Source organism: Triticum urartu, chromosome 2A (assembly GCF_056163025.1).
Source record: "Triticum urartu cultivar PI428250 chromosome 2A, HENAU_Tu73, whole genome shotgun sequence".
Classification (NCBI taxonomy): Eukaryota; Viridiplantae; Streptophyta; class Magnoliopsida; order Poales; family Poaceae; genus Triticum; species Triticum urartu.
In genome coordinates, this window is record NC_141874.1 from 303,494,258 (window position 1) to 303,638,436 (window position 144,179).

General features: G+C 44.3%; 1 long non-coding RNA gene across 1 annotated transcript; it reads right to left on the reverse strand.

The window, feature by feature from the left end:
• Positions 1-113,528: 113,528 nt before the first annotated feature.
• Positions 113,529-116,900, reverse strand: LOC125537006 (uncharacterized). The gene is made up of 2 exons (XR_007295476.2): positions 115,266-116,900; positions 113,529-114,077 (listed from the first exon to the last, which is right to left on the reverse strand). It is a non-coding gene; the product is annotated as an uncharacterized LOC125537006 (long non-coding RNA).
• Between the last annotated feature and the right edge of the window lie 27,279 nt (positions 116,901-144,179).

Consider the following 144,179-nt stretch of genomic DNA (forward strand, 5'->3'; position numbering starts at 1 on the left):
TTGTAATCTTCCATGAAGTTACTCTCAAACTTCTTTTCGAAGTTTGACATAAGAATGATTTATCATCAGTCAAATGTCTTTCTCCAAGATCTTTCAAATTATTTTCATCGTTGGTTCAACATTTCTATTTTTTCATTCCGGAGTGCCCCAATAATTCTTGGTGGTGCTTCTCATCGTCATTATCAACATTTGAAGACCGAAGAAAGGTTTCTCTTAAATCTTGGTCCGTTCTCTTCAAGATTCATGGTTCTAGCTTATTGCCTCATCATTGTATTCGACTGTCAAAAATTTTTCACCTATCCGGAGCAATCCAGGAGTCTTTTTAATTTGATTCTCCGAAGGCCATTATTTCGGATTTATTCATTCTAAGCTTTCAGCTCTCGTTCTCCAAATCTGACCGGTGCTTCGCTCAAGTATTCTCCAATCAGTTCTTGATCTCTTTCATTCTCTTGTGTCTAAACTCTATCAGGTATCTTCGTTTATTTCATTTGATAATCCTTCCCGGTGTTTCTTCATGTTTTATTCATTCTTTTTCAATTCTTACGGTGGTTCTTCCAAGATTCTTCTTCCTTCGTTTATCATATCAATGTATTCGTTGTTTTCAATCCTACCGGTGGATCGTTGAAGTCTGTCTTATGTTTGCTCCATATCCCTTTTAATCCTTTTCCACGAGAACAAGTAGTATGCTAAATCCGTTGCTTGTCATCAATTTAAATTGGTGAAGGATATGCATAACATAATTATTATTCTTGTTTCATCTAAGTGATTAATTCCTTATTCCGGAGTGGTTCATCATATCACATTCTTGGTTCGGGATGTTTTATCTTTCTTTCCCAGAGTTCAAAGCTCTCTCAATTTTCTCGTCATGAAGATCCATCTAATCATTGCAAGTCTTCACCTTGTTCTTTCAACTTCTCTTTCATTTCGATTGATCATTTCTTTTGTTACCGGAGTTCTTCATGAAGGTTCTACATGATGGGTAATCAAGGATTTAATTACTTTTCGAAGTGTTCATCGAGATTCTATTCAGAGGAGCTCATGCATTCTTCATCTTGCAATCCGGAGTGCAATCCGTTCACGCATATATTTTGAGGTGCTGCTATGTCATTCTTCATAACTTGAGTTCATGTTTCATGATTCACATATTGTCAGGAATGAGGTATCTTAAATCCATCAATCTCTTCATTAGAGTTATCTTGTATATATTTCACCTAAAGCCTTCCATTGGGAATGTTGCCATTACGATGCTTATCTATGATCCAATTTCCACTCCTCATCTCGATGAAGGAGTTTGCATCTCCGTGTTGCTCTCAATCCAACTGATTGTTTTTGTTAGTGGCTGGTCTTCACCTCATAATTTGGGGATGTTTCCCTTAAGACCATTGGAAATCATATCTTTTGTTGTTGGTTTTCGAACAACTCCATTCGTCCCTTCTCCTAAAGATGTTTCTTCAAGCTCATTTGTGGCAGAAATTGTCATTTTCTTCTCCATCCCTTTATCCCAACAATCTAGCTTCTATTCGTTTGTTCCGGAAGCTTTGTGATGTTGCTCTCTTCACTCATCATCTCGGATTGTGAAGATCATGTTCTTTCCTTTGCTTATCCATTTAACTGGAGTGTCGTGCCCGCTTTTCGAGTTCTTCCCATTCTGTCAAGTTTTGCCTCCCTTCTCAACCGGAGTGCCGTCTGGAATCTTTCTTACCCATTGTGCCATTCTTTCAATAGTTCCGGAGGCAGTGTGTTGTTGATCTCATCAAGTATGTTCTCATCTTGTCAAGCTCATCTTCAATTCCTTCCTTTTACAATCGGAGTGCTGTCCAAATTATATCATTCTTAATCCTTCCCTATCTTGTTTTAACCGTAGTGGTTTCAATATATATCTTGCCCTTCAACCTGAAGGTTTTTTTCGCAATGTTCTTTGTTCCTCTTCTCTAAAGGAGTATTTTCGACTTTGCTCACCTTCGTTGTATTCTTTCTCGAATTTGTTCAACCTCGCAAGGTTCCTTGGTTTCACTCATTCGTCAAAGAAGCAACTTAGTTCTACCTCTTCTCTTTCTATTCCGTTTTCCCTCCGGTGCCATTCTAGATCTCGGGACGAGATCCTCTCATAGTGGTGGAGTGTTGTAACGCCCCAAGACTGGAGCGTCGGGTGCCTTCCTTGATTTCTGGGTTTCGTCGTGTGTTTTGTTTGGTTCGTTGCATTTCATCTTTGCATCATGTGCATTGCATCATGTCATCATGTCATAAGTCTTTTGCATCTCTACTAAATAATTTGTATGGATCTTCGATCCATTTAAATCGAGGGAAGAGTGACTTCTCTTTATAACATTATCCTCCTAATATTTAGGGAGCTATTATAAATATTCCATTAATTTGGATTCACCCATAAACACACTTGCAAAATAATTCCCCATGCCTTTGTCCCATTCATCATCTCTTTCTCCTTTCCTTCTATTTCCTTTCTTTTGCAAGTGCCATTTTCCCCTTCTCTATTAATGTTCATTCTTTTCCTATAAATTCTCGACCATGCCTTCAACCTCTCTGTCAAATTTCAGATCCTTTGAAGTTGTTTTGGTTAGGTTCAAAAATGTCTCAAGTTTGAATCATATTTAAACTTGTTTTATTTTTCAACCTCTAAAAATATCCAAGACAATTTTATCAAATAGAGTATAGTTCCAGGAGATTGAGGATATTTTTTATATCTGAAAAACTCCTCTTCTAGCCCCCTGGCCTTTTTCTTTTATTGTAACTGTTTATCTAAATAAACAGGAAGTATACGATAAAAGAAAATGTGTTCCTGGGCGACCTCCTTAGGCCCAGCCGCAGCCAGGCCTACCCACCTTGGGCCAAGGCCCATCCTTCCCCGCAGCCCACCTAAACCCTCTCTAACCCTAGCCGATCAAGCAGCAGCTCATCTTGATCCCCGTCCTCCTCGTTCCCCATCTCCCTCGCGCCGCCCCCGCAGGAACGGCACGCGCTGCGCCCTCATCCCGATCCCCTCCTACCCGTGCTCCTCGTCCGGCCCCGCCGTCCAGCCGCGCTGTGCCCTCAAGCGCGCGCCTCCCCGCCGCCCCACAGCATCTCGTCAGACCGCGCCTGCTGCAGCTGCTCTTCCCGCGCGCCGCCGGGCCTTCCCGCTGCCAGCACCATCGCCTCCTCGCCATGGCGCCGCCACGAAGCACCCAACCACTGGATCGGTCACTCCTCTGCTCCCGTTTCCCTCTGCTGCTTTATCGGTTCCTCTGCTACATCATCTCTGCCCCGCGCCTCAACTCTGCGCCGTCCCCGTCGCCCTCCTTGCCTTGCTCCGGCCTCCTCTTCTGCACGACCCGAGGGTGTCCCTGCTCGTCATGCTTGCGCGTCCAACGACCACCTCGGACCGCCAGCGACCTCTCCTGCTTCGCCTCCGTGCCTGCTTGCTACAGCTGCCATGACCCTCCTCTACCTTGCACCACCATCACCACAGCCGACCTTGTAGGCCACTCCATGCTTCTCCTGGAGGCCCTTGTTTCCTCCTCTACTCGGCCACAAGTGCATCGGCCGGCGTTCAGAGCACCGGGGCACTGGTTGCCTCTATTTGCGGGTGCTTAATTTTGTGCTTCATGGAAACGTCACCAAGTACCTCTACGATCACTGTATCATCAAGATCACCCGGTCCAAGACCACCTCAAGTTCGACTACCGCACGGTTATGCCAAGTTCATCCACAAAACATGTACATCTACTCCGTCAAGACCGGACCGACAAGTACCTCAACGTCATGTGTACAACGAACGTCGCCGAAGACCCGGATAGCAAAACGTCAAGTACGTATGACCGAAGAACGCCGTGTACCTCTCCGAAAAATGAACATGTACCACTACGTCCGAAGATCTCGAAGCCATCAATTCCGACAATGATTGTGCACAACTACCGACGACGTGCATGTTGCCAAGTACCCTCTCCGGATCGTCATGTTCGACTACCGATAAACATGTACCACTACCATCGCTGAGATCGTGAAAACCTCTACCGTCGACCCTAGAGCATGCGAGAATGAATACTTCCACTACCACCATCGCGAGAACGTATACTTCCTCTACTTTGCACCGAATGAGAACTGTTCCGCTTGCATGCTTCGAGGGTATAACCTCGAGACGATGTCCGTGAACGAATGCTTGCGATGTTTGAGATGCTCGGGTTTTGCACCGTGTCCAAATTGTCACTCATTTCCTTGTCGCCAACTCATGGGACACCCGGAATCCGGGAGCGCCCCACCATCTTTTGCACGCATCCGCACACTTCTCCTTTGCATCGGTATCTCAGTTGAGTTACCGGAACCGGAATGCTGCCATGGCACCATTTTCGTTATCGTTGTCGTGGCACCCCTTTCCTTTCCACCACGGTGACAAATGCTTCATAACATGCTCATGTCAACATTTTCATAAATGGCATAAAACTTGCATATGTCATCCGCATCATGATAACAACATTTAAAATGCTTAAAATTGTTGTTTGCTTCAAATTGCTAAATAACATATGGGGATTTTCCGGAATTGTTGTTTGTTATTTCCGGCCTCATTTAAACTTGCCTAGACAGGTTGTTTTGTTGTGCTTCACCCCTTGCCATGTTAATCAACATTTAATATTGTTGGGTACATAAACGAGATCGAACTAAATAACTTGTTGTGGTGTTTCGTCAATATGCAACTCGTTGCATATTGATCACCACTTAATTTGTAGGTTTGCTTGTGCACTTTGCCATGCCATGCATATCTAAACCGGACATGCATCATACTTGATTGTGCATCATGCCATGCTCATGTGGTGGTTGTTTACTATGTTGTTTGCTTCTTTCCGGTGTTGCTTCTTCAGTTTGGTTCCGATAACGTCGTGTTTGTGAGGATCTGTTCGACCTCGTCCGTTTGTCTTCTTCTTGGACTTGTTCTTCTTCCTTGCGGGATCTTAGGCAAGATGACCATACCCTCGAAATCACTTCTATCTTTGCTTGTTAGTTGCTCGCTCTTTTGCTATGCCTTTGCTGCGATACCTACCACTTGCTTTATCATGCCTCCCATATTGCCATGTCAAACCTCTAACCCACCTTGTCCTAGCAAACCGTTGTTTGGCTATGTTACCGCTTTGCTCAGCCCCTCTTAGAGCGTTGCTAGTTGCAGGTGAAGATGGAGTTTGTTCCATGTTGGAACATGGATATTTGTTGGGATATCACAATATATCTAATTTACTTAATGCATCTATATACTTGGTAAAGGGTGTTACACCTTACTTGGCCTCGCCGTCATCCACTGCCTTGGTGCTCTTGGCACGGTGTGGTCAATGAACGACATCCATCGGAAGAGGACTGTACATGGAGAGGCTGACACCTGGGTCCAAGGCCGCACGCAAGGAAGTGCCTCCTTTTTGCGAGTAGGAAGTGCCTCCTTATTACGCCCAAAATAATGATTCCTCCTCCTGACAGCTGGGACCGACCGGAAGGGCCCCTGTATTTCGTGAAAAAAACCTTCCCCCCCCCGTTGACAGCTCAGATCCACTAGCTATTACAAACAAAATTAATGAATACCCCCGCTGCTAGGTCGGTCCCACCATATTTGGAGGCTGACTTGTGGGCCTACTAAGTTGACGCGGATGCAGGGCTTTGTTAACTTAGTCAATATAAATGATTCTAGCTGCGGTGACCATACGATGTCCATCCAACTGCTGTCGTGCTTCTTCAACCTCTGGTCTTGTTGCTCCAGCCGCCAAAATCAGCACCGGCCGTGCTCCTGCTCCTGCTCCTGCCTCCCGTGGCCGGCTGTGCTGCCACGCAGGCCTCACCGCCCCACCCTACTCCCACCGCTGGCCAGGCCTTCCCTCTACTCACCCACACCGCCTGTTATTCTCTGCTGATAGCAGCCTCAAACCGCAGCTGAAGCAGTCAACCCTCTTACTCCCCTCCTCATGGGCATCCACTCCTGCGTATTCCCCAGCTCCGGGTCGTTCCCTTCCTAATTCACGCCGTCGTCCACCACCTAGGTGCTCTCGGGCGGTACAGCATCGTCAACGCAGTCAACGGACGACAACCATTAGAAGAGGACTGTAAGTGGAGAGGCTAACAATTGGGACCATGACCGCACGCAAGGAAGTGCTTTGTTATTACACGCAAAATAATGATTCCTCCACCTAAAAGCTCGGACCTACCGGATGGGCCTCTATATTTCATGAAAAAAACGTTCCCACTGACAGCTGGGACCCACCGGCTTTATCTCCGCACGGAAGGAACTGCCTTCCCACCCCCTGGCAGCTAGGACCCACCAGGTTGAAGCGAAGGTAGCGTATCAGTCCAGCCACAAATGTGTACGTACATAGTGGCCGATCAGACTCTCTGCAGGGACGTACCGTGGCCGAGTAAGGAGCGGCGCGTGTTGTAGTAGAGGCGCTGACGAAGCATGTCACGCAGTCCCGTCTATGTCGTGTACACGTACGAACCGCCAGGCTGCAAGATAGTAAATACGGCTAAGTACGGACATACAGGCGGGGTCTCTAACGCGTACAACGACGTCGTCCTGTTCATCGACAGCCAATCGGCTAGGTTGGAACGGAGTAAAAAGCATCGTGTGTTCATCAGGAGCCAATAGGCTTGGATGGAACAACCGAAATGAAGTCTGGCGTATCGCAGAACGATGGAACCGGCCTTCTGTTCGACCGTGTACAGTAGGTAAGAGGTCCTGTTCATCAGGAAGGGTCTGGCGTACCGCAAAATGGTGGAAATAGACTTCTGTTCAAGTGCTTATAGTCGAAATGGGGTGTTGTTGATCGCGAGGGTGTGGCGTACCGCAAAACAGAGGAAAACAGACTTTTGTTGGAGGGCCTATGGTCGAAACGGGTTCCTGTTCATCGAGAGGGGTGTGGCGTACCGCAAAACAGGACTCCACGAGCTACTGTTCATCCACCGTCGACTTCCTCCAGCCTCCACCTGGTACTGTTCATGCACTGTGGACTTCCTCCTGCCTCCGCCAGCTACTGTTCATCCATGGGGGTCGTGTTCATCCAGCCTCCACCGGCTACTGTTCAACCAGCCCTCCACCAGCTACTGTTCATCCATGGGGTCCTGCTCAACCAGCCCTCCATGGGGTCCTATTCAACCAGCCCTCAACCAACTACTGTTCATTCGCCCCCACCTCCTCGATCTGGGTCATGTTCATCCAGCGGCAACGGCCTCTATTACCACAGGATCCCGTTCATCCACCCCCACCTCCTCGATCGGGGTCCTGTTCATCCAGTGGCAACGGCCTCTACTACCATGGGGTCCTGTTCATCCAACCCCCACTGGGAGTTGTTCATCCAAACCCCATCGGGGACAGTTCATCAAGAGGTAGCTTCGATCGGCTTCAGTTAGCAGAATTAGGGAAGGAATCAATCGGGTTCAGTTAATAGCAAAGGATTGATTGGTGTTCAATAACGTAGCTAGTGCAATCACTCGATTTCACTTAGAGCGCAACGCCTCGCTCGGGTTTAGTTAGAGCACAACACCTCGCACACATGAGCGTCCGTGTACGATAGAAATGCATAAACCTCCGTGCATCACTCGGCCACGACCACCCACCATAACAGGGAACCCCCCAAAATTTTCCTCGCCCTCGTTTCTACCATGATTTTTTCCATCATGGACGGCCCAAAGAATATCATGCAGGTGCGTTTCCATCTCTCCCTGGACGAAAAGCCAATTTTCGGTCATGATTTTTTGTCATAGAAGTAGGAGCCCACGACATCTATGATGATACCGGGGTTTTGTCACAATTATGATCATAGAAGTGTCATAAGCATGACAGAAAAAAATCGTTTGGCCCAAATGTCGCAGATGTGTCTTTTTTGTAGTGATACCTGGGTAGCATAATCCCTAAAACAAACTGATGAACCACAAGTGTAGGGGATCTATCGTAGCCTTTTTGATAAGTAAGAGTGTCGAACCCAACGAGGAGCAGAAGGAAATGACAAGCAGTTTTCAGTAAGGTATTCTCTGCAAGCACTGAAATTATCGGTAACAAATAGTTTTGTGATAAGGTAATTGGTAACGAGTAGCAAGTAATAAAAGTAAATAAGGTGCAGAAAGATGGCCCAATCCTTTTTGTAGCAAAGGACAAGCCTGGACAAACTCTTATATAAAGTAAAGCGCTCCTGAGGACACATGGGAATTATCGCCAAGCTAGTTTTCATCACGCTCATATGATTCGCGTTCGGTACTTTGATAATTTGATATGTGGGTGGCCCGGTGCTTGGGTACTGCCCTTACTTGGACAAGCATCTGATATGTCTCCGTTGTATCTATTTTTCCAAACACTTTTGCCTAGTTTTGGACTCTAACTTGCATGATTTGAATGGAAGTAACCCGGACTGACGATGTTTTCAGCAGAATTGCCATGGTGTTATTTTTGTGCAGAAATAAAAGTTCTCGGAATGACCTAAAAATCAACGGAGAATTATTTTGTAATATATAAAAAATACTGGAAGGAAGATCCACGTAAGGGGGGCTCCACCTGTCCACGAGGGTGGGGGCGCGCCCTACCCCCCTAGGCGCGCCCCCTGCCTCATGGGTCCCCTGACGCTCCACCGACCTCAACCCTCACTCCATATATTCACTTTCGGGGAGAAAAAAACCAGAGAGAAGGATTCATCGCATTTTACGATACGGAGCCGCTGCCAAGCCCTAAACTCTCCCGGGAGGGCTGATCTGGAGTCCGTTCGGGGCTCCAAAGACGGGCATCCATCGCCATCGTCATCATCAACCTTCCTCCATCACCAATTTCACGATGCTCACCGCCGTGCGTGAGTAATTCCATAGTAGGCTTGCTGGACAGTGATGGGTTGGATGAGATTTATCATGTAATCGAGTTAGTTTTGTTAGGGTTTGATCCCTAGATTCCACTATGTTCTGAGATTGATGTTGCTATGACTTTGCTATGCTTAATGCTTGTCACTAGGGCCCGAGTGCCATGATTTCAGATCTGATCCTATTATGTTTTCATCAATATATGAGAGTTCTTGATCCTATCTTGCAAGTCTATAGTCACCTACTATGTTTTATGATCCGGCAACCCCGAAGTGACAATAATCGGGACCACTCCCGATGATGACCGTAGTTTGAGGAGTTCATGTATTCACTATGTGTTAATGCTTTGTTCCGGTACTCTATTAAAAGGAGGCCTTAATATCCCTTAGTTTCCGCTAGGACCCTGCTGCCACGGGAGGGTAGGACAAAAGATGTCATGCAAGTTCTTTTCCATAAGCACGTATGACTATATTCAGAATACATGCATACATTACATTGATGAATTGGAGCTAGTTCTGTGTCACCCTACGTTATGACTGTTACATGATCGATCGCATCCGGCATAATTCTCTATCACCGATCCATTGCCTACGAGCTTTCCATATATTGCTCTTCGCTTATTTACTTTTCTGTTGCTATTGTTACAATCACTACAAAACACCAAAAATATTACTTTTGCTACCGTTACTTTTGCTATCGTTACCACTAGTATCATATTACTTTTCTACTAAACACTTTGCTGCAGATATTAAGTTATCCAGGTGTGGTTGAATTGACAACTCAACTGCTAATACTTGAGAATATTCTTTGGCTCCCCTTGTGTCGAATCAATAAATTTGGGTTGAATACTCTACCCTCAAAAACTGTTGCGACCCCCTATACTTGTGGGTTATGAAGACCATTTTCTGGCGCCGTTGCCGGGGAGCATAGCTCTATTCTTTTAGTCACTTGGGATTTCTATCTTCTTATCATTATGAAGAACTTGAAAGATCCAAGAACCAAGATTTATCCCTCAACTACGAGGGGAGGTAAGGAACTGCCATCTAGCTCTGCACTTGATTCACCTTCCATTTTGAGTAAGCTGGCGACACCTAAACCTGCTTCTGCTATTATTTCTGATATGTCGCATGTTATTGATGATGCCAATTCTGCTATGCATGATACTTATGATGAAACTACTTCTATGCTTGATACTACTGTGCCACTTGGTGAATTTCTTGATGAACAACTTGCTAGGGCTAGAGAGAATGAAATTATTGAAACTGATAATATTGATGAAAGTGATGATGAAGATTCTCCCCTAGATATGAATTGCCTGTTGTTCCTGAAGGTTATGTTATGGATGAAGAAACTGCTAGAGACTTTCTTGCTTGCAATGATAGGAGTGATCTTAAGAAACTATTAGCTAAGCTGAAACAAAAAACTTTAAATGCTAGGATGAAATATGATCCTGCTTATGCTGCTTCACCTATCTTTGTTACTGATAAGGATTATGATTTCTCTGTTGATCCTGAGATAATTACTTTAGTTGAATCTAATCCTTTCTATGGCTATGAATCTGAAACTGTTGTGGCACATCTTACTAAATTAAATGATATAGCCACCCTGTTCACTAATGATGAGAAAACTCGCTACTATTATATCCTTAAATTATTTTTGTTCTCATTAAATGGTGATGCTAAGATATGGTTTAATTTTCTTGATCCTGGTTGTGTGCGTAGTCCCCTGGATATGATTTATTACTTCTCTGCTAAATATTTCCACACTCATAAGAAACAAGCTGCTTTAAGGGAAATATAATTTTGTGCAAATTGAAGAAGAGAGTCTCCCACAAGCTTGGGGGAGGCTTCTCCAATTACTTAATGCTTTGCCTGATCATCCTCTTAAGAAAAATAAAATAATTGATATCTTTTATAATGGACTAACGATGCTTCCAGAGACCACCTGGATAGTTGTCCTGGTTGTGTTTTTGGGGAAAGAACACCAGATGAAGCTGAAATTTTATTGAATAATATGTTGACCAATGAAAATAATTGGACACTTCCTGAGCCAAGTCCTAAGCCAACTCCGAAGAAAAGGGGTGTTCTATTTCTCAGTCCTGAAGATAGGCAAGAGGCAAAGAAATCTATGAAGGAAAAAGGTATAAAAGCTGAAGATTTTAAGAATTTACCTCCTGTTGAAGAAATACATGGTCTTAATTTACCTCCTGTTGAAGAAATACATGGTTTTAATCCATCACCTATTGAAGAAACACATGGTCTTGATAACCCAACACAGGTAGTAAAGGTAAATTCTCTCTATAGATATGATAAAGCTGAAATCCCATTTACTAAGTTTTCTAGCCCATGCTTGGATGAGTTTGATGACTTTATGGTTAAACAATAAAACTTCAATGCTTATTTTGGTAGGGAATTAAAACTCAATGCTGATATGCTTGAACACTTGGGTGCTTGCATGGCTAATGTTAAAGGTGAACTAAAACTTATTAGTAAACATGCTTCTATGGTTACCACTCAAGTAGAACAAGTACTTAAAGCTCATAATGATTTTCTCAATGAATTGAATAGTAAGAAGAATGATAATGTTGTTAAGAGTTATGAATAGAGGTGGTAAAATGACTCAGGAACCTTTGTATCCAGAGGGCCATCCTAAGAGAATTGAGCAAGTTTCTCAGAGAGATAATATTGATGCACCTAGCCCTTCTAAAAGGAACAGAAAGAAAAATGATAGGACTTTGCATGCTTCTAGTGAACCTGTTGTTGACACACCTGAGAATCCTAATGATATTTCTATTTCTGATGCTGAAACACAATCTGGTAATGAGCATGAACCTAGTGATAATGTTAATAATGATGTTCATGTTGATGCTCAACCTAATAATGACAATGAAGTAGAGATTGAACCTGTTGTTGATCTTGATAACCCGCAATCAAAGAATCAATGTTATGATAAGAGAGACTTTTTGCTAGGAAGCATGGTAAGGAAAGAGAACCATGGGTTCAGAAACCCATGCCTTTTCCTCCCAAACCATCCAAGGAAAAGGATGATGAGGATTTTGAGCGCCTTGCTGAAATGATTAGACCTATGTTCTTGCGTATGCGTTTGACTGATATGCTCAAAATGAATCCTTATGCTAAGTATATGAAAGAAATTGTTACAAATAAAAGAAAGATACCAGAAGCTGAAATTTCCACCATGCTTGCTAATTATACTTTTAAGGGTGGAATACCTGAGAAACTAGGAGATCCCGGAGTACCAACTATACCATGCTCCATTAAAAGAAACTATGCTAAAACTGCTTTATGTGATCTTGGAGCCGGTGTTAGTGTTATGCCTCTCTCTTTATATCGTAGAAGACCTGATTTGAATAAGTTGACACCTACTGAAATATCTTTGGGGCTGATAAATCAACTGCTATACCTGTCAGTATTTGTGAGGATGTGCTTGTTGTGGTTGCAAACATTACTATTTTAATGGACTTTGTTATTCTTGATATTCCCGAGGACGATAGTATGTCTATTATTCTTGGAAGACCCTTTTTGAATACTGCATGGGTTGTTATTGATTGCACCAAAGGCAATGTCACTTTTCAATTTAATGGCAATGAGCATACAATACACTTTCCGAGGAAACAACCTCAAGTTCTTAGTATAAACTCTATTGGAAAATTTTCAACAATTACTATTGGAGGTTTTAAATTTCTTCTTCCTACTGTCAAGAAGAAATATGATATTCTTATTGTTGGGGATGTGCATATCCCCGTTGAGGTAACCTAGTGTTATTCGAAAATTCTACGGTTCCATTTACTCGCAATGAGTTTGTTAACAAGACCTGATCAACCTTGTTAGTGGATTCCTTTTGATGAGCATGAGATGGATGAATTTAGAAAACACAACTCTCTGTACCCTCCTTTTACTTTCTGTTATTTCGATGAAATAAAACAAAAATAGTATATTCTGTCTGTTTTCTGAATTATCCATGCAATAAATAAATACCCCGAAAATAAAAGTTCTCCAAATGCCCTGAAAATTAAATATGATTTTTTCTAGAATATTTGAGAATATGAGGCACTGAGAACACAACAGGGGGGCAAGCACCTGACCACGAGGGTGGAGGGCGCGCCCACCCCCTGGGCGCGCCCCCTGCCTCATGGGCCCATGGTGGCTCCCCTCCACTTATTCCAGCTACCACACACTCCTTCTTCCTCCCAAAAACATCACTAGCCAGCTCAAACCCGAGCCCAAGCTCATTTTGCTGCCATTTTCAATCTCCTTGCTCAAAGCTCCATTCACAAAACTGCTTTGGGGGATTGTTCTTTGGTATGTGAGTCCTCCAATGGTCCAATTAGTTTTTGTTCTAGTGCTTTATTCATTGCATATTTTTGCTGCTTAGGTGACCCTGTTCTTGAGCTTGCATGTCAAATTTATGTGGTCAAAAGTAGTTTTGAAGCATGATATTGTCTCTAGGCACTTGTAGGAGTAGTTGATATCAATTTTGTTGAGTTTGGTTCACTTTTATTTTGAAGTTACTAAAAATTTCAGAAATTTTCAGAAAAAGATGAAGAGATTTTTGAGGGGCTCATCGAGCCGAAGCTCAAAGGATAAGCAAAGTGAGGAGGATAAGAGGCCCAAATATAATCTCCCTCGCACCGCGGAGGCTCGGCCGTGTGAATGGCCTTGTGATAATTTCTTGAGAGCGGCCGGGATTTATGATGATTTCTATGAATTGGCTGAGAATGTAGGCCTCACCGCCTTCCTCCACGACCAACGCGAACAGTATCTCTTGTGGCATAATACACGAACAAGGAACAAAGCCGTACAAGTATAATCATATGCAAGAGGAAAAGCTCCATCAAGGGAGCCCCCAAGTAAACAGGGTATTTGAATTTGTGTGTCACAAACAAAGTTTTGACAAGGAGATTCTCTACAAGCAACTTTTTTTTCAAAAAGGTATAATGCTTGGTCGAACCGAACACAAGTTAAAAATTTAAAACTTTGACCATGAAGGCAACTTAGCTGGTTAATGTGTTCGGTATTGATGATGCGACCCGAGCTTGATGCGGGACAAGGTTCCATCCCCCAAGCCAGTCCCAAGGTGGCGGAGCAAAGAGCTCGGCACTCCGAAGTGGTGACATAGCACGGTCAATGCAGGCCGTCAGAGTGATGCCGAAGTCCCTGGCATGGGGTAATGAAGTGTTGACGAAGCCCCCCGTCCAGCCGAGGTGACGTGGTATGTCAGTACGCCGAGTTGACGATACTGCCCAACCCGGATCATTTTCCTATGCACAAAAAATAGTGCAAACCGGAGATAATAGTAATTATAATAAAAAAATCGTTGCATAATAAATAATTTATGCAAAGTGAGTAATAAAAGAAATATGGCCTGGCGCCGAAGTCAATGTTGATGCAGGGCGTCGGCGTGATGCGGTAAAGGCGTGGCAAAGCCTGAATTCACAGGTCGGTCCGAGTTCCGGATGCGGCGTTTGCCGGACCATGTACGGAAACTGACCGAACCACCATGCGACCCTCGTTAATGCGGCCATCATTTGATAGACCTGTGTACATATGATGAACAAACCAAAGTAATAATTCCTTGGGAAAAATGAACCCGAATAAGCAAAAAATACTAGGATTAATAGCACCTGGTTTATTTGTTGTAGCAATCCGAAGAAAGGTGATTCCGAAAATTGGGACTCGATCCGCACACCCATTGCCTGATGGGCTATAAAGCGACGGTATGGCGATGCTGTCAAAGGTTGGCTCGCCGAGGCAAAGCCCTCGGTCCAGCTAACGTGATGGAGCTGGTCGGCTAGTGACACCGAAGTCTCCGGAGTAGGTTGATGGAGAGATGGCGAAGCCCCAGGTCCAGCCGAGATGTCGAAGCCTCGATGTCAGCCGATGAGTCGAAGTAGGTCGGTGTGATGGACACCAGCTTGAAGAAGCGATAGTGCGGCCCTGCCGATGCAGGTCGTGACGTGGTCGATGTTGGCTTGATGAAGTGACTGTGCGGCGATGCCGGTATGCCCACTCCGTGTAATCTGTGTGGCGGCGATGTTGGTGATGATTTATCCTTCGCGATGCCGGACTCTTGTTCGGCTTGCCGAGATGATGATCCGAAGAAGTTGAGCTCGGCTCAACATAGTGACGACGTGTCTAGCGCAGGTCGGCAGCCTTGGAGCAATATTGTCGGACTGGTTTGACACAAGCATGATGATGAAGATGACCTCAGGAGAGGCTTAAAAATTTACGGGCACGTGTTTAAAAACAACGCACAATACCCTAGAAGAGAATTCCTCTAAAAAGGTTGTCCAATATCACGTTCATAAAGAAACATGAATTCGGGTCGGATCCGTATTCGCGCAGAAAACGGATCTGAAAATTGGTCCACTCATCGGAAGGTTCCCGGAGTTTGAACCGTCGGATCGAGCTGAAATTTGGAGGGGTGGTAGATATGGGAATTCCGCTGTAGATGAAAGGTTGGATCTTCCAAAGGACCTCCGAGCTGGGCTCTGGATACCATGCCCTAAACTCGTCCAGATTCCCATCCAAATTTGACAGGGCTCCGGTATATCGTAGATTGTCGGAGGTTCCTCCATCGGAACTCGACGAAATTTTGCATGTCTGTTGTAGACGTAATTCCGCACTATTTCACCGAAGCAATCGTCAAACCGATGCTCGAGGAGGTGGTGACGGCGAATACAAGTTCGCTGTCCATAAAAACAGCACGGCCACTCGAGGGCAATGTTGACGTTGAGCCCTCGAGCTCCATGGATGACTCCTCTATGATCATGATAGAGATCAGAGTTGATGTCGAAAAAGGCCCCTGTCTGGACATGATGATTGGAGATGGAGCATGGTGCTCGGTCGAGCCAAGGTGACCAGTCGAGCCGGCGGCGAAGATGCCGGCGTCACAGTTGACCTACGGGCGAGCCATTGATCCTTCTGCCGATCACACAGCGGAACTCTCAATTAAAGAACAAATTTCGGTGTCAAAACCGGCGGATCTCGGGTAGGGGGTCCCGAACTGTGCGTCTAGGATCGATGGTAACATGAGGCAGGAGACACGATGTTTTCCCAGGTTCGGGCCCTCTTGATGGAGGTAATACCCTACGTCCTACTTGATTGATATTTATGATATGAGTATTACAAGAGTTAATCTACCACGAGATCGTAGACGCTAAAACCCTAGAAGCTAGCCTATGGTATAATTGTTGTATATCTCTATCGACTAGCCTGGCCTCGGTTTATATAATGCACCAGAGGCCTAGGATAACAAGAGTCCTAGCCGAATACGCCGGTGGGGAGGAGTCCTTGTCTTGATCACCAAGTCTTGTGGAATCTTCCTGAGTATACGGCCATGGGAGTCCTCGGCCCAATCTAGGAGATCGGGAGACGACGTGGTGTGTACCCCCTAGTCCAGGACACCGTCAGTCATCATCAACCTTCCTCCATCACCAATTGCATGATGCTCACTGCCGTGCGTGAGTAATTCCATCATAGGTTTGTTGGACAGTGATGGATTGGATGAGATTTATCATGTAATCGAGTTAGTTTTGTTAGGGTTTGATCCCTAGTATCTACTATGTTCTGAGATTGATGTTGCTATGACTTTACTATACTTAATGCTTGTCACTAGGGCCCGAGTGCCATGATTTAAGATATGAACCTATTATGTTTTCATCAATATATGAGAGTTCTTGATCCTATCTTGCAATTCTATAGTCACCTACTATGTGTTATGATCCGGCAACCCCGAAGTGACAATAATCGGGACCACTCCCGGTGATGACCGTAGTTTGAGGAGTTCATGTATTCACTATGTGTTAATGCTTTGTTTGGCACTCTATTAAAAGGAGGCCTTAATATCCCTTAGTTTCCGCTAGGACCCCGCTGCCACAGGAGGGTAGGACAAAAGATGTCATCCAAGTTCTTTTCCATAAGCATGTATGACTATATTCGGAATACATGCCTACATTACATTGATGAATTGGAGCTAGTTTTGTGTCACCCTAGGTTATGACTGTTACATGATCGATCGCATCTGGCATAATTCTCTATCACCGATCCATTGCCTACGAGCTTTCCATATATTGTTCTTCGCTTATTTACTTTTCTGTTGCTATTGTTACAATCACTACAAAACACCAAAAATATTACTTTTGCTACCGTTACTTTTGCTATCGTTACCACTACTATCATATTACTTTGCTACTAAACACTTTGCTACAGATATTAAGTTATCCAGGTGTGTTTGAATTGACAACTCAGCTGCTAATACTTGAGAATATTCTTTGGCTCCCCTTGTGTCGAATCAATAAATTTGGGTTGAATACTCTACCCTAGAAAACTGTTGCGATCCCCTATACTTGTGGGTTTTCAGCATCCCACTTATGATTAACCCCTATTGCAAGCATCCGCAACTACAACAGAAGTATTAAGGTAAACCTAACCATAGCATGAAACATATGGATCCAAATCAGCCCCTTACGAAGCAACTCATAAACTAGGGTTTAAGCTTCTGTCACTCTAGCAACCCATCATCTACTTATTACTTCCCAATGCCTCCCTCTAGGCCCAAATAATGGTGAAGTGTCATGTAGTCGACGTTCACATGGAACCACTAGAGGGATGACAGCATACATCTCATCAAAATATCGAACGAATACCAAATTCACATGACTACTTGTAGCAAGACTTCTCCCATGTCCTCGGGAACAAACGTAACTACTCACAAAGCATATTCATATTCATAATCAGAGGGGTATTAATATGCATAATGGATCTGAACATATGATCCTCCACCAAGTAAACCAGCTAGCATCAACCACAAGGAGTAATCAACACTACTAGCAACCCACAGGTACCAATCTAAGGTTTGGATACAAAGATTGAATACAAGAGATGAACTAGGGTTTGAGATGAGATGGTGCTGGTGAAGATGTTGATGGAGATTGACCCCCTCCCGATGAGAGGATTGTTGGTGATGACGATGGTGATGATTTCCCCCTCCCGGAGGGAAGTTTCCCCGGCAAAACAGCTCCGCCGGAGCTCTAGATTGGTTCCGCCAAGGTTCCGCCTCGTGGCGGCGGAGTTTCATCCCATGAGCTAGCTTATATTTTTTCCGATGAAAGACTCCATATAGCCAAAGGGACCCACGAGGCAGGGGGGCTCCAGGGGGTAGGGAGTGCCCCACCCTCGTGGATGGTGGGTGGCCCCCCTATGGTACTTCTTTCTCCCAATATTTTTTATATATTCTGAAAATAATTCCCGTGGAGTTTCAGGACTTTGGGGGATGTGCAGGATAGGTCTCTAATATTTGCTCCTTTTCTAGCCCAACATTCCAGCTGCCGGCATTCCCCCTCTTCATGTAAACCTTGTAAAATAAGAGAGAAAAGGCATACGTATTGTGACAAAATATGTAATAACAGCCCATAATGCAAAAATATTGATATAAAAGCATGATGCAAAATGGACGTATCAACTCCCCCAAGCTTAGACCTCGCTTGTCCTCAAGCGAAGCCGAAATCGAAAAATATGTCCACTTGTTTAGAGATAGAGGTGTCGATAAAATAAAATACGGACATGAGGGCATCATGATCATTCTTAGAACAACAACATATATATATATGTATATATATATTGTCATACGATCTCTTATGCTAAAGTAACAATTCAATCACAATTTCTAGTATGAACCATAAACTTCATTCAGAATCAACAAACTCTAATCTCAGTCATTGAGGCAATTGCAATTTATCATAACATCAGAAAGAGTCAATAAGAGCTTTGCAGCAAGTCCACATACTCAACCATCATTTAGTCTTTCACAATTGCTAACACTCATGTGATATTTATGGTTATGAATTTTTAATAGGACACAGAGAAAGATAGGGGCTTATAGTTTTGCCTCCCAACCTTTTACCTCAAGGGTAATGTCAACAATAATAGTTCAGGTAAACTCACATCCAATTAGCTATATATATCAGGATCTTTCCAACACATTGTGCTTGCCAAAGGATAAAATGTAAAAAGGAAAAGTGAAGATCACCGTGACTCTTATATGAAGTATAAGACAAGAATAAAAGATAGGCCCTTCGCAGAGGGAAGCAAAGGTTGTCATGTGCTTTTATGGTTGGATGCACAAAATCTTAATGCGAAACAACGTCACTTTATATTGCCACTTGTGATATGGACCTTTATTATGCAGTCTGTCGCTTTAATTTCTTCCACATCACAAGATCATATAAAGCTTATTTTCTCCACACTAATAAATCATACATATTTAGAGAGCAATTTTTATTGCTTGCAATGATGACAACGTACTTGAAGGATCTTACTCAATCCATAGGTAGATATGGTGGACTCTCATGGCAAAACTGGGTTTAAGGATATTTGGAAGCACAAGTAGTATCTCTACTTGGTGCAAAGAATTTGGCTAGCATGAGAGGAAAAGGCAAGCTCAACATGTTGGATGATCCATGACAATATAATTTATTTCAGATGTAAGAACACATAACCCATTACATTGTCTTCCTTGTCCAACGTCAACGCTTTAGCATGTCATATTTTAATGAGTGCTCACAATCATAAAAGATGTCCAAGATAGTATATTTATATGTGAAAACCTCTCTTTCTTTATTACTTCCTATTAATTGCAACGATTCCCAAAACTATGTTTGTCAACTCTCAACAACTTTTATTCATCATACTCTTTATATGTGAAGTCATTACTCTCCATAAGATCAATATGATCTCTTTATTTCTTTTTCTTTTATTTTATTCCCTCAAGATCATAGCGAAATAATCCAGCCCTTGACTCAACACTAATCTTTATTATATATAGCTCACGGACTCGATTACATAGAAGGATCTTAAAGCAAAAATCACAACTATATCGTACTAAAACTTTATTCTACTAGATCGAGATATTACCAAAAGGATCGAACTAAGAAAAACGGTAAAGATAAAAGTGTGATGGTGATACGATACTGGGGCACTCCCCCAAGCTTGGAAGTTGCCATGGGGAGTGCCCATACCCATGTGTTTATGTTTCCTTCCTCGGAGGTGGTGATGATGGAGTTATTGATGATGTAGGCTTGTCGTCCATCTTCCAAGGCATAGGCTCACCATGATAGAAGGATAATCGAGTCTCCGGGATCCTCAAATATGCAGCCAAACTCATCCTCTTGAATCTATATTCATACTCACAGTTTTGGTTTTGCAGGTCATAGATCTGGGCATGGAGGCGCTCGATTTTCTCGTGAAGCTTGAAGATGGCCTCCCCCATGTTCTTGGCATCCAACTTGTGGTTGTTGGTGAACTCCATGATCATTATATGATTGGAGTCGAGTCCACGTTCCACCATCTCCTGGCACTTGAAAACTTGTTGCTCCAATGCCTCGAGCCTTGTCTCCACGCTTCCGGTCCTCCTTGGTCCCTCAACATCGCGGATATGCAACAACCCCTCACGCATCTATATGGTTTGAGGGTGTTGCAGCACCTCCGCGAGGTAGGGGTTGATGACCTTCTCGAAGAACTTGTCCTTGGGGGCACTTGAAGACGCCATGGCGATCTAGATATGTCAGAAAAACAGCTCGAAACAAAGATAGAAGATATTTGCGTGATACGGTGGTCAAAACCTTCGGGAGATTATATAGTGAAATTTTACCGACCAAAAGAAGTATCATGCAAGAAAATAGTGTCCGGAGAGCACACAAGTTGCCCACGAGGTAGGGGGCGCGCCCAGGGGGTAGGGCGCGCCCTCCACCCTCGTGGAAGCCCATGTCCTTCCCGGACTGCTTCTTATTTTCCTATTTTCTTAAATATTCCAAAATGGAGAAAAATTGCCATTAGTACTGTTTTGGAGTCGGTTTACTTACAGTACCACGTACCTATTCCTTTTAGGAGTCTGAAACATTCTGGAAAGTGTCCCTTATGTATTCCTCCGGCGTTACGGTTTCAATAACATTAGTTTCAACATTTATGGGATTATCTGAGATATAATGTTTGATTCTCTGACCATTTCCCACCCTCGGATTTATGCCTTCGAAGTTGTTGATTTTTATGGCAGCGGAACGATAGACCTCCTCGATGATGTAAGGACCTTCCCATTTAGAGAGAAGTTTGCCTGCAAAAAATCTTAAACGAGAGTTGTATGGCAATACATAGTCACCTACATTAAATTCACATTTCTGTATCCTTTTGTCATGCCATCTTTTAACTTTTTCTCTAAATAGTTTGGCATTCTCATAGGTCTGGGTTCTCCATTCATCAAGTGAGCTAATGTCAAAAAGCCTCTTCTCACGGGCAAGTTTGAAGTCATAGTTGAGCTCTTTAATAGCCCAATATGCCTTATGTTCTAATTCGAGAGGTAAGTGACAAGCTTTACCATAAACCATTTTATATGGAGGCATACCCATAGGATTCTTATATGCAGTTCTATAGACCCATAATGCATCATCAAGTTTCTTGGACCAATTCTTCCTAGATCTATTAACAGTCTTTTGCAAAATTAATTTAGGCTCTCTATTGCTCAATTCTACTTGACCACTAGACTGTGGGTGATATGGAGATGCAATTCTATGATTAACATCATACTTAGCAAGCATCTTACGAAAAGCACCATGAATGAAATGTGAACCACCATCAGTCATTAAATATCTAGGCACTCCAAAGCTCGGAAAAATAACTTCTTTAAGCATCTTGATAGAGGTGTTATGGTCAACACTACTAGTTGGAATAGCTTCTACCCACTTAGTAACTTAATAAACAACAACTAAAATTTGTGTATACCCATTAGAAGAAGGAAACGATCCCATATAATCAAAGCCCCAAACATCTGATGGTTCAATAACAAGTGAATAATTCATAGGCATTTCTTGACGTCTACTAATATTGCCAATTCTTTGACATTCATCACAAGAAAAGACAAACTCACAGGCATCCTTGAAGAGAGTAGGCCAATAAAAAACTGGATTGCAATACATTATGTGCAGTTCTGTCCCCAGCATGGTGTCCTCCATAAGCCTCAGAGTGGCACTTGCGTAGGATCTGTTCCTGTTCATGCTCAGGTATACAACGTCTAATAACACCATTTACTCCTTCTTTATAAAGATGTGGGTTATCCCAAAAGTAATGTCTTAAATCATAGAAAAACTTTTTCTTTTGCTGGTTTGTGAAACTAGGTGGTATAAACTTAGCAACAATACAATTAGCATAATCAGCATACCATGGAGCAGTACGAGAAGCATTTATCACAGCTAATTGTTCATCAGGAAAGCTATCATCAATATAGGTAGTGGGTCATCAAGAACATTCTCTAACCTAGACAAGTTGTTTGCAACGGGGTTCTCAGCTCCCTTTCTATCAATGATATGCAAATGAAATTCTTGTAGCAAGAGAACCCATCTAATAAGTCTATGTTTAGCATCTTTCTTTTCCATAAGATATTTAATAGCAGCATGATTAGTGTGAACAGTTACTTTAGAATCAACAGTATAAGGTATGAACTTATCACAAGCAAACACAACTGCTAAAAATTCGTTTTCAGTAGTAGCATAATTTCTTTGAGCAATGTCTAGAGTTTTACTAGCATATTGGATAACATTTAATTTCTTATCAACTCTTTGTCCTAGAACAGCCCCTACAGCATAATCACCAGCATCACACATAATTTCAAATGGTAAATTCCAATCAGGAGGCTGAACAATAGGTGCAGAAACCAAAGCTTTCTTAAGTATTTCAAATGCTTCTACACAATCATCATCAAGGACAAAAGGGACATCTTTTTGTAAGAGGTTATTCAGAGGCTGAGAAATTTTAGAAAAGTCCTTAATGAACCTCCTATAAAAACCGGCATGACCAAGGAAACTTCTTATACCTTTGATGTCCTTGGGACACAACATCTTTTTAATAGCATCAAATTTAGCTTTATCAACTTCAATACCTCTTTCAGAAATTTTATGCCCCAAGGCAATACCTTCATTAACCATAAAGTGGCACTTCTCCCAATTCATGACAAGATTAGTTTCTTCACATCTCTGCAAAACTCGATCAAGGTTTCTTATGCAATCATCAAAGAAGTTCCGTAAATGGAGAAATTATCCATGAATAGCTCAACAATTTTTTCATAAAAGTCAGAGAATATAGAAGTAATACATCTTTCAAAGGTAGCAGGTGCATTACATAAACCAGAAGGCATACGTCTATAAGCAAAGGTACCCAAAGGGCAAGTAAAAGTTGTCTTTTCTTAATCCTCTTTTGACACAGGTATTTGAGAGAAACCAGAATAACCATTTAGAAAGCAAAAATGTGTATGTTTGGATAATCTTTCTAGCATTTGATCAATAAAAGGTAACGGGTAATGATCCTTTTTAGTAGCTTTATTTAATTTGCGGAAATCAATTACCATTCTATAACCTGTAACAATTCTTTCTGGAATCAATTCATCTTTATCATTAGGAACAACAGTAATACCTCCCTTCTTAGGGACACAATGGACAAGACTTACCCACTTTCTATTAGCAACGGGATAAATTATACTTGCCTCTAGAAGCTTTAGTATTTCTTTTCTTACCACTTCTTTCATCTTAGGATTTAACCATCATTGGCGATCAACAACCGGTTTCGCGTCTTTCTCCAATTTTATTTTGTGCTGGCAGAGAGTGGGACCAATGCCCTTAAGATCATGAAGAGTATATCCAATAGCAGCACGGAGCTTCTTCAGAGTTTTCAATAATTTCTTTTCTTCATGCTCTGAAAGGTTAGCACTAATAATAACAGGATATATCTCTTTCTCATCAAGATAAGCATATTTAAGAGGTATCGGGCAATGGTTTAAGCTCAAACACAAGATCACCCTTAGGTGGAGGAGGATCCCCTAGAATTTCAACACGCAAGTTGTGTTTTAGAATAGGTACCTGTTTAAAGAATAATTCATCTATTTCCCTTCTTTCATTCATAAAATATCATTTTCATGGTCTAGCAAATATTGTTCTAAAGGATCACTAGGAGGCATGGCAATAGAAGCAACACCAATAATTTTATCTTTACTAGACAATCTTTATCATGGGGTTGTCTACAAAATTTAGCAAAATTAAACTCATGAGACATATCCCCTAAACCAACAGAAACAATATCCTTATTGCAGTCTATCTTAGCATTGACAGTATTCAAGAAGGGTCTACCAAATATAATGGGACAAAAGTCATCTTGTGGGGAACCAAGAACAAGAAAATCAGCAGGATATTTAACTTTCCCACACAATACTTCAACATCTCTAACAATCCCAACTGGTGAAATAGTGTCTCTATTGGCAAGCTTAATTGTAACGTCAATTTCCTCGATCTCAGCAGGTGCAATATCATGCATAATTTCTTTGTATAAGGAATGAGGTATTGCACTTGCACTGGCACCCATATCACATAAGCCATTACAGAAATGATCTCCTATTTTAACAGAAATAACAGGCATGCCTACAATAGGTCTATGTTTATTTTTAGTATCAGGTCTAGCAATTCTAGCAAATTCATTGCAGAAGTAAATAACATGCCCATCAATATTATCGGCCAAGAGATCTTTTAACCATAGAAACACTAGGTTCAACTTTAATTTGCTCAGGAGGTTTAGGTGTCTTAATATTACTTTTGTTAACCACAGTTGAAGCTTTAGCGTGATCCCTTATTCTAACAGGGAAAGGTGGTTTCTCAATATAAGCAGTAGGAACAACAGGATCATTATAAGTGATAGTCTTTTCTTCAACTTTAATAGGTGAATCTTCTTTTACTTCAATGGGAGGATTATATTTAAACCACTTCTCCTTAGAGAGATCAACATGAGTAGCAAAGGATTCACAGAAAGAAGCTACTATTTCAGAGTCAAGTTCATATTTAGTAATAAATTCATGGAAAGCATCGGTATCCATAAAAGATTTAACACAATCAAACTTAGGTGTTATACGTGACTCCTTACCTTCGTCGAGGTCCCAATCTTCAGATTTGCATTTAATTCTTTCCAATAAATCCCATTTGAATTCAATAGTGTTCATCATAAAAGATCCAGTACAAGAAGTATCGAGCATGGAGCGATTACTGAGAGAAATCTGAGCATAATTTTTTTTAATAATCATTTCTTTTGACAGCTCATGATTGGACCATGAATATAACATTGACTTAAGCCTCCCCCAAGCTTGACCGATGCTCTCTCATTCGCGAGGCCAAAACTTATATATATAATTACGATCACGATGAACCAGATGCATAGGATAAAACTTCTAATGAAATTCCAATTTCAATCGTTGGTACTTCCATGATCCAATATCATCACATAGCATAAACCATGTCAATGCATCTCCCTTCAAAGATAAAGGGAAGACCTTCTTCTTGATAACATCCTCAAGAATACCTGCAAGCTTAAATATTTTTAGTAATGTTCCATCACCTGTGAAAGGATTAGCTAGCAGTTTCTCTATCATACCCGAATGAATTTCAAAGTAAACATTTTTAGTAGGTTCAATAGGTTGAGGAGAAAATATTTGCTCTACTGGTCGAGGTGAAGATACCCCGAACAAGCCCCTCAATGGATTATGTTCCATAGTAACAAGTGACAGTAAATTTCAGTACATTATATAAAATTTTTCCTTACCAAATTCCACCTAACAAAGGTGCTTCACTCCCCGACAATGGCACTAGAAAATATTCTTGATGACCCACAAGTGTAAGTGATCTATTGTAGCCTTTTTCGGTAAGTAAGAGTGTCGAACCCAACGAGGAGCGGAAGGAAATGACTAGCAGTTTTTAGTAAGGTATTCTCTGCAAGCACTGAAATTATCGGTAACAGATACTTTTGTGATAAGGTAATTGGTAAGGAGTAGCAATTAATAAAAGTAAATAAGGTGCAGCAAGATGGCCCGATGCTTTTTGTAGCAAAGGACAAGCCTTGACAAACTCGTATATAAAGTAAAGCGCTCCTGAGGACACATGGGAATTATCATCAAGCTAGTTTTCATCACGCTCATATTATTCGTGTTTGGTACTTTAATAATTTCATATGTGGGTGGACCGGTGCTTGGGTACTGCCCTTACTTGGACAAGCATCCCACTTATGATTAACCCCTATTGCAAGCATCCAAAACTATAACAGAAGTATTAAGGTAAACCTAACCATAGCATGAAACATATGGATCCAAATCAGCCCCTTACGAAGCAACTCATGAACTAGGGTTTAAGCTTTTGTCACTCTAGCAACCCATCATCTACTTATTACTTCCCAATGCCTCCCTCTAGGCCCAAATAATGGTGAAGTGTCATGTAGTCGACTTTCACATGACACCACTAGAGGGATGACAACATACATCTCATCAAAATATCGAATGAATACCAAACTCACATGACTACTTATAGCAAGACTTCTCCCTTGTCCTCAGGAACAAAAGTAACTACTCACAAAGTATATTCATGTTCATAATCAGAGGGGTATTAATATGCATAATGGATCTGAACATATGATCTTCCACCAAGCAAACCAACTAGCATCAACTACAAGGAGTAATCAACACTGCTAGCAACCCACATGTACCAATCTGAGGTTTGGATACAAAGATTGAATACAAGAGATGAACTAGGGTTTGAGATGAGATGGCGCTGGTGAAGATGTTGATGGAGATTGGGCCCCTCCCAATGAGAGGATCGTTGGTGATGACGGTGGTGATGATTTCCCCCTCTCGGAGGGAAGTTTCCCGGCAGGACAGCTCTGCCGGAGCCCTAGATTGGTTCCGCCTCGTGGCGGCGGAGTTTCGTCTCGTGAGCTAGCTTATGATTTTTTTTCTCGACGAAAGACTCCATATAGCCAAAGATGGGCATCAGAGGGCCACCAAGGGACCCACGAGGCAGGGGTGCGCGCCCAGGGGGGTAGGGCGCGCCCCCACCCTCGTGGATGGTGGGTGCCCCCATCTGGTACTTCTTGCGCCCAATATTTTTTATATATTCTAAAAATAATTCCCATGGAGTTTCAGGACTTTTGGAGATGTGCAGGATAGGTCTGTAATATTTGCTCCTTTTCCAGCCCAGAATTCCAGCTGCCGGCATTCCCCCTCTTCATGTAAACCTTGTAAAATAAGAGAGAAAAGGCATAAGTATTGTGACATAATGTGTAATAACAGCCCATAATGCAATAAATATCGATATAAAAGCATGATGCAAAATGGACGTATCACAAATAAATGCTACAGACAAAATTTGTTATTTATTACAACTTGCCGCTAATAATTGTTAGATGTTGACCATGTTGACTTTGATTTGCATGCGCTTCAACCAGGTGGGGACCCGATAACAGCCCACTGGTTGCGGGAAGAAAATGGTAGGAGAAAAGGATTGCTCGCTATCTTTACCTAAGAATAATATCGACTGAATGTAATGATACTCCCATAGGAAATAATATCCTCCTATTAAAATTGTACTTTTCAAATCATAAATTTAAAGAACCTATGTATGAGCATTTACCTTTGTTTATTTGTTTATAGGGGACCATGTGCATGTACCTGGGCCGGATTCATGTCAGAGTCTTCCTTCCAATTAATTATGGGATCCTCTATTAGGCCTAAATCACTTGGTTGCATGTCATCAACAAGTGGAAAATTTGCCCCGCGCGAAAAAATAGTATGCGCTACGTACGGGGCACTAAAGGATCGGACCGTCCAACAAATTCCAAAATATTGTGTTTATTGTTCTAACTGCACATTTATTCAAGCAAAAGACAAAATAGATTACTGATTGTACATTGTAAACAACAACAACAGTAACCAGGGCTGGGGGTGCAACAGAAGTAGTAACCATGCCAGAAGAGTAAAGACGCAACCCTCTCTTCCAAACCAAACATTAGCCAACATTACAAAAGGGCTACCAAAAAAGAACAAAGTGTATACATCAAACTAAATAAAGATCTTACTACACCAAGTATACGCATCTAACTAATTGGGTTAGTTAGACGTTACTATTTATTAAGCCATGGAGATTGGTTGATGGGTTGAACCAGATGGGTGCCTGACGGGGGAAACTCTAGCCAGCAAGTCAAAGTCGTACACTTGCGACCCTTTGTCCTACATTTGGCTATAGAGCGTGGCTGCACATATCAGGGTATGGTGCATGGCGAGACGCATGGTACGTTGTGTACAAACATTTTTGCCTAATGAATGTAACCGCGCTGCCATCATGATCCTTGCCATCGGTTATCTCTTGGTAATCGAATAATCTAGTTCGATAAATAGAGAGTGTGTGCCGAGGCTACTTACTAGCCTCCAGTCAAAAATTCCTAAAGGCTCAGAGAAGCTGGTATCTTTCTCAAAGACCATGCAGTGACTGTGATTGTATTCCATGGAACAACACATCTGGGATGTGCGAACGATCAACAATCGTTTGTCATCGTCTGATCGATCTAGGAACCACCTGCAACTAACATGTTGCTTTTCTTTGAAAGTTTCTGGGATTAGGAAGGGTAGGGACACCAAGCGGCCTAGAACATCATATCAAGTTGGAGTCAAATAAAAAAAGGGCTTAGATTATAGTCAATCTTAAGAATGGCATGTTATGAGCATGATATTTTTTCAGTAAATGTCGATAGTAATATAAGCAAGCCATCATGATATCATAGGAAAGTAACATACTGCATTAACAACCCTTTGTAGTGATGACTGGAGTAGGCCAGGAATACGTCCAGACATGGAAGGAGTCCATGCCGTAAATGAAGCTCTTGTCACTACTGCAGGATGCTGCTAATGCGACACTACAATCAGAGACCCTTCGATGAAATTGTGTGTGATGCATTAATCACAAACGGTGATGTAAAACAACCATCAAAAAAGATGCAGAACATTTGTGACGGCGGATAAATCAAACACGGTTCATATTTTAGTTGCATGTGTGATGCGGGGCATACGGTTCAGTTCAGTGAGCTATTTGCGATGAGGAAGAAGAACAGAAATGGGAAGCCAAATGAAGCCGTGTGTGATATACGACATATAGTTCAGTCGGATTAACTATTTGTGATGAGGTGGAACAACAGAAACGGGAAGCCAAATGAAGGTGTGTGTGATTGAGGGCATACACTTCAGACGGATAAACTATTTGCGATTAGGCAACACAACAAAAACGGTCAGCCAGATCAACGTGTTTGCGATTGACAGCATACACTTCACACGGATGTACTATTTGCGATTAGCCACAAGAAATAGAAATAGTTAGACAGATCAACGTGTGTGTGCTAGATGGGCACACATTCTAATTAAAAGAAGCATGTGCGATGGTAATAACGAGCGTGCACGATTGTTGGAACAAGATGTGTGCCGACATCGCATATTGCAGTGCACCCTATGCTGCAAACGCCACGTTTGCGGCCGAGAAACCGTGCCCATGCTACGCCATTCAGGAATAGTGCCACACTAAGAAATTATAGAACCGTCAATAAATTTTGAGCCTGCGTCCCGTCAAATTCCAAATTACTACCATGGTATATTTAATTGCAAACCTGTTCACACCAATCAAAACCTAAACGAAAAGTGTATTAGTACTCAGTTATAAATACTACTACTGCAAGATGACTGCACATTCCTCCTCAACTCCTCCTTGAAAGTGCGTTAAGTCGACTAGAGGGGGTAACTAGGCGATTTTCATGAATTCTTCACTAAGGAATTTCAGAGTGAGGAAATTCCTTAGCGAAGAACTACTTGCAGCGGAATAAGTACTCCGGTGCGAACATAACAGAGTAGTAGCACAGTCATCATGATGAAATGAAAACAAGCACAGAGTACAGAAAACGTAAACACAAGATGAGCAGGCTAAAGACAAACTGACTGAAGAAATTCAGCTGAGTAAATTGAGAAAATCTTCAGCCGAAGTCTTCAAACAGTAACGATCAGGTAGGACAACACGGAATGAGGAAATGAAAGGGTTGAGGAAATAGAACCAGTTAGCTTGGTGAAGACAATGATTTGGTAGGACTGTTCCAACTACTTTGACAGTTGTACGTCTGGTTGGAGCGACTAGGTATTCAAACCTGAGGACACATAGTCCCAGACACACAGTCCTCACCGTATTCTTCTTGAACTAAGGTCACACTGACCTCGTCCAATCACTCGTGGTAAGTCTTCAGGTGACTTCCAAACCTTCACAGACTCGGTCACTCGGCGATCCACAATTTCCTCTTGGATGCTCTAGACCATGACGCCTAACCGTCTGGAGGATGCACAGTCCTCAAAGGTAACAAGCGTCAGTTCCACACAGGAACAATCTCTTCAGTGATGCTCAATCACTTTGGGTCTGTACGTGTTTGGTTTGGGGTTTTGGGTTTTTCCTCACTTGATGATTTTCGCTCAAAGTCCTCGGAGGATGGGGTGCTCTCAATGACTAGTGTCAGTTTCTCGCGGAGTAGCCAACCAGCTAGTGGTTGTAGGGGGCAGATATTTATAGCCTAGGGAGCAGCCTGACATGATAAGACATAAAAGCCCTTCAATGATATGACCGTTAGGTGGGTAGATATTTTGGGTCAGCTGGCGCATAGCACAACAACGGTCGGAAATCCAAGGTTCAAATTGCCCAGGGCTATCATGTTCCTCACTTGTAGGCAATCCGCACTGGCGAATTCGTAACTCCTGAGTCAGAACAAGTTCCTCAGAGACTAGAAGATCTTTGTCTCTGTCACTGAAGAAATTGACTAAAATGTATGAGATTTCCAATGGCTTCACTCGAAGGGATTGGTAGGTGTAGGATTTTGAGATGAGCATCACCTAGAAACTTTTCCTTAGTTTTACCTTGACGCCCTTTAATAGTATGGTGTTTCCTATGACTCAAGAAAGAGAAAATGAGACTATGAAAACAAAAGTCTTCACGCTTCATATTCCTCGTATGAATATCAAGTCTTCACGGTCACACCAATTTCTTCACTTTGAATCTCTTTAGAAAACCAAAGTCTTCAGTTGAAGACATTCATTTTTAGGGGTCGACTTTCTCTGTAAATATCAAACTCCTCATAGACTAATAGACCTGTGCACACTCACAAACACATTAGTTCCTTAACCTATAAGTCTTCAATACACAAAAATCACTAAGGGGCACTAGATGCACTTACAATCTCCCCCTATTTGGTGATTGATGACAATATAGGTTAAGTTTTCAATGGGGATAAACAGATGAAGTGTAAATACTAATATTGAGGAATTTGATTGCAAGATATAGAAGAAACTCCCCCTGAAGAAGTGCATAGTGAGGAATTTGCTTTTGAAGCAATGCACATTTGAAGAGTAGAATCATGGAGATCTCCCCCTATATCTTGTAATTCATACACACATTTAACATATGATATGAAGAATTTGAAGTGCATGATGAAATATGGTGACTGATGTAATTCGGCATGCGTGCATTATCATACATGAGGAAATAGCATGCAGAAGAACATAGCAAAAAGTATCAGACCACCATCGGACTTAAGTTTACAACTCGATCCAACAAATCTTCACAAGAACGAGATTTGTAACTTAGCAAAAAAATGCCCATATAGATAGACCCGCTTGAAGACTAACTCAAATCCCCCCTTTGTCATCGAATGACCAAAAGGGACAAAAAGTGAGGACTAACGCCCCTGAAGAATATCATCGATGAGTCGATGGAGGAGCGCCAGTGTTGTTGGGGTCGGTTGTTGAAGTAGGGCCTGCCGTAGTGTCGTCCAAATCTTCATGTTCATCAGTCTCACGCGATGAAGAATAAGAGCTGGCCACCAAGTGAGGAACTTTGAACTTCTTGAATTTCTTCGAAGGTGGATGAGACCAGTCAAAGTCCTGCTTGTAGCCCATCTTTTTGAGGTCACCTTCACCATAGAGATGAGTCAGAACAACCCAGATGTGATCAAAAACTTCATGGAGGTAGTAATGGTTCTTCTTCACTTAATTCTAAGTGATGGTCATGTTATGAAGAATTGAACCAAACTGACGCTTGACCCAGTTATGATTGCGATCAACTTTCTAGTGAAGACTGAGGATAAGCTCATGATCAGTCAACACCCTTGGAGCTATGCCTTGAGGATTTTGCTTGGAAGCATTGGCGGCAGAATCATGAGTGGCAGAGTCATTATTGGTGGAGTAAGATGCAGCTTTGCGGGATTGACCATCCAATGGACGAATGCCTTCATCAATAATAGCAGTTGCATTGCCCTTCTCATTAGATGAGGAAATACGTCGTTTGAAGGCTTCTATGGGTGGCAAGTAACTGAGATGATTCTGAAAGTCAGCCTTGTAATTGATTGAAGACCTTGATCTGAGGAATCTCATAATCCAAGGAGCATAAGGCTTCAAATCAAAAGGTGACAGTGCAACGTTTGCCAGAGTCCTCATGAAGAATTCATGGTAGTTGATTGGAATGCCATGAATGATGTTGAATAGCAAATTATTCATGATGCCAACTGTCGGTGTCAAAACTGGCGGATATCGGGTAGGGGGTCCCGAACTGTGCGTCTAAGGTTGATGGTAATAGGAGACAGGGGACACAATGTTTACCCAGGTTCAGGCCCTCTCTATGGAGGTAATACCCTACTTCCTGCTTGATTGATCTTGATGAATATGAGTATTACAAGATTTGATCTACCATGAGATTGTAATGGCTAAACTCTAAAAGTTTAGCCTGTATAACTCTGAGTATGAGGATATATGTCTACGGACCTAGCCCTCTGGTTTGTATAGACACCGGAGGGATCTAGGGTTACATAAGGTCAGTTACAGAGAAAGGAATCTTCATATTTGGTCGCCAAGTTTGCCTTCCACGCCAAGGAGAGTCCCATCCGGACACGGGTAGAGTCTTCGGTCTTTGTATCTTCATAGCCCATCAATCCGGCCCATGTCTAATAGGTCGGACGCCCGAGGACTCCTTAGTCCAGGACTCCCTCACCAATGACTTCTTCTTCATTAGAGTCGTGGCCTTTGATTGGACTCAATGTCTTGGTCAGAATGCGATAGATGGTCCAAGGCACATACAACAATTCCTTCACGAGGAATTTGGTCCTAGGGGCTTGATCAGGCTTCAGCGGCTTCATCAACACTTGCATATAGTGATCCGATAGCTCAGGTTCATGGTAGATCAGCTGCACACCTTCAAGGGGAGGACTGACAGGCAGGGCATGAAGCAATTCAGAAGCCGGTGCTTTGAAGTGAGTGTTTTCTGTCATCCAATCTAGCACCCATGAATTTACATCTTCAACATTGCCAGTGATGTGTAGTGTGGCGTAGAACTGAAGAACTAGTTCTTCATTCCAGTCTACTATGTCGGTGCAGAAGTTTAGCAGCCCAAAGTCATGAAGAACACGAAGGACAGGTGTGAAGCAAGGCAGCAATTCCATGTCCACGTGAGGAATATGCTCATGGTCAAAGATCTTGTCCTTGTCAAGAAGCAATGAAGAGTAGAAGTTGGCTTGGCTGGCTATCCAGAAACGCTTCCTTCGGAGACGAGCGGAGTCATATGGTGTAATCAGTGAAGAACACATGGTCGTGAAAGAAGTCATCAGCTTTGAATTTCTGCTTTTTGGAGAAGGGATTCTTCGGCTTGGGATGAGGAGTATTGGTCAATGCCTTCACATTTTCAGGAATCACCATCTCAGGAGCCGCAATATGAGGAATTTCAGTGCCAATATCTTCAGTGGCAGCCTAGGTCTCCATCTCTTCAGCAGCATAAGCATCAACACTAGTGGATGGAATTTCTTCAGGTATGGTAAGAAGAGAAGCTTAAGGTTCTCCAGAGCCCATAGGAATTTCTTCAGTCTGGACAAACGACTGAGGAATTTGTTGCAAAAGGGTGAATAGTGGTGAATTGGGGTGCTGACATTCCCAAAAGTCATCGTTCAGAACTGGAGTGGTGGACCCAATATCCATATCTTCTTTTTCATTCATTTCCTCAACGCCTGCCTCTTCAGCTGTGAACTGAGGCATGGGCGATGATATCACCAGAGTGGACATAAGGTTGTCCACATCAATTTCTTCGTCCAACTACTCTGACGAAGCAACAGAAGGAACATCTTCATCAGATCTGCTTGGGATCTCATAATCCTCACCAAAGGGAACGAGTTCCTTTGATGGCATTGTTGAAACAGGAATAACATCAATTGGATTCTCAAAAGAACTTGTCATATTCTTCGTCTTCGTTGGTGCTGAAGACTCTGAGGTGGCGGATGCTTTCATCTTCTTCACAGCTGCTCTCTCTGCAACTTTGGTTTTCCTCACTTCTGATGCAGACGGAAGAGTTGGCGTTGGTGCAGGAGGAGCAAAGGATATTGGTTCATTTTCTTCAGGCACAACTGATGTAGTTTCCCTAATTGGTTCAGTTTCTTTAGACACAGCGTTTGATTCTTCAGCTGGCCTGGCTTGTTCTTTAGGCGGAACACTAGTGGTTGCCCTGGCAATTTCATCGGCGGCCGGAATAGCTTCACACTACTAGAGAAAACCCTAGTAGTACCGCTGGTTTTGTGCTCACTAGTAGCGCAGGTAGGCGCGCTACTAATAAGGCGCTACAGCTATTGCTTAGCAGTAATGCGTGCCCGCACACGCTACTGCTAGGACAAATAGCTGCAGCGTTTGTTCACTCCCACGCTACTGCTAATGTAACTACTGGCAACGTGTTTTCTCTCCATCGCTACTAGTATTCTTTTTTTATTTTTTTAGTTTCAGTGTATTTATGCGCCATCGTACAAATATTGGTACAATACCAGTTATGAGGTTTACATCATTATGTCCATAACAGTGTGTCAAATGAAGGTGGATTAGGTTCAAGTGGAGGCAATATGTGGTGCATGTCAAAAGTATACTACTAATCCAAACTTGGTCTAGTTTGTACTAGTAGTACATTCGATGTGCACCACATGTTGCCTCCACTTGAATCTAATTCACCAGCACAAGCTATTTAATCATCATCATAGTCATTACCACCAACAATATTTATTTAATCACCACTAACACTAGCTAATAATAATCATCATAGTCATTACCACTAACACTAGCTATTTTATCATCATAGTAATAGTGTAGCACATCATCATCCTCAAACTCATTTCTAGCTAGCTAATCACTCCTGCTGCTCTCTCTTAGGTAAAATAACATAAAACATGTGTAGCTCTCCTCCTTGATCAAGTTGGAGCATGCAGATGAACCAGTCTCCTAATCGTGGGTAGCACATCTGTTTGTTGCCCCCTAGTAATTCTCTGCGCTCCCCCATCACATATTTGGTCCAGTCTTGCAATATTAAGCATCCGTTGCTAATATTGAATGAACTAAAGTAATCTGTAGGATATCTTGGCCGTAAGCTAATAATACTCATGGTACCTTTAGTCTCGATCCCATAAGGCACAACATTCATTGGGAGTCCCTGTTGAAGAACATCGTATGGTAACATACTTAGCAATGAAGTTTAGATTCAAAAATAATGTATGGAAAAGATGCACTGAGGACAAATAGTAAAAATCTTACCATCCTTCCTAAATAGATGTGACCGTAGTTCATTACGAACACTATTGGTCGCACGTTTTCAGTACTAGCATTTCTAAGTGCAGGAAGAAAATTTGTCTTGACAATATCAAGATCCTCAAGCCATGAAACATAATGACTTAGCTCCTCGCAGTTTAGTTTAGCCCCGGGACAGTAGTAGGTCCTGTCTACCAAGCGCTGGACATGTTTGCTTGCACCGAAATAAGCTGACAATACAAATTAGTTGTCAACTATTTTTGAATAAACAATATCATTGACATAAATATGGTTGAGAAACTTACATAATGGTATAAATGGAGGCGTCTGCACATCGACCCAGATGTCGGTATTACCTTCAATATCATCTTCCGGACGAATATCAAAGGTGATAACCATATCAGGCTCAAATGCATAAGTCTTGCGTATTGATCGCCATGTTTTGCATCCAAAATAGGTGTAGTCGTCTGAAATGTATAATTTTACGTTGAAAATATACCATGCTCGGTCTTCAAGTAAAATTTCTTTTCCTCCATAGTACGACTGAAACCTATCTTATCCAATACAAAAACTCTTGCATGGCAGGGGATACGCTAGTAGAATAGTAAAAAAAAGACTTGTCATGCTTAATGTCATGCTTAAATTATAAGTTGAAGCAAATGAAGCAAATGTCATGCTTAATTACGAAAAAAGACTTGTCGTTGTGACTTACTGTATCCACTTTGAAGTTCTCGTCCAGCTTGATGCTGAAGCGCCTATCATCATCTAGGAAGATTCCGTCGCACAGGCCGTGCTCGTCTTCGCAGTATTTGCAAATACCGAAATCCTTTTCGTCGTCAGACATTTCCTATGTTCATAATTAAAACATTAATTGAAAATCGATCGAAGACAACTACCAGGATACTCAACACACAAATCCGGGGCACTCGATATTTCCTACATATTCTAGCACAAGTCATGCCAAAATTAACGGAAAAATCTGGCATGACCTTTGCTAAAATAGGACATATCGAGCGCCTGAAATTTGCTGGAACGGAAATGAATCAACACTCCGGCAAAACATAGGCCACTCGGAGGTGTAACCTGCAAACATGACCGGCCACTTGGCCAAGCACATATCCTATTTGAGCAACACAAGATATACATTTCAAAATATCTTATAGGACTCAAACTAGCATGCATTCAATAAGCAAAAGTAAATCATCTCATGCGTCCGTACATCGTCGAATATTATCACTAATACATCCCGAATAGTGTCATACATATAACATCACTAATACAACTAAAACCCTAGCACACGGCGGGTATCGGCGCGAGCGGTGGACACCCACAGAGAAGGAACCATCACGGGATCATAGCTCCAGTGAGATCCCTGGAGAACCTGCCAGGTCTTGGAGAACCTGTGCTCCAACGCAAACAAGTAGCGACGGACGTGCACGTCCTCCTCACTGACACGGTGACGCACCACCTCCGCGGGGTCCTCGAGCCTCTGGACCATCACTGGCCCACGCGACCGCCACCAAAGAAGGTTTGGGTCAACGACAGGCTGGCTCCTCACCAACCTGTGCCTCCCGGTAGGTAGCACCTCCCAGTACCACCCCGGCGGAGCCCAGTCCCGGACATGGCCCGTCTGTTCAAGCAGGTGTCGTCCTCCACCGACTCGACGACGAGGATGCGGGATATGCATCGTCGACATCGATGCGGGAAAATCGCTTTAACTAAAAAAATAGCAACAAGTTCTTACTAACGAGTTCTATTAATTCAATTAGTTCTTACTAAAAATAAACTTACTATAAATAAAAATAAACTAATACCTAATTAGTACTCGATGATGAGGATGCGGGATAGGCATCATCGACGTCGATGCGGGAAAAATTGCTTTAACTAAAAAAATAGCAACAAGTTCTTACTAACGAGTTCTATTAATTCAATTAGTTCTTACTAAAAATAAACTTACTGTAAATAAAAATAAACTAATACCTAATTAGTACCTAGTTCTTACTAACTAATTAGTACTTAGGAACTACTGCCCTAATTACCATATAAGTAATTAACTAACTAGCACTAAAAATAGCCTAGGGTTCATACTAACTAGCACTAAATAGCCAGGGTTCATACCAAGCAGAGAAGAGGGATAGGAAGGGGAGAGTGCTTACAGAGGGCGGGGAGAGAGATGGGGTCCGGGGAGACGGCGGCACCGAGGCGCGGCGAGGCCGGGTCGGGGAAGACGGCGGCGAGGCGGGGTCAGGAGAGACGGCGGCGAGTCGGGTCGAGGGAGACGGCAGCGAGGCGAGGTTGGGGGAGATGGCAGCGAGGCGGGGTCGGGGGAGAAGGCGGCGAGGCGGGGTCGTGGGAGACAGCAGCGAGGCGGAGGCGAGGCGGGGTCAGGGTAGACGGCGGCGAGGCGGAGGCGAGGAATAGTAGAGGAGAATTGGGGGAGGAAGTAGAGGAGAGGGAATCTGGCCACCCGGGGGGTTAGGTGAAAATAGCTTTAACAGTATCGTGGGGAGGCAAAACGCGCTGCTGCTAAAATCCGTAGTAGTAGTGTTGTTCGTAGAAGGGCGCTACTACTATACGTAGCACGTCGGGAACGGTGTTGCAATTATAGTAGTAGCGCATTCTATTCCTGCCGCGCTACTGCTAAGCGGGTAACAGTAGCGCCGTTCTACCAGACACACTACTGCTAAGTAGCAGTAGCGCCTCATTTTAACAAGCGCTACTGGTAACATTCTCTGTATAAGGTTTTCCCTAGTAGTGTCATCAGCCCTGGTACTTTCAGTTTCTTCAGCAGCCTGATTTTCATCAGCGGTGCTGGCATGACCTTCAGTCTGCTGAGCAGATGCTTCAGCCTAAGGAGATTCATGTTGCGTTGGAGCAGGAACGTTTGAGGTGAATCCTTTAGTCAGTCTCACAAACATGACTTTGTCTCCAAGACAATCTGTATGGTAGACATTGAATTCGTCACTGATACTTTTGATCTCAGACTGTATGGCAACAAGTTCATCAGTTGTGATGTCGACAACATTTTTCTTCAGGAAACGCTCTTCTTATACTGAGCTTTCTTCAGCTTCCTGGCCTTTTCAAATTTCCATTTTTCTTCACTGATGAAGGTAGTCAGCATGTGACTTTGGCCAGGAGTGAGCTGGAAGTCTGGCATAGGTGTGTTTGGATCCTTGTGCCATAGATCAATAAAGTCAAGGATCAGCTTGGGATCCAACATCAATGGTACATTTGTGCCTTTGGGTCTAGCGGCCCTCTGCTGTCTGTCTCTGTTGATTTCTGCGAGTTCATCATCATCAGCTTCGTCATCACTAGACGGTACATGAAAGGTGACATGCTTCTTATGAGGACTTGGTCTAGAGCCTCGTCCAACAGTGGCCTTTCTCTTCAGTAGACTGGGCCAGTTTAGGATTGCGGCAAAGCTGAAGAACTTGTTGAGGCTCCTGAGGCAATTGAGATGCCTTTGGTCCTTTGACATGAGGCGAGATGCGCAGGTGCTCAGGACTTTGTCGGAGGAGCTGAAGACTTTGGAGGAGCTGGAGCAGCATGAGGAATTTGCTATGAAGGTTTTGGAAAACTGGGCCGTGAGGGCATTGCTGAGGTGCTTGGCCATGAGCGCATTGAAGTAGAGACACTGGGTTGTGTGTGGGCTTCTTTGGCATAGCCTTCTTGGGCTTGCTAGCAGAGGCCTCAGCAGTGGCAGCAGTCACAGCAGAGTCTTCATTGAATTTCCTCACTACTTCTTCAGCCATCTGGGCTAGCTTCGCTTGCCATCTTGCCCATTCATCAGGATGGTCCTCACTGTGCTTGAGGCTAGTGAGATCAGCTTCTTGGCCAGGTGCCAATGGAAGTCTTGGGAAAGGAGGGTGAAGAGTGAATTTCTTCATATACTTTGGAGTAACATACATGTACTCCCTCCATTCCCGTGCCCATCTCCTCTCTATCCTTTGTAGGCGCACCTTGCGCTGATTCTTGTTCTCCTTGCCATGTTTGGCTTCATCAGGAGTACAATATTCTTCATAAATGTCCTCAGGGATGTGAAATGCTGTGTTGACTTCCAGTCTCTTGCCTCCCTTCTGAGGTTTCTTGCTGTCAACCATTTTCTTCAGCTGAGGATTATGAACAATTGAGTTTTTTGACGAGGTACGCAACTTTTCTTTGAGGAACGCTGCAAATGAGTTAAGTTGATGAGAACCTTGTGATTCGGCAGTGGACATGAGTACCTGTGAACTGAGTATAGGTGCAGAGAATTTGAAGAGGTCATATGCATTCTCAGAAGTTTTTGTAAAAAGAACAAGTTTGAGGAATTTGACAAGATGTGTCTTGAGGAATTTCACTAAGAGTTCTTTGACTTAGGTTCCAAAGTTGTATAGATTGAAAATCCACACAATTGTGGAATCTTGAAGAAAAAGGTTGCTTAGAGTAACAAATCAAGAACATACATTCATGTGAGGTGTTTAGAGTGTGAAGATTGAAGAATAAACACCTTTTGAAGATTTGCGGAAAGCATCAGAATCAACAAGGGTGGTAAAAGTAACTTCTAATTACCCTTGACGAAGAACACGATGAACTGGGAATAGTAGATTGGAAGTTCGTCTGTCCGGATCTTCCACGCCCTAACTTGGCAGAGGAAGACAGCTACGACAACGGCGGGGTGAGGAAATCCGCGGCCGACGCGAGTACGAGGGCAACGAGGCCGAGGCAGTGAAGCTCTTCCTCGCTGACTACGATGGAAGTAGAGTCGGCGCTAGGTTTGAGAGCTTCAGCGAGGGAGTGAGGTCGAGCAGAGTAAAAACAGTGTGAGGAGAGTGAGGGGTATATATAGCCACGGTGAAAAGCTGCTCGCCCGAGGAAAATGGACGAAAGTGCCCCTGACCCTTTTTATCCTAGCGACGTGTGTCACCCACGTACAGAGCGGTGGCGATCGTGTGAGATCGTGGGTGAATAGATAAGTCTTATCGTGGGATGTGGAATGGTTTAGGCGGCAAAAAGCCGAAAATTTATATAAGAAAGTTTTAATGTTTCTTTCGCAAATTCTTCAGCTGACAAGGACATAGTGAAGATTTTGAACGGGTTTCAAATAGAACGGACATGAAGAATTTGTGAACAGACTGGGTTGAGTATAGCACAAAGGGGGAAGGGTCCGATCACATTCACTTAGCAGGAAAGGCAACTTGAAGAAATAGCAATAAGTGAATGCTGTAGAGGACATAAACTCATATATATATATATATATATATATATATATATATATATATATATATATATAAACACTATTCTGATCACGGGATCAGAATAATATTCTGATCACAACATGAACTTCCTGAGTAACGCGCCTGACCTTCCCCGAGAACTAGGTTGAACTTCAGCGAAAAGGTGTCCAAATGGGGCTTGCAATATACCGTGGGAAAGCTATGGACATCAGTATCATGACCCAAGTTAAATTTTTGGCAAAATGTAAGCGGATTAAGAGCATTTTTGAAAACCGTTTTTTCTTCTTACAAAAAACGTGAATTGTATTTTCGATCGCATTTTTAAACGTTTATCGGAATGAGGCAAATAATATGGCGTTGGAAAGCTGCTGCAAAACCGCTCCTTCCACATGTTGAAAGTTTTCTCTAATTCCCTATGGTTAAAGAGTAATTCGGAAAATCATAGAATTTCGCAAACCGAACAACTGAGTTCGTATTTTCGATGTCATTTCTAAACGGCTAATCCAATTGAGGCAAATAATATGGCGTTGGAAAGCTTATGAAAATGCGCAACTTTTTCATGTCAAAAGTTTTTTCTAATTTTGAACGGTTTAAAAGTAATTTAGAAAATGGTACAAGTTCCACCGAGTTCGTATTTTCAAGGTAATTTTTTAACCGTACATCCGAATGCAGCAAATGATATGGCGTTGGAAAGCTTGAAGAAATGCGAAACTTTTTTGTATATATTGTTTCTCCTAATTCGTTACGGTTTTATGTCAGTTTTGAAAATGGTTAAAAACGTATTTTTGCCGTAATTTGTACAAACTTTATCGGAATGGGGCAAATAATATACCTCTGAAAAGCTACGGAAAATGTGAAACTTTTTCATGTTGATGGTTTTCTCTGAATCCTAGCCGTTTTCAAGTAATTTCGAAAACGACAGGATCATTCGTTCTGCCTTTATCGCGAAACAGATTCTTCAAAAATGCATCGCGTGAAGAACTTGAACTTCTCAGCATTGTCTACTTGAACTTCACTCTGTTTTCGACGTGCTTTTTTTTGCTCGCAGATGTCCATCCACTTCAAGTAGCTCTCCATCCATTCACCGGAATTGAGCAGGTGATATACCGATGGAAAGCTGCTGTAAACACGCAAGTTTCCCGTGTTGATCATCTTCTCATACTCGCGACGATTTTAAAAGTTTTTCATCTAAAATTCATTCAGCGTAGTAGTTGAACTTCGTGCTGTTTTCACGTTGAACTTCTGTGACGTATTTTTGTTTGTAATTTTCTCATCCATTCATTAGTGTTACACAAATAATATTCCTTTTGTACAAACGTCCCTCACAATATTTTTTTTAACTTTCTCCGACCGAGGACTTGAACTTACACAAATGATATTCCTGTCGTTTTGAGGTAAATTAGAAAATGGCGAGATCAGGATTTATGCGTTCATCGCGAACGAAAATGCACTGCGTGAAGTAGTTGAACTTCTCGGGCATGTCTGTTTAAACTTCACACTATTTTTGACGTGCTGTTTTTCCACTGCGTGAAGTACTTGAACTTCTAGGACATGTCTGTTTGAACTTCACTTTGTTTTTGACCTGCTATTTTTTGATGTGCTGTTTCTTGCACTGCGTGAAGTAGTTGAACTTCTAGAACATGTATGTTTGAACTTCACTCTGTTTCACTTTATTGTTTTTTTCTTATATGAAATACACACCATGTAGTACGTGAACTTCTGATTTGTTATCACTTTGAACTTCTCTTTGGATTGAGAGAGTTATTTTCAAACACGGAAAACAACATATTTTTAATGTATTTTGGACATCTAAATACATGGTGAACCTCTCTCACAAGATTTTTTTGAACTTTTCCTCGTCGAGCACTTGAACTTCTAGCAACCATTTTTTCGTTTATGAGTTGTTTTTAGAAGTGCAAAAAATGGCGTTGTGTTTCTTTTATTTTTTGAACAAGTAAATCCTAGATTTTAATAAACTCTGAACTTCTCTGTTATTTCATTTTGAACTTCACCTTTTTATATTTTTATAGTAAAGATTTGTATTCAATTTTCATACAGAAAAATCGAACATGGAAATACAAGGTGAACCTCTCTCGCAAGAATTTTTGAGCTTCCCTGGAAAGAGCACTTGAACTTCTTTCAACAAACCTTTTAAGCTTTTATTTTTCTATACATTTTTTCTCAACTGAAATTCATTCCTTGCAGTACTTGAACTTCTCGTTGTTTTCACCATAAACTTCTATCGCATTTTTGTATATACATCGAATTACACGCAATTGAAGGTCATACGTCATTTCTTGCCATATTAAAACATGTAATTGGAGGCCGGACGCCCCGCGATATAAATTCAGAACCGTGCACATGAACTTCTTGCGAGAGAGGTTCAACTTCTTAGTCATATTCTTAGAACTTATCTATTATTTTAATTTCAACTTCTTAGTTATATTATTAGAAAGGAAATTTGTTTTTAAATAAGCATCAAACATTTCTTTTTTTTGTAAATTGTACTTAATAGTTTTATTTTCTCTTAGAAACAGTAATAATTTGAGTTTCTCGTATACATCGAACTACTTCTCTATTTTAATTTGAACTTCGTCATTTTTACTCTTTAGTAACAAGGAAAAACCTGAGTTTTTTTTATATATATCGAACTTCTCTGTTTTCATAATTTGGACTTCTTGGTTTATTTCCTTGTAGTAACAGAAAAATCCCAGTTTTCTAATAAATATAGAACCGCCCCCTTTATTTAAATATGAACTTCTAGAGTTTTTTTTGTAAGAAACGGTGAAAATCCTTTTTTATGAATTTTATACTGCTCTATTTAAAAAAAATTGAAGTTCGTTTTTTCATTCCTTAATAATGAGGAAAATCTGAATTTTGTATAACTATCGAACTGCTCCATTTTTTGATTTAAACTTCTAACGTTTTTTAACAGATAAAATCCTTTTTTATATAAATTTGTGTTGAGATGTTTTTTTTGTGTTTCACCTTCTTGGGGTTTGTAATAAACATTGGACTTCTTTGTCTTAAAAATTTAGAAATCCAAGTTTTTCTAGAAACAAGGAAATCATGTTTTTGTATAATTTTTGAATTGATCAAAATTTTAAATTTGAACTTCTTAATTATTTTAGAAACAAGGAAATCATGCTTTTTTTGTACAAACATATGCGTCTCTTTTTTGTTTTCTCATTTTTGTCGAACTCTCCAATTTATTAAATATGAACTTCGAGAGTTAACATTATTCTAAGCGATGCTTATTTTGTTCTTCGTATAGAAATATCCAGGTGCTTTGTTTTTAAAAATTGAACTTCTTGGTTATATTTCTAGGAACAAAAAAAATCCAATTTTTTTGTTACAATTGAACTCCTTTGTTTGTTTAATTAGAACTTCTCGGTTTAACAGGAAATGGAATGCTCTGTTATTCTAATTTTTTATAAACTTCTAACTTCTCTGTTATTTTATTTTGAACTTCTTATTTTTTATTTTTAGAAAAAATGATTTTTTACATATAAATTGAACATTTTTTTCTTGAATATATTTTTTCTAGAAACAAGAAGAATCTGAGTTTTTTGTATGCATAGTGCTCGTCTGTCGTTTTAATTTGAACTTATTGGTTTTATTTCTTTAGTAATGAGGAAAATAAGATTTTTTTCGAATTTCTTTGTTGTAAAATTTTGAACTTCTTGGATTTATTCTTTTAATAATGAGAGAAAACTGAATTTGTTATTAACATTGGACTACTCCGTTAGTTTAATTCAAAATTCTTGGTTTCTTTTTAGAAAATGTGTATACTGCATCCTTTTTTATTTAAAATTTTGTTTTTGCATTCGAGAACAAAGAGAACATCCTTTACCTTGTTGTTGATTTTGAAGTGAATTTTTTAGGCTTATATTTTTGTTTGTGCTCTTTTTAAATTTGTTTGTCACTTGTAGTTCTAAAAGAATCGCAAATCTCCCATGTCTTCCCTTGTGTTTTCAAATATTTTGAACTTACTAAGATACACATAACACACTTGACCTTCGCGAACATAACATTTTGACCTTCACAAATAGAAATTTAAAGCATTTTTTTGCATAATAGTACAAGACAAACAGAGCAGCAGCCCACACACTGATGCTCACATGTTGTTTTCCCCTTCTTTTAGTATACACATTGAACGACGCACGTCTGCTAGGATGAACTTCTCTCTTTTTCTGTCCCATAGGAATACATTGTACGCAAGAGAAAATATATGGACCAAGGAGCACCCATTTTTTTTTACAGTGACGGAGTGTGTTGGATCCACTGTTCGGGCATCGGAAGAACCGGCAAGGGGATCCCGTCCAGGATCTGCGGGTGGCAACTGGTGGTCGTCTTCCACGATGGCGGCAGCGGAGCAGGACGACGCCACGGCCGGGCCTCACGTGTGATCTGGCAGCAGTTGCTGCAGGGGTCGAGCCGGCTGGGAGGAGGCAGGGTTCAGGGTGGGGACACGCGACTGCACATGGAAGAAGGCGGGGTGCAGGGCAGGGACCAGCAGCGGCGCACTGGAGCAAGCGGGGTTCTGGGTGGGGACGCGCGGCGGTGCCCGGGAGGAGCGGGAGGGGCTGAAGTCCAAACCCACTCACCCTGAAGGAGATGGCCAGCCTCACGCCGGAAGGAGGCGGGGCGACGACGCGCCAGGAGGAGGTGGGGACGGCGGCCTCGCACCGGGAGGAAGAGAGGTGGCAACGCATCAAGAGACAGCTGGGCGGCGGCACGCCGGGAGGAGGCGGGGCCGGCCGTGCGCGCGGAGATGGAGTGGCCGGCGGCGCTCCCGGAAGGAGGAGCGGCTGGCGGCGCACCGAAGCAGGGGTGGGCGGCGATCAGAGAAGGGAGGAGGCGGAGCTGCGGCAGTGCCGTCCCGATCCAGGTGGCGGGGCCTCCGGGGAGGTAGCGCGGCGGCAGGGCGGCCAGGAAGGCCGCACGGCGTCGGGGCCCCGGGGAGATCATGCGACGGCGCGGGGTGAGGGGAATCTGGGGCCGGGGTAGGAGGTTGGGGGCGATGGTATCGGGAGTGATTTTTTTTCTTTTTTCTCTACCGTTTGGTGAGTTCGGGGAATAGTTATTTTGATCCCTATATAGGGGGCTCCTTGATCCAAATAGTTATTTTGATCCCGGGATTAGAATAGTGTCACTGTCTCTATATATATGTATATATAGTGTTACTATTCATCATCTAGGGTGTATAATAAGTTATTCTTCACCCGAGATAATCTTACGATCATTTCATAATTAAATTATGTTTCGAATTCAAATAGTTACATTCTTATTAATTCACTACATAAAATTTGACATAAAAAATAAAAATATAGGTCATAAGACAAGAAAATTTACAGTTTATGTGTATTTTAGACTATGTTTTTATGTTTGTAATTTTACATAACATAAAATATTTTTTACGGCGATTATATATTTTCTTACGGTCCCATTTTGCATCGGAAATAAGACAAAACTTACAGAACGTAAAATTACGATGCATTGATGGTAAAATAGAGGGGGTGAAGAATAACTATTTCTTACTCAGGGTGACGAATAGCGCGACCCTATATATATATAGTCAAAGAAGAAAAACGATGGAGAGAGTGAAGACATGGCAAAGTTGAAGAAATCAAACAACTGAGCAATTTCACCGAAGAAATACTTAAATCAAAGATTTTCAACTTTTGTTGGTGGCGTAACCCACTGTATAAGAATGCTAATTTCAGAAGCCGCGTAGAATTATCGTAGAGCTCTGAGAATCAAATTCTTCATTAATTTCTTCACACTTAGAGGGTTAGTCTTCATTGATTGAAGAAAACGTTACTTTGTGTGTTGCACATCTAAGTCATCAATTTTGCATAAGTGTTAGGATGCATGTCCTCTTCAAAGGACATTCGAAGATTCTAAGATATTTAGCTCACACCACAACTTGCTAAATATCTTCTCATCCAAGGGCTTTGTGAAGATATCAGCTAGCTATTGTTCAGTCTTCACGTGCTCGATGGAGATGTCGCCCTTCAACACATGATCACGAAGAAAATGATGACGAATTTGAATGTGCTTTGTCTTCGAGTGCTGAACTGGGTTATGAGCAATCTTGATGGCACTCACATTGTCACAATAGAGTGGCACATTCTTCACATTGATGCCGTAGTCCTTGAGGGTTTGCTTCATCCATAGCAATTGAGCATAGCACGAACCAACAACAATGTACTCAGCTTCAGTAGTAGAAAGTGATACGCAGTTCTGTTTCTTTGAGGACCAACAAACCAAGGATCGTTCGAGGAAATGGCATGTGCCTGTTGTTGACTTGCGGTCCGCACAATCACCAGCAGTGTCAGAGTTTGGATATCCAATGAGATCAAAAACCGAGCCCTTGGGGTACCATAATACAAGTGTTGGAGTGTGAGCTAGATATCGAAGAATATGCTTCACAACCTTATGGTGTTATTCCTTCCGTGTAGCTTGAAAGCGGGCACAAATGCAAACACTAAGCATAATATCTGGCCTAGATGCACATAAATACAATAACGAGCCAATCATGAAGCGGTATACCTTTTGATCGAAGTCAATACCATTTTCATCAGTGCATAGATGGCCGTTTGTGGGCATAAGGATTTTGATGCCTTTGCAATCATGCATGCCAAATTTCCTCAATACATCCTTGAGGTATTTCTCCTGAGATATGAAGATACCATTTCGTTGTTGACGAATCTGAAGACCTAAGAATAATTTCAATTCTCCCATTATAGACATTTGATATTCTTCACTCATCATATAGGCAAATTCATCACTGTAATGTTGGCCAGTATAGCCAAAGATGATATCATCAACATATATTTGGCATATGAATAATTCATCATCATAAGCTTTGGTGAAAAGAGTTGGGTCAAGTGAACCAGGTTTGAAGCCTTTCTTCATGAGGAATTCCTTCAAAGTATCATACCACGCCCGAGGGGCCTGCTTGAGGCCATAGAGGGCCTTATTGAGTTTGAAGACTTTGTCAGGATGCTTTGGATCCTCAAAACCTGGGGGTTGAGCAATATATACTTCTTCGTCAAGATTACCATTGAGGAATGCACTTTTCACATCCATTTGATATAACATGATATTATTATGGTTAGCATAAGCAAGTAATATGCGGATAGCCTCAAGTCTAGCAACGGGTGCAAAAGTTTCATCGAAATCAATTCCTTCAACCTGTGTGTAGCCTTGAGCTACAAGCCGTGCCTTATTCCTCACCGCAAGGCCATTTTCATCTTGCTTGTTGCGGTAGATCCATTTGGTGCCGATGATATTGTGCTTGCCAGGGTCTGGTCACTTGACAAGTTCCCACACATTGTTGAGTTTGAACTGATGTAATTCTTCTTGCATAGCTTGAATCCGCTCAGGCTCTAGAAATGCTTCATCTACCTTAGTGGGCTCTGTGATATAGTCGAAAGCAAAGTGCCCACAAAAGTTAGACAAATGTGAAGCTTTTGAGCGTGTGAGAGGACCTAGTGCATTGGTGTCACTGATGATTTTCTCAATCTGCACTTCATTAGCAATGCGAGGATGAGCTGGTTGACGATGAGGAATTTGCTCGTTCTCTTCAGAGCCATTTCTTCAGGTGCACCAACATGATGTTCTTCGTGTTATGGAATGACTTCTTCTGTAGATTCTTCGGTAGGAATGACATCCTCAGTAGCCTTGAACTTAATGGATTCCTCAGGTGGTATTTCATCTAGCACAGCAGGTAGGTGTTCTCTTTGCGAGCCATTAGTCTCATCGAACCGCACATCTAAAGTTTCAACAACCTTGTGGTGATAGGTGTTGAAGACTCTGTAGGTGTGGGAGTCCTTTCCATAACTAAGCATAAAACCTTCATGTGCTTTCGATGCAAATTTAGAATTGTGATGAGGATCTCTAATTCAACATTTAGCACCGAAGACTTTGAAACAACTCACATTGAGTTTCTTGTCCGTGAGGAGTTCATATCAGGTATTTCTGAAGAATTTGTGAAGATATACCTTGTTGATGATGTGGCACGCAGTATCAATTGCCTCAGGCCAGAAGCGAGGAGACGTGTTCTACTCATCAAGCATAGTGTGAGCCATCTCAACAAGAGTACTGTTCTTGCGCTCCGCGACACCATTCTGCTGTGGAGCATAAGGAGCAGATAACTCATGAGTAATATCAAGTTCATCAAGATAATCATCAAGACCAGTATTCTTGAACTTAGTTCCATTGTCACTTCTGATGTGCTTGATCTTCACACCAAAGTTGGTTGAAGCCCTCGAGGAAAAACGTTTGAAGATTTCCTACACTTCAGTTTTGTAAGTGATGATATGCACCATGTATTATGAGAGTAGTTATCAACAATGACAAATCCATATAAAGATGCAGCATTAGTAAATGTGTCATAATGAGTAGGGCCAAAGAGATCCATGTGAAGCAATTCAAATGGACGAGTGGTAGTCATGATGGTCTTTGAGGGATGCTTGGCCTCAGTCATCTTTCCAGCTCCGCACAGATGGTCCTTGAGGAATTTGACACCCTCGATGCCAATGACATGCTTCTTCTTTGCGAGCGTCTGCAAGTTCCTCATGCCAGCATGACCAAGTAGTCGACGCCATAGCCAGCCTTCTGAAGCTTTTGTAAGTAAGCATGTAGTAGGTTGTAGTCCTGTGGAGAAATCAACAATATATAAATATCCTCTCCTAAAGCCTTCAAAGACTTTGGAATTGTCAGCCTCCATGATCACAACAAAATGATATTTGCCAAAGACAACAACCATATCAAGATCACAAAACATTGAGACAGACATGAGGTTGAACACTAATGACTCGACAAGCATAACTTTGTCCATGTGTCGATCCTTTGAGGTTGCAACCTTACCTAGACCCAATACCTTGCTTTTGCCTTTGTTAGCGTAGGTGATATGCTTCAGATGCGATGGAGATAAAGCAGTGTCCATCAATAAGCTCCTGTCACCAATCATGTGATTTGTACATCCACTTTCAAGGACCCACTCAGTGGCTTTGGGTTGATCATCCTGGAGATGAATTAGTGCATCTTATGAACTCATATACTTCATTAGTGAAGAATATGACATCAATTTCATCAGATCAATTTCATCAGGTAAGAGAACACATATAGTAATATGAGGAAATGAGAAATGAGAAACATTTCTTCATGATTAGCTTGCATCCTTTCAAGCAAATTCAGGTCTCCAGCAAATTCTTCAGACATTTAAGTTCATCTAGAGACCTGACCCTGCATAAGAGATTAGTTCTTTTTCTTCACCACCCACATCTGGAGGGGTGGCAAAGAGTTCATCATTCTACGAGCTCCATAAGAGAAAGGTGGCATAGATGCCAATCCACTTTGTTTCACATAAGAGGGGTTAGGGTAAGCATATGAATAAGCAGAGAAATTCTTCGAGGACTTATGAACATAATGATTTGAGGAATACTGCACATATTCATAACCCTTAGTATTTCCCTGTGAAGCAGAAGTGTTAGCACGATGATGTTCATATGAGGACTTTGATCCATATGAGGAATGTGGTCCATATGAGGACTTGGATCCATATGAAGACTTTGGTCCGTATAAGATATTTGATCTGGGGTTCCTATTCTTCACATGTGGTGTCATGGTGACATTCACCTGAAGACTTTCAAGGCACCTTTTGGGAACCCAGATTTTATTCATAAGAGAACCGTTCCTGCAGATAGTGCCATCATATCTAGCAAATACTTCACCATTCTGATTTCTGAACAACTTATAGTTGTAGTCAAATGACTCATTAGAAGAATATGAAGATTCACATGTAAAGCCAGATAAAGTAGATGGATCCACTGACGGTCCCTTTGTAGCAACCCATGAGGTTTTGGGATACTGCTCAGGCTTCCAGTAGGTCCCATCAGCATTGAGTTTCCTCTCAAAGGCAATACCCTCTTTCATAGGGGTCCTGTTGAGGATCTACTTTTTAAGCACATCACAAAGTGCCTGATGGCCTTTGAGGCTTTTGTACATGCCTGTCACATACAATTCCTTTAGCCCTGCATGGTCAGTGATACTAGCAGCATCCTCAGATGAGGAATTAGTGATAGTAGAGACAATTGAAGATATTGCAGCAATAGAAGCATTTGAACTTTTAAGAGAAGAATTAGCAGATTCACATTCAATGCACTTCAAACATGGAGGATTAAATTCTTCCTGAGCAGCGCTGATTTGTTGAGCAAGTAATGAATCACGCTCCTTCTGAAGATCTTCATAACTCCCCCTTAGCTGCCCAAGGTCGTGCTTTCTTTGAAGAAATTTATAAGAAAGCTTCTCATGATCAGATAAGAGAGTGTTATGATCACTCTAAAGATTATCAAACTTAGTCTGAAGTCTCTGAAGACTTTCAGCCAAAGCTTTCAAACGATCCATTTCTTCACCCAACATATCATCACTCTCATCCATCATGTTGTGAACTTTTTCCAAACCTCTTTGTTGTTTAGTGGTAAGGGAAGCAAGTTTGGTATAGCTGGGTCCAAATTCATCACCAGGTTCATCATCACTGGACTCAGATAGGTAGCATTCAGTTACCTTGGCACCTTTTGCCATAAGGCATCGTGAAGAGGATCATGATTCCATGAAATCCCCAAACCAGGGATCGTGATGAGTTCGATGACCTTCATAGACCTCAGATAGTCAGTCCCAGATGAGCTTCGCATGGCTGAGATGCATAATGTTCCTGAACTGATTTTGAGATAAGACGGAGTAGATTATGTCCTTCGCCGTGAGGTTAAGTAGAGTGTACTTGCGAATATCATCAGCCTCCGCCATCTTGCAGAGATCGGTAAGACCAATCTCAGTGACGGTCCATAGTTCGCTATTCATCGCCACGAGGCGGTTCTTCATCATGGCCTTCCACTTGGGATAATCATGACCGTCAAAGATGGGGCATGTCACTGTCTTCATTCCTGCGGCCAACATAACTAAAACTCCAGGCGGTTAAACCAAAATCATACAACACAAGGGAGTACCTTGCTCTTATACCAATTGAAAGTGCGTTAAGTCGACTAGAGGGGGGGGGGTGAATAGGCAATTTTTATGAATTCTTCACTGAGGAATTTTAGAGTGAGGAAATTCCTTAGCGACGAACTACTTGCAACAGAATAAGTACTCAGGTGCAAACATAACAGAGTAGTAGCACAGTCATCATGATGAAATGAAAACAAGCACAGAGTACAGAATGCGTAAACACAGGATGAGCAGGCTGAAGACAAATTGACTGAAGAAATCGAGCTGAGTAAATTGAGAAAATCTTCAGTCAAAGTCTTCAAACAGTAATGATCAGGTAGGGCAACACGGAATGAGGAAATGAAAGGGTTGAGGAAATAGAACCAGTTAGCTTGGTGAATACAATGATTTGGTAGACTAGTTCCAACTGCTGTGATAGTTGTACGTCTGGTTGGAGCGGCTAGGTATTCAAACCTGAGGACACATAGTCCCGGATACACAGTCCTCATCGTATTCTCCTTGAACTAAGGTCACACTGATCTCATCCAATCACTTGTGGTAAGTCTTCAGGTGACTTCCAAACCTTCACATACTCGGTCACTCGGCGATCCACAATTTCCTCTTGGATGCTCTAGACCATGACGCCTAACCGTGTGGAAGATGCACAGTCCTCAAAGGTAACAAGCGTCGGTTCCACACAGGAACAATCTCTTCAGTGATGCTCCATCACTTTGGGTTTGTAGGTGTTTGGTTTTGGGTTTTGGGTTTTTCCTCACTTGATTATTTTCGCTCAAAGTCCTCGGAGGATGGGATGCTCTCAATGATAATGTCAGTTTCTCACCGAGCAGCCAACCAGCTAGTGGTTGTAGGGGCGGCTATTTATAGCCTAGGGAGCAGCCCGACATGATAAGACATAAATTCCCTTTAGTGATATGATCGTTAGGTGGGTAGATATTTTGGGACAGCTGGCGCATAGCACAACAACGGTCGGATATCCGAGGTTCAAATTCCTCAGGGCTATCATGTTCCTCACTTGTAGGCAATCCGCGATGACAAATTCCTAACTCCTCAGTCAGAACAAGTTCCTCAAAGACCATAAGATCTTCGTCTCTATCACTGAAGAAAATGACTGAACTGTATGAGATTTCCAATGGCTTCACTCGAAGGGATTGGTAGGGTGTAGGATTTTGAGATGAGCATCACCTGGAAACTTTTCCTTAGTTTTACCTTGACCCCCTTTAACAATACGATGTTTCCTATGACTCAAGAAAGAGAATATGAGACTACGAAAACAAAAGTCTTCATGCTTCACATTCCTCGCATGTATATCAACTGTTCACGGTCACACCAATTTCTTCACTTTCAAAGTCTTCACAAAACCAAAGTCTTCAGTTGAAGACATTCATTTTTAGGGGTCAACTTTCTCTGTAAATACCAAACTCCTCATAGACTTATAGATCCGTGTACACTAACAAACACATTAGTCCCTTAACCTATGAGTCTTCAATACACGAAAATCTCTAAGGGGCACTAGATGCACTTACAATCTCCCCCTTTTTGGTGATTGATGACAATATAGGTTAAGTTTTCAACGGGGATAAACATATGAAGTGTAAATACTGATATTGAGGAATTTGATTGCAAGATATAGAAGAAACTACCCTTGAAGATGTGCATCATGAGGAATTTGCTTTTGAAGCAATGCACATTTGAAGAGTAGAATCATGGAGATCTCCCCCTATATCTTGTAATTCATATACGCATTTGAAATATGATATGAAGAATTTGAAGTGCATGATGAAATATGGTGACTAATGTAATTCAGCATGCATGCATTATCATACATGAGGAAATAGCATGCAGAAGAACATAGCAAAAATTATCAGACCACCATCGGACTGATGTAATCCCGCCGCACCGACGATACGGCCGACTGGTCCGGCCGCTCCACGGAAGTAGCAGAGATGTCCCTCCGTGCCATGAATGCAGCAGATATGTCCTCCCGCGCCATGATAGCCTAGGAAAATGTCTCGTGGGCAGGCGAGGATTCTCACAGGCGCATGCGCGCTATGCTCGATAACCTGATGGGTCGGATCTCCGACAGGATGAAGCAGTAGGACGAGATGAATGCCTTGTTTGAAAATGCTACCAGCGTCTTCCTGGGACTAGGTGAGGACAAGGTGAAGCTCCGCACCAAGCGCGACCTGCAGAGGGCAAAGATCACCGGGTAGCACGAGGAGACCACTGCCTTGTTGCAGATGACCGACGTCATCGTCAAGAAACTTATGGACGAGAATGCCATGCTCCGCATCGAGCGCCAAAGGCTGGTGGATGAATCCATGGATGCTCTCAAGCAACGTCTTGAGGACACGAAAGAGCTCCTCGCTGCTTGCCGCGGAAACTAGTTCCCATGACCAGCAGCAATGCATCAAGAAAGTAGAGATCAGCGAGCCAGATCGTTGTCTTCCTTCTTCTTTTGCCCTTGTGTATTTCGGCTGTTGCTGCATGTGGCTTTTTAATTATCTTCCTAAATATGTAAGACAGTTTTTATCCAATGTCACTGTCCTTATATTCACCAGTCTTGCTATAAGTTGGAGTTGATGCTATATAGGTCCGTCGGATCTTACATCAAGATCCGTGCAAAACTTTCTTTTCAGATTTTATTTTATCTCTCTTAAATCTCAGTCGAGTGAGACATAGCCACACCATAAAAAGGGGGCTCGGGCGCAATTATTGGAGACGTTGGGAGGGAGGTGGGCGGCGGATAGAGGTCAAAGGGCTCCTCCTGATGAGCATGCACATGGGTTTGATCACACGCCTCCCATACTCAAATAGCTACCCCGCACAACACCTCCTAGCCAATAAAAAAGGGGACACGTGGCGGCACGCAAATGGTAAGTAGAACGCCCGTGGTTTCAACAATACTTGTGTTTTCGATTTGTGACGTGACAACACTTGTTCCAAAATGACTTTTTTGATTGTTAAAGTGTGCGGCTTTGCAAATCGGACAAAAAAATTACCACAACATGTTGGTGCCATGTCATGACACCATGCCAAGTTTCATGATTTTCAGGAGAGTTTTGGATTTATGGGAATTTTAAAACCAAGTTTCTCGATGTTTCCGGCCAAGCCAAGATGCCCAGATGTTTGAATTCCATTCCCACTTCTTCCATGGGACCTAGAAATTCGCCCAAGTACACACAAATGATTTTCCGACTAACTTTTGCACAATGGAGCATGCACTTGTACTTCAAATTTGAATTATGTGCATTAAATGCCTGGAAAATCAATTAATGCATAAAAAGTCCAAACGAACCCCGAATAATTCCAAATTTTGGCATGAAACTCCTATTTGGTCTAAGCTGGCTGTGTAAAAAAATCAAGGCGGTAGAAGGCAGTGTATGTTGTTTCCCACATGGAGGTAACACGTTCCCTCTCGGAACCATGAGCCACGTTGAGAGAAGCTTCGGTTTGCAAGAAGCTTATACCAAAGCTTGTCCCAATTCGGCCAAAAAATTTACCACAACATGTTGTTTCCATGTCATGACACCATGCCACATTTCATGATTTTCATGTGTGTTTTGAATTTACAGGAATTAAAAAACCAAGTTTCTCAATGTTTCCGGCCGAGCGACGCCCAGATGTTTGAATTCCATTCCCATTTCTTGCATGGGACCTAGAAATTCCCCCAAGGATACATATGTGATTTTTCAGCCAACTTTGGTGCATTGGAGCATGTGTTTGTAGTTCAAATTTGAATTATGCACATTAAATGTACATAAATTCAATTAATGTATAAAAAAGGCCAAACAAACCTCGAATAATTCCAAAATTTAGCACGAAACTCTTATTTGGTCTAAGCTGCCTGTGTAAAAAAAATTAAGGAAGGAGAAGGCAGTGTATGTCATTTCGCACACGAAGCTGACACATTGCCTCTTAGAACCATGAGCCTTCTTGAGAGAAGCTTGATTGCGTTAGTATTTCCCCAAAGAGGAAGGGATGATGCAACATAGCGACAATATGTATTTCCCTCAGTGATAAGACCAAGGTTATCGAACCAGTAGGAGAACCACGCAATACTACGTGAACGGTACATGCACACAAAGAACAAGTACTTGCAACCCGACGTGTTAAAGGGGTTGTCAATCCCTTTCGGGAAACGGTGCCATAAATTGTCGAGTTGACGGGATAAAAATATGATTGATTGGATAAATAGCTCTCGAATAAATGAAAAATAAAATAAAGTGCAGGAAGGTATTTTTGGGTTTTTGGAAAAATAGATCTAAAAATAAAAGCGAATAAAAATATATCTTAAAGGCAAATATGATAAAGAAGAGACCCCGGGGCCGTATATTTCACTAGTGGCTTCTCTCGAGGAAAATGGCATACGTGGGTGAACAAATTACCGTTGAGAAATTGATAGAACTTCAAATAATTATGACGATATATAGGCAATGATCATTATATAGGCATCACGTCCAAGATTAGTAAACCGACTCCTGCTTGCGTCTACTACTATAATCCCACAAACCCACCGATATCCCGCATGCATCTAGTGTATTAAGTTCAGGGAGAAACGAAGTAATGCAATAAGAATGATGACTTGATGTAGACAAGATCTATTTATGTAGAAATAGACGCCATCTCGTCATCCTTAATGGCAACGATACATACGTGTTGTTTCCACTTCTGTAACTGGGATCAAGCATCCTAAGATAGAACCATAACAAAGTACCTCTTCCCATGGGAAGAAAAATCAATCTAGTCGGCCTAACTAAACCAAAGATTCGAAGAAGAAATACGAGGCTATAAATATGTAATGCCCCGAGACCGATGCGCCAGGTGTCTTCCAGTTATTCGCTATCGTTTCCATGTCATTTGTTTGCGTGTCGTGCATTTCATATCATGTCATCATGTGCATCGCATTTCCATACGTGTTTGTCTCATCCATCCGAGCATTTTCCCCGTTGTCCGTTTTGCAATCCGGCGCTCCTATGTCACCGGGTGTCCCCTTTTGCCTCTTTTCATGTGCGGGTGTAAAACGTTCTCGTATTGGACCGAGACTTGCCAAGCGGCCTTGGTTCACTACCGGTAGACCGCCTGTCAAGTTTCGTACCATTTGGACTTCGTTTGATACTCCAACGGTTTACCGAGGAACCGTAAAGGCCTCGTGTGTGTTGCAGCCCAACACCCCTTCAAAGTGGCCCAAAACCTATCCAAACCCCCTCCATCCTCACAGTCATTCAATCATGATCGTGTGGCCGAAAACCGCTCCTCATTTGGACTCTCCTAGCTCCCTCTACCTATATATATGTCCTCTCCCCCGAAATTTCCGCAGATGAAACCCTAAAAATCCCCCCCGCACGCCACCGGACATGTCCGCGCCCGCCGGACTAAATCCCACCGCCGCTCCTGGCCAGTGGCATCGCGCCACGTGTCCCATGCCCACCGTCCCCGCCGCCAAGCCCGCAGGGCCCGCAGCCGGCCCGGGGGGCCCATCCGCCGCCGCCGCCGGAGCACACGCAGGCCCGGATCTGCGCGCCGTCGTCCATGCTCGCCGCCCGTTGCCTGCTCGTCGCGGCGTTCACCGGCGCCGCCTCACTGGCGCGACCTCGCCAGAGGCCGCGTGCCCATCCATGATCGTCGCCATGCCGTCGCCTCCACCTAGCCGCCTGTTCACCGGCGCCGCCACCGCAGCTCTCCCGCGCCGCCCCGCTCCTTCGCCCGACTTCACCGGCCGCTCCGGCAGAAGCTCGTCGGAGCACGAGCGCATCGCCTCGCCGGCGCTACCCCGGCCACCGCCCTCCACCGCCTTGCTCGTCTGCCGTCTTGTCCGGCCCTTTGCTCCTCCAACCCCATCGCGCCCGGATCCGGCGGGATCCGGACGGATCCGCTCTGACCGACCTCACCGGTGTTCTCCTTCGTCCTCCCCGTCATCTCCGGCCAGGATCTCTGGCGATCCTCGTTTTTCGTGTCGGAGAACCCTAGATCTAGAGGTTCATTTTTTCTCTAAGTCTTTTCCATGCAATATTTTCACGCCATTTTCATCGCATCATAACTCCGCATCCGTAGATCCGTTTTGCGTGCATGAGATATCAAATTGTTCGTCTAGATGTGCTCTTCATTTCATTCCATTGCACCATGATTGTTTGAGTTCATCTTGATGCCCTAAATGCTGTTGCAAGAGTGCTATAAAATGTTAGGTGCTGATTCTTATCAGTTTATGGGCATTTGTCATTTTTGCCATCATTATTGTGTGCCTCCTATGAACTTGAGCCCTACATGTGTTTTGGGCTATGCCATGCCATATTTACAGGGGTGTATGCCATGTATTTTTGTGATCAATGTGGTTACTAGCACAAGCATGCAAAGTAGCTCTCGTGATGTTGCTGATTTCAGGGACTTAGAATTTCACTAAGTCTTTTTCCTGCTCTTATTTTTATGCCATGTATTCTTGTTGCTACAGAGTGATCCATGCCTCTTTTGAGCATGTTCATTAAGGATGATTTTGAGATATTGTTATGCTCTATCTATCCAGGTCTTTGTTTGAAATTATGGGGTACCCTAGCATGACTCAATCTTGCTCTACTTTTTCTATAAAATGTTCCTGGCAGATTGTTGACGTGTTAATCAATTTTGCCAAGGTTGTTGTAGTTGATCCATGCATGCTATGAGATTGTTCTTGCCATGTTGAGCATATTGATCATGTCTTCTTGCTGGTAGTATGCTTAGTTTGTCATGCAATGCCTTGTAGTGAGTACATCGAGCTCGCAAACATGCCTACGTAACTCTGTTTTGCCATGTCCAGTTTTCTGCTAAGTCTGAATCTGTTAACGAAACTTACTATGTTTACCTGAGTGCCATCATATCTTCTGATCCCTTTTGGCTTATGGTCAGTAAAGGACTTATGTTATATGCGTTGAGTAGTTTCATTCCATGCCTTGTTTTGCCATGATATGTTCCTGTAGCATGTTGTTGTCTTGCTCTAAACATTGCTTCCTGATGTTAATCCTGACATGTTGTTATTTTCACTAAGTCTGTGAACCTGATATCTTTTGCTCTTTTTCCATGCTTGTTTGAGCCTACTCTTTTGTGTTTTAGCCATAGCTCAGTGTTCATCTTTTGTCAAGCATCTTGAGTGGATCACTTCCATATGCTCTGTTGATATGTTAGAGTGCAGTAGCTTATTTTTCTTGATGCATTTAGATGGCTTCGTGCTGTTAATTGCAGAATCGTGCCATTATTGTTTTGCTTGCCATTTGCAAACCGTGCATCCGATTCCGGTGATCTTTATATCGATTTCGACCGAAATCAACTCATCTTTCCAGCGGCTCACTTGGTTTGCCAAGTAGAGGCCTGGATCAATCTTTTCTTTCCGGAGCACGCATATGCATTGCATATCATGCCATGTTTTGCATCGTGTTGCTTGCGCATTGCATAGTGGTTGATGGTTGTTCCCTTTTCTTGTGTTCTTGCCTTGGGTAGAGCCGGGAGACGAGTACGTGTTCGAGGAACCCGTTGAGTACGCTTACGAGGATCAAGATTTCGTCTTCTCGGAGAACTTTGCAGGAAAGATGACCATACCCTCGAAATCACTTCTATCTTTGCTTGCTTGTTGCTCGCTCTTTTGCTATGCCTATGCTGTGATACCTACCACTTGCTATATCATGCCTCCCATATTTTCATGTCAAGCCTCTTACCCACCCTTTCCTAGCAAACTGTTGCTTGGCTATGTTACCGCTTTGCTCAGCCCTCTTATAGCGTTGCTAGTTGCAGGTGAAGATTGAAGTTTGTTCCATGTTGGCACATGGATTTGTTGGGATATCACAATATATCTTATTTACTTAATGCATCTATATACTTGGTAAAGGGTGGAAGGCTCGGCCTTATGCCTGGTGTTTTGTTCCACTATTGCCGCCCTAGTTTCCGTCATACCGGTGTTACGTTCCTTGATTTTGCGTTCCTTATGCGGTTGGGTTATAATGGGAACCCCTTGACAGTTCGCTTTGAATAAAACTCCTCCAGCAAGGCCCAACCTTGGTTTTACCATTTTCACTAACAACCTATCACCTTCCCTTGGGTTCTACAGACTCAAGGGTCATCTTTATTTTAACCCCCCCAGGCGAGTGCTTCTCTAAGTGTTGGTCCGAAATGGGCAGCCTGCGGGGCCACCTCTGGGAAACTTGAGGGTTGGTTTTACTCGTAGCTTGACCTATCCGGTGTTGCCCTGAGAATGAGATATGTGCAGCTCCTAAGGATGTCGGCGCATCGGCCGGCTTTGCTGATCTTGTTTTACCATTGTCGAGATGTCTTGTAACTGGGATTCCGAGTTTGATCGGGTATTCCTGGGAGAAGGAATATCGTTCGTTGACCGTGAGAGCTTGTGATGGGCTAAGTTGGGACACCCCTACAGGGTTTTGAACTTTCGAAAGCCGTGCCCGCGGTTATGGGCAGATGGGAATTTGTTAATGTCCGGTTGTAGAAAAATTGACACTTAACTTAATTAAAATGCATCAATCGCATGTGTAGCCGTGATGGTCTCTTCTCGGCGGGGTCCGGGAAGTGAACACGGTGTTGGAGTTATGCTTGAACGTAAGTAGTTTTAGGATCACTTCTTGATCACTTCTATTTCACGACCGTGCATTGCCTTCTCTTCTCGCTCTCATTTTTGTAAGTTAGCCACCATATATGCTAGTGCTTGCTGCAGCTCCACCTCACTACCCCTTTTCCTACCCATAAGCTTAAATAGTCTTGATCACGAGGGTGTGAGATTGCTGAGTCCCCATGACTCACAGATTACTTCCAAAACCAGTTGCAGGTGCCGATGATAACGTGCAGGTGATGTAACCCAGCTCAAGGAGGTGCTCGATGAAGATCTTGTTCATTGTGTTGTTTCGTTTCAGTCGATCAGTAGTGGAGCCCAGTCGGGGACATCGGGGATCTTTTGCATTAGGGGTAGTCTTGTTTTATTTCGGTTTCGTAGTCGGACCTTTGTTTGTATCTGGATGATGTAATATTCATGGTATTGTGTGAAGTGGAGATTGTAAGCAAACTCTGTACCTCTTTCTTATTCAGTACATGGGATGTGTAAAGATTACCCCTCTTGCGACATGCCTACAATGCAGTTATGCCTCTAAGTCGTGCTCCGACACGTGGGAGATATAGCCGCATCGTGGGTGTTACAAGTTGGTATTAGAGCCTTCCCCGACTTAGGAGCCCCCTGCTTGATCGAATCATTGGCGTTGTTGAGTCTAGAAAAATGTTTTGAGTCTTATAGGATTATATATATATCAGAGAGTAGGATTATTTTACTCCTCAGTCCCTTCGTCGCTCTGGTGAGGCATCCTGACGTAGAGTTTTGACTCTTCTCTTCTCAAATTTCACAAAAAAAAATTTAGGATCACGCGGGTATCTTGGAATCGTTCCGATGGTTTTGTGACGAGAACATTGTTCTTGGTGCCTCCTGACATTTAGGGGTTGTGGCAGTATCCCGGGGAGTTGAGCTCTGAGGTGTTGTCGTCACAATTTTATCGTTGCAGTTCTGGAATACCTGAGTTTCGCCGACATCGAAAATCTCTTTTATGTAGTTGTTCGTGAGATAACCTCGACGCCACCCAGTACTGGGGCGGGAGTTCGGGAGAATTGCCATAACTCGTATAACGGATGCTTTTCGAAGGTTGAGGTAAATGTTTTCCGAAGGTTTCTTGGTTATGTGTTGAAGGATGGATACAGCTGGATGTAGGATTTGCTAGTTTTGGGTGAGATATTATGCTTCCCCTGTATCTTCAACACCCGATTGCATAACCGGAAAGTTTCGGGAGTTTATAAGTGGGAATTCAAGTAGCTCTTAGGATATCTTTCCATCAGATGCATGATATGAGATTGGGGTTCGACGTCTAGTGGTCCGCCTATCCACGGTTGGTTTTACAGTGGTCTCGTTGTGTCTTAAAGAGTCCTTGGATATGCTGACTCGGGGACGCTTCGTATGTCATGTGCACTACCTTGTACTTGATGGTGCTGTACGATCGGGCCCTACCATGAAAATTTCGGACGAAATCTATAACATATGTTTGTTCCGGCTTATTTTGCAAGCCAATCCTTTGTTTTGTTTTGAGTTGTGGTATTCGAGTTGCTTCGAAGTCAGGTGTTGATTCCATACCTTTCCTAAACGGTGTTCTCATACTCCGATGTGAATACCAATCTTTCTCGACCATCGAGTTTGTCATGTCAATCCTTGTCAACCGGTGTGCTTCTCTTCAAGTGGATCCGATCATTCCTACATCCGCGAGATCAATTCTCAATTCTTTCCAACGGTGTTTGTTTCGTCCGTCCCAAGTTGTCTTTATTTTCCCGCCCTCCCACCCTTTTTTTTCTTCAAGGACTCGGATTTCTTAATCAAGTATCCATATTATTCATGTGAAGTCTCTCCATTCTTTTCCGTCAATGTTCTTACCCGGTGATTCTCATGAAGATACTAACGGAGCCTCAAGTTCATCATTCTTCATTCTTTTTCTTCTTCGGTGGATTCAATTCAAGCTTTTGGTGTTGATCATATCCTTTAACTCGTTTCAAATGTTTTCCATGCCGGTGCACCTCTTTATCATTCACCTCTCACTATTCTTTTAGTCCTGAGTGTTGAAGATATCTCGAAGATTCGTGTTTCCACTCTGCATTCGTTCGAGCTATTTCAAGGATGTTATGTCGTTTGAGCCATTTAAATCAACCGGTGCAATCTCCCTTTCAAGTAATTGTTCAACGGTGTTTCTTTTGAGTGGGCCCTAACCCACAGGTTTTTCAAAGGATCTTACCTGACTCTTCTTAATTCCCGGAGCTATCCTCAAATTTCTTTTCGAAGTTTGACGTAAGAATGAGTTATCGTCAGTCATATGTCTTTCACCAAGATCTTTCAAATTCTTTTCATCATTAGTTCAACCTTTCTAATTTTCATTCTGGAGTGCCTCAACAATTCATGGTGGTGTTTCCCGTCATCATTCTCGGATTTTGAAGACCCAAGAAGAGTTTTCCTCCATATCGTATATGTTCTCTCAAAGATTCATGGTTCTAGCTTCATGCCATCCTCTCACAATTGTTTTTTATCATGAGAATTATTTTCACCCATCTGGAGCATTTCAAGAGTATTTTTCAGTTTGATTCTCCGGAGGCCATCATCTCAGAATTATTCATTTCAGCTTTCAGCTCTTGTTCTCCAAATCTTACCGGTGCATCATTCGAATATTCTCTAATAAGTTCGTGATCTATTCGTCCTCATGTATCAAATCCCCTCAAGTATCGTCATTCATTTTCTAATTCTTTTCAGTGATTTGTGTCTTTGCCACTTTCATTTTTTAATTCTTACGATGTTTCGCCCAACATTTCTCTTCCTTGGTTATTTATCGATTCATCCATTCTTTCATCCTACCGGTGGATCATCGAAGACCTTCTCAAGTTGCGCTATATCTGTTTTAATCCTTTCTACGAGAATAAGTAGTATGCCAAATCCGTTGCTTGTCATCAATTTAAAATGATGAAGGATAAGCATAACATAATTCTTATTTTTGTTTCATCCAAGTGATAAATTCCTTCCTTCGGAGTTTATTCATGATGAATAAATTCTTGATTTTCTTTTGTTCATCTTTTCTTTCTCGGAGTTCCAAGCTCTCTCAATTATCTCCTCGCGAAGCTCCATCTAAATCATTGCAAGGCTTCAACCTTATTCTTTTCATCCTTCATTTTGTTTGTTCATTCTTTTCTTACCGGAGTTCTTCATGGAGGCTCTAAATGAATTCATAAAAGATTTAATTCCTTCTCGAAGTGTTCATTGAGATTCTTTTCAGAGGAGCATTCTTCATCTTGCAATCCGGAGTGCAATTCTTTCTACCGTATCATTGGAGGTGGTATTATGTCATTCTTGATAATTTGTGTTCATGTTTCATGATTCACATGTTATTAAGAATGAGGTATTTTAAATCCATCAACGTCTTTGTTGGAGTTATCTTGTGTCATGTTTCACCTAAAGCCTTCCCTAAGGATTGTTGCTATTTATGGTGCTCATAAATGACCCAAGTTCTTCATTTATCCTCCCGGTGAAATAGTTTCTCGCCTTCTTGTTCATATCATCCCAATCTATCGTTTTCGTTAGTGGCAGAATTTCACCTCATAGTTTCGAGATGTTTTCCATAAGCCCACATCAAGGTTATCCTTTCGCTGTTGATAAACCAACAAATCCGTTCGAGAATATGTTGTAAGCGTGCTCTCCCAAGATCTTGTTTCCTCGTTCATTCCATTGCGTTCTTACTTTTGTTCCGGAGGCATCGTGATGTTGCTCTCTTCAACCCATCTTCTTGTTTTTCTCAGGATCGTGTTCTATTCATGCTTATCAATTTAACAGGAGAGTTGTGTCCTCTGCGCAAGATCTTTTCCCCTTATCAAGTCTTGCATCACTTTTCAAACGGAGTGCTGTTCGAATTTGTTCTTCCTTGTTCCTCGTTACTAACGGAGTGTTTTTCAACTTTGATCACCTCCGTGGTATTATTTCCTTTCAAGTTGTTCAACTTTTCAAGGTTCTTTGGTTTCACTCGTTTGTCAAGGAAACAACTTAGTTTTACCTCTTCTCTTTCTCTTCCGTTTTCCCCTCCGGTGCCATCCTAGATCTCGGGACGAGATCCTCTCGTGGTGGTGGAGTGTTGTAACTCTCCGAGACCGATGTGCCAGACGTCTTCCAGTTATTCGCTGTCATTGCCATGTCATTGCGTGTCATGCATTTCATATCATGTCATCATGTGCATCGTATTTGCATAAGTGTTCATCTCATGCATCCGAGCATTTTCCCCGTTGTCCGTTTTGCAATCCGGCGCTCCTATGTCATCCGGTGTCCCCTTTTGCCTCTTTTCGTGTGCGGGTGTTAAACGTTCTCGGATTGGACCGAGACTTGCCAAGCGGCCTTGGTTCACTACCGGTAGACCGCCTGTCAAGTTTCGTACCATTTGGACTTCGTTTGATACTCCAGCGGTTTACCGAGGAACCATAAAGGCCTCGTGTGTGTTGCAGCCCAGCACCCCTTCAAAGTGGCCCAAAACCCATCCAAACCACCTTCATCCTCACGGTCGTTCGATCATGATCGCGTGGCCAAAAACCGCTCCTCATTTGGACTCTCCTAGCTCCCTCTACCTATATATATGTCCTCTCCCCCGAAATTTCGGCAGATGAAACCCTAAAAATCCCCCCCGCACGCCGCCGGACGAAATCCCGCCACCGCTCCTGGCCAGTGGGAACGCGCCACGTGTCCCGCTCCCGCCGTCCCCGCCGCCAAGCCCGCGGGACCCGCAGCCGGCCCGTGGGGCCCATCCGCCGCCGCCGCCCGAGCCCGCGCAGGCCCGGATCTGTGTGTCGTCGTCCATGCTCGCCGCCCGTTGCCCGCTTGTCGCCGGCGTTCACCGGTGCCGCCTTGCCGGCGCGACCTTGTCGGAGGCCGCGCGCCCGTCCATGCTCGTCTCCATGCCGTTGCCTCCACCCCGCCGCCTGTTCACCAGCGCCGCTACCGCAGCTCTCTCGCGTCGCCCCGCTCCTTCGCCCAACTTCACCGGCCGCTCCGGCAGAAGCTCGCCGGAGCACGAGCGCGTCGCCTCGCCGGTGCTACCCCGGCCGCCGCCCTCCGCCGCCTTTCTCGTCCGCCGCCTCGTCCGGCCCTCTGCTCCTCCGACCCCGTCGCGCCCGGATCTGGCGGGATCCGGCCGGATACGCTCCGACCGACCTCGCCGGTGTTCTCCTTCGTCCTCCCCGTCATCTCCGGCGATCTTCGTTTTTCGTGCCCGAGAACCCTAGATCTGGAGGTTCATTTTTTTCTCTAAGCCTTTTTCGTGCAATATTTTCAGGCCATGTTCATCGCAACATAACTCCGCATCCGTAGCTCCGTTTTGCATGCATGAGATATCAAATTGTTCGTCTAGATGTGCTCTTAATTTCATTCCATTGCACCATGCTTGTTTGAGTTCATCTTGATGCCCTAAATGCTGTTGCAAGAGTGCTATAACATGTTAGGTGCTGATTCTTATCAGTTTATGGGCATTTGTCATTTTTGCCACGATTATTGTGTGCCTCCTATTAACTTGAGCCCTACATGTGTTTTGGGCTATGCCATGCCATCTTTAGAGGGGCGTATGCCATGTATTTTTGTGATCAATGTGGTGACTAGCACAAGCATGCAAAGTAGCTCTCGTGATGTTGCTGATTTCAGGGACTTAGAATTTCACTAAGTCCTTTTCCTGCTGTTATTTTTATGCCATGTATTCTTGTTGGTACAGAGTGATCCATGCCTCTTTTGAGCATGTTCATTAAGGATGATTTTGAGATATTGTTATGATCTATCTGTCCATGTCTTTTTTTGCAATTATGGGGTATCCTAGCATGACTCAACCTTGATCTACTTTTGCTAGAAAATGTTCCTGGCAGATTGTTTACGTGTTAATCAATTTTGCCAAGGTTGTTGTAGTTGATCCATGCATGCTATGAGATTGTTCTTGCTATGTTTAGCTTATTAATCATGTATTCTTGCTGGTAGTATGCTTAGTTTATCATGCAATACCTTGTGGTGAGTGCCTCGTGTTGGGGAACGTTGCAGAAAACAAATAATTTCCTATGGTTTCACCAAGATCCATCTAGGAGTTCATCTAGCAACGAGTAATTAGATGCATCTACATACCTTTGTAGATCGCGAGCGGAAGCGTTCAAAGAACGGGGATGAGGTAGTCGTACACGACGTGATTCGAATCACCGAAGATCCTAGCACCGAACGGACGGCACCTCCGCGTTCAACACACGTACGGAACAGCCACGTCTCCTTCTTCTTGATCCAGCAAGGGGAAAGGAGAGGTTGAGGGAGATGGCACCAGCAGCAGCACGACGGCGTGGTGATGATGGAGCTGCAGTACTCCGTCAGGGCTTCGCCGAGCGCTATGGAGGAGGAGGAGGTGTTGGAGAGGGAGAAGGAGGCAACCAAAGGCGTGTCTGAAGAGCCCTCCTTCCCCCACTATATATAGGAGGGCCAAGGGGGGGGGGCACCGGCCCTAGGAGATCCAATCTCCTAGGGGGTGCGGCCAAGGGGGAGGAATCCCTCCTCCCCAAGGCACCTAGGAGGTGCCTTCCCCTCCTAGGACTCTTCCTCCTTGAAACCCTAGGCGCATAGGCCTCTTGGGGCTGGTGCCCTTGGCCCATGTAGGCCAAGGCACACCCTCTACAGCCCATGTGGCCCCCCGGGACAGGCGGCCCCACCCGGTGGGCCCCCGGGACCCTTCCGGTGGTCCCGGTACAATACCGATGACCCCGAAACTTGTCCCGATAGCCGAAACAGGACTTCCCATATATAAATCTTTACCTCCGGACCATTCCGGAACTCCTCGTGACGTCCGGGATGTCATCCGGGACTCCGAACAACATTCGGGTTACTGCATATACATATCCCTACAACCCTAGCGTCACCGAACCTTAAGTGTGTAGACCCTACGGGTTCGGGAGACATGTAGACATGTCCGAGATCGCTCTCCGGTCAATAACCAACAGCGGGATATGGATACCCATGTTGTCTCCCACATGCTCCTCGATGATCTCATCGGATGAACCACGATGTCGAGGATTCAAACAACCCCGTATACAATTCCCTTTGTCAATCGGTGTGTTACTTGCTCGAGATCCGATCGTCGGTATCCCAATACCTCGTTCAATCTCGTTACCAGCAAGTCACTTTACTCGTACCGTAATGCATGATCCCGTGACCAAACACTTGGTCACTTTGAGCTCATTATGATGATGCATTACTGAGTGGGCCCAGTGATACCTCTCCGTCATACGGAGTGACAAATCCCCGTCTTGATCCATGTCAACCCAACAGACACTTTCGGAGATACCTGTAGTGCACCTTTATAGTCACCCAGTTACGTTGTGACGTTTGGTACACCCAAAGCACTCCTACGGTATCCGGGAGTTACACGATCTCATGGTTAAAGGAAAAGATACTTGACATTGGAAAAACTCTAGCAAACGAACTATACGATCTTGTGCTATGTTTAGGATTGGGTCTTGTCCATCACATCATTCTCCTAATGATGTGATCTCGTTATCAATGACATCCAATGTCCATAGTCAGGAAATCATGACTATCTGTTGATCAACGAGCTAGTCAACTAGAAGCTTACTAGGGACATGTTGGTGTCTATTATTCACACATGTATTACGATTTCCGGACAATACAATTATAGCATGAATAAAGACAATTGTCATGAACAAGGAAATATAATAATACTGCTTTTATTATTGCCTCTAGGGCATATTTCCAACAGTCTCCCACTTGCACTAGAGTCAATAATCTAGTTACATTGTGATGAATCGAACACCCATGGAATTCTGGTGTTGATCATGTATTTCTCTAGGGAGAGGTCTAGTCAACGGATCTGCTACATTCAGGTCCGTATGTACTTTACAAATCTCTATGTCTCCATCTTGAACATTTTCACGAATGGAGTTGAAGCGACGCTTGATGTGCCTTGTCTTCTTGTGAAACCTGGGCTCCTTGGCTAGAGCAATAGCTCCAATGTTGTCACAGAAGAGCTTGATCGGCCCCGACGCATTGGGTATGACTCCTAGGTCGGTGATGAACTCCTTCACCCATATTGCTTCATGTGCTGCCTCCGAGGCTGCCATGTACTCCGCTTCACATGTAGATCCCGCCACGACGCTCTGCTTGCAACTGCACCAGCTTACTGCCCCACCATTCAAAATATACATGTATCCGGTTTGTGACTTAGAGTCATCCAGATCTGTGTCGAAGCTAGCGTCGACGTAACCCTTTACGACGAGCTCTTCGTCACCTCCATAAACGAGAAACATGTCCTTTGTCCTTTTCAGGTACTTCAGGATATTCTTGTGTTCCTTGCCGGGATTACTTTGGTACCTACCTACCAAACTTACGGCAAGGTTTACATCAGGTCTGGTACACAGCATGGCATACATAATAGAACCTATGGCTGAGGCATAGGGGATGACACTCATCTCTTCTATATCTTCTGCCGTGGTCGGGCATTGAGCCGAGCTCAATCTCACACCTTGCAAAACAGGCAAGAACCCTTTCTTGGACTGATCCATTTTGAACTTCTTCAAAATCTTATCAAGGTATGTGCTTTGTAAAAGACCTATGAGGCGTCTTGATCTATCTCTATAGATCTTGATGCCTAATATATAAGCAGCTTCACCAAGGTCCTTCATTGAAAAACTCTTATTCAAGTAGGCCTTGATGCTGTCCAAGAGTTCTATATCATTTCCCATCAAAAGTATGCCATCTACATATAATATGAGAAATGCTACAGAGCTCCCACTCACTTTCTTGTAAACACAGGCTTCTCCATAAGTCTGTGTAAACCCAAACGCTTTGATCATCTCATCAAAGCGAATGTTCCAACTCCGAGATGCTTGCACCAGCCCATAAATCGAGCGTTGGAGCTTGCACACCTTGTTAGCATTCTTAGGATCGACAAAACCTTCCGGTTGCATCATATACAATTCTTCCTTAAGGAAACCATTAAGGAATGCCGTTTTGACGTCCATCTGCCATATCTCATAATCATAAAATGCGGCAATTGCTAACATGATTCGGACGGACTTCAGCTTCGCTACCGGTGAGAAAGTCTCATCGTAGTCAACCCCTTGAACTTGTCGATAACCCTTAGCGACAAGCCGAGCTTTATAGATGGTCACATTACCATCCGCGTCTGTCTTCTTCTTAAAGATCCATTTATTTTCTATGGCTCGCCGTTCAACGGGCAAGTCAGTCAAAGTCCATACTTCGTTTTCATACATGGATCCTATCTCGGATTTCATGGCTTCTAGCCATTTGTCGGAATCCGGGCCCGCCATCGCTTCTTCATAGTTCGAAGGTTCACCGTTGTCTAACAACATGATTTCCAAGACAGGGTTGCCGTACCACTCTGGTGCGGAACGTGTCCTTGTGGACCTTCGAATTTCAGTAGGAGCTTGATCAGAAGTATCATCATCAATAACTTCCTCTCTAGTCGGTGCAGGCGTCTCAGGAACATTTTCTTGAGTTGCGCCATTTTCCGGTTCAAGAGGTAATACTTCATCAAGTTCTACTTTCCTCCCACTTACTTCTTTCGAGAGAAACTCTTTCTCTAGAAAGGACCCATTCTTGGCAACAAAGATCTTGCCTTCGGATCTGAGGTAGAAGGTATACCCAGTAGTTTCTTTAGGGTATCCTATGAAGACGCATTTTTCCGACTTGGGTTCGAGCTTTTCAGGTTGAAGTTTCCTGACATAAGCATCGCATCCCCAAACTTTCAGAAACAACAACTTAGGTTTCTTACCAAACCATAATTCAAACGGTGTCGTCTCAACGGATTTCGACGGAGCCCTATTTAAAGTTAATGCGGCAGTCTCTAAAGCATACCCCCAAAAGGATAGCGGTAAATCGGGAAGAGACATCATAGATCGCACCATATCTAATAGAGTGCGATTACGACGTTTGGACACACCATTACGCTGAGGTGTTCCAGGCGGCGTGAGTTGTGAAACTATTCCACATTTTCTTAAGTGTGTGCCAAATTCGTGACTCAAGTATTCTCCTCCACGATCTGATCGTAGAAACTTGATTTTCCTGTCACGTTGATTCTCAACCTCACTCTGAAATTCCTTGAACTTTTCAAAGGTTTCATACTTGTGTTTCATTAAGTAGACATACCCATATCTACTCAAGTCATCAGTGAGGGTGAGAACATAACAATAGCCACCGCGAGCCTCAACACTCATTGGACCGCACACATCAGTATGTATGATTTCCAATAAGTTGGTTGCTCGCTCCATTGTTCCTGAGAACGGAGTCTTGGTCAATTTACCCATGAGGCATGGTTCGCACGTGTCAAATGATTCATAATCAAGAGACTCTAAAAGTCCATCTGCATGGAGCTTCTTCATGCGTTTGACACCTATGTGACCAAGGCGGCAGTGCCACAAGTATGTGGGACTATCATTATCAACCTTACATCTTTTGGTACTCACACTATGAATATGTGTAGCAATACGCTCAAGATTCATTAAGAATAAACCATTTACCATAGGAGCATGACCATAAAACATATCTCTCATATAAATGGAACAACCATTATTCTCAGATTTAAATGAGTATCCATCTCGAATTAAACGAGATCCCGATACAATGTTCATGCTCAAAGCTGGCACTAAATAACAATTATTGAGGTTTAAAACTAATCCCATAGGTAAATGTAGAGGCAGCGTGCCGACGGCGATCACATCGACATTGGAACCATTCCCGACGCGCATTGTCACCTCGTCCTTCGCCAGTCTCCGCTTATTCCGCAGCTCCTGCTTTGAGTTACAAATGTGAGCAACTGCACCGGTATCAAATACCCAGGAGCTACTACGAGTGCTGGTAAGGTACACATCAATTACATGTATATCACATATACCTTTTGTTTTGCCTGCCTTCTTGTCTGCTAAGTATTTGGGGCAGTTCCGCTTCCAGTGACCACTTTCCTTGCAATAAAAGCACTCGGTCTCGGGCTTGGGTCCATTCTTTGGCTTCTTCCCGGCAGCTTGCTTGCCGGGCGCGGCAACTCCCTTGCCGTCCTTCTTGGAGTTCTTTTTACCCTTGCCTTTCTTGAACTTAGTGGTTTTATTGACCATCAACACTTGATGTTCCTTCTTGACTTCTAGCTCTGCTGATTTCAGCATAGCAAATACTTCAGGAATGGTCTTCTCCATCCCCTGCATATTGAAGTTCATCACAAAGCTCTTGTAGCTCGGTGGAAGCGACTGGAGGATTCTGTCAATGACCGCATCATCTGGGAGATTAACTCCCAGCTGAGTCAAGCGGTTATGTAACCCAGACATAGTGAGTATGTGCTCACTGACAGAACTATTTTCCTCCATCTTACAGCTGAAGAATTTGTCGGAGACTTCATATCTCTCGACCCGGGCATGAGCTTGGAAAACCATTTTCAGCTCTTCGAACATCTCATATGCTCCATGTCTCTCAAAACGCTTTTGGAGCCCCGGCTCTAGGCTGTAAAGCATGCCGCACTGAACGAGGGAGTAGTCATCGGTACGTGCCTGCCAAGCGTTCATAACGTCTTGTTCTGCAGGGAGAACAGGTGCGTCACCCAGCGGTGCTTGTAGGACATAATCTTTCTTGGCAGCTATGAGGATGATCCTTAGGTTCCGGACCCAGTCCGTATAGTTGCTGCCATCGTCTTTCAGCTTGGTTTTCTCTAGGAACGCGTTGAAGTTGAGGACTACGTTGGCCATTTGATCTACAAGACATATTGTAAAGATTTTAGACTAAGTTCATGATAATTAAGTTCATCTAATCAAATTATTCAATGAACTCCCACTTAGATAGACATCCCTCTTCTAGTCATCTAAGTATAACATGATCCGAGTCAACTAGGTCGTGTCCGATCATCACGTGAGACGGACTAGTCAACGTCGGTGAACATCTTCATGTTGATCGTATCTTCTATACGACTCATGCTCGACCTTTCGGTCTTCTGTGTTCCGAGGCCATGTCTATACACATGCTAGGCTCGTCAAGTTAACCCTAAGTGTTTTGCATGTGTAAAACTGTCTTACACCCGTTGTATGTGAACGTAAGGATCTATCACACCCGATCATCACGTGGTGCTTCGAAACAACGAACTTTAGCAACGGTGCACAGTTAGGGGAGAACACTTCTTGAAATTGTTGTGAGGGATCATCTTATTTACTACCGTTGTTCTAAGCAAACAAGACGAAAAACATGAAAAAAATCACATGCAATCAAATAATAATAGTGACATGATATGGCCAATATCACACAGCTCCTTTGATCTCCATCTTGGGGCTCCATGATCATCTTGTCACCGGCATGACACCATGATCTCCATCATCATGATCTCCATCATTGTGTCTCCATGAAGTTGCTCGCCAACTATTACTTCTACTACTATGGCTAACGCGTTTAGCAATAAAGTAAAGTAATTTACATGGCGTTTCTTAATGACACGCAGGTCATACAAAAATAAAGACAACTCCTATGGCTCCTGCCGGTTGTCATACTCATCGACATGCAAGTCGTGATTCCTATTACAATAGCATGAACACCTCATACATCACATATAGATCATTCATCATTCATCACAACTTTGGCCATATCATACCACAAAGCACTAGCTGCAAAAACAAGTTAGACGTCCTCTAATTGTTGTTGCAAGTTTTACGTGGCTGAAGTAGGGTTCTAGCAAGAACGTTTTCTTACCTACGTGAAAGCCACAACGTGATTTGTCAACTTCTATTTACCCTTCATAAGGACCCTGTTCATCGAATCCGCTCCAACTAAAGTAGGAGAGACAGACACCCGCCAGCCACCTTATGCAACTTGTGCATGTTAGTCGGTGGAACCGGTCTCACGTAAGCATACGTGTAAGGTTGGTCCGGGCCGCTTCATCCCACAATACCGTTGAAGCAAGATAAGACTAGTAGCGGCAAGAAAGTTGACAACATCTACGCGGCAAGAACAACGCATAGACCTAGCTCTGATACCACTGTTGGGGAACGTTGCAGAAAACAAAAATTTTCCTACGGTTTCACCAAGATCCATCTAGGAGTTCATCTAGCAACGAGTGATTAGATGCATCTACATACCTTTGTAGATCGCGAGCGGAAGCGTTCAAAGAACGGGGATGAGGTAGTCGTACATGACGTGATTCGAATCACCGAAGATCCTAGCACCGAACGGACGGCACCTCCGCGTTCAACACACGTATGGAACAGCCATGTCTCCTTCTTCTTGATCCAGCAAGGGGAAAGGAGAGGCTGAGGGAGATGGCACCAGCAGCAGCATGACGGCGTGGTGATGATGGAGCTGCAGTACTCCGTCAGGGCTTCGCCGAGCGCTATGGAGGAGGAGGAGGTGTTGGAGAGGGAGAAGGAGGCAACCAAAGGCGTGTCTGAAGAGCCCTCCTTCCCCCACTATATATAGGAGGGCCAAGGGGGGGCGCCGGCCCTAGGAGATCCAATCTCCTAGGGGGTGCGGCCAAGGGGGAGGAATCCCTCCTCCCCAAGGCACCTAGGAGGTGCCTTCCCCTCCTAGGACTCTTCCTCCTTGAAACCCTAGGCGCATGGGCCTCTTGGGGCTGGTGCCCTTGGCCCATGTAGGCCAAGGCGCACCCCCTACAGCCCATGTGGCCCCCCGGGACAGGTGGCCCCACCCGGTGGGACCCCGGGACCCTTCCGGTGGTCCCGGTACAATACCAATGACCCCGAAACTTGTCCCGATAGCCGAAACAGGACTTCCCATATATAAATCTTTACCTCCGGACCATTCCGGAACTCCTCGTGACGTCCGGGATCTCATCCGGGACTCCGAACAACATTCGGGTTACTGCATATACATATCCCTACAACCCTAGCGTCACCGAACCTTAAGTGTGTAGACCCTACGGGTTCGGGAGACATGTAGACATGACCGAGATCGCTCTCCGGTCAATAACCAACAGCGGGATCTGGATACCCATGTTGGCTCCCACATGCTCCTCGATGATCTCATCGGATGAACCACGATGTCGAGGATTCAAACAACCCCGTATACAATTCCCGGTATGTTACTTGCTCGAGATCCGATCGTCGGTATCCCAATACCTCGTTCAATCTCGTTACCAGCAAGTCACTTTACTCGTACCGTAATGCATGATCCCGTGACCAAACACTTGGTCACTTTGAGTTCATTATGATGATGCATTATTGAGTGGGCCCAGTGATACCTCTCCGTCATACGGAGTGACAAATCCCCGTCTTGATCCATGTCAACCCAACAGACACTTTTGGAGATACCTGTAGTGCACCTTTATAGTCACCCAGTTACGTTGTGACGTTTGGTACACCCAAAGCACTCCTACGGTATCCGGGAGTTACACGATCTCATGGTCAAAGGAAAAGATACTTGACATTGGAAAAACTCTAGCAAACGAACTATATGATCTTGTGCTATGTTTAGGATTGGGTCTTGTCCATCACATCATTCTCCTAATGATGTGATCTCGTTATCAATGACATCCAATGTCCATAGTCAGGAAATCATGACTATCTGTTGATCAACGAGCTAGTCAACTAGAGGCTTACTAGGGACATGTTGGAGTCTATTATTCACACATGTATTACGATTTCCGGACAATACAATTATAGCATGAATAAAGACAATTGTCATGAACAAGGAAATATAATAATAATGCTTTTATTATTGCCTCTAGGGCATATTTCCAACACCTCGAGCTCGCAAACATGCCTACGTAACTCTGTTTTTGCCATGTCCAGTTTTCCGCTAAGTCTGAATCTATTAACGAAACTTGCTATGTTTACCTGGGTGCCATCATATCTTCTGATCCCTTTTGGCTTATGGTCAGTAAAGGACTTTTGTTATATGTGTTGATTAGTTTCATGCCATGCCTTGTTTTGCCATGATATGTTCCTGTAGCATGTTGTTATCTTGCTCTAAACATTGCTTCCTGATGTTAATCCTGACATGTTGTTATTTTCACTAAGTCTGTGAACCTGATATCTTTTGCTCTTTTGCCATGCTTGTTTGAGCCTGCTCTTGTATGTTTTAGCCGTAGCTCAGTGTTCATCTTTTGTAAAGCATCTTGAGTGGATCACTTCCATATGCTCTGTTGCTATGTTAGAGTGTAGTAGCTTATTTTTCTTGATGCATTTAAATGGCTTCATGCAGTTAATCGCAGAATCGTTCCATTATTGTTTTGCTTGCCATTTGCAAACCGTGCATCTGATTCCGGTGATCTTTATATCGATTTCGACCCAAATCAACTCATCTTTCCAGCGGCTCACTTGGTTTGCCAATTTGAGGCCTGGTTCAATCTTTTCCTTCCAGAGCACGCATATGCATTGCATATCATCCCGCATATCATGCCATGTTTTGCATCATGTTGCTTGTGCATTGCACCGTGGTTGATGGTTGTTCCCTTTGCTTGTGTTCTTGCCTTGGGTAGAGCCGGGAGACGAGGATTAAGCTTTCGTCTTCTCGGAGAACTTTGCAGGCAAGATGATCATACCCTCGAAATCACTTCTATCTTTGCTTGCTAGTTGCTCGCTCTTTTGCTATGCCTATGCTGCGATACCTACCACTTGCTATATCATGCCTCCCATATTGTCATGACAGGCCTCTCACCCACCTTGTCCTAGCAAACTGTTGCTTGGCTATGTTACCGCTTTGCTCAGCCCCTCTTATAGCGTTGCTAGTTGCAGGTGAAGATTGGAGTTTGTTCCATGTTGGAACATGGATTTGTTGGGATATCACAATATATCTTATTTACTTAATGCATCTATATACTTGGTAAAGTGTAGAAGGCTCGGCCTTATGCCTCGTGTTTTGTTCCACTCTTGCCGCCCTAGTTTCCGTCATACCGGTGTTATGTTCCTTGATTTTGTGTTCCTTACGCGGTTGGGATATAATGGGAACCCCTTGACAGTTCACTTTGAATAAAACTCCTCCAGCAGGGCCCAACCTTGGTTTTACCATTTGCACTAACAAACTATCACCTTCCCTTGGGTTCTGCAGACTCAAGGGTCATCTTTATTTTAACCCCCCCGGGCCAGTGCTTCTCTAAGTGTTGGTCCGAAATGGGCATCCTGCGGGGCCACCTCGAGGAAACTTGAGGGTTGGTTTTACTCGTAGCTTGGCCTATCCGATGTTGCCCTGAGAACGAGATATGTGAAGCTCCTATCAGGATGTCGGCGCATCGGGCGGCTTTGCTGGTCTTGTTTTACCATTGTCAAGATGTCTTGTAACCGGGATTCCGAGTCTGGTCGGGTCTTCCTGGTTGAAGGAATATCCTTCGTTGACCGTGAGAGCTTGTGATGGGCTAAGTTGGGACACCCCTGCAGGGTTTTGAACCTTCGAAAGCCGTGCCCGTGGTTATGGGCAGATGGGAATTTGTTAATGTCCGGTAGTAGAAAACTTGACACTTAACTTAATGAAAATGCATCAACCGCGTGTGTAGCCATGATGGTCTCTTCTCGGCGGGGTCCGGGAAGTGAACACGGTGTTGGAGTTATGCTCTAACGTAAGTAGTTTCAGGATCACTTCTTGATCACTTTGTAACGCCCTCGATGCGGCTATATCTCCCACATGTCGAAGCACGACTTAGAGGCATAACCGCATTGAAAGCAATGTCGCAAGTGAGGTAATCTTCACACAACCCATGTAATACATAAGGGAAAGAGATACATAGTTGGCTTACAATTGCCACTTCACACAATTACATGAATAAAGCATTACAACATCCAAATACAATCAAGGTCCGACTACAGAATCAAAATAAAAGAAGAACCCCAAATGCGACAAGGTCCCCGATCGACCCCAACTGGGCTCCACTACTGATCGACTGAAACGAAACAACACAAAGGACAAGATCTTCATCGAGCTCCTCCTTGAGCTTGGTTGCGTCATCTGCATGGTCTCATCGGCAGCTGCAAGCTGGTTTTGGAAGTATCTGTGAGCCACGGGGACTCAGCAATCTCGCACCCTCGCGATCAAGACTATTTAAGCTTATGGGTAAGGTAAAGATATGAGGTGGAGCTGCAGCAAGCGACTAGCATATATGGTGGCTAACATACGCAAAAGAGAGCGAGAAGAGAAGGCAAAGCACGGTCGATAAACTATGATCAAGAAGTGATCCTAGAACAACCTACGTCAAGCATAACTCCAACACCGTGTTCACTTCCCGGACACCGCCGGAAAGAGACCATCACGGTTACACACGCAGTTGACTCATTTTAATTAAGTTAACGTTCAAGTTATCTACAACCGAACATTAACAAATTCCCATCTGCCCATAACCGCGGGCACGGCTTTTGAAAGTTCAAATCCCTGCAGGGGTGTCCCAACTTAGCCCATGACAAGCTCTCACAGTCAACGAAGGAATAGACCTCCTCTCGAGACGTTCCGATTAGACTCGGCATCCCGGTTCTTCAAGACATCCTCGACAATGGTAAAACAAGTCCAGCAAGACCGCTCGATGCGCCGACATCCTGATAGGAGCTGCACATATCTCGTTCTCAGGGCAACACCGGATGAACACTACGTACAGCTAAAACCAGCCCTCAAGTTTCCCTAAGGTGGTGCCGCAAGTGGCTCTAGTTTGGACCAACACTTAGACAAGCACTGGTCCGGGGGGGTTAAAATAAGATGACCCTCGGGATGCGCGACTCCCAAGGGAAAAAGGCTAGGTGGCGAATGGTAAAACCAAGGTTGGGCCTTGCTGGAGGAGTTTTATTCAAAGCGAACTGTCAAGGGGTTCCCATTATAACCCAACCGCGTAAGGAACGCAAAATCCGGGAACATAACACCGATATGACGGAAACTAGGGCGGCAAGAGTGGAACAAAACACCAGGCATAAGGCCGAGCCTTCCACCCTTTACCAAGTATATAGATGCATTAATTAAATAAGATATATTGTGATATCCCAACAAGTAAACATGTTCCAACAAGGAACAACATCTCCATGTTCCAACGAGGAACAAACTTCAATCTTCACCTGCAACTAACAACGCTATAAGAGGGGCTGAGCAAAGCGGTAACATAGCCAATCAAGGGTTTGCTAGGACAAGGTGGGTTAAAGGCTTGGTTCAACAATATGGGAGGCATGATAAGCAAGTGGTAGTTATTGCAGCATAGGCTTAGCAAAAGAGCGAGCAACTAAGCAAGCAAAGATAGAAGTGATTTCGAGGGTATGGTCATCTTGCCTGAAATCCCGCAAGGAAGAAGAATGAGTCCATGAAGAAGACAACCGGACGTAGTCGAACGGGTCCTCACAAACGCGACGTTAACGGAACCAACCCGAAAAAGCAACACCGGAAAGAATCACACAACATAGTAAACAACCAACACATGAACATGGTATGATATGCGAGATGCGGTATGCGATGCATATGCATGATTCGCAAAGGAATGCATGAACCTGGCCTCAACTTGGAAATCCAAGGGCGCCACTGGAAAGATGAGATGAAATCGCTTGAAAACGATATAAAGAACGCCGGAATCGGAGTTACAGTTTGGAAATGGCAAGCGATACAAATATGACCACGGTCTGCGATTTACAGCAAGTAGCCATCTAAATGCAATGAGATGAACATGCTACAGCACCCAAACATGGCAACAAAATACATGGCAGGGATCCACTCATGATGCTTAACAAAAGATGAACACTGAGATATGGCTAATTCATCCATTAATATGTTAAAACAAGCATGGCAAAAATGCATATGGTAAACAGATCTCAGACTTAGTGAAATTAACACTTGTCTGGAATTTCAGATCAGGTAGCACACTTCGGAGCATGAAAACTATATGCTACAGGACCTGAACATGGCAAAGTAAAGCATGGCATGAAGCTACTCAAAGAGCTTAACAGAAGTCCCTTAGTGACCTTGAGCCAAAAGGGATCAGAAAATACAATTGCATGCACGTGAACATAGCAAAAACATAATCAGTTTCCAGACTTGGTGAAAACTGGCACATGCTGAAACATATCTCAAGTAGGCATGTTTACAAGCTCGATGCACTCACTACGGAGCAAGTCATGATAAGCTAAGCATACACCCATCAAGAATACACAAAATTCAAGCTAGACATGGCAAGAACAATAACATAGCATGCACGGATCAACTACAACATCCACGGCAAAATCGCTAACAAGTAGACAATCTGCCCAGATTCACAAAGTAGCAAAAGTAGAGCTCGATTGACTCAAGCTAGGGTGCTCCATAATTGCAAAAAAAGACATGGATGGATAGAGCACTACAAGATTAACAAAACATCCTTACTGATCATCCTCAAAAGAGGCACGGATCACTAGGAAATAACATAAACATATGGCAATATGAGATAAACAGCTCAAGGACTTAGTGGAATTGCGAAGTCCCTGAAATCAGAATTACCAAGTGTCTCACTTTACAAGCTTGTGCTAGACACCACACACGTCACAAAAATACATGGGTTGCACCTCTAGAAAGATGGCAAAACCCTTAACAAAATATATGTAGAGCTCATGGACATATCATGCACACATTAATCATGGCAAAAATGACAAATGTCTAAATGGAGCAGCAGATCTGACAATTATCTCAAGTAGCCCTCTTCTAACAGCATTTCGGGCATCAAGATGAACTCAAATGAAAATGATGCAATGAGATGAAATGATGTACACTCTGAGATGAACATTTTGATATGTTATATGCATGAATCGGAGCTACAGATGCAAAGTTACGACATGATGAAAATGGGCATATGGATCTGGGAATTCGGGGACTTAGTGAAAAATCTCACCCCGGGAAAAGTGGATCTCGCGGATCGGGACGGAGCGGTGCGGGGACGGGCGAGGGCGTTTGGATCGGGGACCGGTGGATCTGGTCCCGATCCGGATCCGGCCGGAATCTCGCCGGAGCGCGGTGGAGGAGGACGCGGGGCTCGCCGGAGTTGCACCGGGGCGCGAACCCGGCGACCCAAGGCGGCGGCGGGGGCCACGGCGAGCACGGCGAGGCGGCGACGGAGGCAGGCGCCTCGGGCGCGGGAGGTAGGCGAGGCGGGGCGGCGCGGCGAGGTGCGAGGCGGCGGGGCGCGGTGGCTCGGGCGCCCAGGCGGCGGCGCGGGGAAGCAGGCGCTCGGGCGGCGGCGGTTGGGCCCCGCGGGCCCGATCCGGGCCCGGGCGGGCCGCGGGGAGAGAGAGGCCGGCGGGGAGGTGACGTGGCGTGGCCTGGTTGGAGGAGAGGGGCGGCGTGGCGACGTGGCGCGCCCTGATTCGCCGGGGTGACGCATCCGGCGGACATGTCCGGTGCGGGATGGACGTGTCCGGCGGCGCGAGGAGGGAGATGGCTAGGGTTCATCCGCGAAATGATCCGAAATTTCGGGGAGGAGCACATATTTGTAGGTAGAGGGAGCTAGGAGAGTCCAAATGAGGTGCGGTTTTCGGCCACGCAATCGTGATCGAACGACCGAGAGGATGGAGGAGGTTTAGGTGGGTTTTGGGCCAAATTGGAAGGGTGTTGGGCTGCAACACACACGAGGCCTTTTCGGTCCCTCGGTTAACCGTTGGAGTATCAAACGAAGTCCAAATGGTACGAAACTTGACAGGCGGTCTACCGGTAGTAAACCAAGGCCGCATGACAAGTCTCGGTCCAATCCAGAAATGCTTAACCCCCACACACGAAAGAAAGGTAGAAATGACCACCGGAGGAGAACGGAGCGCCGGAATGCAAAACGGACAACGGGGAAAATGCTCGGATGCATGAGACGAACATGTATGCAAATGCAATGCACATGATGACATGATATGCAATGCATGACAAGCAAGCAATGACAAGGCAACAACAACAAATAAGCGGAGGACACCTGGCACATCGGTCTCGGGGCGTTACACACTTCTAGTGCACGACCGTGCCTTGCCTTCTCTTCTCGCTCTCATTTGCATAAGTTAGCCACCATATATGCTAGTGCTTGCTGCAGCTCCACCTCACTACCCCTTTTCCTACCCATAAGCTTAAATAGTCTTGATCGCGAGGGTGTGAGATTGCTGAGTCCCCGTGACTCACAGATTACTTCCAAAACCAGTTGCAGGTGCCGATGATAACGTGCAGGTGATGCAAACGATCTCAAGGAGGAGCTCGATGAAGATCTTGTTCATTGTGTTGTTTCGTTTCAGTCAATCAGTAGTGGAGCCCAGTCGGGGCGATCGGTGATCTTTTGCATTAGTGGTAGTCTTCTTTTATTTCGGTTCCATAGTCGGACCTTTGTTTGTATCTGGATGATGTAATATTCATGGTATTTTGTGAAGTGGCGATTGTAAGCCAACTCTGTACCTCTTTCTTATTCAGTACATGGGATGTGTAAAGATTACCCCTTTTGCGACATGCCTACAATGCGGTTATGCCTCTAAGTAGTGCTGCGACACATGGGAGATATAGCCGCATCGTGGGTGTTACAAAATAATTGTGCATATGAGAGATCAAAGAAACTCAAATAACTTTCATGGATAAAAACATAGATCTGATCATAAACTCAAAGTTCATCGGATCCCAACAAACACACCACAAAAAGAGTTACATCAAATAGATCTCCAAGAGACCATTGTACTGAGAATCAAAAGAGAGAGAGGAAGCCATCTAACTACTAACTATGGACCCATAGGTCTACAATGAACTACTCACGCATCATCGGAGAGGCACCAATGAGGATGATGAACCCCTCTGTGATGGTGTCTAGATTGGATCTGGTGGTTCTGGAACTTGCGGCGGCTGGAATTGATTTTCATCGTCTCCCCTAGGGTTTCTGGCATATTGGGGTATTTATAGAGTGAAGAGGCGGTGCGGGAGGCCACTGAGGTGGGCACAACCCACCAGGGTGCGCCTGGGCCCCCAGGCGCGCCCAGGTGGGTTGTGCCCCCTCAAGGCACCCCCCTGGTACTTCTTTGGCCCATCCTGTGTCTTCTGGCCTAGAAACATTCTCCAAAAAGTTTTTCTACGTCTGGACTCCGTTCGGGATTGATTTTCTGCCAAGTAAAAAACAAGCGAAAAACAACAACTAGCACTGGGCACTATGTCAACAGGTTAGTCCCCAAAAATGATATAAAGTTGCTATAAAATGATTGTAAAACATCCAAGAATGAGAATATAACAACATGGAATAATAAAAAAATATAGATACATTGGAGACGTATCAGTATCCCCAAGCTTAATTCCTACTCGTCCTCAAGTAGGTAAATGATAAAAATAGAATTTTTGATGTGGAATGCAGCCTAACATGTTCATCACAAATTCTTTTCTTTGTAGCATGGACATTTGGACTTTTTATGATTCAAAGCAATAGTCTAGTATTGACATGAAGATTTCAATACTCAAGCATATCAACAAGCAACCATGTCTTTAAAAATATCAACGCTAAAGTAAGTTATCACTAGCCCATTATGCTCAGTCATTGATCTATTCATGAAATACACTCGCATATTAGCTACACCCAATGCTCAAGTATGATCATAGTGCCCCTTAGTTGGTGCTTTATACGAGAAGATGGAGACTCAAAATAAATATTGCATAAAGTAAATAGAAAGGCCCTTCGCAAAGGGAAGTAGGGATTTGTAGAGGTGCCAGAGCTCAAAACGAAAAAGATAGAGATAAAAAACATTTTGGGTGGCATGCTTTTCCTGTCAATGAAAATGATCGAGTAGTTCCCAATACTTTCCATGCTAGACATATCATAGGCAGTTCCCAAACAGAAAATAAAGTTTATTTCTTTTTCCACCATACTTTCTCATTCCACAGCTAACCGAATCCATGGGTGTCGTCCATACCAACGCTTTCCAAGGAATTTATTATTTGGCAACATAATGTAAATTCATTTTCCATTTCGGGCTGGGCATCCCTAATACCTTTGCCGTACTCTCGTGCAATGACAATAAACACTCAACTTGAGAATAACACATCTAGCATGGAAACATATTGGCCACCCCTACCGTTTCATGAGAGGTATGAGCACACAAAAGAGAAGTTTATTTTGAAAATTAGAGATGGCACATACAAATTTTCTTAGAACGGCAAAAGAATACCGCATATAGTTAGGTATAGTGGACTCATGTGGCAAACTGGTTTAATGATTTTGGATGCACAAGTAGTGGTCATAGTTAGTGCAAAGACTGGTACGCGTCAGTACTATACAAACGGTTTTTAACCCCTTTCCGCGACGGCATTTGGAACCGTCGCCAAGTGAGTGTGGGTGATAGGGCGGTCCTTCCCACATGACCCAGAAACTGTTGGGGATAGGGAGCCTTGATGCATACAGTTGTCCCTATATAATCGTTTCCCTCTCGAATATCCTAAATGCTTCATCCTTGCTACTCGTTTGTGCTTGCATTGCCATCACAGTTGGAGTTTTGTGGTTTTACCTAAAACCAGGAAGATTCCAGGCACGGGAGTTTTCCAGGCACATACCAAACTAGCTCTATGCTTACGATTCCTGGCACATCACAAATAGTTCATGATTATAAACCGTGTACGATAGGTAGACAATCACACACATTTAGTTTTCCCACACCGTATGTGATAGTGTCTGACATCACACACGCTTTGCAAATGGCAACTGTGTGCATTGTTACACACGTTTCCTCTCTGTGAACCGCGTCGGATTATGATGTATATCGCACACGCTCTACTTTATTAACCGTGTGCACCGCAATGACCTGCACACCATAATTTCGCCCTAATCTAATTTTTGCTATTTAAAATTGTACCTAATTTAAACTTGAAAGTCGGCTATAGCTTTATTCATATCCATCAGGTTCAGACAACCAATGCATTATTTGATTCACAGGTACATATGTTTAAGAATTACATAAGCACCAAATAAAGAATGATGAAGCAGGGTTCTTTACTTGTACTGCTACAGATGGTAAAGAAAGAGGTGACAGACATTCTGGTTGCTGAATAAGGTGAAGCGGAATGGCTCTATTTTGCTCTCCTAGATGGAGAAGGTACGCATGACTCTAGCCCAACCCCTTGTGATGGCTGGCCGCTAATCATGTAGTTTGAGAGGTAATCTGGAGCAAACTTCTTCAGGATCCACTGCAAAGGAAAAAAGATTCAGACATTGTCATCTAACACAACTCATTACGGTCACTAAAAAGAAGGCTACAGGGTTCTTACTTACCATCCTGCAGTTCATTGTTGTCTTGCATGAAGTGTAAACTAATAGTTCGATTGACATCTTTTGACCCATTTTAATAACAATCTTTATCAATTTCCTCACTTGATGCTGCTTCATGAATATCTCATGGCCCCATACGCAGAATGGGTCGAAGTGTGGATCTTTGGCAATGACATATGTACCTAAAAGCACCAAGTTAATATTAGAAGCTAAACAACAATTGCAAAATGATGTAGTACAACACTCCCTCCATCCCATTATATAAGATTTTATTACATGTATATCTAAACATCATCAGAACATTAAGGTAACACTCTTCCTTATTGCTATGTAGCCTGGGATTGCTTATTTAGTCATTTAGTACAATGCATGTTGCTATGTAGCCTCAGATATATTAAATATGGCCCTAGTTAACCTACTGATAAATTGGTTACGGATATATTTAGTGAAATGTCCGATTCGATGATTAATCCCTTATGAGCCCCCAGGTTATATGGTACCAGCTACCGATATCCTGAACAATGAGTACACATAAGCAATGCGATGAAACTAACCTTGATGGAAAACATCACTATTCTCAATATTTTCCTGTATGAGTACATATAAAGGCATGTTAAGCACTACAGGCTAAACTTCAACCAAATATATCCATGGTAGACAACATAATCTACAAATGATAGCTTCAGTGTGCAGGCTTAAGCACGCTAGCTAAGCAAAACAAAAATTGGAAAGGTGTGTTAACTTCATCAGGCATAACATTTAAAAACAAGCAAATAGTCATTGAAACTGCTATTGTGTAGGTCTAAAGTACACTAGTTATTGTTAAAAAATGAAAGGGCGTGTTAAGTGCAATATCCTTAACAGCAACCAAATAACGTAATTCATAGTGGTATTGTTGAAACTGTTATTGATGAAATTGAACTGTACGGCAAATAGTTGCACATATAGAGCATCACATTGTGAACAACTAAATAAACAAGGCATAAGGCCATCTCTAGTCGATCCTTTAAAAGTTAAAGGACTAAAACCCTTAGTGCATATATATATAGGGTGAGACTATTTAGAAACCCCCCTCTAGAGTTCCTAAATAAGGTTATTAGGAACCACCTCCTACTCCTACATGTTTCTACGGAGCCAGCTAACTACTCGCACAACCAACGCCCGAAGCACCATCTTCTCCCCATGATCTGGACCCCCTCACCGGTGCGCCACAACCACCTACCTCATCGGCGCGCCACAACCTACCCATCTCGCCGGCGCACCACAACCTACCCTTCTAAAAACAGAAGCTGGAACCAGCGCGTGTACACCCAGCGCCATCCTCCTCCTCCTCAAGCATGCCATGCGCACGAGACGAGGTCCCTGCCCGCAGCCGGGCCGGCGGAGAGCACGGTGATGAGCGGCGGGGGCACTGTTCACCGACGGCAGGGAGCCGCCGCCCGGCCAGACCATCCCAGATCCGGTCGCCGCCGATTTGGGGGAGGCGGCGCAGTGAGGCCCGAACAAGGTGAACTCCCGCTCGACCACTTTCGTCCCCCACATACTTGCTGCAATGTTCGTTTCGAATCGAAGCCCACTGCTGGAATACGGGTGGGGGCCTAATTTGGTGGTGGAGCTGGAGTTGATTTGGCTCAATAATCCTTCTCGGAATCCAGTTCGGCTCCGGCCGGAAACCTACGTGTTCAGTTCCCGACGGTTCTTGGCGGCTATGGTTGCTACTCTCCTCCGACTCCGACACAACCTCATGTGATCCATGGATGCAGTTATATACTGCGTCCGCGTATAGTCTATCTATAATCTTCAGGGAAAAGCAGAGAGAGAGAGGCATTGTCTCACTGCCGAGCAACGAGAGCGATTCTTTCCTGGGGCCGGATAAGTCGTTGGTAGCAGGTCTAGCGTCCGTCATGGCCCTCCGGGTCGCCCAATCCAAGGTCTTGTACTTCCTTTCCCTTGTGTTGTTCCCATGCGTGACCCTATTTCTGTTCGTCAGTGCGAGCGACTGTCTGTTGACGTTTCAGATTGATGTCAGGCACTTGGCTTACTGGTTGCCAATTCAGGGCCATGTCCGTTTTCGTAGCTGTTGATGAATTTAACCTTTGTTGAATGCCGCGATGAATTTATTATGCCTGCTTAACCCCCGTTGGTTGTTGTCTCACAGGTTGCATTGCATCTGGCAAGGCATGGACTGGCGCGTGTGATTTCCTTCCATTTGGTTGTTTTTCTTCCATTCTTTCCTTCCTCACTTTTCTTCTGATTAGAATGCAAGTTAGCTGCACATATTTTCTTCCATTTTTTAAATCCCATGTTCATTCTGGCTGTGAGCGAAGGTAGCAGTTAACTTCGGCCGGCATGGCAGGTAACCACAACAGTTCGGGCAAAAAATGACGAAAATGGCGTTAGTTTTTTTAAACTGCTCTTAAACCGTAACGAATCTGAAAACAAATTCTATATACCAAAGTTTGGGCTAATCCATAGCTTTCCAACGACATCTCATACGCAACATTCCGACAAATGGTTTTAAAATTTCTTTCACAAAAACATTGAAAACTTGTTTGATGGATTTCTAGTTTTTTGAATTTTCTTTGAAAACCAAATTGACTTTGGGAAAATGATCAACATGATTTTTTTGCTCCTTTTCAATAGTTATCCAATGGTATATCATTTGCATCATTCCGACGAACGGTTCAATAATTACGACCAAAAAACAATGCAAAAAAATAGTGTCAGAAAAAGTCCGCCGGCAGTTAACTAGTATAGCTCGCACAGTTATATGTGTGTTCTCGCGCAGTTAGGAAGGGTTCCTGAATAGCTTATTCAGGAATGGGTTGCAGAATAGCTGGGATATATATATATATATATATATACTTGTGACACCCTGGTTTTTGCTCTTTTTCTTTTTCTGGATTCCATTGCCTTTTAATTGAATTTGGAGTTTATATTAACTCAGTTGGACTTAACCACTTGGGCATTTCCTTGATTTTCACACATCATTTCCTTTATGATACATCACAAAATTGGAAAATATTCATTTCTTCTCTGAAATCACACTTCAGTCCCGTATGCTCCAAAGCAACCCCCATGTTTCTTGCCTACAAAAATCTAAGAAAATTCCTGAATATTCCCTGGACCTTGGCACACCCCCCTGTGTAAGAATATTTCATAGTTATTTGGAATATTTTTTCTACAGAAAATCTTTTCTGTTCTGGCCGGAAAATGCAGTTTCTATAGGAAGTGCATTTTTCCTTGATCCAATGAAGCTGAAATTTTTAGGGCTTCATTACCCTCCTAAGAAACCCTTAACCTCCAAAGCTTAGCCCTCAACCCCTTCTAGATTTCTCTCTATTAACCTCACAAGTTTCTGTCCAGAAACTTGCCAGGATACTACACTCTCGCACAGTCGAGTTGTGATCAACTCAAGAGCATGGATCAACCCAACCTAGCAAGGACTACACGCCAGACATGAATTTAATCCGCTGTGTGGGGTGATGCTAGAGTTCACGTAGTGACCACGCGTGTCCATGATGCCAGGATGCTAGTCGACGCACTATGGATGCCACCGACGTCTCTGTGGTGCTCATGCTCGCCTCCTCGCTCGCCACAGCTTGCCAAACCGCGCCACCATCCTTGTCCCGAATCCATTAACTCCCTTCTGGTGCTCGCTGATGCCGGAGGTCGCCCCAGTGAGCACGGGCACGATGCGGCCAGGCGTACAGTGCGCCCGCCCCTGTGCTCGTCGCCACCCGAGCGCCTATGCCCGTCTCCTCCAACCACAGTGGTCGCGTGAACCCCGGCCTCTTCTCCCCCTCTTGCTGGAGCTCTTCGTCACCGAGCGCTGTCTCCAGAGAACTCCGGCGAGCCCGAGATCCCCTCCCTCGCCTAGCCTATAAATAGGACTCTCCCGAGCTCATTTTTCTTCACCACCACACTCCACTGGCACCCACACTCCCTCTAGATAGTCTTGGCTAGGCCAGGTGGGCCTCTGGCCACCGTTCTGCTTCGAGGATCGCCGCCAACCCCGCCTCAGCGTTCTGCTTCCTCTAGTGCTCCTCCTCTCCCCTCGACCTCTCCGAGGTGCTCGTGGTGCTCCACTAGTCGCGCTGGTGCCGTTGGTGCTACTGGACCAGCCCTGTCTCGCTGAAATCGCCAACTCCGATGAGCTCCCTCCACCGACGTCTCTGGAGATGACCACCGCGACACGCTCCATCCAACCCTAGCCATGTTCCGGGTATGTACATACTCGTTGTAGTCTTGCGCATCCATTCCCCCCCTCCACGGCGGCAGCCAACCTCTCCTTGTCGGAGAATCGCCGGCGACTCACTGCCCCTCATTTGTTTCCCTCCGTATCTCTCTAAACCTGATAGCGGGGCCCGCTGTCATCCACCCAGCCACTCCAAAAGTGGTATAAGTGGAGGCGCCCCGCGGGTTTATGTCTTCGACGTCACCGCCCTCTGGTTTTCTTTTTATTCAAATTTAATTCAAATTTTAACCAGAAACTTTGAGCCATAACTCTTAAACCATAAGTCCAAATGAATTGATACTTTTTGCATTGTGTTTGTATTGAAATATTCTTGCAGCACACAAGATTTGAGATTTTTCTCTGCTGTCTAGAATTTCTGGTTAATTTCAGAAGTGTTCTTGATATTTTCTTTTTGTTGTTCTATTTATTGTTCAGATGGAGAAGCATGCCTAGAGGAGAACCAGGAGGAGTGTAACCTCCTCTGTGCTACGGCAATCCACACAAATATTTGCATGATGTCATTTAAATAACTATGATTTTCCAACTTGAATACGATTTATTTCATGCATTTAATCATTTAATAAATATTGTTTATGCTAGTTCATTTGTCATGATTAAATTGCTTAGTTTGCTATAGTGTTTGAGGGCATGGACTAGTGTGAGGCAGTAGAAGTATTTTTGGTATTATGGCTATGGTTTGGTTATGATCGATATCATTTTCATACATGAGTTATTGATTTTACTATGTCAATGGCATAACTAAAAAATGATGGGATTGAAAACCAAGGAAGTTGATACCAGTGAGTTTAAGTGATTAGTAGTGCAAGTAGAATGATTCTATGATGTTGATCCATTTACTTTAGTGCGATGTGGATATAGTGCATGTCAGGTAGTTGCATGTTAATGGCATACTATGACTCGAGTTCTTTTATTTCAAGTTAAACCTGATGATAATTCAACTGGAACATAATGTTGATCGAGTCATGGTACCACCGAATCGAGCTTCCCAGTGCAACCACATTTGCCTTTATGGGAAGGCCTTTATTCGATCCATTTTCATGTGTGTAGTCAGTGCCTCTGAGGGAGTCCTGGATTAGGGGGTCTCCGGACAGCCGGACTATATCCTTTGGTTGGACTGTTGGACTATGAAGATACAAGATTGAAGACTTTGCCCCTTGTCCGGATGGGACTCTCCTTGGCGTGGAAGGCAAGCTTGGCAATACGGATATGTAGATATTCTTCCTTGTAACCGACTCTGTGTAACTCCAGCCCCCTCCGGTGTCTATATAAACCGGAGGGTTTAGTTTGTAGGACGACAACAATTATACCATAGGCTAGCTTCTATGGTTTAGCCTCTATGATCTCGTGGTAGATCAACTCTTGTAATACTCATATCATCAAGATCGATCAAGCAGGAAGTAGGCTATTACCTCCGTCGAGAGGGACCGAACCTGGGTAAACATTGTGTCCCCCGCCTCATGTTACCATCCGCCTTAGACGCACAGTTCGGGACCCCCTACCCGAGATCCGCCGGTTTTGACACCGACATTGGTGCTTTCATTGAGAGTTCCACTGTGTCGTCACCATAAGGCTTGATGTCTCCTTCGATCATCGGTAATGATGTGGTCCAGGGTGAGGTTTTCCTCCCCAGACAGATCTTCGTATTCGGCAGCTTCGCACTGCGGGCTAACTCGCTTGGCCATCTGGAGTAGATCGAGAGCTACGCCCCTGGCCATTAGGTCAGGTTCGGAAACTTAAACTACACTGCCGACATCCGCGGGGACTTGATCTTCGGTGGATTCGGGCCCATGTCAGGTGCGCCACACAATCACGACGAGCATGACGTAACTCTGCCGTCGGACAGTGTTCGGGAGATCACACCCGCAACTACTCCGGCCCTCAATCCGGAGCAAATCGCGCCATCCGAGGACGGGGGGATAGACCCCGCCATGGAGGCTGCACTCTCAGTGGCGATGGAGCCGGATACTGACTTCACCCCTTACGAGAGCCGTGTTGCCAAACCACTAGATTCGTCTCCGGACATGGACTCTGAGCCGCCTGCGTCCGTGCCTATCGAATCCGATTGGGCGCCGATCATGGAGTTCACCTCCACGGATATCTTTCAGCACTCACCTTTCGACGACGTGCTAAATTCATTAAGGTCTCTCTCCTTGTCAGGAGAACCTTGGCTGAACTATGTCTGGCTAGAATGGGATGCGGATGACAAAGATATTCGCTCCCCACCCACCACCCACTTAGTAGCCACTATCGACGATTTAACCGACATGCTCGACTTCGACTCCGAAGACATCGACGGTATGGACGACGATGCAGGAGACGAACAGGAACCACTGCCCACAGGGCGCTGGACCGCCACCTCATCATATGATATATACATGGTGGACACCCCCAAAGAAGGCAATGGCGACGAGACAGCGGGGGATGACCCCTCCAAGAAGCAACCCAAGCGCCGACGTCAGCGGCGCTGCTCTAAGTCCCGCCATAGCAAAAGTAGTGATACCGGCACAAGAGACAATAACACTCCAGATAGTGCCGAAGACGACAACAATCCCCTCTAGCATGATTTAGAGCGGGAGGGCGAACAAGCTAGCCCTCCAGAGCGGGCAGCAGATAGAGAATCGGAGGAGGACAATTACATGCCACACTCCGAAGACGAGGTGAGCCTCGGCGACGAAAATTTATCGTGCTTGAGGATCCCGCCGAGCAGGAGCGCTTCAAGCGCCGGCTTATAGCCACAGCAAATATCTTGAAGAAAAAGCAACAACAGCTTCTAGCTGATCAAGATTTGCTAGCAGACGGATGGACCGAAGTCCTTGCGGCCGAGGAATACGAACTCGAGCGCCCCTCCAAGAGTTACCCAAAGTGCAGGTCGCTACCCCGACTCGAGGATGAAGCATTGAAACCTACACCACCAGTGTACGATGCGGCTGACCGGCCACCTCGTGGCCGAGCCAGAGAGGCGTTTCAGCCTAAAGTTCAGCCTGCACCCCGCCGCCACTCAAACAAAAATACCAAGTCCCGAGGCAACATACGGGACCTGCGAGACGTATTGGAAAGCAGGGAAAAACATCCAAGGTCGGTATACAGGTCACGGGGGCGCGCGCCAATGTGGGACGATGACCGTCACGCCAGATACACTAAAAGTAAATCCGGCCGGGCTCAGTACAGCAGACAAGACTCATATGAACTGCGTTGTGATATAGCCCGGCACAGAGGCGCCGCACACCCCCTATGCTTCACTGATGAAGTTATGGATCACGAATTCCTGAAGGGTTTTAAACCCGTAAATATCGAATCGTATGATGGTACAACAGATCCCGCTGTATGGATTGAGGATTTCCTCCTCCACATCCACATGGCTCGCGGTGATGATCTGCATGCCATCAAGTACCTCCCACTAAAACTCAAAGGACTAGCTCGACATTGGCTGAATAGCTTTCTAGCAGACTCCATCGACAGTTGGGAGGATTTGGAAGATGCATTCCTTGACAACTTCCAGGGCACTTATGTGCAACCACCGGATGCTGATGACTTGAGCCATATAACTCAGTAGCCAGGGGAATCGGCCAGGCAATTCTGGACACGGTTCCTAACTAAGAAAAACCAAATTGTCGACAGTCCTGATGTAGAGGCCTTAGCGGCATTCAAGCATAACATCCATGACGAGTGGCTCGCCCGGCACCTCGGCCAGGAGAAGCTAAAGTCTATGGCAGCCCTCACGACACTGATGACCCGCTTTTGCGCGGGCGAGGATAACTGGCTGGCTCGCAGCAACAACACATCAAGGAATTTGAGCACTTAGGATACCAAAGATGCCAACGGCAGACCACGTCGTAATGGACACAATCGCCGCAACAAAGGTGATAACGCCGATGATACGGCAGTCAATGCCGGATTCAGAGGCTCTAGATCCGGTCAGCAGAAAAAGGCATTCAAAAGAAGTACTCCGGGCCCGTCCAGTTTGGATCGCATACTTGATCGCTCATGTCAAATCCACGGCACTCCCGATAAGCCAGCCAATCACACCAACAGAGAATGCTAGGTGTTCAAGCAGGCCGGCAAGTTGAATGCTGAAAACAAGGACAATGGGCTGCATAGTGTTAACGAGGAGGAGCCCCGGCCGCCTAACATGGGAGGACAGAAGAGGTTCCCCCCACAAGTGAAGACGGTGAACATGATATACGCAACCCACATTCCCAAGAGGGAGCGGAAGTGTGCACTAAGGGACGTCTATGGGATGGAGCCCGTCGCCCCAAAGTTCAACCCATGGTCCTCTTCTCCGATCACCTTCGATGGCAGGGACCACCCCACTAGTATCCGTCATGGCGGATCTGCCGCATTTGTCCTAGACCCCATCATCGACGGATTTCACCTCACTCGAGTCCTTATGGACGGCGGCAGCAGCCTGAACCTGCTCTATCAGGATACAATGCGCAAAATGGGTATAGATCCCTCGAGGATCAAACCCACCAAAACCACCTTTAAGGGCATCATCCCAGGTGTAGAGGCCCATTTCACGGGCTCATTCACACTAGAAGTGGTCTTCGGATCTCCCGACAACTTTCGAAGCAATGAGTTAATCTTCGTTATCGTCCCGTTCCACAGTGGCTATCACGCAATGCTCGGGCGAACCGCATTTCCAAAATTCAATGCGGTACCGCATTATGCATACCTCAAGCTCAAGATGCCAAGACCTAGGGGGTCATAACAGTCAATGGAAACACAGAATGCTCGCTCCGCACGGAAGAGCGCACTACGGCCCTCGCAGCAGAAGCACAAAGCAGCCTTTTAAGGCAAACTGCCAATTCGGCGATACAGCCCCCGGACACCGTCAAGCGAGTCCGGAGTAACCTGCAACAGGACCGCCTGGCACATTCAGAGCTCTCCTAGCAATTCGGCCCCTGCCCTAGTCCCAGTCAAGCAACGAAATCCGTGCTGCGTGTACATAATTACGCACTGAAGATACCATGGGCATAGGCGGGGGCACGATCAGGGCATGTCCCGCAATGCGGCTTAACCGCCCCAGGGGCTGCATACCTTTATCATTTTTTCTCTTTCAGGACCTTACTCTCTGGAAGCCCTTTTCTGCAGTATGATTGCCGGACACATTACAGGAAGGAACAACCAAGGAGGCAAGAAGCTAAGACGTACAAGGGAACCCCCAGGTGGTCTCAAATAACATTCGATATATCCGCTTTTTACTACCCATACGTAGCTTGCCCTTGGATAGGACATGTTAAATAGTCCTATTTTTTGCTTATTGCACTACTTGTATCAGTACGCTTCGATGTATTATTTAAATAACAATGCATAGCATTAGTCTATTATTGCATTATCCATCCCTTTTTTATTATATGTTCATTTACAATAACTTGCACCCATACATTCTGGTACGGTCAGTACGCCAGGGGCTTTCGTCTACCCCATAACACTTTTGACAATGCGGCACCCCGAACTTATAGAATTATATGCATCAGCTCCGAATCATGTCTTGGGTCAATAGTTGGGTTTGCCCGGCTCCCATGTCTTGGTAACTTATGTTCCACTATATCGGCTAAGGTAGCGCTGGGAGAACTACTGCGATTGTGTCCCGGTTCTTCCGGACGAGCACCTCAGTAGAGAAAGCCGAAAACTGATTGTCATGATAAGGCGAGAGTTGGTCGCTGTTCGAGAGGTCTCAAGTCCTTAACCTTTTTCCGCTTCACGCGAGGAGTCAGCCTTGCCCGACTTAGGCGTATATAGCCCCCCAAATTCGGCCTTCCGAATACTAGGGGCTTCGCCAAAATTTATAATTGTAGACTTCTATGGCTAAGTGAGAGTGATAAAGCCTTATAGTTTGATTGCCTGGTTCGTTGTGCTGAACACCTCCCTCGAAGGACCCAAAATTGGGATAAAGAGTGCTCAGGTTTATCCCGAACACCCCAATACTTGTTACATGGTGGTAGAAGCCGACGACTGGCCAACTCTCAGATTTTATAAACGGTAGCACAGAAGGTAATATTTTAAATTCAAAAAGCATTGCATAGTGCTAATGAACTCGTTTCACATTATAGGATCACATGAGCATGTTCATTCAAAAATTACATCTCTAGCACATTCCTCCGCCACAAGGCGGGAACCCTTCAGGACACTGTCATAATACATTTCGGGGCAGCGATGCTCCTTGCCCTCCGGCGACCCCTCCTTCACCATCTTTACAGCGTCCAGCTTCACCCAATGCACCTTCGCCCGGGCAAAAGCCCTGCGCGCACCCTCGATGCAGATGGACCGCTTTATGACTTCAAGCCGTGGGCAGGCATCCACAAGCTGCCTCACCAGACCGAAGTAGCTGCTAGGCAGTGGATCGCCAGGCCACATCCGGACTATAAGACCCTTCATGGCTTGTTCGGCCGCCTTATGATGCTCGACCAGTTGCTTCAGCTGGTCTCTCAAGGGCATTGGGTGTTCGGTCCCAGTATACTGAGACCAGAACAACTTTTTCATCGAGCTCCCCTCCTCAGCTCGGTAAAACTCCGCGGCATCCAGTACACTACGGGGCAGATCTGTGAACGCTCCTGGAGAGCTCCGAACTCGGGTAAGTAAAAGGAAAGTTTCCTTCACATGCTTGCTTTGCATAATGAATGCATTACCCGCTGCTATCTTCTTCACCGCATCAATCTCCTGGAGGGCCTTGTGGGCTTCAGCCTTGGCGCTCTGTGCGCTTCCGAGCGCCTTCGCAAGCTCGGACTCTCACGTCTTAGAGTCAATCTCCAAGGACTCATGTTTTTTGGTGAGAGCCTCGAGCTCTTGCTGCACCTCGCCTACCTGGGCTTCTTGCCTTTCCCACTCAATGCGCTCCTTGGTCGCTTTGTCTTCGGCCTCGGACAATGCCTTCTTCAGGGTCGCCACCTCGGTCGTGGCCCCTGGCAAATTCATGATGATCCTATTACTTTACAACCGAATTTCTTTTTAATATGTAGACAAGGTATTGCTTACCTTTGCTCTCCTCGAGCTGCCTCTTGGTAAGGCCGAGCTCTCCCTCGGACCGCTCAAGGTCCTGCTTCAGTGCAGCGACCTCCGCAGTATGTGCGGTAGCGGCCAGCAGTGAAGCCTGCATATGCACATAGACATATTCTGATTAGACTCCTGAGTCATTATTTGATCCTCTATTTGGCCTTTCTTCGCGAACGCCAAACAGAGCATCAGGGGCTACTGTCTATGCGGTAATATTTTCCTATATTTTGATTGCTTACCTGAAAGCCTGTTAGGAGGCTGGCACAAGCTTCGGTTAGTCCATTTTTGGCGGACTGAAATTTCTCAATCACCGCACTCATGATAGTGCAGTGCTCTTCATCGATGGAAGCGCCGTGAAGCGCTTCTAGCAAGTTGTCCGGTGCCTCTGGATGGACAGAGGCCATCGCTACGGGCGGCTTGCCCCTCTTAACGGGGGGTCGCCTGCCGGAGTCCAGAACCACCGAAGGTTCTGGTGCAGTGTTCGGCTGGGGGCCGAACTTGGAGCGCGTGGGAGACTTGCTCCCTTTGCGCCCAGGGTCCGGAAGGTCGCCTCGAGGCGCCCCCAGGACTACCTCCCCTCGGCTTGGTGCCTGTTGAGGCAACACCTCGACGTTTTCCGTAGGGTAAGGGGTGGAGGCGGTCGGAAGTGAATCGTTATTCATATCCAATGAGTCCAAAGAACCGTCCGACGAAGATACGTCGAGACGGGCTTGGGACGGACTACATAATCATATTCGGCGTAAGGAGAAGCAGTGCAATAAAACATACCATGAATTACTATGGTATCTGGATACTTACGACTTCGCCAGGGGCTTGTCCCTGGGTAACCACTCGTCGTCGCTATAGGCGGCTGTCGTGGAGCAGTCCGAAAGGAGGGTCCTTCCCTTCTTGGATCCTTCGGCCTCCCCGGTTGGGGCGGCCTTCCTTTTCTTGTCTTCCCTGGCTGGGGCGGAGAACTTTCCTCTTCCTCTTTCTCGTTTTTGTGGGAGGAGTGCGCTTCGGAGATATCGGACGATGAGTCCGATATAACCTTGCGCCGGAGACCCTTTCAGGTCCCCGTGGCCTTCTTCTCGGCCTTCTTCACTGGCACCTCGTAAGGCGCCGGAACCAGCATCTCCGTTAGGAGAGCATCTGCAGGATCTTCAGGCAGGGGGCTGGGCAATCGATCTGCTCCGCTATCTCTACCCAGTCCTGTTAATGGCATGGAAGCTTAGATCCCGCACATGATTAAACTGGGGCAAATAAATATCCTGTGAGATATAAAAACTTACCGGATTGGCATGGCACTTTGCGCTGAGTCCGCCGTCCTCGGTAAGGGGACGAGGTACCTCGGCGCCCTTGGACAGAACCTTCCAGACGTCCTTGTGCGTCGTGTCGAAGAGCTCTCGCAGCGTCTGGTGCTTGGCCGGGTCGAACTCCCACAAATTGAATACCCGTCGTTGACACGGGAGGATCCGACGGAAGAGCATGACTTGGACCACATTGACAAGCTTGATTATCTTGCTCATCATGTTCTTGATGCAGGTCTGGAGTCCGGTCAGCTCTATCGGGGAACCCCAGGACAGGCCCTTTTCTTTCCAGGAAGTGAGACACGTGGGGATTCCAGATCAAAATTCAGGGGCCGCCACCCAGTTGGTGTCGCGCGGCTTGGTGATGTAGAACCACCCTGATTGACACCCCTTTATGGTCTCCACATAGGAGCCTTCGAGCCAGGTGACGTTAGGCATTTTGCCCACCATGGCGCCTCCGCACTCTGCTTGCTGGCCGACCACCACCTTCGGTTTAACATTGAAGGTCTTCAGCCATAGGCAGAAGTGGGGCCTGATGCGGAGGAAGGCCTCGCACACGACGATAAATGCCGAGATGGTGAGGATGAAATTGGGGAACAGATCATGAAAATCCAGCCCGTAGTAGAACATGAGCCCGTGGACAAACGAGTGAAGGGGAAATCCCATTCCGCGGACAAAGTGGGTAAGGAAAACTACCCTCTCATGGGGTTCGGGCATAGGGATGATCTGCCCCGCATCTGGCAGCCGGTGTGCGATGTCTGCGGCCAGATATCCGGCTTCCCGTAGCTTTGTGATGTTCTCCTCCGTGACGAAGGAGACCATCCACTTGTCTCCCACTCCGGACATGATTGGAGTGATTTAAGGAGAAAGACATGAACTTGGGTGCTGGAGCTCGAGTGTGCCAGAATGGATAAGCAAGGAGGAAGAAGGCGTGGGTAAAAAGGGTGAATCTTTGTCCCTTTATAAGGGCGGAAGAGGCAATGCGCCTCCCCACTTACCTGGTAAAATCGCTTATTCCCCGAACACCGTAATTGATGGCGCGGTTGGGTTACCCATACCCGTATTGATGAGAATCCCGTGATAAGGGGACACGATCTCTGCTTTGACAAAACGTGTCAAGAAAGCCGCCTCGCGATATGTGCAGTGCTGGTTGAGAAAAACGGTTTGAATAATGACCGGGCCATGGCATGATGTCATGTTGCTAAACGTGTCAGTAGATTAGATTTGTGGAAATATTATTCTCTCTATGGTGGTATGTGGAACTTGTTTTGCAGATCTGGACACTATCCTTGTGTTCAAAATCTTCTATGGAGTATTCGGAGGAAGAACCCGCCTTGCAATGCCGAAGAAAAATCTGTGCGCCGAACTCATCGTCATTGAAGCCTGGTTCAGGGCTACTGAGGGAGTCTTGGATTAGGGGGTCTTTGGACAGCCGGACTGTTGGACTATGAAGATACAAGATTGAAGAATTCGTCCCGTGTTCGGATGGGACTCTCCTTGGCGTGGAAGGCAAGCTTGGCAATACGGATATGTAGATCTTCTTCCTTGTAACCGACTCTGTGTAACCCTAGCCCCCTCCGGTGTCTATATAAACCAGAGGGTTTAGTCTGTAGGACGACAACAATTATACCATAGGCTAGCTTCTAGGGTTTAGCCTCTATGATCTCGTGGTAGATCAACTCTTGTAATACTCATATCATCAAGATCAATCAAGCAGGAGGTAGGGTATTACCTCCATCGAGAGGGCCCGAACCTGGGTAAACATCGTGTCCCCGCCTCCGGTTACCATTCGCCTTAGACGCACAGTTCGGGACCCCCTACCCGAGATCCGCCGGTTTTGACACCGACAGCCTCCAACAATGGAAGGTTATGGGCATGTGGTACCCTGGCCCGGTAAGCAGACATAACCTTGTGTGCCCATTGTTGTTATGGTACCTTGTCCTCGTTTGGGACCGTTGATTGTTTTGCCACGACAGTGGCTGTTGGATGTCATTGGTTGACATCGGGGACACCCATAACTTAGCCCAAAAGGGGTGTGGTGGGAGTGGCCAAGAGTGTTTCATGGCAATGGGAGGGTTTTGTCAGAATGTCGTTGGTCAAGCCGAATTGGAGTGCGAGGCCATGGGTTCCGTGGTGTGGGTATAGTGTACTAACCTCTGTAGACTGTTTATTAAATCTATAGATAGTCGCGTCTTCGGTTACGGACACAGCTCGTAAGTAGGTCACACCATGGATCAACATAATTAAGTTAATCTTGCACACTAAAGTTATATGGTTGGCACTGGTTATGTGATGAGATTGTTGAGACCATGAAGATGGTCGTTGTTGTGGGAACCAAAGTGTTGGTTTTGTTTGTGATCCGGGAGTGATCATCTTTTTGATGTTGTTGGTTACGAGGTAACCCATTTGGTAAGAGAGTCCGAGGGACTCGTTGCACAAGCACGATTCATTTCATGAGTAGTATGTTGTAGCATTGCATTTAAACTGCTTAACTATCATATTACTGTTTGCCATTATGCTTATACATATTGTGACCTGGTGTGTCATGCAAGATTTCAGGAAAGTCTTACCGGATCGGAGTGCTTCCCGTGTCTAGATCGTGTCCACATCGGTGTCCCTGTGCTATGGAGTTCCGCTTCGTCGTCATTCCGCTGCCGCATAGTTGTCATGATCGAGGCCTCTTCATGTTCATTAAATAATGTACATACTATTCAGCCGCACCGTGTGTGCCGCTTGGCCTCGCTACTTGATGTAATATCGAACCTATGTTTCCGCTAGCATCAATAAAGCGTTTGTTTTGTGTACCAAGTTGTTTTGTGTTGCCAGAAGACTAGATCTCTGTGCTGGCAATGCAAGGTAAACCTATTGCTCTGAGCCGGGGTGCCACAATACTCCATCAATTTTTTGCCTTTTCTAGTCGATCCCCTTAACTTAATGTTTTAAACTTCAATTTGATCAAGTTCGAAGCAGGTTCAATCGAAAGTAGAATGCATTCAAACATAAACATACATAGTTTTCCACAACTGAACATAAAACATAAATTTAAACTAAGCTAAACTACTTTCGGTCGAAGTAGAGGTCGAGCTAATCCATCCTCGTCAACCACAGTGTGCAGTGAGCTGGGTCCGGGCCGGTGCCGTCGTCGGGGTTGTTGGGGAAGACACTCCTCCACTCGTCGACGTTGACGTCGATCTCCTCGTCCTCGCCGCCCACCTCGATGCCCTACGCACCGCCGTCTTCTCTGCCTTCGACCTCATAATAGGAGGAGAACGCGACAACCACGCCGACCTCCGTGCCAGCGAAGACCGCCCGCTCCGCCTCCACGAGCTCTGGGTACTACCGGTGGAGCTCTTTCATGTAGGCCTCATCGGCGGCCTCGGCCTCGAGGCGCTCGCACGCCTCATGGTTCTCCCACGCCATGGCCAAGCTCACCACCCCTTACTCTGGTGGATCGAGGTCGACCGGACGTGTGCCGAAGGGAAAATTGAGCCTAGCCGCTGTGCCGTGGGAGCAGACTTGTCATAGGACGTACTCCATGGCCACGAGTTCGACTGTATGGATCTACCAAGCCACCAGTGGGTGTGGGTCTCCCGATATGTAATCTCGACAACCCACCTCCCCCATAGACGCTACCGGACCCCAAGGTAGGACCTCGTCGACTGCCGGGTTCGAGGTAGGATGGGGAATTCCTCCAACCGGCATAGGGACGCGACGGCTGGCGGGTCAGGGGATCGGGGATGGCGGATCGATAAAGAGCCCGCAGAGGACGACGGGGACACCTCGGCGGCCACCTTGCCAGCGTCACACGAAGAGGCCGCGATAAACCTATTTTTGGCCATTGGCTCCTCGACTCCCCAGCACACAGGCAGAGGTTGAGGATGGAGGCGGCCGCGATGGCGATGGCGGTGACTTACCAATGGTTTCAGGGGTGGTTTGTGTCTGTGTGAGTGGAGGTTTTGGGGAGTGTGTGGTGTGTGGGGGGGCAAGGTGGTGTTTGAGGAAATACTACGGCAACTGAAAATTTTACTAGGCGGGGTTACTGAAAGTTTGGATCAAGGGCGAGCAGATATTTTTGAGATTGCGAGGGATGCAAAGGCGGGAGTAAAATGCCGGGGAAACTAAAAATGTGAATCAAGGGCGAGAAGATATTTTTGAGATTGCAAGGGATGCAGAGGCGGGAGTAACAAGGTGGGGCAACTAAAAATTTGAATCAAGGACGACCAGATATTTTTGAGATTACGAGGGATGAAGAGGCGGGAGTAAAATGTCGGGTCAACTGAAAAATTTGAATCATGGGACAGAATCAGAGAGGGAGTAACACACATCGCGCACGATCCGCACATACTAATCATGTGCTATCAAACATTAAAACCTTCCAGGTGGTAGACATTTTCGAAATTACGAGGCAGTAGATATTTTCAAGACCGGAAGCAAGCCTAGTGGAGCCCAATCTACTATGCTGATGTGAGAGACTGCAGGGCGCGGGCGTTGCACATAGGTAGTCTGACTAAACCGTGTCTGTTGCGTACCCAATCGCAGACGGTTTCTACATCTAACTCGTGTGTTGTTTATAAATTTGTCAAAAAGTATAACGCTGGAGAGGGTCAGAACATGAACACACTTGTATGAAAAGGGTGGTTTGATGTTCGAATACCCAATGCACAACTTTGATGTGGCACCTGTCGCACAAAAGCACATGTATTGCTAGTCAGCCACCCTCTACGGACCCCACTTCATGTCAACGGTAAGGGAACGTAGCTACGAATGCATGCCCCCAAATAAAGCTAGGTCTGAAATCTCACCCTACCGTAACACAAAACCTATAAGAGTTCATCATATATACATAAACACTATTCTGATCACGGGATCGACCTGAACTGCCTGAGTAACGCACCTAGACTTCCCTCTCTACGAACCCGACCTTCGGGCTATCTTCGCAACCATGGCTTCCCCCGCGAATTATTCTGGTTAGTCATGTTCTATATGATGTTACTGTAATCTAGGAACGTTTTTTGCAACTAAATACCGGTTTTAAATAGGAATCTCGCTCATTGGCGGATTTTGCTCTCGACTCGAGATGAAATTACGTTTTTTGCAATTTTACTGCCTGAGTTGTTCGACCTGAACTTCTCCCAGTGCTAGGTTGAACTTCTGCCAACATCGCCCAAACGGGTTTGCGATATACCATTGGAAAGCTATGGATATCAGTATCATGACCCAAGTTAAATTTTTGGCAAAATATAAGTGGTTTAAGAGCAGTTTTGAAAACTGTTTTTTATTCATACAAAAAACATGAATCGTATTTTCGATCGCATTTTTAAACAATTTATCGGAATGAGGCAAATAATATGGAGTTGGAAAGCTGCTGCAAAACCGCTCCTTCCACATGTTGAAAGTTTTCTCTAATTCCCTATGGATAAAGAGTAATTCCGAAAATCGTAGAATTTCGCAAACGTAACATCCGAGTTCGTATTTTCGATGCCATTTCTAAACGGCTAATCCAATTGAGGCAAATAATATGGCGTTCGGAAGCTTATGAAAATACGCTACTTTTTCATGTCAAAAGTTTTTTTCTAATTTTGAACGGTTTAAAAGTAATTGAGAAAATGATACAAGTTCCACCGAGTTTGTATTTTCGAGCTAATTTTTTAACCGTACGTCTGAACGCAACAGTTGATATGGCGTTGGAAAGATTGAATAAATGGGAAACATTTTTTGTATATATTGTTTCTCCCAATTCCTTACAGTTTTAAGTCAATTTTTAAAATGGCTAAAAATGTATTTTCACCGTAATTTCGACAAACGTTATCAGAATGGAGCAAATAATATATACCGTTGAAAAGTTACAGAAAATGTGGAACTTTTTCATGTTGATGATTTTCTCTAATTCCTAGCCGTTTTCAAGTAATTTCGAAAACAGCGAGATCATTTGTTCTGCCTCTTGCACGAAACAGATTCTTCGAAAATGCACCACGTGAAGAATTGAACTTCTCGGCATGTCTACTTGAACTTCACTCTGTTTTTCATGTGCTTTTTTTGCTCGTAGCTCTCCATTAACTCACCGAAATTGAGCAAGTGATATACCAATGGAAAGCTGCTGTAAACACACAACTTTCTTGTGTTGATCATTTTTTCATACTCACAACGATTTTAAAAGTTTTTGATCTGAAATTCATTCAGTGTAGTAGGTGAACTTCTTGTTGTTTTCACGTTGAACTTCGGTGACGTATTTTCGTTTGTAATTTTCTAATCCATTCGTCAGTGTTGCACAAATGATATTGCTTTTGTACAAACCTTTCTCACAACAACTTTTTAACTTTCTCCGACCGAGGACTTGAACTTATAAAAACAAAAGTTTTAGTCTTTGTCTTTTTATTCTTTTTTAATACAAAATGCACATCGTGTAGTACGTGAACCTCTGCAGTTATCAATCTGAACTTCTCTCAGTTTCGCGTAAATATCTGAGTTTTTTATGAATATTATTCTGAATTTCTTAATCTTTTTTTATGAATTCTGAAGCACTCTATGTTTAAAAGTTGAACTTCTTGTTATTTTATTTTTGAAATCCTTGTTTCCATTCTTCCATAACGAGGGAAATATGAGTTTTTTATAATCATCGAACTTCTCCATCTTTTTAATATGGACTTCCTGGTTTTTTCTTAATCTTTTTTATGTAATTTTGAATCGCTCTATTTTTTAAAGTTGAACTTCTTGTTATTTAACTTTTGAACTTCTTATTTCCATTCTTTGATAACGAGGAAAATTAGAGTTTTCTATAATCATCAAACTTCTCCATATTTTTAAATTGGACTTCCTGGTTTTATTTCTTTTAGTAACGGAAAAAATCCTACTTTTTGATAGACATCGAGCCGCTCCGTTTTTAGATTTTAACTTCTAGGTTTATTTTAAGAGAGAAAATCTTTGTTATAGAATTGTTTGAGATGCTTTTTAATGACCTTCTTTGGGTTTATAACAAGCATTGAACCAGTTGCACCGCACCAATGACATTGAAACTCAGATTTTACTGATGATTTTAAAAGTTTTCATCTGAAATTCATTCAGCGTAGTAGTTAAACTTCCTGCTGTTTTCATGTTGAACTTCTATGACGTATTTTTGTTTGTAATTTCCTCATCCATTCGTCAGTGTTACACAATGATATTCCTTTTGTACAAACCTCTCTCACAATATTTTTTGAACTTTCTTTGATCGAGGACTTGAACTTACGCAAATGATATTCCTGCCATTTTGAAGTAAATTAGAAAATGGCGAGATCATGATTTATGCGTTCGTCGTAGACGGAAATGCACTGCGTGAAGTAGTTGAACTTCTGGAGCATGTCCGTTTGAACTTCACTCTGTTTTTGACGTGTTGTTTTTTGCTCGTAGCTCACAAACCACTCACTGGAATTGTGCAATGATATATCGATGGAAAGCTGTTGAAAACTCGCAACTTTTCTGTGTTAATCAGTTTTTCATACTCGTGATGCCTATTGTGCACTATGAAACTGAACTAACGCATCAGGCGAAGCTAACCTACATAGTATAGAAAAATAAGCCAGCGAAGTGGACAATAAGGTATAATGCTCTTCTGTTTTTTCAACTGAACTGATGCATTAGGCGAAACTGACTTGCAACAATGCCATTTTTCAGAGGATAACGACAAACAAATGTGATATACTGGGATTTTCTATGGAGAAAGAAGAGAACTTTTGTTAGTCAAAAATCAAATAACAAAAGTACAAAGCCATCAAAATCTCACATGGCCAGCGTCCAGGGGCACGAGCATTATCCACTTCACAAGATTATTATAGTTTAGTAGTACGTACTAGTTAGCACAACCAGAGAAGGTTTTCCTAGTGAGAAACCTAGTTGCCTGAACTTATGAAGAACAAAAACAAATACAGTGTCAAGTTAGATTATCAGAGTAGCTAGTTCCTCAAAATTGACAGCCGAAGGTCGGGGCCTCCTCCAGCTGCAGGTCGACTTCTCCTACAGCTGAAGGTCGCGGCCTCCTCCAGCTGCAGGTCGGGGCCAATCCACGCGTGGGTTGGTGGTCAACCATTTGGCTTGCTAGACAGTCTTTCTTTTGGACTTGCCGTGGCTGGAGGACGGAGGAGCTGGATCGGGGCATCAGTCGTCAGCGCGTACGCAACCAGGATGATAAACGACATGGGTCGCCATCGCACACACAGCCTTGGGCAGCAGAGGAGCCAGAGGTAGACGAAGGCCAGCGTGTCGTGGAGGCGGTCGAGGAGGAAGGCTACAGCGGCAGGTGGAGGATGGCCACGGCGGTCGCTTGCTGTGGTAGGAGGCCGGTGGCTGCATCGTCATGCTCCTCGTCCACCGAGATGCTCCAGCTCAACTCCTGTGGACGCGACAAGAACATCGCTTGAGGGAGAAACTTTTTTGCTGATGTCAAGTCAGCTGTAGCGAGAAGGTCACCTCCCCAGAGATCCACCAGAGTCGCGGGGTGGGGCAGCGGCGTCGCTAGGGGATGGCGGGGTGGGGCGGCGGCGTCGCTAGGGGATGGTGGGGTAGGGCGGTGGCATCACTCAGGGATGTCCGGATGGGGTAGCAGCGACGCGCGTGGATGGAGGGGTGGGGCAGCGGCATCGCTCGGGGATGGCGGGGTGGGGCGGCAGCGGCGTGCGTGGATGGCGGGGTGGAGTGGTTGAGTTGCGTGGGGATGGTGGGATGGGGCGGCGGCGCGCCGTGATCTGGGAAGAAGATGGTTGCGCCGGCGGGTGGACGTGGAGGTGCGAGAATGTGGCGTGTGGCCGGAGCGGCGAGAGAAGGTGGCCGGCCATGGCGATGGAGGTCGCGTGGCGGCAGGGGGGCGGGAAGCTCGCGTGGAGGCGGGGGCCCTAGGGAGATCATGCGACGGCGCGAGGTGAGGGGGATCTGGGGTGGGGGCAGGAGGTTGGGAGCGATGGGATCGGGAGTGGTTTTTTTTCTTTTTTCGCTACCATTTCCGTGAGTTCGGAGAAACGTCATCGCTGTTATATAGGGGCGCTGTGATCCAAATAACTATTCTAATTCTGGGATTAGAATAGCGTTGTCCTATATATATACATATATATACATATATATAGTGTTACTATTCATCACTCAGGGTGCAGAATAAGTTATTCTTCACCCGAGGTAATCTTACGATCATTTCATAATTAAATTACGTTTGGAATTCAAATAGTTACATTCCTATTGATTCACTACGTAGAATTTGACATAAGAAAATAAAAATATAGGTCATAAGACAAGAAAATTTACAGTTTATGTGTATTTTAGACTATGTTTTTATGTTTGTACTTTTACATAACATAAAATATTTTTTACGGCGATTATATATTTTCTTACGGTCTCTTTTTGCGTCGGAAATAAGACAAAACTTACGGAACATAAAATTACGGTGCATTAATGGTAAAATAGAGGGGGTGAAGAATAGCGCGACCCTATATATATATATATATATATATATATATATATATATATATATATATATATGATCAAACTTCCCCTTTCGCTTCCTGACAAAGGTGGACTGTGTGCCAACCCACAAATGTGTGCTTGTGGCGCGAGATGGGTGAGACCACATACGAACCACATGCGGGTGGCCCTACTATATGTATGAAAAGGGTGTGGTGTGTGATCGATATTTAACTACCATTCACAACTTTTGATGTGGCACGTGTGCCTTGCAAATTAAGCAGACTTCCCCGACCCCACGGAGGTTGCAGGTAGCGCGAAGTAGCCCCCCCCCTCCACACACACATGTTGGGGGGAGGGGATCTCACCAAGACGTTCTCTAACACGGACCAAGTAGAATCCAACTTGGTGGTACAACCTCTCCCCGCTAGTTGTTGTCAAAGTGATGGGACATCCACACTGCACGGTAAAATGGGCTATCTTGTCGCCGATAACCTTGTGAGGGAGTATTGTACGAAGACAAACCCACTCTGTGCATGTGGCCCAAGTATGTCTACAGAAATGGTGTGTGTGGTGTTTGAATAGCCAATGCGCAAATTTGATGTGGCAGCCTGCTTTGAACCGTAAAATCCCCACACCGAGCGAGGGTTCACGATGCGTAGCATGCGCTCAAACTTAATTAGGCATGTAATGGGTCGATCTACTACATGGTAACTCGAAGAAAAGAATAAAAATATATCCACCCTGGTAACCTTTCTCGTCGCTGGTCAAAATGATGGACGTCGACGCGGGCCCATGAATGTATATAGGCTTGCCGCCAATAACCAAGCGAGTGAGAGTGTCTCCAAAGATAACCATTATTTCATGCGTGTGTCCTGAACATACTTATGGAGGTGTGTGATGCATGCATATGTGTTGAATACCTGACCCAATGCACAACATTGATGTGGTGCATGCGTTGAAAATCGTAGAGGTCCCCACACAGAGCAAGAGGTCATTCATGACGTGTCGTGTGCTCACCCCCCTTCGATCCAAAGGGATGGATTCATGGTTACAGATGCGCTATTATATATATGTAACCTCACATCATAATCTATATCAAGATAAAACAAAAATATCCCCTCCTAAGTCAAATTAGTTAACCTGTCTCGCGCTGTCGGTGAAAGTGATGGACCAACCTTGTCACCCCCTCGACACGTACTATATATACACCTAGTAACACAACCCTAAAAGAATTAATCCTCCTTGTTCTTCCAACGCGTACCTCTTGCTCACTGGGTCAAAGTGATGGACGACGAACTCGTGGGCCCAACACAGAAGTGAAGCGTACTTTGCACGCGAGTGATCATCCTATATAGGACTACGTACCACCATTTGCATGTGTCCCAAAGAGCTGTTTGTGTGATGTTTGAATACGCAATGCACAACTTTGATGTGGCACCATGTATTTAGGAAACTAAAATGTCTCCACACAGAGCGCGAGGTTCATGACCCGTGGTATGTGCTATATGTACGCCCCCATTCGACGCATAGTATATATGTACTTCTACTGTATAGCACAAACCAAAAAAGAATCATTCCTTGATGATCAAATTAACCTCTCTCTTGTTGGGTCAAAGTGATGGAGGACAACCTCGCATGCCCATGGATGGAAGCGCCACACGCGAGTGAGTTCCTATATACAGGGCAACCACCGTCTGCATGGTATTGCGTGATGTTTGAACACCAATATAATGTACAATTTGATGTGGAACCTACCTCAAGAACCAAAAAAGTCCCCACATGGAGCGAGGTTGTGACACACATATATATAGATTATTCATGTTGCCTCCTCTTTGACTTGTAAATACTCCTATAACGTGCATATACATAACACAAACAAAAAAAGAACCATCCTTGTTGGTCAAATTAACCTCTCTCTCGTTGTATGTTCAACTGGTCCATGATGACCTCGTGGGCTCACAGAGAGAGGCATAGGAGAGTGGTGTCATAGGACAAAACCACCGCATGCATGCGCCCATGTGTTATGTGATGTTTGAATATCCAATGCACAACTTTGACGTGGCACATGCTTTACAGACCGGAAATGTACTACACCACGACGTGTGTAGCCCCCTCACTTAAAGCCGGTGGGAGTGTGTACGTACGTGCTCGAACTTTAATATGGAATCCCACCATGATCCACACCACACACATGCCAAGATGAATCGACCTTTTGGTCAAATGCCTCTCATTGTCGGTGGAAACTGAAAACCTTTGCGGGTTAACGAATGGGCACGTCGCTGATAACCGCACGAGGGAGAGTGTCCGAGTGGACCACCAATGCATGCATGTGGCCCGAACATTATGTATGAAAGGGCTATATAATGCTTTGGATAACCAATTCATGACTTTTACGTGGCATATATGACTCAATAAATGATCAATAATCCCACACAGAGGTTCGTGACTCGTAGTGTACTGCCGGACCTCTCCCCCCACCTCCCACACACACAGACACACACATCCCGCACCACCACAGCCACTTTGAGGCATGTCAAACTTTTTCTTAAGTGAACATGTGACAAAAGGCGGAGTGTCTTTAAACAGACATTGTTCGACCGTTTTAATACATTGATTGAATTCCTAGGGATTTATTGTGCAAAAATCAAATTTGAGCTACATGTGCACAAACTGGGTTGAAAAATCATGTGTCCCTGGGTGCATGTTTCCCTGTGCAAGAGATTTCAAAATATTGAGAATATATATTTTTAAAATTCAGTAAATCCAAAACTTAGTTGAAACTCGTGGAACTTATTGTGGTGTCATATATGGACATCAGTAGACTGTGATATTGTATTTTTTCGTCAATGAGACCCATTTTGATATAATCTTCTTACAAACGGGAGATTATTAATAACCGGCAACCGATATCTCATACCGATTATTTATTCAGACCGTGTGTCTTAGACCGTGCCATGCTTCAGTTAAGTAGTAAAGTGGCAGAATCATCAATAAACCCAAAAAATGTACGTGCTGCAACACGCCCCGTGTGCGGTGCGAATAGGCGTGAGTTGATGGGATGCATGCGAGCAGTCCGCCAGGCAGGCATACCGGGATACGTGCGTGCATGTGTCCCGTATTGACAGGAGGCATGCGAGTAGCTATGTGAAATGATCGTAGGAATGGCAGAAGTCCGCCGCGCAGGCTCACCGGGAGGCGAGAAAGCTTTTGACCGCAACCTGCCTCGCTCCCACTGGTATGTATTAATTGCACGCCCGAGCCAACAGCCATAATAGGAGGCCTCACCAGTGGTCCACAGTGGTCACCAACGTCTGGACTCTGGAGTGTATGAGGATGCGGCCAAAACGCACCACCGAAGGGAGTGGCGACGCCGGGGCTGGTGAAGCACCCGCGCAACACGTGAAGATGGGCACACAGGTTGTCGTCCCCGCCGACGAGGTCTTGGGCAGCAGCATGACCCTGACTTCGGCGCCGCCGTCGTGCCCCCCCCCCCAACCGGAGCCGAAGGTCAACAACAACTCCGGCAACGATTGCGACTCTGACGGAAAACCAGTTAGTCATCTATATACCCATTTGTGTGGCAAACATATCATGTGTTTTCTCTGGTTACACCCCCCCTCTATAATTTTTCTGGACTAGAAATCCTATGTTTATGTTCTCTTAGTCCATGAAATAAGAGTAATTAAGATCCGTTAGATGCAGGTAGCATATTGATTGTTTGAATGTTATCCGTATAGAGTTAGTGATTACTTGTTTGTTCTATACAAATGATTTTTTGCTAATAATCCGACTAGGGTTAGCTTGCATGCTAATAATTGGTGGCGAGATCTTGAGAATTGATTTTGAATGTCCTACATATATGTTTGTGCCTTTTTTCTTCTAGATCTTGAGAATTTATTTTGAATGTACTACATGTATGTTTATGCCATTTTTTCTTTCAGATTGGTATGTACACAGATGAGGCTCCGGCCAGCGCCGCTCCTAGATGTAGACCTTGGACCTGGCTGTGCGGCCAGAAGCGGCCCCTCCTGGACCTGAGGAACGAGTAGAATCTCTGGGGGACCGCATCAGCGATCTCCCGGATGACATCCTTGGGGAGATCATTTCCCTTCTCCCAAGGATGGCTGCCGCACACAAGTCCTCTCATCTCGGTGGCGCACTCTATGGCGCGCCGCGCCTCTTAATCTTGACTATCATCAGCTATCTATCGATGATAATTTTGAACTCCCCGGAGCCATCATATCCTCCCACCAGGGCTCCGTTCAATGCATCTGCATCCCGGCATGCTACCTGCTGGACATACCCTACACGATGGTCGCCTGGCTGACATCCCGTCATTTCGATAAACTCCAGCAGCTTGAGTTCTACCATGACTATCTATGTACCATACCACGAACCGATGTATCTATGCCCTCACCACCGATGTCCATCTTGTGGTTTTCCTCCTCTCTCCACACTGCCGCCTTCACTCGGTGCCGTCTAGCAGACAATCTGGTACAAATGCTTCGACTCCCACTGTTAAAAAAACTTGCACTTTTGGTGGTTGATCTGTTGGAGGCCGTACTGCACAGCATCATCCACTCCAGCTACCCTGCCCTGGAGTGCTCGCTGCTTGTTTTTGGAATAGAAATTCGTATCCATTGTCTCAAAATAAAGTCGCCCCACCTTCTAAGCATGGGAATTTTTTTTGGACATGATCTCATCATCGAAGATGCCCCTTCACTTCAAAGGTTGCTCCTTGATTTTATTATAGTACCTTCGCAAATAACTGTAGTCTCTGCGCCTAAACTGGAGACCTTGGGGTGTAATTCGTGATCCTTTTAGATGGTTGAAGATGGTGTTTGGCCGCACACCTATTGAGGTACCGTATATTGTTCACGTAAACTTTTGTAATTCGTTTTTTTCATTTGTGCGCACAAGTATTACTAGTACAAATGCCTGTGCGTTGCAACGTGCATGAAATCTTGCAAAACCTGCTTCATTTTCATTAGGTACAATTTTTTTAGTTGAAATCGTTGTGATTTATTAATCAGTCTCCACTGATTCGAGCCTGCCAACATGATAACACACGCCGGCGGGACATGGAACCATGTTTTACAAAGCTTATTCACACATCCTTCCTTAGCCAAAACATGGGCAAATTTGTTCGCGGACGACGCACCCAGCAAACCTTGGACTCCGCGAAGTCATAAAGTTCTTTATCGTTACGCACCATTTCTTATATCCACTTTTAATAAACATCGCTATTAATGCTACATTGATTTTTGCTTCTTGGTTGAATTTTGGTCATTAAGAAGCCACCTTGGCATTCTTCGCCTGATTGAAGAGTAGTTCATGGAATAGTTTCTGAATCTGTTTTCCTTTTTTCTTTTCAAAAACATGATTTTGTTAATAAATATAAATACTTTAATAAAAACAATTTTTTTGAACATTTCTACATGTATTTTTTTAAATGGACCAACTTTTGTGAATTTTGACCAGTTTTTAAAGTGTGAATATATATAACTGTGTACTTATTATAAAATCTATTTTCACTATGTTGAGGTTTTTTACATATATAAATTTGTTGTTTGGTTGGGCATTGTTATTCTTTTATTTTTCATTATTTGCGCTTGGCCCAAACAAGGCACTTGACATAGACAGTTCACGTATGACTCGGTGCACATCGCGGTCACGAAAGCGCGAACCCACAGCCCCCCGCGCGCCCTGTTGGGCCAGCCCATGCCGGGGACGAACGCTCACTATTTTTTGTTTTCCTTTCTGGCTTTTATTCTCTGTTACAGTAATTCGGGATTACAAAAAGGTTCTAAAATTTAAATAAATTTGTGAGTTATGTATTGTCAAAAACAGTTCTTAAATTCAAAAATTGTCCATGATTTCAAAAAATATAAAGATTTTTAATATTAATTAATATTTTTTATTTTGATGTAAAAAATTATGAGCATTCTTTAATAATGATGAACGATTTTTAAACTTGAAGAACAAATTTTAAATTCGGTGAATATTTTTCGAACTTGATGATCAAAATTTGTATTCGAAAACTTTCTTTTGAAAAAATGATGAACACATTTTAAGTTTGATGAACATTTTTTGAAAACGATGAAATTTTGAATTTTGATAAAATTTAATAAGTCTGATAAAAATTGAATTTGATGAACATTTTTCACATCAATGAACATTTTTTGAATTCGATGAACAAAAAAATCTTCGCGAATTTGAAAAGAAATTTCACAAAGAAAGTGAAAACTAAATATGAAAAAAGAAGAAAGAAAACGAAAAACAGAAAAGGAAAGGAAAGGAAAAAAGAAAGAAAGAAAAAATGAAGGGAAAAAATAAAAGTGGGCCGACCCATGAGAACGCCCAGCACTCGAGGGAGGGGGTACGCGCCGTATAGGATTCCCCACAGAAAAATGGTTTTCAATCAAAAAAAAGGAAATGTCTATATTACAATCGACTGAAATTGAATTGGCCTTCCATCAAATGTGCCAACCAGTAAAAATCTGACACCAACGGAGAAAAAAAACTTGACTGGAAATAAAGGGGCATTCAACCATTTTTTAGGCACTACAAACATGGCACGTATATGTATGATCTATGCGCTCTATGATCCATGAGCAAGCAATGAAAGGGCCCAAAGAGCAACACTGCCAGGTCAGTACCCTCACGACCTTCTCTTGGTTATTGACAATTTTGTTTTCTTCACAACACTTCTGAAAGAAAACCTGAAATTCTCATGGCATTATCAAGGATCTGAAGTTGATACTTGTGGAAGAAACTCCTAAACACAAACATACCATAAATTCAACATTAGGCTATCGTAAAATCATCATCAACCTGCTGTACAATGATCAACACATGATGAACTAATCACATACTACTAAACATTTCATCGTCATGAAGCTTTAAATACAGTGGCTTCAGTTGAAATTTACAGTAAACTCACTATCAATAAACATTAACTTTTAAAGTGTATCACATATTAAGCTTTGATGAATTTTACATTGTTCATTTTATTAAAATTCCAGTTAGTAACAACAAGATCACAACAAATATACTGGAACTTCAGTAAAAATAAGGCGAAGCAACCAGTAACAGTGTGTGCTTTATGATCAGACAAGAACGAGAAAGAGGTTGGAGGAAGAAGGGGATAGAATAGCTACACGATCAGGAAACTTCAGTCACGCCAAGAAGACAAACTGCAGGTCAGTACTCTCACAATCTCCTTCAAATAGTTCTTCCAATAAAGAAAGGATCAATACCTAAGCACATCATCAAAAGATGTCTAGAACACCAATAGTTCAGAAAAATGTAGCACTGTAAATTGTAAACTGACAACGTATATGCATTCAAACTAATTCCAGTAAGTATATATGCATTCAAACAACGTCAGCATTCTTGTAAACTGACAACAACATTGCTGGTTACCTATTACATATTCTAGAAACAAAATTATATGATGATACTCATATCTACCAGACAACTTTGGGCTATTGTGTAATAGCATGATTCAGTTTAGCCGCTTCAGATCACAGAGGTCAGGGAAACAAACTGACTATCCTTTTGGCTACTGTACATTAGCATGGTTCAGTTCAACCACTTGACCAAAACAACTTCAAATCAGTATAGCTCGAGCAGTTTGACCGATGTGCCTTGGCTACACTGGCGGATGTAATTCCGGTGAAGTCGGCAGTATGGAGCAATTCCTACCAGGTTGGCAGAACAGTGAGATTTCCATGGCTTCGGCAGAACGGCAAGACACCAATGTCGAGCACGATGAAATGACACAATTGGGCTGGGGCTTCGGTCGAGGGAGTATTTGTGTATTTATATGTGTGTACAGCCTCTGGAACAGCCAAAGCAATCCCTGCAGGACACCCCATGGGTGCAGGAAGGATTGGATCAAGACAAGAACAATGCAATCCATTATGTAGAAGGCAAAATCATAGAGATAAAAACTACCAATACATATGTTTCGAAAGTGAGTCACTAATAAGATGAGAAAGCTAGGATGCTTGTAGTAATATATATATGCCTTTCATTGCTACACCTGCCATTATCTAGAATGAGTAAGTATGTCATATCAGTAAATGTGGTCTGCCACACATCATAACGGAACTCAGTTGATTAAGTAGCTATATATGCGCATGTTAAAAAATTCTAGGATGCAAAATCAAAGAAAACAGGAAAGACCAAGACACACAATTGATCCATTACATGACAAGTATAGGATATTATTGCTCTAATTTATACATGAAGCCCCATTGTTCAGTTTAGATGGCAGTTTAAAAGCAATAGCACCAGCTCATACTATGGAAACCTAAAGAGCAGACAACAAAATTACCCATTTACATAATCTAACGAACTTTAAGCTAGCAGTCCTGTGACCACAAGTTTATTACTATGGACATTTTCTTGTCTACTTCTAATATATAATGGGCTAGCATAAATTTCCATTATAGGATGTGCATACACACACAACTGTGGACTAAATTTCATCGGCTAGAAGCAATATACAATGTAAGCACAGAGTAAATTGATCCATGGTCAGAAAACCAATGCCATGAGGCATTCTACAAACTGTTTGTAAAAAATCATAAGTTAAGCACACTCAGCTATCTACCACAGACCAAACATGGCTTCTACCTTTCAAATTAACCTTTTGTTACACACATGTTTGCTGAATAGATGCACCCTAAAAAAATCCTACATTTACTTTCTCAAATAGAATTGCATTTTTATGGTTGTCAAAATAGGGTGAGCAGCAACTTTCTTGTCAACATGATGCCCTCTTGAAAATAAATTAGACCCGTCCATCACTTATTTGTGAACTTTTCAGTGCCTTCTATAGATGATAAGTGAGAAAAAATACATATGGAACTTAATAATAACAGAGCGGTGACTTTTCAATGTGATGCGCTAATCTCACGACTCCTCATGTGGAAGCGGCAGATTAGCCTGCCAGGCCGCCACCGACGCCCGAGCTCTATGCGAACTTGTGGGATCCTAGTGGAGTGAGCGCCCAGGGTAATACAACACCTATGCATATGCTCACCAGTACAATAAGTTCTCCCTCCGAAATGTCGCAGAACAGCTGGTCGAGCCGCCGTCGACAGCCGAGCTCTCCTTCCACGCTGCCGCAGATCAGTCGGTCGTCCCGCCATTGTTGACTGAGCTCTCCATTCATGCCGCTGCAGAGCATCCTACCACATTGCCGTGCCAAGCTCTCCACCCGACCCACCACATAACTTCGCCTTGTACTCTAAGAATAGAATAGTTAGCAAATCAATTGGTTGTCAAGAAATAAACAAGCGATTGAGTTCTATATATTACTTTCAGTTGTTCAATGAAGATGGTTGTGCATTGCGGAATTACTCCACTCAAAATACTGGAATGCCCGACCTAGACACCTAATAATTATTGTTCTTCACAAGTTTCAGGTCAAGACAACTTGATGTTCTTGTAGCTTTGACATTGTTGTTCACAGAATCCTTTTGTATTGAGCGTGCATTTTCAGTTTCATATATAATGAAACCAATATGTCCAAGGATACAAAAAACCAAGCAGTCACCCTGCTGATACAGAAACATCACTATGTCTCAGAACTTGACCAACTATTGACTCTACTAAAGCACGAATTCACCTACTAACAGACTCTTGAATCCAGGTAAGTTAGTTAGTCCAATAGATGATTAAGAAACATATGTAGAAAAGCATAAGGCAATCAATTATTGTTGTCAATAAACAAAGAAGAAACGATCTGATAAAATATGTATCCAACCAAATAAGTACTGTAATTGTAATAAATGAATCGGAAATAATACAGCGACCTGAGTTTTGCTTCTCTATCATATCAGCTCCACCATGGGTGAGGTTCTTGCATGAGTACTGCCTCAGGCCCTCAGCAGCTTTCCATATTCATCATCTTGACCCTCAAAATTTTGAAGGACTTCAGAAAATGAAGAGTTCAGTTCTGAACTGCCGGAAAGGCTCCAACACAGACCATGCTTGGGCGTTAATGATTCAGCGACCCGAGACGGCAAGGAGAACACTTTGATGATGAGGTGAACGCCGAAGGTAAGAAAAGAATCCAGTAGGCGTGGAGCATGTAGTGGACAGGTGTGAGGCAGGCAATGAGGGCGGGAGATGGTCGATCTCGGCATCGAAGTGGTGGAACTGGCGGAGCTCCATCTAGACCTCGGCCTTCTCCTTCTGTAGGCGCCGCATCATGGCCATGGCATTGCTGGCGGCGCTGGCTGTGGCGAGGCGCTCCTCCTCCATCTCGCCCCACAGCGCCTGCGATCTCCTCCTCCGCCTCCTCCCTCGCCGCCCCTCTTCCTCCCCATCTCCACCCTCGCCCCTATTCCTCCCCATCCCCGCCCTTCTACCTTCCCGCGGACTTCTCCTCCGCCTCCACCCTCGCCGCCCCTCTTCCTCCCCATCCCCGCCCCGCCCCTCTTCCTCCCCGTGTACTCCTCCTCCACCTTGACCCTTGTTGCCCCTCTTCCTCCCTGTTCCCGTCCCCACTCTCTCCCCTCTCCCTCCCCACGGACTCCTCCTCCGCCTCCATCCTCGCCGCCCCTCTACCTCCCCGTCGCCGCCCCTGCCCCTCTTCATGAAGCGCCACCACCGAACCACCGCGGACGGCAAGGAGCAGCATGACCGTGGGGGCGAGCCGGGGATGCAGTCGTGGTCGTGGTCCACTTAAACAGAGGACTGCAGGTTGAATATCCAAAACCTCAGATGCTTTTCTGCAAAAACATCGACAACGTACGACTAGAAGCAGTAGCAGCTTTATTATTAGGGGAGATCGGAGTACACTTTCCGTACTAATATTATGTTCTGTTCTCAATGAAGAGCTTGTCCATCCTATCAGTGGTAGTGGATTCTGTCAAGACCTTACATATCAGTATGTGATGTTTTGATCTGAACACGGTTATTAGCTTGCTGCAATGCTTTCTTGTATATAAAAGTGATGATTTCACACAAATTGAAAGTATATATAATGTATTATAATTAATTTTTCACCTATCACGCTTTCAACATAATCCTTTTACACATTAAGTGTTTTCAATCTTCATCTCTACTTAGGCATTAGACATGGAGAAAAAAGTATAACCAATCGATGGTTCAAGAAGCACTGGGATTTTCTCAGATCTCATGACATTCGTTTGAAGACAGTAACGATGGAAGGATATGCATCCGACAATGCAAACACTAGCTTTGTCACATTGTTCATGTTGAATGCGAGGGCACTATTTCCTGTGAGGATTCCGTTTTTTGACAAGAAATTTCTTACAACTGCAAGTGTTGAACATCATAAAAAGAAGATTCGGATGGACCTAAGGGCTTCTAATCGTGCTCGGCTTCTATTTACAACAGATTGTCCTCATGGACCAGTAGAATTTCTGGCCCAAGATCTTGATTTTATGGATTAGACTAGTCCATCTGATTGTGACTGCCGAAAACTTTGGTTGAGTTAGATGTCATTGTCCCGTTCAATCTGGATTTTGTTTAAACCTGATGAGCAATTAATCCTTGTGCTTTTGTACTGTTTGTAAGCTGGATTTAGATATTGTTGTTCTTTTAAACTCGGCTTTGACCCATATTTTCTTCCATACTGGGCTAATGGCTTGCCATTTCTTTAATTAAGACATAAATATTATAAGCATTCACAACATAGGGAAAGAAGATCACTCTCGCATGATCCTTGAGATCTTTGTTCATTTCAGAACCACAAGTTCTTAGCGCCCACTAGCACCCGCAAACTTATTTTCAGGTACCACACCAGATGGGTTGTAATTCTTAATAAGAGAAGCTACATGGTAGTGACAGATTTGGATTTGTCATTTGGGACCCACGAGAAAAAAGCTTATCCAGGGCGGTGCCGACTCGACAGTAAACATTGGGAAACCTGGTTTTAAAATTACTGTAAATCCAAAACTTGCCTCAAAATCATGAAACTTGGCATGGTGTTATGACATAGCACCAACATGTTGTGGTAAAAAATTTGTTCAATTCAGGACAAGTTTTGGTACAAACTTCTTACAAACCAGAGCTTCTCTCAAAAAGGCTCATGGTTCGGAGAGGGTACTTGTCACCTATGTGTGTGAAACGACATATGCTGTCCCTTCCCGCCTTTATTTATTTTACAGAGGCAACATGCAACTATAGTAGTGTCATCCTAAAAATATGAAATTATTCAGGGTTCGTTTTGCCTTTTTATACATTATTTGAGTTTTTTAGGCATTTTGGAACATACTTTGGTGTGTGCAAAGGTCATGTATGTACTAGTCACATATGTAATTGGATGTTCAATCTGTGTATGGAACCAAGTCCTTATAAGTTATAAGTACATATGTTGTTGTTCTATGTGCAATGACATCGCACACTGACCATACTAGGAAACATGTCGGTGATGATTTCATCAGTCGCTGACAATTTTATACCACCAAGCATTTGCCCACAACACACACGGCTTATTACCAGCAATCGTCTGTATTATTATTGGTCTTCGCACACATTTCTTGTTACATAACTATTTGCCGCGTATCGCACACATCTTATTAAATTGAACCAGTTATGTTCTCTTGGCTCAAAGCAAACAGTTCAGGCAAGTGAACCGTATGTCGTATATCGCACACACCTTGATATGGCTGGCCGTTTCTTTTGTGTTGCCTAATCAAAACCAGTTCGTCTGAGTGAACTATATGCCATATATCGCACACGCCTTCATCTGACTGCCCGTTTCATTTGTTCTGCCTCATCACAAACAGTTCATTGAACTCAACTGTATGCCTAGAATCGCACACGCAACTGAAATCTGAATCGTGTTTGATGTATCCGCCATCGCAAACGTTTTGCAGCTTTTTTGACGGTTTTTTAATTGGCCGTTTGCGATTAATGCATCGCACACAGTTTCCTCGAATGGTCTCTGATCGTAGTGTCACATTAGCAACATCCTGTAGTAGTGAAATGAAGGCTATCATTAAGCATAACTAACACTAAACAATGCACCACAAGTAGGATGTATTTCATTGCATAACTATTAACTTTCATGCTTGCATAGGGAATCACAAACCTTAACACCAATATTCTTACTAAAGCACAATTAATCACCAACGTGACTCACATATTATATCATCATATCGCAAAACTATTACAAGGAATCGAGTTTATTTTGTCCAATGATCTATAAGAAAGTGTTTATTATATCCCTCTTGAATATCTATTAGTTTGGGACTAAATATATATGTTTCTTTTGATAGCTCAAAAAAATCTAAGTGAAGAACATGAGCATAAAAAAATTTCTTCTCTCAAAATAATTTAAGTAAAGCATGAGAGAATTTCTTAAAAAATACTAAAGCACACCGTGCTAAAAAAGATATAAGTGAAGTACTAGAGCAATTCCATAGCTCAAAAAGATTTAAGTGAAGCATAGAGAGCAATTGTAACAAGTCATAACATAATTTTGGCTCACTCAAATAGGTGTGTCCACCAAGAATAGATGACTAAATATAAAAAGAAAAACAAGAAAGTACTCATATCATACAAGACGCTCCAAGCAAAACTCATGATATGTGACGAATAAAAATATAGCTCCAAATAAAATACTGATGGTCGTTACAAGAAAGAGGGGATGCCACTCGGGCATCCCCAAGCTTAGTTGCTTTCTTCTCTTTTACATAATGGCTTGGGATGCTATGGGGCATTCCCATACTTAGGCTCTTCTTCCTCCTTATTCCTCCATCCATCGTGATCTCACCCAAAACTTGAAAACTTCAATCACATAAAACTCAACAAAACATTCATGAGATCCGTTAGTATAACAAAGTAAATCAGTACGATAAGTACTGTTGCAAACCCATTCATATTTTATTTTTGCATTATATCTACTGTATTCCAACTTTGCTATAGCTTATACCCTCCAATACAAACCGTAGATTCATCGAAATAAGCACACAACGCAACGAAAACAGAATATGTCAAAAATAGAACAATCTGTAGTAATCTGGAAACTTTCAATACTTCCGTAACTCCAAAAATTCTTAAAAATTAGGACAACGTTGGAACTTTGTATATCAATCTTGTTTACAAAAATCAGGATTTTATCGCGCTCCTATTAAATTATTTTTCTCGGCGCAAAACTTTCTGTTTTTCAACAAGATCAAAGCAACTATCATCCAACATGGTCGCAAAGGCTTTGCTCGGCACAAACACTAATTAAAACATAATAAACACAATCATAACAGTATCATAATTGTGCAAACACTCAGTAACAAAAAGAAAAAGACAAAATAAATTTATTCATTGGGATGCCTCGCAAGAAGCACTATCGTTTTATGCCCCTAGCTAGGCATAATGCAAAGATTCAAGTATTGTCATCTTTCTTTTCCCTAGCGGTGTTTTTGTCAGAGGGTTTTGCAAAAACAACATAAAACACCTTATCCATAGAGACTTTAGCACTATCAAGTTGCTTATCATCATATCCCCTTTGATTTCTGGCAACAATCCAAGAATAGTGTTGATTAACATCATTAAAAACTTGTTGGATTATATCTAAAATAGGGACTTCATTTTTAAGATTCTCATCAAAGATTCAATTATCCCCAAGAAAATGTCTTAGCACATAATCACTATTATAAAGAATCTCATCTATCACTGGTTTATCATGATTCATACCATAGAAATCAAAATTTCCCTAGCTTCCCGTATTATGTAATCAAATTCATTCATAAGAACTTTGGGATTATTTATATCGAGTAGCTCAAAAAACAATCTTTGGAATGTAGGATTGGTAAGGATAAATTTATTTTCAAGTTTCAGAACTAGTGCCGAAATAGCTTCCGCATAAGATTTAGTCCTTTTTAGCATAGGAACATCGTCAAGACATTAATTTCCAACATAATTGAAATTTTTTTGGATACGTTCTTTTCCAATAACATCCCCTTGTACCAAAACAAAAGTTTTAGCATCCAGATTGCCAGATTGTCCAATTTTAGGAGTTAGGCCATCATCTGTTTCTGCCGTACAAAAGTCACAATGGTGACAAATTCTAGCAAGCAAAAATTCCAACGAGAAACGCCAAAGAATTAGAGGGGAAATAAGACGACAAATTTTTGTGAAGTGGGGAGATGAATACGAGGGGCAAATGGAAAATAATGTAAATTGCAAAGAGATGAGATTTGTGATTAGGAACCTGGTAGATGTTGGTGATGTCTCCCCGGCAACGACGCCAGAAATTCCTTTCGATTGTGGCTTGACCTACGTCGGTATATCCCCAAAGAGGAAGGGATGATGTAGCACAACGATGGTAGGTATTTCCCTTAGTGATGAGACCAAGGTTATTCAACCAGTAGGAGAACCATGCAACACTACGTGAATGGTACCTGCACACAAAGAACAAGTACTTGCAACCCGACGTGCTAAAGGGGTTGTCAATCCCTTTCGGGTAACGATGCCAGAAATTGTCGAGTTGACTCGATAAAAATATCATAGATTGGATAAATAGCTCTCGGATAAACGCAAAATAAAACATAGTGCAACATGGTATTTTTGGGTTTTTGGAAATATAGATCTGAAAATAAAAGCGAATTAGAATAGATCTTGAAGGAAAATATGATAAAGAAGAGACATGGGGGCCATAGCTTTCGCTAGTGGCTTCTCTCAAGAAAAATAGCATACGTGTGTGAACAAATTACTGTTGAGCAATTGATAGAACTTCATATAATTATGATGATATCCAGGCAATGATCATTATATACACATCATGTCCTATATTAGTAGACCGACTCCTGCCTGCATCTACTACTATTACTCCATGAGTTGACCGCCATCCAACATTTATCTAGTGTATTATGTTTTTGGAGAAACAGAGTAATGCAATAAGAACGATGGCATGATGTAGACAAGATCTATTTATGTAGAAATAGACCCCATCTTGTTATCCTGAATGGCAACGATACATAAGTGTCGTTTCCCTTCTTTCACTAGGATCAAGCACCGTAAGATCGAACCCATCACAAAGCACATCTTCCCATGTCAAGAAAAATCGATCTAGTCTGCCTAACAAAACCAAATATTTGAAGAAGAAATGTGAGGCTATAAGTAATCATGCATATAAGAGATCAAAGAAACTCAGATATCTTTCATGGATAAACACATAGATCTCATCATAAACTAAAAGTTCATTGGATCCCAACAAACACACCGCAAAAAGAGATACATCAAATAGATCTCCAACAGACCATTGTATTGAGAATCAAAAGAGATAGAGGAAGCCATCTAGCTACTAACTACGGACCCGTAGGTCTACAATGAACTACTCAAGCATGATCGGAGAGGCACCAACGAGGATGATGAACCCCTCCATGAAGGTGTCTAGATTGGATCTAGTGGTTCTGGAACTTGCGGCGGCTGGAATTGATTTTCGTCGTCTTCCCTAGGGTTTCCAGAATATTGGGGTATTTATAGGGCAAAGAGGCGGTGCGGGAGGCCACCGACGTGGGCACAACCCACTCGGGCACGCCTGGGCCCCCATGCAGGCCCAGGTGGGTTGTGCCCCCCTTGGGCCACCCCTCTGGTACTTATTGGGCCCATCATGTGTCTTCTAGCCCAAAAAAATTCTCCAAAAAGTTTCGTTGCATTTGGACTGCGTTTGGTATTGATTTTCTACGAAGTAAAAAAGAAGCAAAAAACAGCAACTAGCACTGGGCACTATGTCAATAGGTTAGTCCCAAAAGATGATATAAAGTTGCTATAAAATGATTATAAAACATGCAAGAATGATAATATAACAGCATAGAACAATACAAAATTATAGATATGTTGGAGACGTATCAAAGCTTTGGTTTGCCAGAAGGTTATACCAAGCTTGTCCCAATTCGGCCAAAAAATTTACCACGGCATGTTGGTGCCATGTCATGTCACCATGCGAACTTTCATGATTTTCTGGTCTGTTTTGGATTTACAGGAATTGAAAACAAAGTTTCTCAATATTTCCGGCCGAACCACGATGCCCAGATGTTTGAATTCCATTCCCATTTCTTGCATGGGACTTCGAAATTCACCCAAGGACACACATGTGATTTTTCAACTAACTTTGGTGCACTGGAGCATATGCTTGTAGTACATATTTGAATTATGCATATTAAATGCCCGAAAATTCAATTAATGTATAAAGAAGGCCAAACAAACCCGCAAGAATTCCAAAATTTAGCACGAAACTCCTATTTGGTCCAAGCTGCATGTGTAAAAAAATTAAGGCAGGAGAAGGCGGTGTATGTCATTTCGCACATGGAGGTGACACGTTCCCTCTCGGAACCACGAGCCTTCTTGAGAGAAGCATCGGTTTGCAAAAAGCTTACACCAAAGCGTGTCCCAATTCGGCCAAAAAATTTACCACAACATGTTGGTGCCATGTCATGACACCATGCCAAGTTTCATGATTTTCAGGCATGTTTTGGATTTACATGAATTAAAAACCAAGTTTCTCAATATTTCCGGCTGAGCCACGACGCCCATATGTTTGAATTCCATTCCCTTTTCTTGCATGGGACCTAGAAATTCACCCAGGACACACATGTGATTTTTCAACCAACATTGGTGCACTGGAGCATGTGCTTGCAGTTAAAATTCACATTAAATGACGAGAGATTCAATTAATGTATAAAAAAGGCCAAAAGAACCAGGAATAATTCCAAAATTTACCACAAAACTCCTATTTGGTCTAAGCTACCTGCGTAAAAAAATTAAGGCAGGAGAAGGCAGTGTATGTCGTTTCACACATGGAGGTGACACGTTCCCTCTCGGAACCACGGGCCTTCTTGAGAGAAGCTCTGGTTTGCAAGAAGTTTATACCAAAGCTTGTCCCAATTCGTCCAAAAAAATTACCACAGCATGTTGGTGCCATGTCATGACACCATGCCAGTTTCATGATTTTCAGGCGTGTTTTGGATTTCTAGGAATTAAAAAAACCAGGTTTCTCAATATTTTCGACCGAGCTACGGTGCCCACATGTTTGAATTTCATTCCCATTTCTTCCATGGGACCTAGAAATGCACCCAAGGACACACATGTGATTTTTGAACGATTATTGGTGCACTGGAGCATGTGCTTGTAGTTCACATTTGAATTATGCACATTAAATGCCTAGAAATTCAATTAATGTATAAAAAGGCCAAACAAACACGGAATAATTCCAAATTTTAATACGGCACTCATATAGTTCTATGTTGCCTCTATAAATATTAAGGGTGGGGGGAGGTAGCGTATATCATTTCGCTCACAAAGGTGACACTTCCGCCCTCGGGAACCACGAGTCTTCTTGAGAGAAGCTCCGGTTTGCAAGAAGCTTATAGTTAAACTTGTTCAAATGCGGCCAATTTTTTACCACAACATGTTGGTGCCATGAAATGACACCATTCCAAGTTCATGATTTTCAGGTGCTTTTTGAATTTATAGGAATTTAAAAACCAAGTTTCTCAATGTTCCCGGCAGAGCCACGACGCCCAGATGTTTGCATTTCATTCCCATTCTTGCATGTGACCTATAAATTCACCCAAAGACACACATGTGATTTTTCAACAAACTTTGGTGCACTGGATCATGTGCTTGTAGTTCAAATTTGAATTATGCACATTAAATGCCTAAAAACTCAATTAATGCATAAAAATGCCAAACGAACCCGGAATAACTACAAATTTAAACACGACACCCATGTAGTTGCATGTTCACTGTACATAAATGTTCTAGCAATTGAAACACCATACTTTCACTTCGTAACACCGTTTTGTCTTTCCAAACATAATCAAAAAATCAGGTATATGACAAGTAGTTTACTAGCAAGAATCGTGCAGGATGCGATATAAAATATCTTAGCGCACCATCTTGTCTGGCTTACGCAGGAAGCTTCATTGTCTATTGTCCACCGCCCGTGCTTGAACCACACTTGTCCGCCAGTTTCTCATGCCACCGAGCGAAATTTTTCTGCCACCGTGGAAATATCTATCTCCCCGCCACCTCCCTCCCACCAAAAGCCACATTTCCATCGTTCCTCCCGGCTTTCCAAGTTCAAACCTTCACTGCTGCTTACTGGCAGCTCCGCCTCCTCGCCGGTGACCCTTCTTCTTGCAGCGCCGCCTCCTCGCCGGTGACCCTTCTTCTTGCAGCGCCGCCTCCTCGCCGGCGACCCGTATTTTTGCAGTGCCACCGACCCTTCTTCTTGCAGCACCGCCCCCTCGCTGGCGACCCTTATTCTTGCAGCGCCGCCTCCTCGCCGCCGACCCTTCTTCTTGCTGCACGTCTTCCTCACCGCCGACCCTTCTTCTTGCTATGTGTCCTTGTCGATTTGGTCAGGTAATTGACACCCCACCCACACCATCCTCCTCCTTCCCCGTCCCACATGCCCCGCCCGATGGCACGACACCTTCCGCTAAAATCACTGGCCTCATCCTCCAATTAAGTGATGCCCACAGGCATTTGGCTCATAGTATAACATGGAGCTCAGTAGCATATGGCAGCGGAGAAGCGAACCGAGGCCGCACGGGCGCACGAGGTCACTATGGCTGCCATGCATGTTGACCGACAGATCTTGGAGGAGCACGTCGTCTTCGATGTCATCGTCGACACCGCCACGCGGTTGTCTACTCTAAAATACAGTTCGTGTTGTTCTCTCGAGGCCACAACAAGTGACTTCCAGTGATTTGTCCTCTGTAATGTTAATATGCAATTTGATGTTCAGTTAACAGTTTGGTCCTTTGAAATGCAATGTTTAGTTAACAGTTTGGTCCAACAATTGCTACATTTCGTAGTACCGTTCTCAAGCATTCTTTGTTTTGTTAACTGTCTTATATTCTAGTACATGTTTCTATTCTGCAATGTCATGCTTAGTTAACTGTTTTGGTTCATTTGGTCTGCTATCCATTTAACTGTTTGGTTCAATTCTGCAATTTGATTTTCATTTGCTGTGGGTACAATTTTGAATTGTCATGCATCTGAGAAATAAATCAAATTTGGCTATACTCAATACATATTCTACTGATAGTATGGCAACTCTCAGTTAACCTGGGAGACATTGCGGTTTACCATCGAGGCTTGCTCATGCATGGTCCTTTCGCAGTTACAGGAATCATTCTAATATTTAGGTGTCTTATAATTTGGTCTTGCACATTTAGGTCATGCTATCGAGGCTTAGACCCATAGTTCGACCCATTTTGCATATGGGGAAATGAGATGTCCATGAATATCAGTCAATTCATGCTCAAGAACTCTGCCTGGTTCAGTCTCCCATCGTACTTCTCTGGTATCTCTGGCTTGAACATGTGAGCGGATGGCCAACAAACTTGCCACAACTCATGGGTGAAGGTAGGGCACCCAACTTCGAAAGGCGGGTACCCGCCTTCTGTGAGTGCAGGCTCATCGATGTTGGGGCCGTCACGCCTGTCAGACTAGCGGTGGGAGTTGCAGCGTCGCTCGATGGTGACACGCTCGCCTTCCCTTTGTCTGTCCTCCAGGGCTCACCGTTGGTCTTGATGCGCTCAAGGGTCGGACGACGCCATCGAGAAGTCGTCAGGTTCTTGGTCGTGCGGCTCCCGCGCTGGCAGCCATGGAGGGGACTGCACCGTAGGAGTGGCCCCTTCCGCACGACCAATAGCGTGGACATGTGTCGTCGCCTGGGGAGGCCGTGGTGGGCTAGCTCGCTGCGATCCTCCCGCCTCGGCGAAACCAATCAGGCTCTGAATGGTGGCTCTCCATTCATCCATCTGATCGGCTGCCAGCAGAAATCTCAAGAGCAGCTAGGCCCGCACCATGGTCCCCGAAGCGGTGCCTGGCATGGAGTTGATGAAGATCGTAACGTCGCCCGACCCCTGATAGTTTCAGCGGTAGCCGTGCCATGTTCTCGTCACCGCGAGCCAGGTGCCTAGATGGCGTGGTTACGAGGTGGAGGCGCTTGTGGACCAACGGCTCCGTCTGGTGCATTGGCTGGGTCAACTTGCTCTGGGGGTGGCGCATGTCCTGCGGTCATGCCTGTAGTGGGGGCAGCCCGAGGATTGTGATTTGCCCAGAGTGAGTGCCACCGATGTGGCTGTGCACTTCAGCCGGGCGGAGAGGTTCAGACGGAATGATCTCTCCACCTGTACCTCGCGGAGCGTGGCCACTGGGATGATGTTGGTGTTGTCCTTCTCCGGTGCCTCTTGCTCCCATTTCAGCTACAGGGGAGGTGGTGACGATGCCGCCTGCAGCATCTGTGATCACACACGATGGGGCCTTCAAGGAGGACGGCTGGGCGACACCACCGTGTTTCTTCTTGGGCGTCGTAGATGATGGAGCCATTGATGATGAAGACGATGATGAAGATGATGCGCTACGTACACTTCTTAGGTTCGCTCAAGCGCCGCCCCCTACCTAGCGCGCGAAAGATGTCATGGGAAACCATGACCACCTATAGGGCCATGAACCTCTTGTGGTTTGGCAAGTGGGATGAGCACATTGCACAAAGAGTGGAGAGCGTCCCGCAACACGGCCAAGATCACACGGGTGATTTTACCCAGGTTCGGGCCACCGTGAGCCATAAAACCCTACTCCTGCTTTGGTGTATTGATGATGGATGGTGGTGGAGACACAATGCTCTAGCCCTGCAGGGTGGCCTCAGGGTGAGAGTAGCTACGCGCATATGAGTGTACAAGGGTTCAAATCCTCTCTGTGGTTGCCATGAGCCTCCTTTTATAGTTCAAGGGGTTATCACAATGGCAAATCAGTCATTATGCATTGATTTGATAGCAAACAGTGCTATCATATGTAACACTTCAGACGGGCCAGACACATTAAATGCGCCGCTTAGTGTCGCATCAGAGCTTGCTCGACAAGCCTTGCCGATCTGTTCGGCCTCCTTCTCTCTTGTCTGTGTGACACGTCGCTGGACGGGTGTCATTTGGAGGTGATTTCTGTAGGTAGAGGCTGCCATGTGGCAAAGAACAACCACTTAGTCACTTGGAGGCTTGACACCGCACTGATTGATGACTTGCCGTTGCTGTGAGGTGGTAAAGTGCAGCCTTGGCGGAGTAGTTTGCCTCCGTAAGCCTCGAGACGGCCTGCCGGGACGGCCTTGAGGCTTGCTTCCGGGGTAACCCCGACCTTGCCAGGCTCGCCGGCCCGTCAAGGGAGGTCTCCCTTAGTGGTATCTTGCTTCTCTGGCTTGACTTGGTCTTCTTGATCTGCACTCTGATTCTTCTAAGAGCCGATCTCTTGAGCTTGGTCTGGTCTTGGATGTTGTGATATCGATCTTAGGCCTGTGCACAGTCTGGGGAACAGACCCAAGGTTTGTTGCACCGACATCTATTATTCTCCGGTGATGACAGCCTCACACTACGGCCGAACAAGTAAACCATCGTACCCACTCCGCGTGGGAAATAACTGCCGAGTCTTCCTCGGCTCCGGGTCGTTCCCTTACTTGGCCTCGTCGTCGTCCTCCGCTTTGGTGCTCTCGAATGACATCCATCAGAAGAGGACAGTACGTGGAGAGGCTGACACCTGGGTCCATTGCCGCACATAAGGAAGTGCCTGCTTTTTTCGAGTAGGAAGTGCCTCATTATTAGGCGCAATATAATGATTCCTCCTCCTGACAGCTGGGATCGACCGGAAGGGCCACTGTATTTCACGAAAAAAACATTCCTCCCGTCGACAACTCAGATCCAATAGCTATTACACACAAAAATAATGAATACCCATGCTGCTAGGTCGGTCCCACCATATTTGGAGGCTGACTTGTGGGCCTACTAAGTTGACGCGGACGCAGGGCTTTGTCAACTTAGTCAATATAAATGATTCTAGCTGCGGTGACCGTACGATGTCCATCCAACTTTCGTCGTGCTTCTTCAACTTCTGGTCTTCTAGCTCCAGCCGCCCAAATCAGCGCCGACCGTTCTCTTCCTCCTGCCTCCCATGGCCAGCTGTGCTGCCACGCAGGCCTCACCGCCCCACCCTACTCCTACCGCTGGCCAGGCCTTCCCTCTACTCACCCACACCCCCTGTTAATCTCTGGTGGCGGCAGCCTCAAACCGCAGCTGAAGCAGTCAACCCTCGTACTTGCCTCCTCGTGGGCATCCACTCCTGCGTATTCCCCGTCACCGGGTCATTCGCTTCCTAGTTTACGCCGTCGTCCACCACCTTGGTGCTCTCGGGCGGTACAGCGTCGTTAACACAATCAACGAACGACAACCATTAGAAGAGGACTGTAAGTGGAGAGGCTAACAACTGGGTCCATGGCCGCACGCAAGGAAGTTCTTCATTATTACGCGCAAAATAATGATTCCTCCACCTGACATCTCAGACCTACCGGAACGGCCTCTGTATTTCATGAAAAAAACGTCCCCCCTGATAGATGGGACCCACGGGCTTTATCTTCGCACGGAAGGAGCTGCCTTCCTACCCCCTGACAGCTAGGACCCACCAGGTTGAAGCGAAGGTAGTGTTATCAGTCCGGCCATGATCATGTACGTACATAGCGGTCGATCGGACTCTCTGCAGCGATGTACAGTGGCCGAGTAAGGAGCTACACGTGTTGAAGTAGAGGCGCTGACGAAGCATGTCACACAGTCCCGTCTATATCGTGTACACGTACGTACGGCCATGCTGCAAGATAGTAAATATGGCTACGGACGTACATACGGGCGGGGTCTCTAACGCGTACCACGACGTCGTCCTGTTCATTGGCAGCCAACCGGTTAGGTTGGAACAGAGTAAACATCATCGTGTGTTCATCAGGAGCCAATCGGGTTGGACGGAACAGCCGAAACAAAGTCTGGCATATCGCAGAACGGAGGAAACGACCTTCTGTTCGACCATGTATGGTCGATAAGGGGTCCTGTTCATCGGGAAGGGTCTGGCATACCGCAAAACGGAGGAAACAAACTTCTGTTCGAGTGCTTACATTCGAAATAGGGTGCTGTTGATCGTGAGGGGTGTGGTGTACCGCAAAACGTAGGAAAACAGACTTGTGTTGGAGTGCCTATGGTCGAAACGGGGTCCTGTTCATCAGGAGGGGTGTGGCGTACCGCAAAACGAGACTCGACAGGCTACTGTTCATCCATCGTCAACTTCCTCCAGCTTCCACCTAGTACTGTTCATGCACCGTCGACTTCCTCCTGCCTCCACCAGCTACTGTTCATCCATGGGGGTCCTGTTCATCCTGCCTCCACCGGCTACTGTTCAACCAGCCCTCCACCAACTACTGTTCATCCACGGGGTCCTGCTCAACGAGCCCTCCATGGGCTCCTATTCAACCAGCCCTCCACTGGCTACTGTTCATCCACCCCCACCTCCTCGATCGGGGTCCTATTCATCCAGCGGCAAGGGCCTCTCTACCACAGGATCATGTTCATCCAACCCCCACTGGGGACTATTCATCAAGAGGCAGCTCCGATCGGCTTTAGTTAGCAGAATTAGCGAAGGAATCAATCGGGTTCAGTTAATAGCAAATGAGATCGGGGTTGAATAACGTAGCGAGTGCAATCGCTCGAGTTCATTTAGAGCGCAATGCCTTACTCAGGTTCAGTTATAGCACAACACCTCGCACACACGTGCGTCTGTGTACGAGAGAAATGCGCAAACCTCCGTGCATCACTCGGCCACGACCACCCACCGTAACAAGGAACCCCCCGAAATTTTACTCGCCCTGGTTTCTACCATGATTTTTTCCATCATGGACGGCCCAAAGAATGTCATGCAAGTGCGTCTCCGGCCCGCCCAGCACGAAAAACCCATTTTAGGTCATAATTTTTTTCATAGAAGTAGGAGCCCACGACGTCTATGATGATACAGGGTTTTGTCACAATTATGATCATAGAAGTGTCATAAGCATGACATAAAAAATCGTTCGGCCCAAAATTTCATGGATGTGTCTTCTTTTGTAGTGATACCTGGGTAGCATAATCCCTAAAACAAACAAATGCTACAGACGAAATGTGATATTTGTTACAACTTGTCGCTAATAATTGTTAGATGTTGACCATGTTGACTATGATTTGCACCCGCTTCAACCAGGTGGGGACCCGATAACAGCCCGCTGGTCGCGGGAAGAAAATGGTGGGAGAAAAAAGATTGGTCGCTATCTTTACCTAAGAATAATATTGACTAAATGTAATGATACTCCCATAGGAAATAATATCCTCCTGTTAAAATTGTACTTTTCAAATCGTAAATTTGAAGAACATATGCATGAGCATCTACCTTTGTTTATTTATTTATTTATAGGGGACCATGTTCATGTACCTGGGCCGGATTCATGTGAGAGTCGTCCTTCCAATTAATTACGGGATCCTCTATTGGGCCTAAATCACTTGGTTGCATGTCATCAATAAGTGGAAAATTTGTTCCGTGCCAAAAAATAGTATGCGCTACGTACGGGGCACTAAAGGATCAGACTGGCCAATGAATTCCAAAATATTGTGTTTATTGTTCTAACCACACATTTATTCAAGCAAAAGATAATATATATTACTGATTGTACATTGTAAACAACAATATCAGTAACCAGGGATGGGGGTGCAACAGAGCAGTAACCATGCCAGAAGAGTAAATACGCAACCCTCTCTTCCAAACCAAACATCAGCTAACATTACAAAAGGGCTACAAAAAAGAACAAGTATACACCAAATATACGCATCTAACTAATTGGCTTAGTTAGACGTTAATATTTATTAAGCTGTGGAGATTGGTTGACGGCTTGAACCAGATGGGTGCCTGACGGGGGAAACTCTAGCCAGCAAGTCAAAGTCATATGCTTGCGACCCATTGTCCTACATTTGGGTGTAGAGCGTGGCTGCACATATTAGGGTATGGTGCATTGCAAGACACATGGTACGCTGTGTACAGACATTTTTGCCTAATGAATGTAACCGCGTTGCCATCATGATCCTTGCCATCGGTTATCTCCTGGTAATCGAATAATTTAGTTTGATAAATAGAGGGTGTGTGCCTCCAGTCAAAAATTCCTAAAGGCTCAGAGAAGCTAGTATCTTTGTCAAAGACCATGCAGTGACTGTGATTGTATTCCATGAAACAACACGTCTGGCATGTGCGAACAATCATCAATCGTTTGTCGTCGTCTGATTGATCTAGGAACCACCTGCAACTAACATGTCGCTTCTTTTTGAAAGGTTCTGGGATTAGAAAGAGTAGGGACACCAAGTGGCCTATAACATCATATCAAGTTGGAGTCAAATAAAAAAGGGCTCAGATTGTAGTCAATCTTAAGAATGGCAGGTTATGAGCATGATATGTTTTCAAGTAAATGTCGATAGTAATATAAGCAAGCCATCATGATATCATAGGAAAGTAACATACTGCAGTAACAACCCGTTGTAGTGATGACTGGAATAGGCCAGGAATACGTCCAGCCATGGAAGGAGTCCATGCCATAAATGAAGCTCTTGTCACTACTGCAGGATGCTGCTAACGCGACACTATAATGAGAGACCCTTCGATGAAATTGTGTGCGATGCAGTAATCACAAACGGTGATGTAAAAAACCATCAAAAAAGATGCAAAACATTTGTGATGGCGGATACATCAAACACGGTTCAGATTTTAGTTGTGTGTGTGATGCGGGGCATACGGTTTAGTTCAATGAACTGTTTGCGATGAAGAAGAAGAACATAAATGGGCAGCCAAATGAAGCCGTGTGCGATATACGACATACAGTTCAGTTGGATTAACTATTTGTGATGAGGCAAAACAAAAGAAACGGGCAGCCAAATGAAGGTGTGTGTGATTGAGGGCATACACTTCAGACGGATGAACTGTTCGCGATTAGGCAACACAACAGAAATGGTCAGCCAGATCAACGTGTCTGCGATTGGCAGCATACACTTCACACAGATGTACTATTTGCGATTAGCCACAACAAATAAAAACAGTTAGACAAAACAACGTGTGTGTGCTACACGGGCACACATTCTAATTAAAAGAAGCGTGTGTGATGGTAATAACGAGCGTGCACGATTGTTGGAACAAGATGTGTGCTGACATCGCATATTGCAGTGCACCCTATAGTGCAAACACCACGTACGCGGCCGACAAAGCGTGCCCACGTTATGCCGTTCAGGAATAGTGCCGCACTTAGAAAATATAGAACCGTCAATAAATTTTGAGCCTGCGTCCCGTCAAATTTGAAATTACTACCACGCTATATTTAATTGCAAACCTATTCACGCCGATCAAAACCTAAACGAAGAGTGTATTAGTACTCAGTTATTAATACTACTACTGCAAGATGACTGCACATTCCTCCTCAACTCCCCATCCACAAAAACAAGCAAGTCATTCATTGTCGTTGCCTCGCGTCTGCCATGGCCATCGTGAGTTCTAGGTCGAGAGATTACTACCAGGGAGAGGCGAGCATGGAAGCGGAAGCACTAGGGATGTCCTACCTCACCGGGGAAGTAGCCGATATATCCCACCGCGCGACCATAGCAGCATAGAGGTCCCACCGCACGGACGAAGCATCACAGAGGTCCCGCTGCACCGTTGATACGGCAGACTGGTCGGGCCGCACTGCGGAAGCAGCAGAGATGTCCCTCCGCGCCATGAATGCATTAGAGATGTCCTCCCACACCGCAGAAACCGAGGAAAATGTCCCACGGGCAGGCGAGGACTCTCACAGGTGCATGCGCGCTATGCTCGATAACCTGATGGTTCGGATCTCCGACGGGATGAAGCAGCAGGACGAGATGAATGCCTTGTTTGAAAATGCTACCAGCATCATCCGGGGACTAGGTGAGGACAAGGCGAAGCTCCCCACCAAGCGCGACCTGCAGAGGGCGAAGATCACCGGAACGATCAAGCAGCACGAAGAGACCACTGCCTTGTTGTAGAGGACCGGCGTCATCATCAAGAAACTTATGGACGAGAATGCCATGCTCTTCATCGAGCGCCAAAGGCTGGTGGAGGAATCCATGGATGCTCTCAAGCAACGTCTTGAGGACACGAAAGAGCTCATCGCTGATTGCCGCGGAGACTAGTTCTAGCGGCTAGTAGCAATGCATCAAGAAAGTAGAGATCAAAGAGCCAAATCGTTGTCTTCCTACTTCTTTTTCCCTTGCGTATTTCGGGCGTTGCTGGATGTGGCTTTTTTAATTATCTTCCTAAATTTGTAAGACAATTTTTATCCACTGTCACCGTCCTTATATTCGCCAGTCTTGCCATAAGTCGTAGTTGATGCTACATAGGTCCGTCGGATCTTACATCAAGATCCGTGCAAAACTTTCATTTCAGATTTTCTTTTTTCTCTCTTAAATCTCAGTCGAGTGTGACAGCCACACCATGAAACAGGGGCTCGGCTGCCATTATTGGAGACGTTGGGAGGGAGGTGGGCGTCGAATAGAGGTCAAAGGGCTCTCCTCCCGATGAGCATGCACACGGGTCTGATCGCAGGCCTCCCATACTCAAATAGCTACCCCACACGACACCTCCTAGCCAATAAAAAAGGGGACACATGGCGGCACGCAAATGGTAAGTAGAACGCCCATGGTTTCAACAATACTTGTGTTTCCGATTTGTAACGTGACAACACTTGTTCCAAAATGACTTTTTTCATTGTTAATGTGTGTGGCTTCGCAAATCGTAAAAAAAATTACCACAACATGTTGGTGCCATGTCATGACACCATGCCAAGTTTCATGATTTTCAGGCGAATTTTGGATATACGGGAATTTTAGAACCAAGTTTCTCGATGTTTCCGGCCAAGCCAAGACGCCCAGATTTTTGAATTCCATTCCCACTTCTTCCATGGGACCTACAAATTTCCCCAAGTAGACATAAATGATTTTCCAACTAACTTTTGCACAATGGAGCATGCGCTTGTACTTCAAATTTGAATTATGTGCATTAAATGCTTGGAAAATACATTAATGCATAAAAAGTTCAAACGAACCCGGAATAATTCCAAAATTTAGCATGAAACTCCTATTTGGTCTAAGTCGGCTGTGTAAAAAATCAAGGCGGGAGAAGGCAGTGTATGTTGTTTCCCACATGGAGGTGACACGTTCCCTCTCAGAACCACGAGCCTTCAAGAAAAATAAAGTGGAGCTCGTGGTTCTGAGAGGGAAGCTTGCAAGCGGAGGTGATAAATAGCTCTCGAATAAAAGAAAAATAAAATAAAGTGCAGCAAGATATTTTTGGGTTTTCGGAAATATTGATCTAAAAATAAGACCAAATAAAAATATATCTTGAAGGCAAATATGATAAAGAAGAGACCCGGGGGCCGTAGATTTCACTAGTGGCTTCTCTCGAGGAAAATGGAATATGGTTGGTGAACAAATTACTGTTGGGCAATTGATAGAACTTCAAATAATTATGACGATATCCAGGCAATGATCATTATATAGGCATCACGTCCAAGATTCGTAGACCGACTCCTGCCTGCGTCTACTACTATAACTCCACACATCCACCGCTATCCAGCATGCATATAGTGTATTAAGTTCATGGAGAAACGAAGTAATGCAATAAGAATGATGACATGATTTAGAAAAGATCTATTTATGTAGAAATAGACTCCATCTTGTCATCCTTAATGGCAACGATACATACGTATCGTTTCCCCTTCTGTCACTGGGATCAACCACCGTAAGGTCGAACCCATCACAAAGCACCTCTTCCCATGGCAAGAAAAATCGATCTAGTCGGCCTAACTAAACCAAAGATTCGAAGAAGAAATATGAGGCTATAAGTAATCATGCATATATGAGATCAAAGAAACTCAAATAACGTTCATGGATAAAACATAGATCTGATCATAAACTGAAAGTTCATCGGATCCCAACAAACACACCACAAAAAGAGTTACATCAAATAGATCTCCAATAGACCATTGTACTGAGAATCAAAAGAGAGAGAGAGGAAGACATCTAGCTACTAGCTATGGACCCGTAGGTCTACAACGAACTACGCACGCATCATCGGAGAGGCACCAATGAGGATGATGAACCCCTCCGTGATGGTGTCTAGATTTGATTTGGTGGTTTTGGAACTTGCGGCAGCTGGAATTGATTTTCATCATCTCCCCTAGGGTTTCTGGAATATTGGAGTACTTATAGAGCAAAGAGGCGGTGCGGGAGGCCACCGAGGTGGGCACAACCCACCAGTGTGTGCCTGGGCCCCCAGGTGCGCCCAGGTGGGTTGTGCCCCCCTCAGGGCACCCGTCTGGTACTTCTTTGGCCCATCCTATGTCTTCTGGCCTAGAAAAATTCTACAAAAAGTGTAGCTGCGTTTGGACTCCGTTTGGTATTGATTTCCTGCGAAGTAAAAAACAAGCAAAAAACAACAACTAGCACTGGGCACTATGTCAATAGGTTAGTCCCAAAAATGATATAAAGTTGCTATAAAATGATTGTAAAACATCCAAGAATGAGAATATAACAACATGGAATAATCGAAAATTATAGATATATTGGAGACGTATTAGTATCCCCAAGTTTAAATCCTGCTCGCCCTCGAGTAAGTAAATGATAAAAATAGAATTTTGGATGTGGAATGCAGCCTAACATGTTCATCACAAATTCTTTTGTTTGTAGCATGGACATTTTGGACTTTTTATGAGTCAAAGAAATAGTTTGACATGAAGATTTCAATACTCAGGCATATCAACAAGCAACCATGTCTTTAAAAATATCAACGCTAAAGCAAGTTATCACTAGCCCATTATGCTTAGTCATTGATCCATTCATGAAACACACTCGCATATTATCTACACCCAATGCTCAAGTATGATCGTAGTTCCCCTTAGTTGGTGCTTTATAAGAGAAGATGGAGACTCAAAATAAATATTGCATAAAGTAAATAGAAAGGCCCTTTGCAGAGCGAAATAGGGATTTGTAGAGGTGCAAGAGCTCAAAGTGAAAAAGGTAGAGATAAAAAACATTTTGGGTGGCATGCTTTTCCTGTCAATGAAAATGATTGAGTAGTTCCTAATACTTTCCGTGCAAGACATATCATAGGAAGTTCCCAAACAGAAAATAAAGTTTATTTCTTTTTCCACCATACTTTCACATTCCACGGCTAACCGGATCCCCGGGTGCCGTCCATACCAACACTTTACAAGGAATTTATTATTTGACAACATAATGTAAATTCATTTTCCATTTCGGGCTGGGGATCCCTAATACCTTTGCCATACTCACGTGCAATGACAAGTGAATAAACACTCATCTTGAGAATAACACATCTAGCATGGAAACATATCGGCCACCCCTACCGTTTCATGAGCGGTGCGAGCACACAAAAGAGGAGTTTATTTTGAAAATTAGAGATGGCACATACAAATTTTCTTAGAATGGCGAAAGAATACCACATATAGGTAGGTATAGTGGACTCATGTGGCAAAGACTGGTACATGTCAGTTCTATACAAACGGTTTTTAACCCCTTCCCGCGATGACATTTGGAACCGTCGCCAAGTGAGTGTGGGCGATAGGGCGGTCCTTCCCACACGACCCAGAAACTGTCATTATAGGGAGCCTTGATGCATACAGTTGTCCCTATATAATCGTTTTTGATCTCTCGAATATCCTAAATGCTTCATCCTTGCTACTTGTTTGTGCTCGCATTGCCATCACAGTCAGAGTTTTGTGGTTTTACCTAAAACCAGGAAGTTTCCAGGCAGGGGAGTTTTCCAGGCACGTACCAAACTAGCTCTAAGCTTACAACCCCTGGCACATCACAAACAGTTCATGATTATAAACCGTGTACGATAGGTAGAGAATCACACACATTTAGTTTTCCCGCATCATATGTGATAGTGTCTGACATCACACACACTTTGCAAATGGCAACTGCATGCATTGTTACACACGTTTCCTCTCCATGAACCATGTCGAATTATTCCACGCGCTATGATTTATTAACCGTGTGCACCGCAATGACCTGCACACCATAATTTCGCCCTAATTTAATTTCTGCTATCTAAAATTGTACCTAGTTTAAACTTGAAAGTAGCCTATAGCTTTATTCATATCCATCAGGTTCAAACAACCAATGGATTATTAGATTCATAGGTACATACGTTTAAGAATTACATAAGAACCAAATAAAGAATGATGAAGCAGGGTTCTATACTTGTACTATTACAGATGGTAAAGAAAGCGGCAACAGACATTCTGGTTGCTGAATAAGGTGAAGCGGAATGGCTCTATTGTGCTCTCCTGGATGCAGAAGGCACGCACGACTCTAGTCCAACCCCTTGTGATGGCTGGCCGCTAATCATGTAGTTCGAGAGGTAATCTTGAGTAAACTGCTTCAGGATCCACAGCAAAGGAAAAAAGATTCAGATGTTGTCATCTAACACAACTCATTACGGGCACTAAAAAGAAGGCTACAAGGTTCTTACTTACCATCCTGCAGTTCACTGTTGTCTTGCATAAAGTGTAAACAAATAGTTTGATTGACATCTTTTGACCCATTTCGATAACAATCTTTATCAGTTTCCTCACTTGATCCTGGTTCATGAATATCTCATTGCCCCATACGCAGAAAGGGTCGAAGTGTGGATCTTTGGCAATGACATATGTACCTAAAAGCACCAAGTTAATATTAGAAGCTAAACAACAATTGCAAAATGATGTAGTACAACACTCCCTCCATCCCATTATATAAGATTTTATTACATGTATATCTAGACATCATCAGAACATTAAGGTAACACTCTTCCTTATTGCTATGTAACCTGTGATTGCATATTTAGTCATTCAGTACAATGCATGTTGCTATGTAGCCTCTGATATATTAAAATGGCCTTAGTTAACCTACTGATAAATGGGTTACAGATATATTCAGTGAAATGTCCGATTGGATGATTAATCCCTTATGAGCCCCCAGGCCATATGGTACCAGCTACTGATATCCTTAACAGTGAGTACATATAAGCAATGCGATGAAACTAACCTCGATGGAAAACAACACTATTCTCAATATTTTCCTTTATGAGTACATATAAAGGCATGTTAAGCACTACAGGCTAAACTTCAACCAAATATATCCATGGTAGACAACATAATCTACAAATGATAGCTTCAGTGTGCAGGCTTAAGCACGCTAGTTAAGCAAAACAAAAATTGGAAAGGCGTGTTAACTTCATCAGGCATATCATTTAAAAACAAGCAAATAGTCATTCAAACTGGTATTGTGCAAGCCTAAAGTACACTAGTTATTGTTAAAAAAATGAAAAGGCGTGTTAACTGCAATGTCCTTAACAGCAACCAAATATCATAATTCATAGTGGTATTGTTGAAACTGTTATTGATGAAATTGAACTGCACGACAAATAGTTGCACATATAGGGCATCACATTGTGATGAACTAAATAAACAAGGCATAAGGCCATCTCTAGCCGATCCTTTAAAAGTTAAAGGACTAAAACCCTTAGTGCATATATATATATATACTTGTGACACCCTGGTTTTTGCTCCTTTTCTTTTTTTGGATTTCATTGCCTTTTATTTGAATTTGGATTTTATATTAACTCAGTTGGACTTAACAACTTGGGAATTTCCTTGATTTTCACACATAATTTCCTCTCTGATATATCACAAAATGGCCATTGGAATATTTTATTTCTTCTGTGAAATCACACTTCAGTCACTTATGCTCCAAAGCAACCCCCATTTTTCTTGCCCACAAAAATCTAAGAAAATTTCTGAATATTCGCTGGACCATGGCACACCTCCCCATGCAAGAATATTTCATAGTTATTTGGAATATTTTTGCTACAAAAAATCTTTTCTGTTCTGGCTAGAAAATGCAGTTTCTACAGGAAGTGCATTTTTCCTTGATCCAATGAAGCTGAAATATTTAGGGCTTCATTACCCTCCTAAGAAACCCTTAACCTCCAAAGCTTAGACCTAAACCCCTTCTAGATTTCTCTCTATTAACCTCGCATGTTTCTGTCCAGAAACTTGCCAGGATACTACACTCTCGCACAGTCGAGCTGTGATCAACTCAAGAGCTTGGATCAACCCAACCTAGCAAGGACTACATGCCAGACAAGAATTTAATCCATTGTGTGGCGTGATGCCCGAGTTCATGTAGTGACCACGCGTGTCCATGATGCCAGGCAGCTAGTCGACGCGCTCTGGATGACGCCGATGTCTCTCTATTGCGCTCATGCTCGCCTCCCCGCTCGCCGCAGCTTGCCAAACCGTGCCACCATCCTTGTCCCGAATCCATTAACTCACTCCTGGCGCTCGCCGATGCCGAAGCTCGCCCCAGCGAGCACGGGTACAACGCAGCCAAGGGTATAGTGCGCCCGTGCCCCTGTGCTCGTCGCCACCCGAGCCAGTATGCTCGTCTCCTCCCTCCCACAGTGGCCGCGTGAACCTCGACCTCTTCTCCCTCTCTCACTGGATTTGTTCGTCACCGTGCACCGTCTCCTGAGAAGTTCGGCGAGCCCGAGATCCCCTCCCTCGCCCTACCTATAAATAGGACCCTCCCGAGCTCATATCTCTTCACCACCGCACTCCACTGGCACCCACACTCCCTCTAGATAGTCTCGGTTAGGCCAGGTGGGCCTGTGGCCACCGTTCTGCTCCAGGCATCACCGCCGACCCCGCCACAGTGTTCCGCTTCCTCTTGTGCTCGTTGTTTCCCATCGACCTCTCCAAGGTGCTCGTGGTGCTCCACTAGTCGCGCTGGTGCTGTTGGAGCTACTGGACCAGCCCTGTCTCGCCGAAATCGCCAACTCCGACGAGCTCCCTCCACCGACATCTCCAGAGATAACCACCACGACACGCTCCGTCCACCCCTAGCCATGTTTCAAGTACGTACAGACTCATTGTATTCTTCTGCATCCATTCCCTCCTCCACGGTGGCAGCCGACCTCTCCTCACCAGAGAATCGTCGGCGACTCGCCGCCCCTCCTTTGTTTCCTTCCCTATCTCTCTAAATCATCAGCCACCCAGCCGCTCCCGAAGCGGTATAAGTGGAGGCGCCCACGGGTTTACGTCTTCGATATCACCCCCTCTGGTTTTTTTATTCAAATTAATTCAAATTTTGACTAGAAACTTTGACCAGCCATAACTCTTAACCATAAGTCCAAAAGAATTGATTATTTTTTGCATTGTGTTTGTATTGAAATATTCTAGCAGCACACAAAATTTCAGATTTTTCTCTGCTGTCTAGAATTTCTGGTGAATTTTAGAAGTGTTCTTGATATTTTCTTTTTGTTGTTCTATTTATATTTCAGAAGGAGAAGCTTGCCTAGAGGAGAACCAGGAGGAGTGTGGCCCTCCTCAGTGCTAAGGCAATCCACACAAATATTTGCATGATGTCATTTCAATAACTATGATTTTCCAACTTGAATATGATTTATTTCATGCATTTAATCACTTAATAAATATTGCTTATGCTAGTTCATTTTTCATGATTAAATTGCTTAGTTTGTTGTAGTGTTTGAGTGCATGGACTAGTGTGAGGCAGTAGAAGTATTTTTGGTAGTATGGCTATGGTTTGGTTATGACCGGTATCATTTTCATACATGAGTTATTGATTTTATTATGTTAATAGCATAACTAAAAATGATGGGATTGAAAACCAGGGAAGTTGATACCAGTGAGTTTAGTGATTAGTAGTGCAAGTAGAATGATTCTATGATGTTGATCCGTTTACTTTAGTGCTATGTGGATATAGTGCATGTCAGATAGTTGCATGTTAATGGCATACTATGACTCGAGTTCTTTTATTTCAAGTTAAACCTGATGATTATTCAACTTGAACATAATGTTGACCGAGTCATGGTGCCACCAAATCGAGCTTCCCAGTGCAACCACATTTTCCTTTATGGGAAGGCCTTTATTCGGTCCGTTTTCATGCCTGTGGTCAGTGCCTCCAACAAGGGAAGGTTATGGGCATGCAGTACCCTGGCCCGGTAAGCAGACATAACCTTGTGTGCATGTTGTCGTTATGGCACCTTGTCCCCGTTTGGGACCGTTGATTGTTTTGCCATGACGGTGGCCATTGGATGTCATTGGTTGACATCGGGGCCACCCATGACTTAGCCCAGAAGGGGAGTTGGTCGGAGTGGCCGAGAGAGTTTCATGGCAATCGGAGGGTTCTCTCGAAATGCTATTGGTCCATCCGAATGGGAGTGTGAGGCCATGGGTTCAGTGGTGTGGGTGTCGGATTTCGGGTTCCGGCAAAACCCTTGAGGTTCGAACTCTGGGGTGCGCACGAAGATCTCTGCTCCCCCTAGCTCACGCTCTCACCACAATCTCAAAGCCCAGCATGTCGAACTCGCAGAACAAGGGACACGGGGTTTATACTGGTTCGGGTCACCGATGTGGTGTAATCCCGTACTCCAGTGTGGTGTGGTGGATTGCCTCTTGGAATGAGGATGAACAAGTACAAGGGAAGAATAGCCTCCTGAGGAGAGGTGTCCTTGAGCTCGGAGAGCTTGTGTGGTTGAGGATGATCTGAATGGTCGCCCCCTAGCTACTGTGGTGGCTATCTCTATTTATAGAGGCCATGATCCTCTTCCCAAATGTTGGCGGGAAGGGATGCAACAACGGCCAAATTCGAAGGGAGACAACTAGTACAAGTTATACTGACAAAAGGTGGTTTTCGTCTGCCAAAGGCTCTGGTGGTGACCCGCTCATGGGCTCCATGGTGACATCTGTCCTACCGTCCCATTGGTCTTGGTCTTGTTGCACCGATATGGAAACCTTTGCCTGATGCCTCAGGACTCTTCGCCTGTGCTTGCCTCTTAAGCACCAAAGAGGAAACGAGTACGCTGCGTGTGCTGGCGCCCGCCTGGCGCCTTCCCGGCCTTGGTCGTCATGGCTTGCGTCACACGGACCTCGTGAGGTGCCCCTCGCCTTGATTTCTCCGCCCTCGTGAGCCAGCCTGGTGAGGCCGCCCCCAAGGAGGTCTTGTGTCGTCCGCCTCATGAGGCTTGGCCCCTTGCAAGGGTCTGGAGTGTTCGCTGATGAAGATGGGTCGTACAGGGCCGCTGGTGGAGCCACGACGTGGGCCACAGGCAGGCAAGTCTGGGGACCCCCGTTCCCAGGACGCCGACAGTAGCCCCCATGCCCAAGGCGCGCTCAGACTTGGCTTCGAGGCGAAGCCAAGGGACAAGTGCGGAGCGCCATAGGCCCCAATAGCATGCGGCCTTGGTTGACGCATGGCGATTGATGGGACGTCGACGTCTCCGCTTACCCATGCTGCCTCGGCAACTGCCCGACTTGGCAAGTTACCGTTGCATGCAGAATAAGGGCATTATTACCTTAGATCATGGAGGCCGGCGGTTGGCCTCCTCCTGGCTATAAATGGGAAGGGGGAGGAGCCCCCGTCTCCCATCTCTTCCTTCGCTCCTCCTGCTTCTTCTTCTTCCTCCTTGCTTCGTCGTTTGCAGCGACACCCATGGTGCCGGCGAAGAGGTTCTCGGCTGCGGAAAAGGGGAAAGCCCGCCATGAGGGGCCCGGCTCATCGCCACCCAAGAGGGGGCGTGGTCGCCCACGTATGCACACTGTGACCCCCCTCGCAGCCCCTCGCGGCCGTGGCGGCGCCTCCCCACGCGGTGGGGGCCGCCCAGGTCGTGGCAGTCCTGTTGATGAAGTAAGGCGCTATGGTTGCGTGGACTCCCTGGCCGCGCTTCCACTCGGCGAAGGTGCTGCCGGAGTTTGTCGTGTGGTCGGAGAACCCGGCCGGCACCTGGCTTCAGCTCCCGCGGTTCTTCACCGACGAACTGCCCGCCGTAGGTCCAGGCGGTCTCTGGCTGCAGGCGGACGACTACTGTAGAAAGGCTTCGTGGGTCGCGGTGGAGGTTTCTACCGCGGGCAACATAGCCTTGGCCCGTGGCTGGCAGACGTTTTCCCGCGCGCGGCCTGGGTAGGTGGTGTACCCTCCACTTCAAGTACGACGGCAACGTGACCCTCTATGTGAGGGTATTCGGGCAAGATGGTCGCCGTGTCGGGTGCAGCCCTGAG